Source organism: Salmo trutta, chromosome 3 (genome assembly GCF_901001165.1).
Source record: "Salmo trutta chromosome 3, fSalTru1.1, whole genome shotgun sequence".
Lineage (NCBI taxonomy): Eukaryota > Metazoa > Chordata > Actinopteri > Salmoniformes > Salmonidae > Salmo > Salmo trutta.
The window spans coordinates 4,340,362-4,469,846 of record NC_042959.1 but is presented as its reverse complement, the minus strand read 5'-3'; the positions used below and the strand labels follow the sequence as shown (position 1 = coordinate 4,469,846).

At 42.7% G+C, this 129,485-nt stretch overlaps 3 protein-coding genes, 1 long non-coding RNA gene and 1 other non-coding gene across 8 annotated transcripts; 2 read left to right on the top strand and 3 right to left on the bottom strand.

Annotated features, from left to right (window-relative positions):
• Positions 1 to 37,120: 37,120 nt before the first annotated feature.
• Positions 37,121 to 60,532, bottom strand: LOC115166697 (elongation factor 1-gamma). The gene is made up of 11 exons (XM_029720413.1): positions 60,461 to 60,532; positions 58,012 to 58,089; positions 57,660 to 57,740; positions 57,184 to 57,247; positions 45,105 to 45,247; positions 43,791 to 43,934; positions 41,903 to 42,032; positions 41,168 to 41,396; positions 38,839 to 39,011; positions 37,926 to 38,050; positions 37,121 to 37,479 (listed from the first exon to the last, which is right to left on the bottom strand). Exons 1-11 carry the CDS (start codon positions 60,470 to 60,472, stop codon positions 37,321 to 37,323), a joined length of 1,338 nt encoding a protein of 445 aa, XP_029576273.1. The 5' UTR covers positions 60,473 to 60,532; the 3' UTR covers positions 37,121 to 37,320.
• On the bottom strand, positions 57,371 to 57,446 carry LOC115189672 (small nucleolar RNA SNORD36). Its single transcript, XR_003876973.1, has one exon. It is a non-coding gene; the product is annotated as a small nucleolar RNA SNORD36 (small nucleolar RNA).
• On the top strand, positions 59,469 to 60,600 carry LOC115166715 (uncharacterized). Its single transcript, XR_003870348.1, has 2 exons — positions 59,469 to 60,304; positions 60,479 to 60,600. It is a non-coding gene; the product is annotated as an uncharacterized LOC115166715 (long non-coding RNA).
• Positions 60,601 to 61,741: 1,141 nt separating this feature from the next.
• LOC115166705 (DNA-directed RNA polymerase II subunit RPB7-like) lies at positions 61,742 to 68,534 on the bottom strand. The gene is made up of 8 exons (XM_029720425.1): positions 68,372 to 68,534; positions 65,584 to 65,693; positions 65,183 to 65,342; positions 64,303 to 64,353; positions 64,141 to 64,206; positions 63,943 to 64,014; positions 62,161 to 62,194; positions 61,742 to 62,059 (listed from the first exon to the last, which is right to left on the bottom strand). Exons 1-8 carry the CDS (start codon positions 68,381 to 68,383, stop codon positions 62,046 to 62,048), a joined length of 519 nt encoding a protein of 172 aa, XP_029576285.1. The 5' UTR covers positions 68,384 to 68,534; the 3' UTR covers positions 61,742 to 62,045.
• A 15,607-nt stretch (positions 68,535 to 84,141) lies between these two features.
• Positions 84,142 to 106,236, top strand: LOC115166657 (dynactin subunit 4). Of its 4 annotated transcripts, XM_029720398.1 has the most exons (15): positions 84,142 to 84,306; positions 85,267 to 85,337; positions 85,474 to 85,509; positions 86,133 to 86,311; positions 86,752 to 86,795; positions 87,418 to 87,525; positions 88,583 to 88,603; positions 88,946 to 89,019; positions 89,290 to 89,402; positions 90,446 to 90,555; positions 90,688 to 90,761; positions 90,877 to 90,931; positions 91,375 to 91,482; positions 97,827 to 97,924; positions 105,950 to 106,236. In XM_029720398.1, the coding sequence occupies exons 1-15, from the start codon at positions 84,172 to 84,174 to the stop codon at positions 106,164 to 106,166; spliced, it is 1,443 nt and encodes a 480-aa protein (XP_029576258.1). In that variant the 5' UTR covers positions 84,142 to 84,171; the 3' UTR covers positions 106,167 to 106,236. The 4 variants fall into 4 exon arrangements, with proteins under 4 accessions (XP_029576258.1, XP_029576260.1, XP_029576259.1 ...); XM_029720400.1 differs by lacking the exon at positions 85,474 to 85,509; XM_029720399.1 differs by lacking the exon at positions 88,583 to 88,603.
• The last annotated feature ends 23,249 nt before the right edge of the window (positions 106,237 to 129,485 follow it).

Genomic DNA, 129,485 nt, shown 5'->3' with positions numbered 1-129,485 from the left:
TGCAGGTGAAGAAGCTGGATGTGGAGGTCCTGGGCTGGCCTGGTTACACATGGTCTGCGGTTTTGAGGCCAGTTGTATGTACTGCCAAATTCTCTAAAACGACATTGGAGGTGGCTTATGGTAGAGAAATGAACATTAAATTATCTGGCAACAGCTCTGGTGGACAGTCCTGCAGTCAGCATGCCAACTGCATACTCTCTCAAAACTGTTGATATCTGTTGCATTGTAGTGTGTGACAAAACTGCAGATTTTAGAGTGGCCTTTTATTGTCCCCAGAACAAGGTGCACCTGTGTAATGATCATGCTGTTTAATCAGCTTCTTGATATGCCACACCTGTCAGGTGGATGGATTATCTTGGTATGACATTACGAAATACAATTTGTATAATATGTTACGAATTGCAATTTGTACAAAAATTATTACAAATTTTGAATACCTATGATATGTTACAAATTCAAATGTTTTGTTGCTAATGTTAGCTAGGTTAGGGTTAGGGGTTAAGGTTAGGGTTAAAGTTAGGGTTAAGGTTAGGGTTAAAGTTAGGGTTAAGGTTAGGGTTAAAGTTAGGGTTAAGGTTTGGGTTAGGAGTTAGATTAAAGGGTTACATTTAGGGGAAGTGTTAGCTAACACGCTAAGAAGTAGCATGGTATCTAAAAAGTAATAGGTTGTTGCAAAATTACTAATTGGCTAAAATGATGAAGTTGTCCTTGATGAGATTTCATACCGAAATATTTCAGTTGCTAGACATTCGCATTATACGCCCACGCATAAGGGACCTTCTGTCTTATGTAACCATACAAAATGTAACACATCATACTAATTTGTGTCCCGGATTTTGGTGCATTATGTTACGTCTAGTCTATGAGACCAGCCTTCCCAATGCAACAGTCATACACTGCTCCAATGACATGTAATAGAAAAGTTTTCTACAACCAAAAAATGTGGTTAAAGGGGCAGTCCTTCATGGTCCAGTTCTCCAACATAATACATTTGTAACAGAGTTCTAGAGCACAGATAAACTCAACTTTTTATCCTTCAAATATAACTTTTGTCTCTTTCTTTGAAGAAACAATCTCTCTTGTTTCTGTATAAACTGTATAAACTGTATAAAGTAGTTTTTGTTTGAAGCAATAGGAAAATGGCATATTTTTTTAACTAGGCAAGTTAGTTAAGAACAAATTCTTATTTACAATGACAGCCTAGGAACAGTGGGTTAACTGCCTTGTTCAGTGGTAGAACAACAGATTATTACCTTGTCAGCTCAGGGATTTGATCTTGTAACCTTCCGGTTACTAGTCCAACACTCTAACCACTAGGGTACCTGCCACCCCAATAAAGACAAACAATATAGTCCTAACCTATTTATTAACAACACATAAAGATGAAACTTTCTAATTTTGGAAGGAGCTTTGGTTGAAACTCAGCAGGGACAATTTATTATTGCTTTGAATGATTGTTCAACTTTGCTCTCTCAGATTCAAGAGATCCATTCAAAACTTCAAACAACCGTTTGTTATGATCAGGGTTGAGTAGGTTACTTTCTAAATGTAATCCGTTACTTGTTACCTGTCCAAAATTGTAATCAATAACATAACTTTTGGATTACCCAAACTCAGTAACATAATCTGATTACATTCTGTTACTTTTAGATTACTTTCCCCTTAAGAGGCATTATAATTTGTATTTAACCAAAGTCAGTTAAGAACAAATTCTTATTTACAATAACAGCGTGCACCAGCCAAACCCGGACAACCGTGCACCACCCTATGGGACTCACAATCACTTATGGTTGTCACACAAACAGGATTCAAACCAGGGTCTGTAATGACACCTCTAGCTCTGACATGCAGTGCCTTTGACCACTGCACCACTCAGGAAGAAGACAAACATTAATGTTACCAATTGAATGACAAATCCATTTTTTACCCCCTTTTTTCTCCCCAATGGTAGCTACAGTCTTGTCTCATCGCTGCAACTCCCATACGGACTCAGGAGAGGCAAAGGTCAAGAGCCATGCATCCTTTGGACAGGTAAACTTGTAACGGATTACATTTGGTGATGATTTGATGATAACAAAGGGTTGTTTCACGTTTTGAATTGATCTCTTGAATGTGAGAAAGTTGAATGTCTAGATATCTTTGTTATTATGTGTCATAAGTGACCCAGATGAGACCCATATATTGCACCAGTCCTGGTCAAAAGCAGTGCCCTATAAAGGGAATAGGGTGCCACTCGGAACCATAGGGTTGCAGGTAGCCTAATGGTTAGAGTGTTGGGGCCAGTAACCGGTAGGTCGCTGGTTTGAATACCTCAGCTGACAAAGGTGAAAAATCTGTCCTTGGGCAAGGCACTCAAACCGAATCTGCATTCCAGCTGTGTCACCCAATACTGTTATTCATACCAGAGCAAATGCTACACTGTATATTTTCACCCTCATTGCTGTAGCTGCAGCGCTTGCTCATTTTCAGTGCTAGTCTCACGGCAGCAAGATAAAGCATTGTACATATCATCTTTGTCAACAGCAATTAAGTTAAATAGGGAAAACTTCTCAAACAGCACCCTATTCCCTATATAGTGCACTACTTTTGACCAGAGGCCCAAAACATAGGCAACAGAGTGTCATTTGGGACATAGACATGCTGGGCGTTGTCTAACTTGGTTCCAGGTAGGCTACTCTTTCAGCAGTTATTGTCCTGACCTGAATACACAGGAGAAGTAGACACGGAGAGAAGGGTTTTTTTTCTATCAAAAAGGTTATATTTTGTTTTTCATGTGAGGCAGAATATGTACAGTGGGTATAGAAAGTCCCCTTTCAAAATGTTCATATTTTGTTACCTTACAGCCTGAAATGAAAACACATAAAATTTGACTTTTTCCAGATTTATTTACACACAGTAACCCACAATATCCAAGTCAGAAGAAAAAAAACCCTGAAAATTAATTACCTTTAAAACAGTAAAATACCCTATTTGGATAAGTGGACACCCCCCTGAGTTAATACTTGGTGGAACCACTTTTTGCTTGAATTACAGCCATGAGTCTCTTTGAATACATCTCTACTAACTTTGCACACCTAGAATACGCAATATTTGCCCATTCTTCACTGCAGAATTGTTCAAGCTCAGTCAAATCGCATGGTGACAGCTCGTGGACTGCACTCTTCAAGTCAGTCCACAGATTCTCGATGGGATTTAGGTCGGGGCTCTGACTAGGCCACTCAAGGACATTCACCTTCTTGTCCTTCAGCCACTGTACGATTGCATTGGCGGTGTGCTTTGGGTCATTGTCATGTTGAAACGTGAACCATCTTCTCATTTTCAACTTCCTGGCAGAGGGCTGCAGGTTCTCTTCAAGAATCTGTCAGTATTTTGCGCTGACCATTTTCCCTTCTATCGTGACAAGTGCTCCAGTCCCTGCTGAAGAGAAACACCCCCACAACAGGATGCTGCCACTGCCGTGCTTTACTGTAGGCATGGTGTTCTTTACTGTAGGCATGGTGTTCTTTACTGTAGACATGGTGTTCTTTACTGTAGACATGGTGTTCTTTACTGTAGGCATGGTGTTCTTTACTGTAGACATGGTGTTCTTTACTGTAGACATGGTGTTCTTTACTGTAGACATGGTGTTCTTTACTGTAGATGTAGTGTTCTTTACTGTAGACATGGTGTTCTTTACTGTAGACATGGTGTTCTTTACTGTAGGCATGGTGTTCTTTACTGTAGACATGGTGTTCTTTACTGTAGACATGGTGTTCTTTACTGTAGACATGGTGTTCTTTACTGTAGGCTTGGTGTTCTTTACTGTAGACATGGTGTTCTTTACTGTAGACATGATGTTCTTTACTGTAGGCTTGGTGTTCTTTACTGTAGATGTGGTGTTCTTTACTGTAGAAGTGGTGTTCTTTACTGTAGACATGGTGTTATTTACTGTAGGCATGGTGTTCTTTACTGTAGACATGGTGTTCTTTACTGTAGACATGGTGTTCTTTACTGTAGGCTTGGTGTTCTTTACTGTAGACATGGTGTTCTTTACTGTAGACATGATGTTCTTTACTGTAGGCTTGGTGTTCTTTACTGTAGATGTGGTGTTCTTTACTGTAGAAGTGGTGTTCTTTACTGTAGGCATGGTGTTATTTACTGTAGGCATGGTGTTCTTTACTGTAGACATGGTGTTCTTTACTGTAGACATGGTGTTCTTTACTGTAGGCATGGTGTTATTTACTGTAGACATGGTGTTCTTTACTGTAGACATGGTGTTCTTTACTGTAGGCTTGGCGTTCTTTACTGTAGACATGGTGTTCTTTACTGTAGACATGATGTTCTTTACTGTAGGCTTGGTGTTCTTTACTGTAGATGTGGTGTTCTTTACTGTAGAAGTGGTGTTCTTTACTGTAGGCTTGGTGTTCTTTACTGTAGACATGGTGTTCTTTACTGTAGGCGTGGTGTTCTTTACTGTAGACATGGTGTTCTTTACTGTAGACATGGTGTTCTTTAATGTAGGCTTGGTGTTCTTTACTGTAGATGTGGTGTTCTTTACTGTAGAAGTGGTGTTCTTTACTGTAGGCTTGGTGTTCTTTACTGTAGACATGGTGTTCTTTACTGTAGACATGGTGTTCTTTACTGTAGATGTAGTGTTCTTTACTGTAGACATGGTGTTCTTTACTGTAGGCTTGGTGTTCTTTACTGTAGACATGGTATTCTTTACTGTAGACATGGTGTTCTTTACTGTAGGTGTAGTGTTCTTTACTGTAAACATGGTGTTCTTTACTGTAGATGTAGTGTTCTTTACTGTAGGCATGGTGTTCTTTACTGTAGGTGTAGTGTTCTTTACTGTAGACATGGTGTTCTTTACTGTAGATGTAGTGTTCTTTACTGTAGGCATGGTGTTCTTTACTGTAGGTGTAGTGTTCTTTACTGTAGACATGGTGTTCTTTACTGTAGATGTAGTGTTCTTTACTGTAGATGTAGTGTTCTTTACTGTAGACATGGTGTTCTTTACTGTAGACATGGTGTTCTTTACTGTAGATGTAGTGTTCTTTACTGTAGACATGGTGTTCTTTACTGTAGACATGGTGTTCTTTACTGTAGATGTAGTGTTCTTTACTGTAGACATGGTGTTCTTTACTGTAGACATGGTGTTCTTTACTGTAGATGTGGTGTTCTTTACTGTAGAAGTGGTGTTCTTTACTGTAGGCTTGGTGTTCTTTACTGTAGATGTGGTGTTCTTTACTGTAGACATGGTGTTCTTTGGGTGGGAAGATGTATTGGGTTTTCACCAGAAATACCGTTTTGCATTCAGGCCAAAAAAGTTCTATTTTGGTCGCATCTGACCACAGCACCTTTTGCCACTTGGCCTCGGAATCTAGAATGTGCTTTTTTTGGCAAAGCTCAAACGAGACTTGTGTTTTTTTTTAAGGAGTGTTATTTTTCTTGAGCAGTGGAGTCCTCTATGAACAGCTGTTTTAATTCGGAACTAATCAAAGTCATTACAGTTTCTTTATTTTTTTTATTTCACCTTTATTTAACCAGGTAGGCCAGTTGAGAAAACGTTCTCATTTACAACTGCGACCTGGCCAAGATAAAGCAAAGCAGTGCGACAAAAACAACAACACAGAGTTACAAATCAACAAATGTACAGTCAATAACACAATAGAGAAAAAAAAGAATAATCTATGTACAGTGTGTGAAAATGTAGAAGAGTAGGGAGGTAAGGCAATAAATAGGCCATAGAGGTGAAATAATTACAATTTACCATTAACACTGGAGTGACAGATGTGCAGATGATGATGTGCAAGTAGAGATACTGGGGTGCAAAAGAGCAAGAGGGTAAATAACAATATGGGGATGAGGTAGTTGGATGGGCTATTTATAGATGGGCTGTGTACAGGTACAGTGATCTGTGAGCTGCTCTGACAGCTGATGCTTAAAGTTAGAGAGGGAGATATAAGACTCCAGCTTCAGTGATTTTTGCATTTCGTTCCAGTCATCGGCAGCAGAGAACTGGAAGTAAAGGCATCCAAATCAGGTGTTGGCTTTGGGGATGACCAATGAAATATACCTGCTGGAGCGCATGCTACGGGTGGGTGTTGCTATGGTGAAAAGTGAGCTGAGATAAGGCGGGGCTTTACTTAGCAAAGACTTATAGATGACCTGGAGCCAGTGGGTTTGGATACGAGTATGTAGCGAGGGCCAGCCAAACTAGAGCATACAGGTCGCAGTGGTGGGTAGTACATGGGGCTTTGGTGACAAAACGGATGGCACTGTGATAGACTGCATCCAGTTTGTTGAGTACAGTGTTGGGGGCTATTTTGTTAATGACATCGCTGAAGTCAAGGATCGGTAGGATAGTCAGTTTTACGAGGGTATGTTTGGCAGGATCAGTGAAGGAGGCTTTGTTGCGAAATAGGAAGCCGATTCTATATTTAATTTTGGATTGGAGATGCTTAATGTGAGTCTGGAAGGAGGGTTTACAGTCTAACCAGGCACCTAGGTATTTGTAGTTGAACACATATTCTAGGTCAGAACCGTAGTAGAGTAGTGGACATAGTAAACGGCTCTCTATCCACCGGATGTGTACCAAACTCACTAAAAGTGGCAGTAATAAAGCCTCTCTTGAAAAAGCCAAACCTTGACCCAGAAAATATAAAAAACTATCGGCCTATATCGAATCTCCCATTCCTCTCAAAAATTTTAGAAAAAGCTGTTGCGCAGCAACTCACTGCCCTCCTGAAGACAAACAATGTATACGAAACGCTTCAGTCTGGTTTTAGACCTTTAAACATAATGTTAACTTTCACTGCTATGCGGATACACACAGCTGTACATTTCGATGAAACATGGTGAAGCCCCAAAATTGCCCTCGCTGGAAGCCTGTGTTTCAGACATAAGGAAGTGGATGACTGCAAACTTTCTACTTTTAAACTCGGACAAAACAGAGATGCTTGTTCTACGTCCCAAGAAACAAAGAGATATTCTGTTGAATCTGACAATTAATCTTGATGGTTGTACAGTCATCTCAAATAAAACAATGAAGGACCTCGGCGTTACTCTGGACCCTGATCTCTCTTTTGATGAACATATCAAGACAGTAGAGATACTCTCAGTGAAAAGCCAACTGACATTTACTCCTGAGGTGCTGACCTGTTGCACCCTTGACAACTACTGTGATTATTATTATTTGACCATGCTGGTCATTTATGAACATTTGAACATCTTGGCCATGTTCTGTTATAATCTCCACCCGGCACAGCCAGAAGAGGACTGGCCACCCCTCATAGCCTGGTTCCTCTCTAGGTTTCTTCCTGGGTTTTGGCCTTTCTAGGGAGTTTTGCTTGCTGTTTGGAGGTTTTAGGCTGGGTTTCTGTACAGCACTTTGAGATATCAGCTGATGTAAGAAGGGCTATATAAATAAATTTGATTTGATTTGATTAGTGATACTAGTCGGACGGCAGGGTGCGGGCAGCAGTCGGTTGAAGAGCACTTAGTTTTACTAGCATTTAAAAGCAGTTGGAGGCCACGGATGTCTTTCTTTAAAAGTCAATCAGCAGTGCGATAGATCACTGATAAATGAGACAATTGATCAATTGATTGATGAACTGCTGCCAGAAAGGTTCTGCTAAAGTCCATAGATTCTACCAAAGAAAGATATTTGTGCTATCTGTGTGTGTGTGTGTGTGTGTGTGTGTGTGTGTGTGTGTGTGTGTGTGTGTGTGTGTGTGTGTTTGTGCATACTTGCAGGTAGGTGTCTTTGTATGGGTGTGGGTGTGGGTGTGTTTGTGTGTGCAAAGCATGGGTCCTTGCATGTAGGTGTGTGTATGTGGGCGTGCCCGTGTAGGTGCGTGTGCTTGTCGATGCTGTCATATCCCAGGCCATGTCACACCCATATTGACTGAGGTGAAACAGCAAACAGTCAGATGAAGAGAGAGAGAGGGAGCGAGAGAGAGAGAGAGGTTGAGGGAGTGAGTGAAAGAGAAAGAGAGAGTGAGTGAGACACCATTGTAAATACAACCTATGTTTATTTATTTTCCCTTTTGTACTTTAACTATGTGCACATCATTACAACACTGTATATAGACATAACATGACATTTTAAATGTCTTTATTCTTTTGGAACTTGTGTGTAATGTTTACTGTTGTTTTTTATTGTTTATTTCACTTTTGTTAATTATCTATTTCACTTGCTTTGGAAATGTAAACATATGTTTCCCATGCCAATAAATCCCTTAAATTCTAATTGATTCATGCAGTCTCCTCTGAGATGTTGAGATGTGTCTGTTACTTTAAGAAAACGCACTGAGGTCAAACGCTGCCCCATGGATTGACGATGAGCTGAGAAATATAATGATGCCAAAAAAGCAGCAGATAAATCTGTCACTCTGTTATGTTGAGCAAAGTTATTGTAAATTAAGAAATCTTGTGACCCAGCTAAACAAAGGAAAGAAGAAGGGATTCTATCAGCACAAAATGTATGAAGTAAAGGGTGATGGGGGAAAAAGCTGTGGAGAACATTGAACGCTATTATGGGTAGGAATTTGAACATGTCCACCTCTGTTGATGAATCAGAGGGTATATTTATTACAAAACCACATGACATCGCAGACTACTTTAATTTAAATTTAACAGGCAAAGTGGACAAGTTGAGGAATGCTATGATTCCAACTGATGGCTCCATGTCATATACCCTTATAAAAGATTGTATCATGAAGGAGAAGCAATGCAGGTTTGAATTTCACCAAGTAGAAAGGATGTGGTTGTCTCTTTCAGATGACAAGGCACCTGGTACAGATAGTCTGGACACCAAATTGCTTAGAATTACAGCTAACCAAATATCTAGCCCAATCTCTCATATTTTTGATAAGTGCTTGATGTATGGGGTGTGCCCAGAAGTCAGGAAAGAGTCAAAGGTTATTCCACTACCTAAGGATAAAAAATCTGCATTCTAGTTCATCCTATAAAATTGCTGCCTGTGTTAAGTAAATTATTGGAACATGTTGTATCTGTACACATAAAGGATTATTCCTCATATAATGGTCTGATAATGGGTTTCTAGCATGCATACAAAGAAGGGAATTCTACGAGTACGGCCTTAGCACAAATGACAGATGATTGGTTAAAGAGTATGGATGACAGAAAGTGAATGGTGCAGTGTTGCTAGATTCCAGTGCTGCTTTTGATGTAATTGATCATGAATTGCTACAAAGTAAACTCAAATGTTTATGGTTTTAAGTCTGCAGCTCTATCCTGGATGGAAAGCCATCAATCCAAGAGAAGGCAAAAAGTGTTATTTAATGGTAGCTTTTCAAATAGTAAAGATATACATTGTGGTGCTCCTCAAGGAATCTGCCTAGGCCCACTTCTCTACTTTTCTAATGATTTACCTTCAGTAGTGAACAAAGCAAGAGTGGTAACATACGCTGATTACTCTACAATGTATAGTGCAGCATCAGAATTTAATGAGCTAACAGATGAACTGAGCAGTGAACTAAGAATGGTGTCTGAGTGGGTTGATATGAACAAATTGGTGTTGAACATCTCTAAAATGAAATGTATTATATTTGGTTCAAGATATATGCTTGCTGATGATCCCCAATTGAATTAGTCAATGAATAGAACACATGTAGAGCAAGTGAACAAAACAAACTACAAGGCATCATGCTGGATGCAGCTTTATCATGGTCAGAACACATAGATAATATTGTTATTAAGATGGGTAAGGGAATTGCTGTTACAAGAAAATGTTCAGAGTATGTAACATCTAGCACTCTGTATCAGGTGATTCAATCCCCGGTCCTATCACACTTAGAGTACTGTCCAGTTATATGGTCAATCCCTGGTCCTATCACAATTAGAGTACTGTCCAGTTATATGGTCAATCCCTGGTCCAATCACACTTAGAGTACTGTCCAATTATATGGTCAATCCCTGGTCCCATCACACTTAGAGTACTGTCCAGTTATATGGTCAATCCCTGGTCCCATCACACTTAGAGTACTGTCCAGTTATATGGTCAATCCCTGGTCCTATCACACTTAGAGTACTGTCCAGTTATATGGCCAATCCCTGGTCCTATCACACTTAGAGTACTGTCCAGTTATACGGTCATCTGCAGCAAAGAATGATATAACAAAATCATCAAATGGCTCAAAACGGTGCTGCCAGATTAGCTCTTCATTGCTCTAAACAGGGCAGCCAGATGAGCTCTTCATTGCTCTATCTGTATGAATATTTTCCAAGTGCATCAGAAATTCTCATGGCTTCACGTTGAAAACAAATTACTATCCAGTCTTCTGATTTTCTATAGGAATGTTATATTTATACTAGCAACACGCATAACCACCAAACCAGACAAGGCAAATTCAGGACAGCTAAGACAACCCAAGCCAAGGACAAATCCCATGAAATCTACAGTTTTATATAGAGCCATAGCTAAATGGAACTCTTTACCAACCCATATTTCTCAGGCAAAAAGTAAATCAACCTTCAAGAAAAAAATTAAAGAACATCTAATGTGATAGACCATATGACTGGACAGGAAATAGAAAGTATCAACTGAATGTTAAATATGTTTCCTGTCAGGTATTTTAATTATCTGTATTGTCTACTTGTTAAATGTGTGTAAAGCCTTAATTTGTAATTGTTTCTAAAGTCTTACTAATTGGTGTTGGACCCCAGGAAGATTAGCTAACGTTATGGCGTTAGCTAATGGGGATCCTAACATAAATTAACATAATTTACTTGAATTCTGTGAAGCATTTATTTTGTCTGCAATTTCTGAGGCTGGTAACTTTAATGAACTGGGTCTTCCTTTCCTGTGGCGGTCCTTATGAGAGCCAGTTTCGTTCATAGCGCTTGTTGGTTTTGGCAACTGCACTTGAAGAAACATTCAAAGTTCTTGAAATTTTCCCAATTTTCCCCATGCTTTTTTTTTTCTTTGTATTATCTTTTACCAGATCAATTGTGTTATATTCTCCTACATTAATTTAACATTTCCACAAGCTTCAAAGTTTTTCCTTTCAAATGGTATCAAGAATATGCATATTTTTGCTTCAGGTCCTGAGCAACAGGCAGTTAGATTGCGGTATGTCATTTGAGGCGAAAATGTAAAAAAAAGGGGCAGATCCATAATTAAGAGGTTAAAGTAATGATTGACTGTCGTTTCTCTTTGCTTATTTGGTCTGTTCTTGCCAGAATATGGACTTGATCTTTTACCAAATAGGGCTATCTTCTGTATACCACCCATACCTTGTCACAACACAACTGATTGGCTCAAATGCATTAAAAAGTAAAGAAATTCCACAAATGAACTTTTAAGAAGGTACACCTGTTAATCGAAATGCATTCCAGGTGACTACCTCATGAAGCTGGTTGAGAGAAGGCCAAGCGTGTGCAAAGCTGTCATCAAGGCAAAGGGTGGCTACTTTGAAGAATCTCAAATATAAAATATACAGTGGCTTGCAAAAGTATTCACCCCCTTTTTCCTATTTTGTTGCCTTACAACCTGGAATTAAAAAGGATTTTGGGGGGGTTTGTATCATTTGATTTACACAACATGCCAACAACTTTGAAGATGCAAAATATTTTTTTATTGTGAAACAAACAAGAAATAAGATTAAAGAAACAGAAAACTTGAGTGTGCATAACTATTCATCCCCCCCAAAATCAATACTTTGAAAAGTCACCTTTTGCAGCAATTACAGCTGCAAGTCTCTTGGGGTATGTCTCTATAAGCTTGGCACATCTAGCCACTGGGATTGTTGTCAATTCTTCAAGGCAAAACTGCTCCAGCTCCTTCAAGTTGGATGGGTTCCACTGGTGTACAGCAATCTTTAAGTCATACCACAGATTCTCAATTGGATTGAGGTCTGGGCTTTGACTAGACCATTCCAAGTCATTTAAATGTTTACCCTTAAACCACTCAAGTGTTGCTTTAGCAGTATGCTTAGGGTCGTTGTCCTGCTGGAAGGTGAACCTCCGTCCCAGTCTCAAATCTCTGTAAGACTGAAACAGGTTTCCCTCAAGAATTTCCCTGTATTTAGCGCCATCCATCATTCCTTCAATTCTGACCAGTTTCCCAGTCCCTGCCGATGAAAAACATCCCCACAGCATGATACTGCCACCACCGTGCTCCACTGTGGGGATGATATTCTCGGGATGATGAGAGGTGTTGGGTTTGCACTAGACATAGCGTTTTCCTTGATGGCCAAAAAGCTACATTTTTGTCTCATCTGACCAGAGTACCTTCTTCCATATGGTTGGGTAATCTCCCACATGCCTTTTGGCGAACACCAAACATGTTTGCTTATTTTTTTCTATAAGCAATGGCTTTTTTTCTGGCCACTCTTCCGTAAAGCCCAGCTCTGTGGAGTGTACGGCTTAAATCAAATCACATTTATTTATATAGGCCTTCTTACATCAGCTGATATCTCAAAGTGCTGTACAGAAACCCAGCCTAAAACCCCAAACAGCAAGCAATGCAGGTGTAGAAGCACGGTGGCTAGGAAAAACTCCCTAGAAAGGCCAAAACCTAGGAAGAAACCTAGAGAGGAACCAGGCTATGAGGGGTGGCCAGTCCTCTTCTGGCTGTGCCAGGTGGAGATTATAACAGAACATGGCCAAGATGTTCAAATGTTCATAAATGACCAGCATGGTCAATTAATAATAATCACAGTAGTTGTCGAGGGTGCAACAAGTCAGCACCTCAAGAGTAAATGTCAGTTGGCTTTTCATAGCCGATCATTGAGAGTATCTCTACCGCTCCTGCTGTCTCTAGAGAGTTGAAAACAGCAGGTCTGGGACAGGTAGCACGTCCAGTGAACAAGTCAGGGTTCCATAGCCACAGGCAGAACAGTTGAAACTGGAGCAGCAGCACGGCCAGGTGGACTGGGGACAGCAAGGAGTCATCATGTCAGGTAGTCCTGAGGCATGGTCCTAGGGCTCAGGTCCTCCGAGAGAGTGGTCCTTAAAGTGGTCCTATGGACAGATACTCCAATCTCCACTGTGGAGCTTTGCAGCTCCTTCAGGGTTTTCTTTGGTCGTTTTGTTGCCTCTCTGATTAATGCCCTCCTTGTCTGGTCTGTGAGTTTTGGTGGGCGGCCTTCTCTTGGCAGGTTTGTTGTGTTGCCATATTCTTTCCATTTTTTAATAATGGATTTAATGGTGCTCCGTGGGATGTTAAAAGTTTCTGATATTTTTTTATAACCCAACCCTGATCTGTATTTCTCCACAACTTTGTCCCTGACCTGTTTAGAGAGCTCCTTGGTCTTCATAGTGCCGCTTGCTTGGTGGTGCCCCTTGCTTAGTGGTGTTGCAGACTCTGGGGCCTTTCAGAACAGGTGTATTTATACTGAGATCATGTGACAGATCATGTGACACTTAGATTGCAAACAGGTGGACTTTAACTAATTATGTGACTTCTGAAGTTAATTCGTTGCACCAGATCTTATTTAAGGGCTTCATAGCAAAGGAGGTGAATGCATATGCACGCACCACTTTTCCGTTTTCTATTTATTTTTATTTTTTTAAACAAGTTATTCTTTTCATTTCACTTCACCAATTTTGACTATTTTGTGTATGTCCATTACATGAAATCCAAATAATATTCAATTTAAATTACAGGTTGTAATGCAACAAAATAGGAAAAATGCCAAGGGGGGAATACATTTGCAAGGCACTGTATTTTGATTTGTTTAACACTTTTTTGGTTACTACATGATTCCATATGTGTTACTTCATAGCTTGATGTCTTCACTATTATTATGTAGAAAATAGCAAAAAATAAAGAAAAACCCCTGGAATTTCTGGTCCTGTATTTTATACATCAAACATACATGATGTTTGAAAGTAGGCACTTTTCTGTATGTGGTGTGTATGTCATGCTCACACAGTTTGTTAAGCAAATTTAGAAACATGCTTTGTATGAAATTACTCTTCTTTTAACTAACATTGTGTTAAACTTTTGAACATTTAGTTAAATCACACACAATCATATAATCATACTCAGGTCAAAAAAAATCCAGCAGCAGATACAATAAGTGGCTGTACTTCAGAAAACTGCAACTGCACCTGTTTGCCTGAGTACCTGTTTGATTCACTTTCACTTGGGCGTTGTCCATTTTGAAGACCAGTTGCTTTTCTCACAGTCTGCTGTGTCTGACAAACACTTTGTCATGCTCAGTGACTCACAATGCCACAAATGTATTAAATAATTTTGTAATAAAAATTCTGCTAAAATCTATACATTTCTAAATGCCTTCCTATAATGCGTCTACTTTTCATTTTCTCAACAGCTCATTGTTATAATTTTTTTTGGTTGTAAAAACGTAAGGAATGTGTCAGTGGTTGAATGGTAGGATATGTAGGAAGCACGGGTGTGTTTCCTGGTGAGTGTACTATGGTGTAGGTGTGTCTGCCTGTGAGAACCAGAGAAAATAGCTGGAGCAACAGTCACCATGAGTCAGACAGATTGTCCCAAATGGCACCCTATTCCTTATTTAGCGCACTACTTTGTTCGTATTGGGATCTGTTCAAAGTAGTGCACTTGTATAGGGTGTAATTTGGGAAGCGTGTAGAGCCCCGCATGACTACAATACATACACAGTCACCGTAGCATAGAGGCAGAGAAGAGGAAAAGTCTTTATGAATTAGAAGAGAGGGATGAATGCGTTGGACGTGTTTAACTATTCTGGACCAGAAGTCCCAGAAGAACAGATGTCCCCACAAGAATAGTAAACGAACAGAAATTTGACTAACTGGGGACATTTTGTTAATCCCCACAAGGTCAAATGCTATTTCTAGGGGGTTTAGGTTTAAGGTTAGAATTAGAGTTAGGGTTAGAATTAGGTTTAGGATTACAATTAGGGTTAGGAGCTAGGTTTAGGTTTAGGGTTAAGGTTAGGTTTTTGGGTTAAGGTTAGGGTTAGGGTAAGGGTAAGAGTACGGGTTAGTGTTAGGTTTAGGGTTTAGGGTAAATAGGATTTTGAATGAGACTGAACTGTGTGTCCCCACAAGGTTAGCTGTACAAGACTGTGTGTGTGTGTGTGTGCGTGTGTGTGCGTGCGTGCGTGCGCGCGAACGTGTGTGCGTGTGTCCGCCCATTGGACAGATCTACAAACACATTTACAAACATCCTGGATTAGCCAAATACGATAAGACAGATGTTTTCCATCAGTTCAAACAAGAAGGTCCACATGCCAATAGTAAAACACTAAAACCCAAATGATGATAATAAACTGGAATTCCAATCCTCCGATTGGACAATACAAGCAGTGTGTTTAGTAGAGAATAGCCAGCCTCTTTGTCTGTTTCATTTTTTCATGAGATCAGTTGATAGATCATGGGGTAGTATTTGTGATATTTCAGGCCTGCTCCTCAGTGTAACCATTGGATGTTGTGTTGTTGTCCTCAATGTAACAGTAGGATGTTGTGTTGTTGTCTTCAGGGTAACCTTAGGATGTTGTGTTGTTGTCTGTAACCTTAGGATGTTATGTTGTTGTCTGTAACCTTAGGATGCTGTGTTGTTGTCTGTAACCTTAGGATGTTGTGTTGTTGTCTTCAGGGTAACCTTAGGATGTTGTGTTGTTGTCTGTAACCTTAGGATGTTATGTTGTTGTCTGTAACCTTAGGATGCTGTGTTGTTGTCTGTAACCTTAGGATGCTGTGTTGTTGTCTGTAACCTTAGGATGTTGTGTTGTTGTCTTCAGTGTAACCGTAGGATGTTGTGTTGTTGTCTGTAACCTTAGGATGCTGTGTTGTTGTCTGTAACCTTAGGATGTTGTGTTGTTGTCTTCAGTGTAACCGTAGGATGTTGTGTTGTTGTCTGTAACCTTAGGATGTTGTGTTGTTGTCTGTAACCTTAGGATGTTGTGTTGTTGTCTTCAGGGTAATCGTAGGATGTTGTGCTGTTGTCTGTAACCTTAGGATGTTGTTGTCCTCAGTGTAACCTAAGAATGTTGTGTTGTTGTCTGTATCCTTAGGATGTTGTGTTGTTATTTGCCCCCCCCCACCCCTCCCCCACAGATATGGAATGAACTCCAAGATAAACTTCAAGTAGGAACATCTAGTCCCCTCCCCTACAGTCATTTTAAGACATTAATAGACCATTGTATGTATATTTCTGTATATTGTATGTATATTTCTGTATATTGTATGTATATTTCTGTATATTGTATGTATGTCACGTCCTGACCAGGTAAAGAGGTCATTTGCCATAGTAGAATGGTCAGTAATCCTTCTAACCCCCCCCCCCCTTAAAAGATTTAGATGCACTATTGTAAAGTGGTTGTTCCACTGGATATCATAAGGTGAATGCACCAATTTGTAAGTCGCTCTGGATAAGAGCGTCTGCTAAATGACTTAAATGTAAATGTAAAATGTAATGTAAATGTCAGGGCGTGGCAGGGGGGTTTGTTTTGTATGTATTTTGGGTTTTCTGTTTCTATGTGGGTTTGTTCTAGTTATCTATTTCTATGTGTTGTTTTTCATGTTCGGCCGGGTATGGTTTCCAATCAGAGGCAGGTGTCTTTCTTTGTCTCTGATTGGAAATGTCGTTCTGATCATTTTCTGGAGTACAATCGGAGGTAACTGCCAAAATAACGGAAATACTTGAGTAAATGAGAGATACAAAGTATATTGAAAGCAGGTGGGTCATTCTCACAAAACTGACATTTGACCCTAAAATTCTGAAGTGTACTTTTTCACAAAATGTCCTCTAGGATCACTGAGATCAGGATCTGAACTTATCTATTTTAAATTATCAATTTTTTTAAATCAGATATTATGCATTTTACCACAATTTCCACAACTACCAAGGCAAAAAATAATCATTATCGCAACAGTTTGCAAAGTCCCAAAAAGTAATAAACAAATCAATTTAATTTTTATTTGTTTACATTGCTAGCCTAATGAGAAGGCCTGAGTTTAGCAGAGTCGCCAAAGACTGGATGTTCCGGTTTTCAGGGATAAAGCTATTTGCAACCTAGCTTTCATTTCCTTTAAACCTAGCTTCTCTTATGCCTGCCGCGTTACGTTAGCCTGAGTTATACATAACACTGATATTTATTTTTATTCTTTTAAAATGTATTTTAGAATGTATCTCATTACTGTGGGCACAACTTTTTCTTTGTCTTTTTTTTTGTCACTTTTGTATGCATGTTATTAGTCTTTACTTACACATATTTGGATAAAGAACAAAGGTCTATCAGATTAAGTTAAATATTGGTGCATTACGGTGTTGATGAGCAGGTTTCAGAGATGAGACTGAATGTTTCGGTAATGAGTGTTATATATAACTTGCCATTGAAAACCTGTACTGATCTTCATCAGAGACTCAGTAACCCAATGCATCCTCCGACTGTGTCACTTGTTCATCTCCAATTACTTGCATTATACTAAAATCACTGATCTTAATGCAATTGACCAAAATACCGCTTATTTCAGTTTAAGTATACGTACTGTAATTGAATTAATGTATTTTCAAAAGTCGAAAGGACTTAAACTTAACAAAGTGACTTAAACAAATAAAGAATTATCCAAGGTCTTGACAACTAATTGGTGTATTAGGATGTGGATATTTGTGGTTGTAAGGTATTTTAGATGTACAGTGCATTCGGAAAGTAATCAGACCCCTTGACTTTTTCAAAATGTTGTTACGTTTCAGCCTTATTATAAAATGGATTAATTTGTAATTAATTTGAATTAAATGAATTTGTTTTTCCCCACATCAATATACACTCAATATCCCATATCACATTTACATAAGTATTCAGACCCTTTACTCAGTACTTTGTTGAAGCACTTTTGGCAGCAATTACAGCCTCAAGTCTTCTTGGGTATGACGCTACAAGCTTGGCACACTTGTATTTGTGTAGCTTCTCCCATTCTTCTCTGCAGATCCTCTCAAGCTCTGTCAGGTTGGATGGGGAGCGTCGCTGCACAGCTATTTTCAGGTCTCTCCAGAGATGTCGATCGGGTTCAAGTCTGGGGTCTGGCAGGGCCACTCAAAGACATTTAGAGACTTGTCCCAAAGCCACTATTGTGTTGTCTTGGCTGTGTGCTTAGGGTCGTTGTCCTGTTGGAAGGTGAACCTTCGCCCCTGTCTGAGGTCATGAGCCCTCTGGAGCAGGTTTTCATCAAGGATCTCTCTGTACTTTTCTCCATTCATCTTTCCCTCGATCCTGACTAGTCTCCCAGTCCCTGCCGCTGAAAAACATCCCCACAGCATGATGCTGCCACCACCATGCTTCAGCATAGGGATGGTGCCAAGTTTCCTCCAGACGTGACGCTTGGCATTCAGGCCAAATCTTTGTTTCATCAGACCAGATAATCTTGTTTCTCATGGTCAGAGTCCTTTAGGGGCCTTTTGGCAAACTCCAAGCGGGCTGTCATGTGCCTTTTACTGAGGAGTGGCTTCCGTCTGGCCACTCTACCATAAAGGCCTGATTGGTGGAGTGCTACAGAGATGGTTGTCCTTCTGGAAGGTTCTCCCATCTCCATAGAGGAACTCTGGAGCTCTGTCAGAGTGAGCATCGGGTTCTTGGTCACCTCCCTGACCAAGGCCCTTCTCCCTCGATTGCTCAGTTTGGGATATTAAACAACAGTATAGGTACATTTGAAAACAGATACACATGTCAAAATTGGGGATATCCTCATTTAGTTGGTGTGGTTACTCTTTGCTGAATGGTTTTACACTCCATACATCTTGACAAACCCTACAATAACAACAACAAAAAAGGTTGTTTTGTAAAAAAAAATATACAATGGGTTTAAAGAGTGGTCCCAGTAAATAAATAAAAGTTACCAGCTCAACACACCCATTGAATATACATTTGAATTAGCTTATTATCAATACCGAAATTAAGGTTCTCATTAACGAAACTGACCTAAAAAATGACGTGGTAATAAGAACTGTGTGTTTCGGTAATGATAGATCTTTAGCTCAATCTGCAAATAATGGAATACAGCCATTATGAGTCAGCAAACAATTAACCATATCACTAAAGCCCATTCATGCGTCCATATTGGTAAGGTAATCGTTCTCTTACCTTTACCTGATTTGAGCTTTTTGTTGTTGTTGCTGTTTCAGTAATGTGGGGTTAAGGGGTGTTGGAGAATAAGAACCTCATTCTGAATAAACGAACACATGAACTTGTGCTCATCTAAGGACTACAACTCTAGATGATGCATCATGGGTAAATAAAACTTAATTTAAAAATGAATTAAGCTATTAACATCCCATCATGCTTAGGGTCATGTATGAAAATGCTGGGCAGGGCATTATTTTGGCTACCATGGCTATGCCCCCATAGGATGACAATGCCCCCATTCACAGGGCACGAGTGGTTTTGAATGGTTTGATGAGCATGAAAACGATGTAAACCACAGGCCATGGCCGTCTCAGTCACCAGATCTCAAACCCAATTGAACACTTATGGGAGATTCTGGAGCGGCGCCAGAGACAGTGTTTTCCACCACCATCAACAAAACATCAAATAACGGAATGTCTGGTGGAAGAATGGTGTCACATCCCTCCAATAGAGTTCCTACAGCTACTGTAGGTCAGGAAGGCAGAGTTATCAGACACCGAAATCCCTCCACCGAACATGTAGTGCAAAAACTAAAAACAGACGAACCAGCAATGACAGCTACAAATATCTAACCATCTTGCAACACGCATATCATAGATCTCGGAAATTATGGCTATTGTTATGTCGTTGCCATAGTTACTTTGTCATTTGATGATGGGATGTTTTCGGGATTTCCCCACGCACTCACATGATTCAGATAGTCAGGCAAGCCTTCCCCGGAGCCTCCCCACCCCTATCCCTTCTTCTGATAGGCTACAGAGAAGATAATGAAGAAGAAAAAAAAGCAGGGAATGAGAGACAGATTGAATTGTGGTTTCCACTGCGAATTGTGAGTCACAAACACGAGGGAGGGACAGAGAGGAGTCTGAAAAAAAAATACTATTCTGGGATGGTTGGCTGCTATAGCAACATAATAAGCAAGGGGGCAGGTTATTGCAGGGATGTTTCCATAGCAATGCCCTGTGTGTGTATATAAATATCAGATGCCAAAAAGAGGTTGTAAGTGCTGTGACAAACTATGCAGAAATGAAGTGCAGTCCAAAAAAACTTTTCTTTATACTATTATTGCGTGGTGAATAGATAGTTTGTCTATAGGACTGAGAATATGTCCCGGTACTTTGAACTTTTCCGGGATTACCCTCTCATAGCTAACAGCTTTGGCATGTTACGTCTTGTTATAGCCGACCACAGCACTGGACAATCAACCACCCTCCACTTAGGGAACAGTTGCCTCAGCATTTTGCTCAAGGTGCGTAACACTCCACCTACAATTTCAACAGCCAGGCGGAAAAGTTGATAAACCCTTTTATTTGCTACTTTAAGGCTAAAGGCAATGATAGTTTGAGTTTTATCTGTTCAGAGATAAACCGTTTCTCAATGTGGATGCCCCCCCCCCCCGAGCCGTTGTTCCATCGAGTCAGAGGTTTTTACTATTGACCCAGTGTGTGATAAAAAAAAAAACACTTTGCAATAGTTTAGTGTAGCCCTCGTCAATGTTCCTTCTAGTCTTTACTCAGACAGATACCTTCCTCTGCATTCCTCTATTAGTTGAACATGTTCCAGAAGTCCAACACTGCAGTGTGGCAATGAATCCTGTTAAAAGTAGGTGTTGTTGTAATTATATCTGTTGAGGTAATGAGCTGAACCAGTCTAAGCTGTCTTTATCTATGTGACTCAAAACGTATGCCGAAGGACTCATTTGGTCACCACCCGTGGTAGCTAGACCTTAAACAAAACAAGTCCCAAATACACCAATAAGGTACCCTGGTTTTACCTGAGTGTGTTGAGTGTATCTGAGTCCAATAGTGTGCTCACTTACCACTACCCTCTGCCCACCCGCAGGCCTCGCCCGAGAAACCTATATTGAGAAGTATTTAAATGATTCTATATCTCTGCAGAATGTAAGCTATGGCATTTATCTATTTCAAAAACAGACACTGAGACGCACGTGCTATTTACACACGTCATATTAACTTTTGCTCTTTGTTTGATCAATATCAAATCCAAGATATCTTGTAGATTTTTGGCAAAACAATGATCAATAGTTCTCGGCTGAGCCTGTGACTTTAGTGAGCGTTGCAGTTGTGCTTTGTAGACGACATTAACTTCAACGCCCCACCTCCCAACTTTGGAAATACGAGCCTGAGGAACTAAGGGGTCTCATATCCAAAAATGCAGGGGCTGCCTGTCTGTTTTCCTTCTCCGTCCCCCTCTTCTCTCTCTCTCTGCTTTCTGGTATGTAGCAATGACATAGTGTTCTCTCTCTCTCTGCTTTCTGGTATGTAGCAATGACATAGTGTTCTCTCTCTCTCTCTCTCTCTCTCTCTCTCTCTCTCTCTCTCTCTCTCTCTCACACACACACACACACACAGTCCTACAGAGCAGCTGGAATGATATACAGTCGTGGCCAAAAATATTGTCACCCTTTTTTTCTAGTAACTCACAATTTTCCCTAAAAATAAGTTGAAATTGACCAAAGTATTATATTACAGAACGTTTGTTGTTGATTCAGAACGTAATATATCAATTTAAATCAGAAAATAAACAGAAATGGCATTGACAAAATTATTGACACCCTAGACTTAATATTTGGTAGCACAGCCTTTGGTCAAAATAACTGCAATCAAGCGCTTCCTATAGCCGTCAATGAGCTTCCTGCACCACTGTACTGGCAGTTTGGTCCGCTCCTCTTGTGCAAACAGCTCTAGTTCGCCCAGTTTTGAAGGCTGCCTTCTCCCAACTGCTGATTTCAGATCCCTCCATAAAATGTTCAATTAGACTTAGATCTGAACTCATTGCTGGCCAATTCAGAAGCGTCCAGCGTTTTTTGTGATGAACCATTCCTCGTGCTGTTTTGAAGTGTGTTTTGGTGGTCATTGTCCTGTTGGAATACCCATTACCTTTGACGGAGACCCAGCTGTCTGACACTGGATCCGACATTGCGCTCCAAAAAATGCCTTGGTATTCTCCTGACTTCATAATGCCATGCACACGTTCAAGGCACTCAGTGCCAGAGGTAGCAAAGCAACCCCCAAAACATCACTGAATCTCCTCCATGTTGGACTGTAGGGAAGGTGTTCTTTTCTTTTGAAGGCTTAATTTTGTTTTCTGTAAATATAGAGATGTGTGCTTTACCAAAAAAGCTCTAATTTGGTCTCATCTATCAACAGGACATTCTCCCAGAAGGATTGGGCATGTTCAGGTGTGTTTTGGCAAACTGCAATCTGGCTTTCTTTTTTCTCTCTCTCAGCAGTGGGGTCCTTCTGGGTCTCCTACCTCATAACCCCCTTTCATTGAGTTGGCAACGGATGGTGCAAGTTGAAACTGTCGTACCTTGTGTGTGAAGGTCAACTTGAAACTGTGTGGCAGTTTATCGAGGTGCTTTCTCCACCATTCTAACAGTCCATCGCTGCAATCTTCCATCAAGTTTTCTCTTGCGGCCACATCCAGGGAGGCTGGCTACAGTGGCATGGGCCTTAAACTTCTTGATAATATTACGTTCGGTGGAAACAGGAAACATCAAGGTCTCTGGAGGTGGACTTGTAGCCTTGAGATTGTCCATGCTCGGCTACAATGTTGTGTCTGACCTCCTCAGATAATATTCTGGTTTTCTATCTTTTCTCCATGCTCATTGCGGTACAAACAGTGACACAAAACAGGAGAATGGGTCCTTTTCTCTATTCAAACTAGTTGAATGAGGGATTTTTATATTGCAGGCACCTGCAACTAAATATCAAATAATTTCTAACTACTTCTAGAAGGCGCCAATAAAATTGTTGTGCCATTTTAGGACTTATTTATGGAATAAGCTATCATTTAGTAAATTATTCAGATTTTTTTTGTTTTGTTGCAAACCAAAGACATACATATGTGGATACCAAAGGATTTTTTAATTTCAACAGTTTTCTGGAAGAAATTGTACATTATTTGAAAAAAGTGCAAGGTTGACATGAAATGAAACATTGTTTACGTACTGAATATATCAGACTATGTTGCCGTGGCTCCCTGCCTGGTGAGTGTTGAGATGTTCATATCAGACAGTGCATGCATCCCAAATGGCACCCTATTCCCTATGTAGTGCACTACTTTTAACCAGAGCACTATGAACATGCTCTATTGCCCTGGTCAAAAGTAGTACACTAGATAAGGAATAGGGTGCCATTTGGGACAAGAGCACTGTCTTCTTCCACAGCCCCATTCAGCTATTTCACCCTTGCCACAGTCATAACCCCTGCCCTTTGACCCTCACCATTCCATTCCAATGCAAAATGACTCTGCTGTTGTGTTTTAGTGCCACTGCAAAACACAGCCTCATGACCCCTTTAAGTGTGTGTACCAACTGACTGGAGGCTGCAGGGAGCGGAGAGAGACAGCCCAGAGGGGAGGGAGACAACCCAGAGTGGAGGGAGACAGCCCAGAGGGGAGGGAGACAGGGCAGAGGGGAGGGAGACAGCCCAGAGGGGAGGGAGACAACCCAGAGTGGAGGGAGACAGCCCAGAGGGGAGGGAGACAACCCAGAGGGGAGGGAGACAGCCCAGAGGGGAGGGAGACAGGGCAGAGGGGAGGGAGACAGCCCAGAGGGGAGGGAGACAACCCAGAGTGGAGGGAGACAGCCCAGAGGGGAGGGAGACAACCCAGAGTGGAGGGAGACAGCCCAGAGGGGAGGGAGACAGCCCAGAGTGGAGGGAGACAGGGCAGAGGGGAGGGAGACAGCCCAGAGGGGAGGGAGACAACCCAGAGTGGAGGGAGACAGCCCAGAGGGGAGGGAGACAACCCAGAGGGGAGGGAGACAGCCCAGAGGGGAGGGAGACAGGGCAGAGGGGAGGGAGACAGCCCAGAGGGGAGGGAGACAACCCAGAGTGGAGGGAGACAGCCCAGAGGGGAGGGAGACAACCCAGAGTGGAGGGAGACAGCCCAGAGGGGAGGGAGACAGCCCAGAGTGGAGGGAGACAGGGCAGAGGGGAGGGAGACAGGGCAGAGGGGAGGGAGACAACCCAGAGGGGAGGGAGACAACCCAGAGTGGAGGGAGACAGCCCAGAGGGGAGGGAGACAACCCAGAGTGGAGGGAGACAGCCCAGAGGGGAGGGAGACAGCCCAGAGTGGAGGGAGACAGGGCAGAGGGGAGGGAGACAGGGCAGAGGGGAGGGAGACAACCCAGAGTGGAGGGAGACAGGGCAGAGGGGAGGGAGACAGCCCAGAGGGGAGGGAGACAGCCCAGAGTGGAGGGAGACAGGGCAGAGGGGAGGGAGACAAGGCAGAGGGGAGGGAGACAACCCAGAGTGGAGGGAGACAGGGCAGAGGGGAGGGAGACAGCCCAGAGGGGAGGGAGACAGCCCAGAGTGGAGGGAGACAGGGCAGAGGGGAGGGAGACAGGGCAGAGGGGAGGGAGACAGGGCAGAGGGGAGGGAGACAACCCAGAGTGGAGGGAGACAACCATACCCACACTCAAGCCACCCAGGATTGTTTTGTAAAAATAAATATTGTAAAATGGAATTTGAAAGGTTAAAGTCATATCCCACGGTGGGCCGGGAGGAATACTTTAAATAAAAGTGTGTTATTTTGCTATTTTTTTATGTTGTTGTTATAAAGCAAAATAAGAATATTAATGTTGATCAATATGATCAATTTTTTTTTAGAAAAATATGAAACAATTATAGAAGAATGTCAATACATTAGTATATCCTTACCACCATATGAAATAGTATCTTCTGTCTAGCTTACTAAATAGTATCTTCTGTCTCCCATAATAAATAGTAACATTTGCAGGATGTTAACAAAGATATATATGAAAAATGTTACTGGGTTGTCGGTCCGCTGTCTAATACATTAACATTTCTAAAACTGTCTGGTATTGACAATTAAATCACTATTTCTGGCATGAATATGTCAAGACGGAGAAGATCCCAATTTAGACACAATGTTGTCTAAACCCACTTCCTCTAAAAGATTCTGATACATCGGTTTGTCATTCAACCAATGACAAACAAAACTAGAGCTCTCCAAACTAGAGTAACGTAACTGTCACTCTACCAGAGTAACGACACAAATCATAGGACAAGTGTGACAGTGAAATAAAGTGCGTGAGTTGAAGTGAAATATTTAGAGAACAGGGAAGTAGGGATTGGGGTGAGGTTGGTTTCTACTTCTGTTGTGTTTGTTCTCTTCAGACCCAAACCAAACCTGACTACAACCATCCCACTCTCTCCAGATGTGTGGACCGAAACAGATGCCAAGCACATGCATACCATGCCTAAAAATTCACATGGGATTAACAAAGAGAAAGAAAGGAAAAACTAAATGAACAATACATCGTTTTTGTTATTTTTTCAATTGGCCAAACATGCTTCTTTTGCAACTGCTTTGCTTGAATTTTCAAAAAGATCCCATAAAGTACAGAAGAAGATCAATTATTGTAAAGTTGAGCAATGAGAGAAGAAGTCAAAGTAAGAAATGAAGCGGAAGGTGGGGGTGGGAGGGGGGCAAGTTTATCGAGGTGCTTTCTCCACCATTCTAACAGTCCATCGCTGCAATCTTCCATCAAGTTTTCTCTTGCGGGTCACATCCAGGGAGGCTGGCTACAGTGGCATGGGCCTTAAACTTCTTGATAATATTACGTACGGTGGAAACAGGAAACATCAAGGTCTCTGGAGGTGGACTTGTAGCCTTGAGATTGTCCATGCTCGGCTACAATGTTGTGTCTGACCTCCTCAGATAATTCTCTGGTTTTCTATCTTTTCTCCATGCTCATTGCGGTACAAACAGTGACACAAAACAGGAGAATGAGTCCTTTTCTCTATTCAAACTGGTTGAATTAGTGATTTTTATATTGCAGGCATCTGCAACTCACCACAGGTGAGTTCAATTCCAAAGTAAAGGAGAATTACTTCTAGAAGGTGCCAATAACATTGCCGGGGCCATTGTAGGATTTCTTTGTGGAATAAGCTAACATTGCTGTTGGACTTTTTAACTTAAAAGTTACTGGCCAAACTCTAGAGACTGTACAGCCTTTAGAGACTAGGCTTGTTCTGGTCGCTGTACAGCTTGTACACTTTTATTCACGCCGTATTTCCCTGTAGGTCTATGCTCTTACATACCAATATGCTTTAGACACACGTAGAGTTCAGTTCAACAATACCAGTCCTTATTGTAGGAATGGGACCAAGGAATAGGAAACCATAGATGTTGTCTATGTTGGGAACACCCATAGTCTTGTTGCTATGGTGACTATGATAATGAATTTGGTGTGTGTAAACGAATTCTTATGTTACGGTAGGCTTAAGCCGTGATCCACAGGACGAGTGAGTCATTCATCCGCTGTAGGACTCAGGTCTGGCACCACTGTCTTGTGTTGTGGGAACATTTCCATAGTGTGTGTGTGTGTGTGTGTTTGTGTGTGATTGTGTGTGATTTCCATGGGACCACAGAATAAACTAAAATGGCGGTCAGAATGTATAACTCATAACTAGTATTACTCAAGAAATATCTGGATATAGTCTCAGACAGTCACCAGCCACACATCACATGAGTCTCAGCACACAAGACAAGACTTAACTTTGGGATATTGTCCTTGAGTGTGCATCTACACTCCCCTATGTATGTATTTGGACAGTGAAACTATTAATATGGCTCTATACTCCAGCATTTTGAATTTGGGATCAAATGTTTCATATGATGCAACAGTACAGAATGTCACCTTATATTTGAGGGTATTTTCATGCATATCTGTTTTACCCTTTAGAACTGAAAGCACTTCATGTATCTAGTCCCCCCATTTGAATATGTCATAAATATTTGACAAATTCATGTGTACTGTAAGTGACAGAAATACATATTAAAATGGTAACCATGTATTTCCTTTTAATGTGGCATGAACACACCCAGTCATGATGTTGTCATCTGATTGTCAAACAAATCACCTCACAAAGTAAATACAAAACTTTTCAACTACTTTTTTTTTACAATATAAGTGAATTTGTCCAAAAACACACTTCTTCAAATTAGGGAACAAGATACATAAAGTGCCTTCATTTCTAAATGGTAAAAGAGATACAGTGCCTTGCGAAAGTATTCACCCCCTTGGCATTTTTCCTATTTTGTTGCCTAACAACCTGGAATTAAAAATGATTTTTGGGGGGTTTATATAATTTGATTTACACAACATGCCTAGCACTTTGAAGATGCAGAATATTTTTTCTTGTGAAATAAACAAGAAATAAGATAAAAAAACAGAAAACTTGAGTGTGCATAACTATTCACCCCCAAAGTCAATACTTTGTAGAGCCACCTTTTTCAGCAATTACAGCTGCAAGTCTCTTGGGGTATGTCTCTATAAGCTTGGCACATCTAGCCACTGGGATTTTTGTCAATTCTTCAAGGCAAAACTGCTCCAGCTCCTTCAAGTTGGATGGGTTCCGCTGGTGTGCAGCAATCTTTAAGTCATACCACAGATTCTCAATTGGATTGAGGTCTGGGCTTTGACTAGGCCATTCCAAGACATTTAAATGTTTCCCCTTTAACCACTGTTGCTTTAGCAATATGCTTAAGGTCATTGTCCTGCTGGAAAGTGAACCTCCGTCCCAGTCTCAAATCTCTGTAAGACTGAAACAGGTTTCCCTCAAGAATTTCCCTGTATTTAGCGCCATCCACCATTCCTTCAATTCTGACCAGTTTCCCAGTCCCTGCCGATGAAAAACATCTCCACAGCACGATGCTGACACCACCATGCTTCACTGTGGGCATGGTATTCTGGGGGTGATGAGAGATGTTGGGTTTGCGCCAGACATAGCGTTTTCCTTGATGGCCAAAAAGCTACATTTTTGTCTCATCTGACCAGAGTACCTTCTTCCATATGGTTGGGTAGTCTCCCACATGCCTTTTGGCGAACACCAAACGTGTTTGCTTATTTTTTTCTTTAAGCAATGGCTTTTTTCTGGCCACTCTTCCGTAAAGCCCAGCTCTGTGGAGTGTACGGCTTAAAGTGATCCTATGGACAGATACTCCAATCTCCGCTGTGGAGCTTTGCAGCTCCTTCAGGGTTTTCTTTGGTCTCTTTGTTGCCTCTCTGATTTAATACCCTCCTTGTCTGGTCTGTGAGCTTTGGTGGGCGGCCCTCTCTCGGCAGGTTTGTTGTGTATCCATATTCTTTCCATTTTTTAATAATGGATTTAATGGTGCTCCGTGGGATGTTCAAAGTTTCTGATATTTTTTTTATAACCCAACCCTGATCTGTACTTCTCCACAACTTTGTCCCTGACCTGTTTGGAGAGCTCCTTGGTCTTCATGGTGCTGCTTGCTTGGTGGTGCCCCTTGCTTAGTGGTGTTGCAAACTCTGGGGCCTTTCAGAACAGGTGTATATATACTGAGATCATGTGACAGATCATGTGACAGATCATGTGACACAGATTGCACAGAGGTGGACTTTAACTAATTATGTGACTTCTGAAGGTAATTGGTTGCACCAGATCTTATTTAGGGTCTTCATAGCAAAGGAGGTGAATACATATGCACGCACCACTTTTACTACAAAAAAATTCACAAGTAGTTTTTTTCATTTCACTTTACTATTTTGTGTATGTCCATTACACAAAATCCAAATAAAAATCTATTTAAATGACAATAATAATAATAATAATGCAACAAAATAGGAAAAACGCCACTATTGCAAGGCATTGTATGCATGAAAATGCCCTCAAATAAAAAGTGACATTAAGTCAAATCCAAAATGCTGGAGTATAGGGCCTAATTTACAAATGTTATCTTCACTGTACAAATACATACTGAGTGTATGTTCAGCAGTATGATAATGTGACATCCCTTTATCCAGGCACTGAACTGATAGCCTACAGTACAGTCCGGTCTTATTGACATTCATTTGTGTGATTATTAATCCTCTTCAGGGATTAAAGACGCTCAATCAATTTAAATCGAAACATATTTGTACAGCACTCTTTGCATAGCATTCACAAAATCGGCAAAATAAACCAGGCATGACCCACTACACTGCCTGAAGGAACCGGGCATGACCCACTACACTGCCTGGAGGAACCGGGCATGACCCACTACACTGCCTGAAGGAACCAGGCATGACCCACTACACTGCCTGAAGGAATTAGGCGTAAAGAGTCAGTCAGTTGTCCGTTGCCAAGACAGATTTACCGTTCTCAATATAAGATCAGTTCATTCTTCACGGTCCATTGGGAATACATTAATGTCAACAGTACAAGTTAGTGGGGAAAAAAATATGTTTGAACTCGGCTCCAACGGTCACCAGCCTATTGTAATGTGGAGGAACTACAGTGTATCCATAAGCTCTGGTCAAAGTAGTGCACTATGAAGGGTGTAGTAGAAAGTAGTGCACTATAAAGGGTGTAGTAGAAAGTAGTGCACTATGAAGGGTGTAGTAGAAAGTAGTGCACTATAAAGGGTGTAGTAGAAAGTAGTGCACTATGAAGGGTGTAGTAGAAAGTAGTGCACTATAAAGGGTGTAGTAGAAAGTAGTGCACTATAAAGGGTGTAGGAGAAAGTAGTGCACTATAAAGGGTGTGAAATAAAACTTGATTTGATGGTGGCATCGAGACATGTTTATTGGGAGGGAACTTAATGTGGCTGAGGTTGGCACACAGGACAGAGTAAAACAGAACAGAGTTAAGGTTGGAGCGAAGCAAAGCAAAGGCAGGTTAAGGCGTGGTGGTGCCAGGTCAGGGCGTTAGTAGTACCACCTGCAGCGGTAGTATAGGGGCCAGGTTAGGGCGTTAGTAGTACCGCCTGCAGCGGTAGTATAGGGGCCAGGTTAGGGCGCTAGTAGTACCACCTGCAGCGGTAGTATAGGGGCCAGGTTAGGGCGCTAGTAGTACCGCCTGCAGCGGTAGTATAGGGGCCAGGTTAGGGCGTTAGTAGTACCGCCTGCAGCGGTAGTAGAGGGGCCAGGTTAGGGCGTCAGTAATACCGCCTGCAGCGGTAGTATAGGGGCCAGGTTAGGGCGTTAGTAGTACCGCCTGCAGCGGTAGTATAGGGGCCAGGTTAGGGCGTTAGTAGTACCGCCTGCAGCGGTAGTATAGGGGCCAGGTTAGGGCGCTAGTAGTACCGCCTGCAGCGGTAGTATAGGGGCCAGGTTAGGGCGCTAGTAGTACCGCCTGCAGCGGTAGTATAGGGGCCAGGTTAGGGCGTTAGTAGTACCGCCTGCAGCGGTAGTATAGGGGCCATGTTAGGGCGTTAGTAGTACCGCCTGCAGCGGTAGTATAGGGGCCAGGTTAGGGCGCTAGTAGTACCGCCTGCAGCGGTAGTATAGGGGCCAGGTTAGGGCGTTAGTAGTACCACCTGCAGCGGTAGTATAGGGACCAGGTTAGGGCGTTAGTAGTACCGCCTGCAGCGGTAGTATAGGGGCCAGGTTAGGGCGCTAGTAGTACCGCCTGCAGCGGTAGTATAGGGGCCAGGTTAGGGCGTCAGTAATACCGCCTGCAGCGGTAGTATAGGGGCCAGGTTAGGGCGTTAGTAGTACCGCCTGCAGCGGTAGTATAGGGGCCAGGTTAGGGCGTTAGTAGTACCGCCTGCAGCGGTAGTATAGGGGCCAGGTTAGGGCGGAGTTCATGTATTCAACCTGGGTCATTGTCATTAGGCACCGAACAGAAGAAAACAGACTGAAACAGGGAGGGGTCTAAGATTAACTTGTCCAATAAGAAACAGTAGTTTTTGTCGCAAGACGTTTACAGTGCACTAATGTATACAACCCAGGTCAGGGCAGAGATCTTGTGGCCTATTGGTACGACACATTTGTTTATTAGGATTCCCATTAGCTTTTGTAGAGGCAGCAGCGACTCTTCCTGAGGTCCACAAAAACACAAAATATGACAAGTAACAAAACACGGGTACACTAACTAGGTTTCCATCCAATTGGCAACAGATATTCATGCTAATATTCTAAAATCCGCAATAAAACAATATGCACATTTTTCCACCAAAGATGTGTTTCTATCAAATTGACTTCTTGCAGATATAAGGCTGTGCGTAATGACGTAGTACACATAAAAATACCTTTTGCAGGTAAATTCCCATGTATATATGTAACAGTATAGCTTCCGTCCCTCTCCTCGCCCCAACCTGGGCTTGAACCAGGGACCCTCTGCACACATCAACAACTGACACCCTCGAAGCATCGTTACCCATCGCGCCATAAAAGCCACGGCCCATGCAGAGCAAGGGGAACAACTACTTCAGGTCTCAGAGCGAGTGACGTCACCCGATTGAAAAGCTATTGGCGCGCACCACCGCTAACTAATTAGCCATTTCACATCGGTTACATATACAAGTTAAATTACTTTCCATCGCGTTTGTAACTCTACTTCTATAGCGAGTGTGCCCGCTTTGTTATTGGCACGTGAGTCTACATTATGACATTATTATAGACAAAAGAGCGAGATTATTTTGTCAAACGGCAGCTAAACATCCATCATGTCACCAGAATAAGACCCTGAATATTTATTGGAAAGGAACATCAAGCTCATCACCGTGCTCTTTCACCACCCTGTAATCTGTAGACAAAAAAAACCCGGCATGATTTCCGAGTCATAGCGTGACTCCCAAGTTTACTTCGATATGATGGTTATTATATCAATATTTGCCCATAAATGCTTTTCCACCCCCATTTCTCGCATAATTAATTTTAATAACACAAAAAGATCCCACCTTGTCTAGCGTATTTTCTTTTGTCGACATTTTGGAAAGTTTACGGGAAAATGTCCTGTTTCCATCAGGTCATGACATTTTTTATCCGACATGTAGGCCTACTTTATTTACTCCCATAAAAAGGTTGGATGGAAACGTGGTTAGTAACCAGGTTCGGGGCGGCAGGTAGCCTAGTGGTTAGTAACCAGGTTCGGGGAGGCAGGTAGCCTAGTGGTTAGTAACCAGGTTCGGGGAGGCAGGTAGCCTAGTGGTTAGTAACCAGGTTCGGGGAGGCAGGTAGCCTAGTGGTTAGTAACCAGGTTCGGGACGGCAGGTAGCTTAGTGGTTAGTAACCAGGTTCGGGACGGCAGGTAGCCTAGTGGTTAGTAACCAGGTTCGGGGAGGCAGGTAGCCTAGTGGTTAGTAACCAGGTTCGGGGCGGCAGGTAGCCTAGTGGTTAGTAACCAGGTTCGGGGCGGCAGGTAGCCTAGTGGTTAGAGTGTAGGGGCGGCAGGTAGCCTAGTGGTTAGTAACCAGGTTCGGGGGTGGCAGGTAGCCTAGTAGTTAGTAACCAGGTCCGGGATGGCAGGTAGCCTAGTGGTTAGTAACCAGGTTCGGGGGTGGCAGGTAGCCTAGTGGTTAGTAACCAGGTTCGGGACGGCAGGTAGCCTAGTAGTTAGTAACCAGGTCCGGGACGGCAGGTAGCCTAGTAGTTAGTAACCAGGTCCGGGACGGCAGGTAGCCTAGTGGTTAGTAACCAGGTTCGGGGCGGCAGGTAGCCTAGTGGTTAGTAACCAGGTTCGGGGCGGCAGGTAGCCTAGTGGTTAGAGTGTAGGGGCGGCAGGTAGCCTAGTGGTTAGTAACCAGGTTCGGGGGTGGCAGGTAGCCTAGTAGTTAGTAACCAGGTCCGGGATGGCAGGTAGTCTAGTGGTTAGTAACCAGGTTCGGGGGTGGCAGGTAGCCTAGTGGTTAGTAACCAGGTTCGGGACGGCAGGTAGCCTAGTAGTTAGTAACCAGGTCCGGGACGGCAGGTAGCCTAGTAGTTAGTAACCAGGTCCGGGACGGCAGGTAGCCTAGTGGTTAGTAACCAGGTCCGGGACGGCAGGTTGCCTAGTGATTGGAGCGTTGGACTAGAAACTGAAAGGTTGCTAGATTGAATCCCTCAGCTGACCAGGTAAAAATCTGTTGTTCTGCCCCTGAACAAGACAGTTAACCCACTGTTTCTAAGCCATCACTGAAAATAAGAATTAGTTCTTAATTTACTTGCCTCGTTAAATTGAGAAAAAAAAGTAACGATTGAATGTCTCAACCAGGCTGATGGAAACAGGAAATGCCGGTAGTTTTATAAATGCCTACAGACAATATGTTCGTTTGACATTAATTAAAATTAATTATAGATAAATTACAGCGGAAACGCCTTTATGGGCAAATATTGATATAATAACCATCATATCGAAGTAAACTTGGGAGTCACACGATGACATGTTGTGTGGTCCTCCCGCTACGACTCACCGTCAAAAGCATGCAGTTTATTAGTCTACAGATGAAATAAATGATAAACTTCACAGGGTGGTGAAACAGTAAAGGAGATGAGATTGATCCTCTTTTCCAATAAATATAGAGTCTTATTCTGGTGACGTGATGATCGATGATTGGCTGCCGTTTGACAAAATAAAATATCACTTTTATCCATAACAATGTCATCATGTATGTAGGCTACCCGCACTGTATGTGTGAGCTGTTGACTAGAGCGCATGTCCCAAAACCAGTGAGCACATGTGCTATATAACGCAACAGTTTTTGTGACAAAACCATCAGTAGAGTTGAAAATGCGAAGGAAAACCATTTAACTTGCTTTTTTTTTTCTTTTTTCTAAACATTGGAATTTAACAAAAAGTTATTTGTATGTGCATTACGTCATCACCCACAACCTTTTATACGCAATGAGTTAGTTTGATGGAAACATCTCTGGACGGGAAAATGCCTTTATTGTTTTATGTAGATTTTAAAATATTGTGACGACGCTGGGTTTATAAACGCGGAAATCGACTCTGCCGATAGCGCGTCGGGCTAGAAGGTCGAGGGTTCGAGACCTGCTCCCTGCCTGTTTCATTACAATATTCATCAGAAAATTTGCCAGTCACACAAATTTAAAATACGATATACCACTTTTTTTTTTTAAATAATACAAACAATAACAAAAATTCGTTTCTGTGTGTTTGTGTCCCATCACAGTCACCACCATTTCAGGAGATGTGGTTGTGTGTTTTTTTTCTTGGTGATTTTACCGTTTTCTACAGTAGTGGTAGTATAATACTGGGCTTTGTTGTGAATTCATTTTGGAATTGGGGACTGTGAAGAGACCCCTGGTGGCATGTCTTGTGGGGTATGTATGGGTGTCTGAAAATGTATGCTATTTGATTATGCAGAAATATGGAATTTTCATTCCAGTAATTTTTCCTCACGGAAAGTAGAAGAGAAATAGTTCATCTCGCCAACCGTCAAAAACAAAAAGACTGACATGCATGTAGTTGGACTGGTGAGATGAATTGAAAACACTCCCTGCACTGCCACTTAGTGCATGGAGATGTAAGTGAAGCCTGAGGCCTTGACAATATGCAACGTATGCAAAGGATCTGTTCTGTGTGTGGTGGTTAGACCTGAATGTTGACTGTTGGTGATGGTATTTTCTTTGTACTTCCACTTGAGGACAAACCAAAAGTATGTGGACACCTGCTCGCCGAACATCTTTTCCAAAACCATGGGCATTAATATGGAGTTGGTCCCCCTTTGCTGCTATAAACAGCCTCCACTCTTCTGGGAAGGCTTTCCACTAGATGTTGGAATATTGCTGTGAGGACTTGCTTCCATTCAGCCACGAGCATTAGTGAGGTTGGGGCACTGTTGTTGGGCGATTAGGCCTGGCTCGCAGTCTGTGTTCCAATTCTTCCCAAAGGTGTTCAATGGAGTTGAGGTCAGGGCTCTGTGCAGGCCAGTCAAGTTCTTCCACACCGATCTCGACAAAACATTTCTGTATGGACCTTGCTTTGTGCACAGGGGCATTGTCATGCTGAAACAGCAAAGGGCCTTCCCCAAACTGGGGAACAACAAAGTTGGAAACACAGAATCATCTAGAATGTCATTGTATGCTGTAGCGTTAAGATTTCCCTTCACTGGAACTAAGGGGCCTGAACCATGAAAAACAGCCCCAGACCATTATTCCTCCTCCACCAAACTTTACAGCTGGCACTATGCATTGGGGCAGGTGGTTTTCTCCTGGCAACCGCCAAACCCAGATTCTTCTGTCAGACTGCCAGATGGTGAAGACTGATTCATCACTCCAGAGAATGCGTTTCCACTGCTCCAGAGTCCAATGGAGGTGAGCTTTTCAACACTCCAGCCGACGCTTGGCATTTCACATGGTGATCTTAGGCTTGTGTGCGGCTGCTCGACCATGGAAACCCATTTCATGAAGTTCCCGACGAACTGTTCTTGTGCTGTTGCTTCCTTGCAGCCGAGGACAGATTTTTATGTGCTACAGCACTCGGCGGTCCCGTGTTGTGAGCTTGTGTGGCCCTTGTTGCTCCTAGATGTTTCCACTTCACAATAAAAGCACCTACAGTTAACCCGGGTTAGCTCTAGCAGGGCAGAAATTTGACAAACTGACTTGTTGGAAAGGTGGCATCCTATGATGGTGCCACGCTGAAAATCACAGAGCTCTTCAGTAAGGCCATTCTGTCAATGTTTGTCTATGGAGATTGCATGGCTGTGTGCTCGATTTTATACAACTGTCAGCAACGGGTGTGGCTGAAATAGCCGAATCCACTCATTAGAAGGGGTGTCCACATACTTTTGTATATAGAGTGTAGCAGGAAAAGGGTGGACCAACTGCATATTAATGCCCATGACTTTGGAATGACTTAGTCATGTAGTGCATCCAATCCAAGGGGTTGTACATCCCCTGGTGGACAAACAAAAATACTGCACCATCACCATTTTGACCCACCCATCTACCCCCACCCCCCCAAAAAAGTTTTGCTCATTTAAATACCAAAGCTGCCATTTTGTAGCCTTTGTTTTGAAACTAGCTCCAGATATGAATGACTTTATTTGACTAATTTAAAAACTTCTAAATCCTTTTGATGTATTCAGATGAAATCAAATTATTTTCATGTAGCACATAAAATGAATGCAAATTAAATCGTATACATTTTTTCTCAATACACCCTATGAGCCCTGGTCAAAAGTAGCACCCTCCAGAGTGGCGCTAAGGTCTAAGGCACTGCATCTCAGTGCTAGAGGTGTTACTACAGACCCTGGTTCAATTCCAGGCTTTATCACAACCAGCTGTGATTAAGGGGTTTCATAGGGCGGCGCAAAATCATCCCAGCGGTGTCTGGGTTTGGCCGTCATCGTAAATAATTATTTGTTTTTAACTGACTTGCCTAGTTAAATAAAAAAATGTAACCTTGAAGTATAAGGAATATGGTGCTACTTGGGACAGATCCAGTGGAGGGAAGGGAGAATCCTAAGGTGGAGAGACGGGAGAATCCTAAGGTGGAGGGACGGGAGAATCCTAAGGTGGAGAGACGGGAGAATCCTAAGGTGGAGAGACGGGAGAATCCTAAGGTGGAGGGAAGGGAGAATCCTAAGGTGGAGAGAAGGGAGAATCCTAAGGTGGAGAGACGGGAGAATCCTAAGGTGGAGAGAAGGGAGAATCCTAAGGTGGAGGGACGGGAGAATCCTAAGGTGGAGGGAAGGGAGAATCCTAAGGTGGAGGGAAGGGAGAATCCTAAGGTGGAGAGACGGGAGAATCCTAAGGTGGAGAGAAGGGAGAATCCTAAGGTGGAGAGAAGGGAGAATCCTAAGGTGGAGAGACGGGAGAATCCTAAGGTGGAGGGAAGGGAGAATCCTAAGGTGGAGAGAAGGGAGAATCCTAAGGTGGAGGGAAGGGAGAATCCTAAGGTGGAGGGAAGGGAGAATCCTAAGGTGGAGGGAAGGGAGAATCCTAAGGTGGAGGGAAGGGAGAATCCTAAGGTGGAGAGACGGGAGAATCCTAAGGTGGAGAGAAGGGAGAATCCTAAGGTGGAGAGAAGGGAGAATCCTAAGGTGGAGGGAAGGGAGAATCCTAAGGTGGAGAGAAGGGAGAATCCTAAGGTGGAGAGACGGGAGAATCCTAAGGTGGAGAGAAGGGACTGTTACTCAGACTGGTACCCCGGCTAAAACCGAAAGGAAATTCAGGCTTAAAAACAGGGTAGCTAGGTGATGGGATACAACAAGGCCACAAAACAAAAATGATCTAAAGTAAAACAAGTCATCTACCATTACTTTTTTTTGGGGGGGGGGGGGGAATTCCATCACCAAAAAACAAATTCAGAAAATGGCATTGTGGAAAACATGTTTATTTGTCAACTCAAAACAACCGCTTCTGTTGGGACCATTGAGACACAATCCACTCATACTGAAGATCAGTTAGAGAAGGTCCAAGTGCAGTTTAAGGTGGTTGAATGTCCTTAGGTTAAGGTGTTGATGTATAATGGCGGACGTATAGGGGTCATGGTGCCATCATCCTCCACGCTGCTCACTTGAAGCACTTGCCCTGGTTAAAGGGTTTTCCTACATGTTTGAATTCTCCCTCCCAAGCGAAATACTCCTTGACCATGGTCTTGGTTTCGTCGCTGTCGGGGTCCAGTTTGCGCCAGGCGTAAGACTCGTAATCGATCTGCCAGTCATCAGACAGCTACACAGGGAGAGAGAGATGATAGGTGGTCAACTAAACGCAAGCATACAATCATTGAATACCCAACATTGGGACAGAAGAATGAACCTGTAGGGTTTATAAATGCTTGGTGAGACTAACAAGATTAACCAAGTCACTCAAATTGTATACAGTTGTAGCACATGGTTCTCCAAGAGCACGTTTTCAATTCAGAACTGCAGTAGACCTCCCAATTCTCTCTGATGCCCAGTTCTCCAGACACAGATCAACTTCAGTCCAGGACTAAAAAGCTTGGTCAAGGGAACATTTAAATGTTTAATCCTGGTCTACGCTTAATATAAGTCTGGGAAAACAGTTCCCAGTTTATCCCCAAGACTGTTCAGTCAACTTTATTATTCCACAGGGGAATAATGGACAAGAATTGTCTACTAAATGACCTTCCACCCCAAGGGGAATCAGAAACTCACAGTGAAAGCTAAATCCTGTCCTCTGAAGATCCAGATTCCAGAAATGCTACTGTCGTTGTTCCCGCCGAACAGGATCACACTGGCAAAGCCGTTCTTGCGGAGTTTGTCAAGTCGCTGGAACATTCCTGAAAGATGAAGCAGCTCTCAGTACCCCCCAGACTCCAACATTCCATTTTTGACAATGATTGCTACATGTGAAATCCTTGACGAAATACACAGCTGTATGCGGCGTGAAAAGTGAGATTAACATGAAAGTTAAACCTTTACTATCGAGTCGTCCCTACGAACTGTTGACATAACCATCACATTACAGTACAACGTACATGGATCACACTACTTCTGAAATTATCAGCTGGAGTCTGATACGTGTGGAGCTATGACTCTATTCTACATCTCACCCATGAGGTTGCAGCTCATGAAGGTTGTGGATCTGTGGGTATAGAGCCTATGGATGGCTGTGGTATGGATGGCTGTGGGTGTCGAGCCTATGGATGGCTGTGGGTGTCGAGCCTATGGATGGCTGTGGGTGTCGAGCCTATGGATGGCTGTGGGTGTCGAGCCTATGGATGGCTGTGGGTGTCGAGCCTATGGATGGCTGTGGGTGTCGAGCCTATGGATGGCTGTGGGTGTCGAGCCTATGGATGGCTGTGGGTGTCGAGCCTATGGATGGCTGTGGGTGTCGAGCCTATGGATGGCTGTGGGTGTCGAGCCTATGGATGGCTGTGGGTGTCGAGCCTATGGATGGCTGTGGGTGTCGAGCCTATGGATGGCTGTGGGTGTCGAGCCTATGGATGGCTGTGGGTGTCGAGCCTATGGATGGCTGTGGGTGTCGAGCCTATGGATGGCTGTGGGTGTCGAGCCTATGGATGGCTGTGGGTGTCGAGCCTATGGATGGCTGTGGTAGGTATCTCACCCATGATGAGGTTGCAGCTCATGAAGGTCATGGTAAGCTCCTCGGGGTATTTGTACTCGCCGTACCAGATGGAATAGCCCTCCTTGTCAAAGTGTTCCCAGAAGTGGGGCACGGCTACAGTCAGCGTGTCCTCGTTAGAGTACTTCCTCTTAAACTCGTCCATGACAAACGCACTGCAGGAAGGAGGAGAGAGGAATCATGAGAACAGGGGGAGAGACTAGTCACCTAATAACTCAGAGGTTAATATATACAGTGCATTCGCGAAAGTATTCAGACCCCTCAACTTTTTCCCACATTCTTACTTTACAGCCTTACTCTAAAATGGATTAATTCAATTCATGTTTTCCCTCATCCATCTACACACAACACCCCATAATGACAAAGTGAAAAACAGTTTAAAAATATTATTAGTAATGTCCTGCAGTAATATCCCACAGGGCTAATGGCAGTAGATTTGAGGGTAAAGCTAATGAGGCATTTCTAACGACTAGAGCCCCCCAGAGACGAGTCCGTCAGGATAGACCTCAGTACTAGAGCCCCCAGAGACCATCAGGATAGACCTCAGTACTAGAGCCCCCCAGAGACCGTCACGATAGACCTCAGTACTAGAGCCCCCCAGAGACGAGTCCGTCAGGATAGACCTCAGTACTAGAGCCCCCCAGAGACCGTCACGATAGACCTCAGTACTAGAGCCCCCCAGAGACGAGTCCGTCAGGATAGACCTCAGTACTAGAGCCCCCCAGAGACGAGTCCGTCAGGATAGACCTCAGTACTAGAGCCCCCCAGAGACGAGTCCGTCAGGATAGACCTCAGTACTAGAGCCCCCCAGAGATGAGTCCGTCGGGATAGACCTCAGTACTAGAGCCCCCCAGAGACGAGTCCATCGGGATAGACCTCAGTACTAGAGCCCCCCAGAGACCATCAGGATAGACCTCAGTACTAGAGCCCCCCAGAGACCATCAGGATAGACCTCAGTACTAGAGCCCCCCAGAGACGAGTCCGTCAGGATAGACCTCAGTACTAGAGCCCCCCAGAGAGGAGTCCGTCAGGATAGACCTCAGTACTAGAGCCCCCCAGAGACCATCAGGATAGACCTCAGTACTAGAGCCCCCCAGAAACCATCAGGATAGACCTCAGTACTAGAGCCCCCAGAGATGAGTCCATCAGGATAAACCTCAGGTTTTTACCAAGTGGAGTATTCCAGTAAGCAAGATTATTATTCAACTAATTTATAGCCACATGTAATTTAGGATTTTATGGTTGATTAAAGGGGATTTTGGTTGTCAAAAGCGGGATTTTCCTGCGTTTTATATTTACACAAACACTGCAGTTCCACACTGAGGTTGGAATAACAGTGACATTTTGAACATATTAATGCCCTTTTAGTGTAGGAACTGTTTGGGAATGTTTTATTAAGCCTGAAATATCAGCCTGTTTTGGTGTGATGGAGTTGTGGCCTGCCTGGTGACATCACTTAGCATTAAATTAGTTAATAAAACAATAAGAGAACTTCAAAACTCTCTGCCAATAACATCTCATCTGCCACCCAAACAGTCCTTGCTTGAGAAATTGCTCTTTGCTACAACGCTAGTTTTGTTCATTTTTGGCCCATTCAATTGAAAACAAATCACAGTAAGGTACTTAATTGTTACCCAGAAATGATTTGATATTGAGATAAAAACGGCAGCATTGGTCCTTTAAAAAAGAAAAAAGCTACATATGTACAAGATAGTTACGCCATGATAATTTTAAGTCTATTCCTCAAAAACGATTCAGTTATTTCAAGCAACTTTGGACAGCTGGCCAACTCACTGATCCAGCCTTCTGGAACAGCCCCCAGTCCTCAAAGGTGTTTGAAAGAAGGTTAAAGATTGGCTTTTTTAAACGAACCAGAAAATCTATAGTTATTTCTGGTTGCTAATCAAAGTTACCTGGCTAACTCATTGATCCAGCTTTATAATATACCCCCTTTTTGAATCAATGAGTTAGCCAGCTAACTTGGATAAACAACCCAAAATAACTTTTGTTTTTCTGGTTCATTAAGAAAGCTAAACTTTATTTTTTTTGCAGGGAGTCTCATTGATATCTATTTTATGGGGGAGCCCTACATCACCACAATTTATAAATATAACATAATACAAATACACAAGATTACAAAAATTCTCCAAGTGTTTTAAATTGTTGAGTCAATTACACCATGACAAGCTTATTTTAACATTTAAAAAAAAAAAGTTACATCACAATATTTAGGCAAGTTAGCTGGCTAACTCATTAATCCAGCTTCGCAAGTATAACCCTCAGGTCTGATGTATGTGGAAATATGATGTACCTCTTTGGCAGGTGAGCGAAAGGGTCCTTTGTTTTGGGTTCTGAAGCCAGAGCTGCTTCACACTCGTCCATTTCCTCCTCAGCAGGGGCAGCTTCCTTCTCTTCCTTCTTCTTCTTATCCTTCTTCTCCTGAGGTTTGCCTGCCTCCTTTCCAGCTTTCTCTTTCTTGGGAGGGGTGTCTTTCTTGGGAAGGCCGTCTTTCTTGGGCTGCATGTCAGTGAACTTTTTGGCTGGAGAATAAAGACATTCAATAACAAATCCAGTGTAGTGTACTACACCGAGTGTTTCCTTGTGTTTGCATCTTTCAACATCAAAACAAACGTTATTACCATTAGACCACAATATTAGCATACATCAGTGCTTGAAGAGGGACGTACAGGCACCGCTCATAATATATCAACTATTGTCCCAGGTCTTCTAGTCAGATTATTGTAGACTGGGTCTACTTTAACCTGTGCCAAAGTCCTGTGTCATTCTCCCAAGGATTAGATTTCACAACGAGGGGGATGCCTCTGTCATGATAGTACGGTCTTGGGTGGGTGACAAATTACTTCATATAAAACTTTTCAAATCTTCTCCATGAAAACAAACTCCCAATTATTTTTCATTTAGACATCTATCAAAATGTGTCAAAATGTGCAGAAAATACAACACAATGCATCATAGAAAACTAAATGTTTTATATAATGGAACTAGAACATGTGGAAGAATCCCTTCTTCTACAGTTGGTCCTTACGATCAAACTGAGCCATCTTGTCGCAGAGCTTGACCTCGCCGAGCACGGTCTTGAACTGGGGCTGGTTGACGCAGGTCTGGAACCAACGGGTCACGTTGGGGAAAGGTTGGCGGAAGGAAGGCTCAAGGACCTACAGGAGGAGGAGAGGGACATTTAAAAGACACACGGACAGCTCCACTACTCTAAACAAAAGATGCAGCATTTAGGCTAATGTTTCCCATACATTGGTCATGTTTGTAGATAGAGGTGATATGTGTAGTCATAAGGGTAGGCTAAGTCATAAGACATCAAAGCCATATCGTACAGTTTCCCGGACCCAGATTAAGCCTAGTCCTGAATTCAAAACCCTTTCATTCTTTTTTTCAATCTCCATTGAGTGTGTTTTAGGGTTACCCCGTCTCTGGTAAACCATCCTGAATGGAACACTAGTGTGTTGTAGTCCATCACTAGGGTTACCCCGTCTCTGGTAAACCATCCTGAATGGAACACTAGTGTGTTGTAGTCCATCACTAGGGTTACCCCGTCTCTGGTAAACCCTCCTGAATGGAACACTAGTGTGTTCTAGTCCATCACTAGGGTTACCCCGTCTCTGGTAAACCATCCTGAATGGAACACTAGTGTGTTGTAGTCCATCACTAGGGTTACCCCGTCTCTGGTAAACCCTCCTGAATGGAACACTAGTGTGTTCTAGTCCATCACTAGGGTTACCCCGTCTCTGGTAAACCATCCTGAATGGAACACTAGCGTGTTCTAGTCCATCACTAGGGTTACTGTCTCTGGTAAACCATCCTGAATGGAACACTAGTGTGTTCTAGTCCATCACTAGGGTTACCCCGTCTCTGGTAAACCATCCTGAATGGAACACTAGCATGTTCTAGTCCATCACTAGGGTTACTGTCTCTGGTAAACCATCCTGAATGGAACACTAGCGTGTTCTAGTCCATCACTAGGGTTACTGTCTCTGGTAAACCATCCTGAATGGAACACTAGCGTGTTCTAGTCCATCACTAGGGTTACCCCGTCTCTGGTAAACCATCCTGAATGGAACACTAGTGTGTTCTAGTCCATCACTAGGGTTACTGTCTCTGGTAAACCATCCTGAATGGAACACTAGTGTGTTGTAGTCCATCACTAGGGTTACTGTCTCTGGTAAACCATCCTGAATGGAACACTAGTGTGTTCTAGTCCATCACTAGGGTTACTGTCTCTGGTAAACCATCCTGAATGGAACACTAGTGTGTTCTAGTCCATCACTAGGGTTACTGTCTCTGGTAAACCATCCTGAATGGAACACTAGTGTGTTCTAGTCCATCACTAGGGTTACTGTCTCTGGTAAACCATCCTGAATGGAACACTAGCGTGTTCTAGTCCATCACTAGGGTTACTGTCTCTGGTAAACCATCCTGAATGGAACACTAGCGTGTTCTAGTCCATCACTAGGGTTACCCCGTCTCTGGTAAACCATCCTGAATGGAACACTAGCGTGTTCTAGTCCATCACTTGGGTTACTGTCTCTGGTAAACCATCCTGAATGGAACACTAGCGTGTTCTAGTCCATCACTAGGGTTACTGTCTCTGGTAAACCATCCTGAATGGAACACTAGCGTGTTCTAGTCCATCACTAGGGTTACTGTCTCTGGTAAACCCTAATGGAACACTTCCCTATATAAAGTGCACTTAATAGGGAGCCAATATGAGACACAGCCTATGTTTAAATATAAAGGTTCCCTGATTCAACAAGCCATTGATTAGTTAACTGAAGCAAAATGTGTGCAGTTCAAGAGGTACTTTCTTGAGGAATGGATATGGAAACGCCCACCTAGACTAAGTCAGAGGACATGAAGCCCCTAGGTATTTGTTGTCATAACAGTAAAACAGAATATCAAACCTGTTTATAGAGCCAGATCATGCTGCAGGCCACGCTGATGTCAGCCAGGCTGACTCTCTCTCCAACCAGGAAGGTCCTGGTGTTGAGGTGATGGTTGAGGACAGACAGAACCTTCTTTACCTCCTCCTTGGCCTGCTCTGTTGCCTGGGGGGGCAATGCATTACATTTACAATGGATACATTACACTGTGCAAGTCTAGAGGCTACAGGGTGAGAGACATAGCAAATATTTGAGCATTGAGCAGAGTAACCTTAAACCAGAACAGATAAGTTAGCTCCTAAGACACTTAGAAATTTGTTTAGGTGACTAATGCTATGTCATGTTATACTACCAGTGTGAAGTTACGTTGCCCATTGCCTCCACCTTCTGAATTTAAAAAAAAATTCATGCAGCACATTAGATGCTTGCTATAGTATGTGACTTAACATTCTCTAGGTGTTGTGAGAGATACAGTAACAGCAATACAGACTATGGGTGTGAACGTTACAACCAAATTGGGATGGTTAGCGCCCCCCCCCCCCCACCAAAATGTAAGATCACAGTGGAGATATCACAAAACATGTTCTGTGTTATAGCCCAAATAGACGATAGGCTATGAAGGCCTGGAGAAAGTTTACATTAAATAACTTCTAGAATAATGTAAATAAAACTAGAGGAAGAGGTGAACTTTAAAACTACTTTGGTAAATTTGTAGGTAAATATTATTAGTTATGTCCTGCAGTAATATCCCACAGGGGTAAAGAGAGCCGTCCGTCACGATAGACCGCAGTACTAGAGCCACCCAGAGAGCAGTCCGTCACGATAGACCTCAGGACTAGAGCCCCCCCAGAGAGCAGACCTCAGTACTCAGATGTTTAACAAAACAAATACCATTTGTACCCAGTGGAATATTCCAGAAAGCAGGATTTCTGCAAACAGCTAGTCTGTCTTTTTTTTAGCATGTTGTGGCGAAAATAAATCCGTATTAGACTAATGCTAAATCGCTAGTTAGCTGGCTAGCTAATACATGTACTGAGTCAGAGCACACTTAGCTAGGCAATATAGCCTGATACCAGTGCTGCTGTAGGCTTATATTAGCATGTTGCTTGTGCAACATTATCTTCTAAATCAGGGACAATTAGGCAAATGCATGAATTTGTTAGCTAGCTACATAAAGTAGGCGAAAAAGAAAAAATATTTTGCTGATAAACAATGAGTGGCTGGTAGATTAATTTAGATTAAAAAGGTTAAATTTCCCACCATGGTTGTGATATCTGATCATCTACAGTGTAATTCCAGTAGCTGCATCAGTATACAGTGATAAACAGTACATACCTGTTTGTTGAACTGCATGATTCCCAAGGTAGGGAAGACCCATGCAGAAGCTGGAGGGATGATTTCAGCATCAGCGAAGCTCACCCACTGAAGCACCTGGGACTGGGCCTGGGGACTGCTGCCACGCAGGGCCTCATTGCTCACTGGAGGAGAAGACAGTACATACGATGAGAATGTGGGCACAGATCTTAACAAGGTAATGCCGTCCCGAAGGGCAGTGAATCCATGGAAAGTGCTGCATGATCTGTATCTTTTCAATCCATGTTTACAAAAAAAAAAGGTGGATATGGCGATTTGGTGGACATTCCAGCCCCATTGGCCTTAGAAAACACAGTCCAGTCATGACTTGTATCAAGGATCAGAGCAGATACTCTACCAGTAGGGCTTTCCCACTGAAGCACTGGTGTTACTCCTTATAAAACACCTTGGTGCTGTACCAGGGAAATTGAGTCTCCAATTCTAAGGATGGAACTACCAACTTGGGTCAAGAGCCTGTGAACCATATAAACAGTTGCCATTGATAAGGAAAAAGATTCAAGTGTTACGTTAACTGTTTGCTAACAGTAGTAGTCCCACCCCACCCCCTTCAATAATTTCAGCATTTACCAACGTTTAAGCATAAGAGTTTAACACCGCCATCTCGCACAATACAAGAATAAAAACTCGCCTTGTTTAACTTTAACAATAAACTACCTAGTTAGGTGATAAAAGCTGACAGTAGTTTTCCTATTCAAATCTGGATCCTGGGAAGCAGTTAGCGTTAACGCTGGGACCGCTGATATATGTCCAGGGATCCTAGCTCAAACAAGGTGGTAATACATTGGCAAAGCAGCTAGCCTAGCTGCTAGCTATGAAGCTAGAGAACCAGGGCTACTATTGCTGGATACAAAGCACGCTAAGCTGGATACCAAGCACGCTAAGCTGTTAGCCCTTGTGGCTAGGACCAGCGATTTCAATTTGTCTCGGTTTAAGGATCACAGATTAATAGAGTTTTCTGCTGGCGTCTCATTTCACGGAGTGAATAGAGGGCTCGTCCTACTATCACGCTTCCGAAAAAAGACGAGGATTACATCTCTGCTGGGAAGGTACATGAACTCTTGGAGAAGCAGAAAGTTTTCTATAAGGAAATGATACTTCAGCAGAAAAATAACTTTAAAAGCTTCATACAAATGATCATGGATTCTACCAACGGCTGGACGACCTAACTAAAGATGTACAAGACATTAAAACAAGCCTTCAGTTCACACAGAAGGATGTGGATGTATTGAAGACCACACAGGATACACTTTCCAGAAATTGTTCCTCTATGCGGAATGAAATCACCAGTTAGGGAGGGCCTCCAGAACATGTCTGGGAAGGCTGATTACCTGGATGGAGAATGCAGGAGAAATCATCTTGTAATAGATGATATCCAGGAGAGCCGAAGTGAGACATGGGCTGAATCAGAGGTCAAAGTTCAAAAGCTGTTTTTTTATGAGGAGCTACAATTGGATCAACAGGTAGAGCTGGAACGTGCTCACCGGTCTGGGAAACCAGGGGTCACTAGTGGTGAGAATGGAACCAGACCCAGGCCAATTGTAGGGAAATTCCTCAGGTTCAAGGATAAGCTTGCAGTCCTTGAAAAAGCCAATCGCCTTAAAGGGTCCTTCATCTTCATCAATGAGGATTTCTCAGATTCAGTCCGTCAAAGAAGAAAGGAACTAATACCAGCCATGAAGGCTGCAAGAGAACGAGGTGACACAGCATATCTGAGGTATGACAAACTGACTGTTTACCCTCCCTCCCATGGAGTTAGGAGGAGCGACAGACGAGTAATTTCAGCCCTGCATAAACACACCGAGTATCTCTCTCTCAGATTCCAACTACTGATTTATGTTTGGACATATACTGTAAATCTACCAAAGAAAGGTCTGTTAATTGCTCACTTGAATATACGCAGTTTAAAGGAACAAAATTCATGAAATATACTGTCTAGTGCAGTCAAACAATATTGATGTATTGGTAATATCAGAGACTCACTTGGACTCTTCTTTTGAGGATGTTGAGATCTCTATACATGGATACAATTTGTTCAGGAGGGACAGACATATATATGGGGGTGGAGTTGCAGTTTACATCGAGTCACATTCCAATAAAACAACGTAAGGACTTAATGTTGAATGGATTAGAGGCGCTATGGGTACATGTGTATTGACCACTTTTAAAACCTATAGTAGTTGGTTGCTGCTATAGGCCACCTAGTGCTGATGTGAAATATCTTGATGTAATTTGCAAAATGTTGGATAAGGTATCTTATGAAAATAGGGAAATATATTTTTTGGGAGATATGAATATGGATTTTTTTTAATACAAACTGTCCAAAGATTCTGTTGCAACTGAATGTAACCTGACCCAAGTTATGACATTACCAACCAGAATGTTCACTAATAGGTCTGGTATTACATCATCAACTTGTATCGATCACATTTTTACTAACAATGGCTGAACGTTGTTCTAAAGCTGTATCAGTGGCACTAGGTTACAGTGATCATAACTTGGTTGAACTCACTAGGAAAACTAAAATACCAAAGTCTGGCCCTAAAATAAATCTACCGCAGGTCCTCCAGAGGGTTCAATCAGGACTAATTTGTGAATGAGATTAAGAATGTTAAATGGTTAGAAGTGTGTAGTAAGGACGATCCTGAAATGTCACTAAATTTGTTTATGAAATTATTTATGAGTATAGCTGATAAGCACGCCCCTTTAAGAAAATGCACTGTGAGGTCAAACGGTGCCCCATGGATTGATGATGAGCGGAGAAATTTTATAATTCAACGTTATGATGCCAGAAAAGTAGCAGATAAATCTAGTACTTTGTTTGATGAGCAAAGTTATTGTAAATTAAGAAATCTTGTGACCATCTAAACAAAGGAAAGAAGAAGGGATTCTATCAGCACAAAATTGATGAAGTAAAGAGTGATGGGGAAAAAAAATGGAGAACGTTGAACGCTATTACGGGTAGGGAAATTCAAACATGTCTGCGTCTTTTATTGAATCAGAGGGTATATTTATTACAAAACCACATGACATCGCAAACTACTTTAATATTTTACAGGCAAAGTGGACAAGTTGAGGAATGCTATGATTCCAACTGATGGCTCCATGTCATACACCCTTATAAAAGACTGTATCATGAAGGAGAAGCAATGCAGGTTTGAATTTCACCAAGTAGAAAGGATGCGGTTGTCTCTTTCAGATGACAAGGCACCTGGTACAGATAGTCTGGACACCAATTTGCTTAGAATTACAGCTAACCAAATATCTAGCCCAATCTCTCATATTTTTAATAAGTGCTTGATGTATGGGGTGTGCCCAGAAGTCTGGAAAGAGTCAAAGGTTATTCCACTACCTAAGGATAAAAAAAATCTGCATTCACTGGTTCTAATAGTCAGCCTATAAACTTGCTGCCTGTGTTAGGTAAATTATATCTGTACAAATCAAGGATTATTTCTCATGTAGTGGTCTGATAACTGGTTTCCAGTATGCATACAAAGGGCATTTTACGAGTACGGCCTTAGCACAAATGACAGATGATTGGTTAAAGAGTATGAATGATAGGAAGTTAGTTGGTGCAGTGTTGCTGGATTCCAGTGCTGCTTTTTATGTAATTAATCATGAACTGTTACTAGGAAAACTCAAATGTTATGGTTTTAAGGATGCAGCTCTATCCTGGATGGAAAGCCATCTATCCAAGAGAAGGCAAAAAGTGTTATTTAATGGTAGCTTTTCAAATAGTAAAGACATACACCGTGGTGTTCCTCAAGGAATCTGCCTAGGCCCACTTCTCTTCTCTACTTTACTAATGATTTACCTTCAGTAATGAACAAAGCAAGAGTGGTAACATATGCTGATTACTCTAGAACAGGGGTGTCAAACTCAAATACCCAGTGGGCCAAAATGTAAAACCTGAACAAAGTCGCGGGCCAACATTGAACAAATTAACCTTTTAATATGGACCCAAACAAGTTTTGCTTTAACACTGAATATGGAACAAGCATCGCTTATTACCATACAATATATAATTTAATAGTGGAGACATGCAAAATCGAATTTCAAATGAAAGAACACATCAATGGCATTCATTTATTAAATAAATAAAATTTAAATAAAAATCGTATGTCTCTTTTCTATTTGCAGCCTTCTGATTTAAATACCAAAATAAACTTTTTCCACTGGCTAATAATTTTACAAAAATTAATAAATCAATCAACCATTCAAGCCCATGCCTTGTAGCAAGAAAAAGTGCACAAAGAAAACGTTAATTATTGCACACTGATCTAATCTGATGTGCCCAAGCCAGATACCTGGCATCTCTTCTTGGACGCTAGTTCATCAATGTCTGGGCTCAGGCTCTGAGCTGAAGAAATCCTCAGTATCGAGCGAAGGTGTTCATCAGTCAGACGTCTCCTGTGAGTTGTTTTGGTCATCTTCATCGAGGAGAAAAGTTGCTCGCATAGATAAGTGCTGCCGAACATGGAGAGCATCTGAGCAGCTTGGGTGCGGAGCTGAGGCATTGTGTCAGGGATGAACCGTGGAAACTGTGCGGCGCCCACAGCATCATACTTTGACTTCAGCGTGTCGTTGCACTGGAGTTCAATCAGCTCCATTTGGATGTTGGTTGGTGCATTTTCCACATCAACTGCGAAGGGATTACTAAGCAGTTCAAACCTACATTTCTGGACATCGAAGTCGGTAAATCGCCGGCTAAACTCAGCGGCGAGAACACTGAGTTTTTCAGCAAACTGTGCGCATGGGAACACGGCGGTAGAGATCTGCGCTTTTATGGTTTGGCAGCAGGGAAAATGGCAAGGGTTTCCTTGCAGCATCTGATTCTCCCACAGGCACAGTTTAGTTTTAAAGGCCCTCACTGCAGCGTACATGTCTGTGATGATGCGCCCCCGCCCCTGAAGCGGCAGGTTCAGCGCATCGAGATGGCTCGAGATGTCACAGAGAAAGGCCAGCTCACACAGAAACTTTTGCTCCCGGAGCTCTGCTGTATCCTTCCCTTTGGTTTCCAGGAATTGACATATTTCCTCACGCAGCTCGAAACATCTGTTCAGTACTTTTCCTCTGCTTAGCCATCTCACCTCTGTGTGATACGGCACGTCTGCGTATTCCGAACCACACTCCTCTAGAAAAAATTTAAACTGGCGGTGATTCAGACCTTTGGCTCTTATAAAGTTAACTACCTGTGTTACTGTGGTCATAACATGTTCCATCTTTAGGGCTTTGGCACACAGTGATTCCTGATGTATGATGCAGTGGTAAACAGTTAGCTCACCTGCACAGTTCCCTTCCCGCATCTTCTCCCGAACCATGCCCACCAGTCCACTCTTTTTACCGCACATCGCTGGCGCACCATCTGTCGTTAATCCAACGAGTTTATCCCACGGCAGCTTTATTTCAGTTACACATTTGGAAACCTCAAAGATTTCCTTTCCTGTGGTTGTGCCATGCATTGATTTGAATCCCAATAGCTCCTCTGTAACACACAGATTTGAGTCCACTCCACGGATGAAGACTGACAGCTGAGCAGTATCAGATGCGTCGCAGCTCTCATCCACAGCGAGGGAGAACGCAACAAAATCTTTTCCCTTTTCCATCAGCTGGTCATACAGATTGGTGGCAAGATCACATGTGCGATCAGCTACTGTGTTCCTGCTCAGGCTCACGTTTGAAAATGCTTGCTTTTTCTCTGGGCATACGAGGTCACAAACTTTCATCATGCACTTTTTCACGAACTCTCCCTCATTAAAGGGCCGGGCTGATTTTGCGATCTCTGCTGCCACTATATAACTAGCCTTTACAGCAGCCTCACTTTGTGATGTGGCTTTTTTGAACATATTCTGTTGTGAAACCAAACTTCTTTTCATCTCCTCTACTTTCTGGCTCCTTTGAGTCATGTCCAGGTCCTTGTATTTGTCATGGTGTTTCGTTTCATAGTGTCGTCTAATGTCGTACTCCTTACTTACAGCCACGTTGACTCCACAAACAAGACAAACAGGTTTGTCTTTTACATATGTAAACAGATATTCTGCCTCCCACTTGTCCAGAAAGCTCCTGTTTTCTGCCTTTCTTTTCGCCATTTTTGGGAAGGGATAGACGCTACAACTGTCAGCGCGCTATGTTGCTATGACTACTGTCACAGAGGAGAGGACGTTTCTGGGTCCTGTCCTGATTGGCGCGAGAAAACAACAGCAGAGCATTATGGGATTCGTAGTATTAGCGGTGAATGAGCTGTATAATACCGGCGGGCCAGCTCTAGTAGTAATTTGGTATTGTCTCGCCGGCCAAATATAATTAGCCCAGAGTTTGACACCCATGCTCTAGAATGTATAGTGCAGCATCAGAATTTAATGAGCTAACAGATGTACTGAGCAGTGAACTAAGAATGGTGTCTGACTGGGTTGATATGAACAAATTGGTGTTGAACATCTCTAAAACTAAATGTATTGTATTTGGTTCAAGATATATGCTTGCTGATGACGCCCATTTGAATTTGTTGATGAATAGAACCCATGTAGATCAAGTGAAAAAAAACTAAACTACAAGGTGTCATGTTGGAAGCAGCTTTATCATGGTCAGAACACATAGATAATATTGTTATTAAGATGGGTAAGGGAATTGCGGTTGCAAAAAAATGTTCAGAGTATGTAACATCTAGCACTCTGTATCAGGTGATTCAATCCCTGGTCCTTTCACACTTAGAGTACTGTCCAGTTATACGGTCATCTGCTGCAAAGAATGATATAAAAACCTCCAAATGGCTCAAAACAGGGCCGCCAGATTATCTCTTCATTACTCTAACCGAATGAATATTATTAAAATGCATCAGAATCTCATGGCTTCACGTTAAAAACAAATTACTAGGACAAATCGCTAAAGCTGAATGGAACTTTTTACCAATCCATATTTCTCAGGCAAAAAGTAATTCCACTTTCAAGAAAAAAAAAAAAAAAAAAACATCTGTGATAGACCATGTGACTGGACAGGAAATAGAAAGTATTAACTGAATGTTAAATATGTTTCCTGTCAGGTATTTTAAATATCTGTATTGTCTACTTGTTGAATGTTTGTAATATCTTATATATTAATTGGTGTTGGACCCCAGGTAGATTAGCTAGCTTTATGGCGTTAGCTAATGGGGATCCTAATAAAAATTACAAAGTTACAAACAATTTCCCTTGTTTTCTGTGTGAGGTTAACCTATAACCTTGTCGCGGAGGAAACAACAGGGCCTCAAACCATCTCCGTTCTCTAGCACAGGGTTTCCCCAAACACGGTCACGGGGCCCCTCTGGGTGCGCATTTTGTTTTTTTGCCCTATCACTTAACAGCTGATTTAAAATCATCAATACTTGATGAGTTGGTTATTTGAGTCGGCTGTGTAGTGCTAGTGCAAAAAACTAAAAACTTTCAACCAAGGGAAGAAGCAGGACAGAGTTTGTGAAACCCTGCTTTACTAGACACTACTGGAGAGGACAGGGCCTCAAACCACCTCCATTCTCTACTAGACACTACAGGAGACCACGGGGCCTCAAACCACCTCCATTCTCTACTAGACACTACAGGAGAGGACACTACCCAGTCACTACAGGGGGAGTGAGCCACTACAGGCTCAGATTTTTTTTATAAATCTCACGTGGATTTTGGGTATGCATTTTTCATGATAGCAGATCTAGCTATGCATATCAGATATTGATAATGAGGCCTCTGGTTTGATACTGGCTAAAGAGGCTTGGGCCGAGTCCCAATTCTCCCAACCTTGTTAACCTCTACGGGCTAGGGGGCAGCATTGAGAATTTTGGAAATAATATGTGCCCATTTTTAACTGCCTCCTACACCTACCCAGTAACTAGAATATGCATATACTTATTATATATGGATAGAAAACACCCTAAAGTTTCTAAAACTGTTTGAATGGTGTCTGTGAGTATAACAGAACTCATTTGGCAGGCAAAACCCTGAGACAGATTCTGACAGGAAGTGGATACCTGATGTGTTGAATTGACTTTGAGCCTATGCCATTGAAAAACAAAGGGGTTGAGGAATATTTTGGCACTTCCTATTGCTTCCACAAGATGTCACCAGCCTTTACAAAGTGTTTTGAGTCTTCTACAGTGAGATCTGACTGAAGAAGAGCTTTGGAACGGCGATGGCCCATTAGACACCTGGCGTGCGAGTTGATGGTGGGTACTCTCATTCCGAAACGTTTTAAAAGAGAACCCAATGGTCCGCCTTGAATTTTATTCATGTTCTGGTTAAAAAAGGCCCTAATGATTCATGCGATACAACGTTTGACATGTTTGAACGAACGGAAATATATTTTTTCCGTTCGTGATGTGAAGTCCGGCTGGCTTAGATCATGTGCTAACAACACGGAGGTTTTGGGACATAAATGATGAGCTTTTTTGAACAAAACTACATTCGTTATGGACCTGGGATTCTTTGGAAGTGACATCTGATGAAGAGAATCAAAAGGTAATGGATTATTTACATAGTATTTTCGATTTTAGATCTCTCCAACATGGCGGTTAGTCTGTATCGCAATGCGTATTTTTCTGGGCGCAGTGCTCAGATTATTGCAAAGTGTGATTTCCCAGTAAGGTTAATTTTAAATCTGGCAAGTCCATTGCGTTCAAGAGATGTAAATCTATAATTCTTTGAATGACAATATAATATTTTACCAATGTTTTCTAATATTAATTAATTATTTTGTTGTGATGACTTGACTGCCGGTATTGGAGGGAAACGATTTCCTGAACATCAACGCCATAGTAAAACACTGTTTTTAGATATAAATATGAACTTGATAGAACTAAAAATGCATGCATTGTCTAACATAATGTCCTAGGAGTGTCATCTGATGGAGATTGTAAAAGGTTAGTGCATAATTTTAGCTGATTTTATGGTTTTGGTGACGCCTGTCTTTGAATTGACAATATACTACACACAGCTATTGTCAATGTACTCTCCTAACATAACCTAACTTTATGCTTTCGCCGTAAAACCTTTTTGAAATCGGAAAACGTGGTTAGATTAAGGAGATGTTTATCTTTCAAAGGGTGCCAGATAGTTGTATGTTTGAAAAACTTGAATTTTGACATTTATTTGGTTTCAAATTTGCCGCTCTTGAAATGCACCTGCTGTTGATAGGGTGCGCCACAGGTGGCACGCTAACGTCCCACATAGCCCAAAGAAGTTAAATCCATGTGAGAAAGTGTGCAAATGTACACTGGAAGAAGGATGGAGAATGGGGCTGAAGACCAAGGTTGCATCCCCAGACAAACACCCGATGCAGCCAATATTCAGGTGTTGAATTAGGGCAGTTGGAAACCTAACCCTGCATGAGGGCAGCTATCGAGGAGGACGAGGGTAGCTGGCCACCCGTCTGCAGGTAGCCTAGTGGTTAGAGCATTGGGCCAGTAACCGAAAGGTTGCTGGTTCGAATGCCCCGAGCTGACAAGGTAAAAATCTGTCATTCTGCCCCTGAACAAGGCACTTAGCCTACTGGGGAACAGTGGGTTGTCAATGTAAATAAGAATTTGTTCTTAACCTCACTAGGGTAGGGGGGCAGCATTCGGAATTTTGGTTGAAAAGGGTGCCCAAAGTAAACTGCCTGCTACTCAGGTCCAGAAGCTAGGATATGCATATAATTGGTAGATTTGGATAAAAAAAACACTAAAAAGTTTCCAAAACTGTTAAAATAATGTCTGAGTATAACATAACTGATATGGCAGGCGAAAACCTGAGGAAAATCCATCCAGAAAATGCTTTTATTTTTGAAATGGCAGTTTTTCCATTGAAAGCCTATCCACCATACAAAGACTTTTGACCCAGTTCACGATCCCTATGGCTTCCACAATATGTGGCCAGTCTTTAGGCATTGTTTCAGGCTTTTACTCTGAAAAATGAGGGAGAAACAGCACTTTCAATGGGAGGACAGTGGAAATTTCCAGACACGAGTCCTGCGCCTGACCGGGAGCGTGCCTTTCTTGTTTTCCCTTTTCTATTGATTGTCCGGTTGAAATATGATCGATTATTTATGACAAAAACAACCTGAGGATTGATTATAAACATCGTTTGACATGTTTCTATGAACTTTAATGGTACTTTCTAGATTTTTCGTCTGTGTGTTGTGAACGCGCTTTGTTCCATTGGATTACTGAACAAAACGCACCAGCAAAAGGTTGGTTTTTGGACATAGAGGGACATTATCGAACAAAACAAACATTTATTGTGTAACATGGCGTCTTCGGAGTGCAACCATATGAGGATCAAAGGTAAGGGATGCCATTTCTGACTTGTTACTCCTCTTCTTGGATGCTAACTGTTTGTAATGATTTGTCTGATGGACGCTGTTCTCAGATAATCACATGGTTTGCTTTCGCCATAGTCTTTTTGTAATCTGACACTGTGGTTGGATTAACAAGAAATTAATATTTTAAACCGATGTATAACACTTGTATGTTTCATGAATTTTTATGAGTATTTCTGTTTTTGAATTTGGCGCTCTGCAATTTCACTGGACGCTAGCGTCCCACACACCCTAGAGAGGTCAACTGACTTGCCTAGTTAAATAAAAGTTAAATAAATTTCAAAAATGTAAGGATCAAAACAATCCATCTTCAGGCACTTTTAGTCCACAGAAAATGTAGAAGGGCTAGAGTACATAACGCCTAGTGTCCAATTGAACTAGCTTCAGGTCTTAACTGTAAATTAAATATGATTATTTTAGGGCTAGAGTACATAACACCTAGTCCCAATATAGTGCACTACTTTAGACCAGGGCCATATTCCCTATATAGTACACTACCGTATGGACAATTTTCCCTCTCAGATGAGTTTGCAGATTAAATATCTGCCCCCCCCACCCACAGAGAAGCAAGAGATTAAACTTCACTCCATTTTCTAGAGTTTTCCCCCATTAGTTAACACTATCAACATTTCCCTTTACTGTGGGAATTGTGATCGAATCAACGCAATATTAGTCAGTTTCAATCCAACATACTGAAACAAAACTACACAAGACTTAGTACGCAAAGCTAATTACGCAAAAGATTTTGGGTTGTAGGCAGAACGAATCGGAATAGAATTCTATTGAGCAACTAAGCATGTATTCTACAGACCGGTGCGCCATAACCAATCAGAGCCACAGTAGGCCTATATGCAAATAGACCACTGCCATATATGGATCTGTGTCATTTACTTAGAACTGGACTGTGTTTACAGCATGAGCAGTTGTAAGTAGATGTGCTTGTTTTGAGATCAAAGGAAGAGCTGCATGTAGCCACATGCACATTTTGTTCATATCCTTTGCTACTTTGAGTTATTAGCCCAGTTATAGATAATTTGTAGTCAGCAATGGTGGAGTGGTTGCTTCCAACAAGAACACAAAACGTGTGCATTTCTAGCCATCTTTGAAAAGCGAGTCAAGTAAAGAGCTTTTCTTTTGCCTCAAAGGGGAGATGATTTATTTTGAGACAGGCTTGAATGAGCCAAGTAGCCGATAGGCAGAGAGTAGCATACATTCTCTGATTCTCTGTAATAATGGTATGGGAATAATGCATTTTATTTTGTTTCTTGCATCAACCACAACATTTTTCAGTCTCCTCCTTATCTGAAGGACAAGTGGATAATCAGGTTAATGTCAGGCTCTGCATGTTTTTTTTCTTTCTCAAAAGTCTCATGGAATGTAGGCCTACATTGAACACCCCACATTGGCTGCTACTGTAGGCTGAATGATAGAATAGCTATTTCCATGTTAAAATGTTATGGGATGGATGGCCACTAACTTAAAGCTGGTACAGCCTCAGTGTTCACGTTAAACGCACACCGGAAGTTGCACAGAATTTTCACAACATTCCAAGTTTGCGCTCAGCAGACCTGACTTTTGAGCGAACACTGCCCTATGGCACATGGGTCAACAGTAGTGCACTACCCTATGGCCCCTGGTCAACAGTAGTGCACTATATAGAGGATAGGGTCCCATTTGTCTACTCCAGGCTCAGAAAAAGACGGGATGTGAAAAGCAGACTTACGGTAGTGAGCAATGGCATTACTCTCGAAAAGACAGAAGCCGTCATCGCCCTGAAAAGCTGGAACCTGGCGAGGGGGAACAGTTTAAAAAGGAAAACGGAGTCAGTCATTTATTTGATTAGTTGGGAGTCCATTTTCAACACCTGTCCCTAGTTGGGAGACACCAACCAATAGCCAATGTTTACGTCTGATGCTCAGGGTTAAAAAGCTCAATAAAACTTCATGATTATTTCAGGTGAAGAAATTCAAAACATCATCATTGCATCATACAAACTATTTTTGGGAATATAGCGCTGCTAACACAGACAATACAACATCTTATCATCCAAGTTCAAGGATGTGTACAAGGTAAACCATGGCAGTATCCCAAGTGGCACCCTATTCCCTATATAAGACCCTGGTCAAAAGTAGTGCACAGTGTAGGGAATAGGGTGCTATTTCAGATGGATCACATTACAAAATGGATACAGAAACTGACCTTGCCCAAGGGGAAGTTGTTGAGGAAGGCGGGGGTACGGTTCGTCTGCCCGAAGGTGAAGGCAGGGGCGCTGCTGGCCACCTTAAGAGAGATGAGATGATACTTTATTCATCCCAAGAGAAATTAGGCTGCGTTTACTCAGGCAGCCCAATTCTTATCTTTTGCCCAATAGAGCTGATCGGTCAAATTACGAATTGGTGGCAAATGATCTGAATTGGGCTACTTGTGTAAACAGAGTTACGTTGTCATCGTTACAGCCGTAGTAAAAACAATATAAATACAAACATTTAAAAACAAATCACAGGACAATAAGAATAAATACATATGATAAGGCAGGTTAAACGTGTAGTACCTTGAGGCGTGCACCGCTGTACTGGGCTGCAATTTGAGCCTTGAAGGCTCTCCAGTTCTCTGGATACGTGTACAGAGTCTACGGAAGGGAGGAGAGAGAACCATCACAACTATATTAAACGGGGAAGAAAAACCTTGTACACAGTAGTGCTTCTAGATCCAGGTGGTGGTTGTTTAGGCAGGAACTACTAGTAGAATCACTTACTAGTGGAATCACTTACTAGTAGTTACATAACTAGTGGTTTCTAACAGTACCTTGTCAGCTTGGGGATTTGAATTTGCAACCTTTCGATTACTAGTGCAACGCTCTAACCACTAGGCAACCCTGCAGCCCCAATTTAAATAAAATAGTTAAATAAAAGTCAAATTAAAAAAAATTAAAGTGTATTTTAATAATTTAGCATACGCCTTTCATATTAATGCCAATTTAGCATAGCCTTCCCTGTAGCTCAGTTGGTAGAGCATGGTGTTTGCAACACCAGGGTTGTGGGTTCGATTCCCACGGGGGGCAAGCACAGAAAAAAAAAAATATATATATATATATATATATATATATATATATATATGTATTCACTACTGTAAGTCGCTCTGGATAAGAGCGTCGGCTAAAATGACAAAAAAAAAAAAATCCTGTTCTTTTTTCAACGATTTCTCACAAAAACAAGCCTATCTCTGTAAAATGTCAACGGAGCACTGAGCGCACAGCAGGCTTTTTATTTTCATAGCCTTTTGATTGAATTCAGCTCGTGTCATGTTAATTCAGCGACCTGAGGAAACAACTTTGCAGACGTTAACCACATGTAAAATCCTCAAGACCGTGTGAGAAAGCAGCGTCGCTCTGTGATTATTAACGTTTGTATTAGGTTACCAAATTCTACTTTTTTTGATATAATGTTGATGAGTTAGAGAAAGATGGCACTCAACAATTCAGAACATGAATAATTATATTTGTCTTGGTAAAATGTATTTTATAAACACAAAGAAGTGAAATTTTATGAAATCTTGTTTTCAACCACTTGGGGCAGTGTGTAGACACCCTACAGTATGGGACAGTTTCCCCAGCCAGATAAAAAAGCCTAGTCCTACTTTGGGCTGTTACGGTCACTGGTCAGTCACGAGTCATGACCGCAGTCAAATACCAAATTTGGGGGAAGATAATTTTCATCATAAAAAATAAACCTTTATAATAATGCACTAAAAGGCATCACATTTGCGGTCTATTTTGAGAATGAGTGTTCCAGCAAATTGATTGCATTTTGGAAAATGTGCACTTATAGCCTACTGTCCTGTGCTCATTGCTACGCTTATAATGTGAAGAAATAGCCTAATAGTTTAACAACATTTTAAGCTAATGCTAATCCTTATGATGTGCCCTGCGTTTCGCCAGTGGTAAACAGCCTGCTGCAGCCCGATTGGCTGAACTCAATACGCAACATCCCGAGACCTGCATTCCTAGATATTAGTTATGGAATGGATGTTTTATGTGCTAACCACGGGGGATAGGGGCGTATAGCCTGCTGTATACACTAACTTTGGACGGTAAGATGAAACGACTGAATATCGCCATCTGTCAGGCTTTGGGCTAGCCTAGAAGCTGATTGCTGGTAAAAAACATTTTTAATAATGCATAGCCAAAATACATCAGGGGGATGTCAGTAAAACAGCTTAAAAAACTATTTGTTTGCAATTCCAGTGCCAAAAATGTATTCCTAATATCTCACAACAGCTATAGAACAAGCAACTCACTTAGACCCTTGGTGTTGGGAATGTACAGGATATGTAAACCTTATCGGCCGATTTTTTATTGTTACAACCAATGCAGGCAGAGGTTACACCCCTTTAAATTTCACTTCCTTGCATTGGCTACTGAGCTTGCTAAAGTCAAAGTTATGCCAAGTTATTAAGGCACTTGCGGATCACAAAGATGCTTTGGCAATCAAAATGAATATCCTGCATTGGTAGTGGCTTACCCCTAAAGTTGACCACAATCCTATCCAAACAGCAAGCAAACTAGTTAATTTGATACCTACTTTCCATTAGGTACCTAGCTAATTAGCTAAGTAGCCACAAGTATGCTACCCAGAGACTCTGGATGGCAATATTTGGATACTTTGCAAATAAAAGCTGTAAATAAGCCATGACACGCGGGAGGTACAAAATCGAGAGCAAGTAATTTCATTCATTATTCGTCACGGACTCTGCAGAACCCAACGTGGCACAAGGTACGGAAAGAGGCGTCATTTTACCATCGCAAATGCTATTATGCTGCATCGTCAAGGAATACTTTATGAGAGGTAAAAATAAACATAGCAATGACGTTTAAAGGGGCTAAATGTGTCAGATATACTAAAGGGTAATGGATAAGTGGACGGATGGGGGCGATTTTGTACAGATGGTTGCTGAAAAGCAAATAACAATTAAGTGACAAGGCATCTCTCCATCTTACTCACCCCTGCCGCCATCTTTAGGACGAGAGAAAGGAAGAAACAGGGCGCGCACCAGTGACGTATTTACTGCCTGTTGGGGCGCGTCGCTGAAATCAAACGTCGACTGAAAATGCTGAAAATAAATGGCATTTTGCCCAAAAAAAGAAAATATGAGCTGTGTTTTAATACCCATACTATTATACGGTATACTTGAGTATATACTACATACTATTGGTATACTACATACTGTTACTTATTTTGAGTATACTGTAAGCGAACACTGTACTAAGCACTTCGCCTGTTTACCGGAAGTTGATGCTGTTGCTATGCAACCTCTTGCGAGTTTGTTTGGGTAACATATTACCAGCTGGAGGTTTTACGATTTCGCGTGTGTTCATAAATTCAGTCTGGAATGCCAGTTCGTATAGTTCGGTCTAGGATAGTTCAGACCATTTTACTCGCCCTAGCAAGCTGTTTTCATGTTATCAGACGTTCTCTCTGAACTATCCTCCTGAACTTCTCTCTCTGATTCGGAGTAGATGGCCAGAATTAACAATTTCCATTGTCAAGTCCGTGTTAGCATATAGTTAATATGGCAAGTTCGACGTATTATTAGCCATATAATTTAACCTTTATTTAACTAGGCAAGTCAGTAAAGAACAAGTTCCTATTTAAAATGAAATAACGGCGTAAGAACAGTTGATAGAACGACGATTTTTACCAACTGTCAGGGCGAGTCGGGGATTCGATCTATCAACCTTTCGGTTACTTGCCCAACGCTCTAACCACTATGCTAACTAGCAAACATACCGGTAATTACTGCTGTAATGCTATGCTGTACGTAAGGATAGCGTAGCTAACAAATTGTCAGCCAAAATAACGTGTAATGTAACTTATTTGAAAAGTTATTACTTTATTACATTGCTCAACATGTTGTTAACATTTGTCATAATTAGTTAAAGCAATGAATTTGTGTCGGCTCTCGTCAGACTCCGGCTGCATATTTTCCGCCATTTTCTTCAAAACTGAAAACGCAGTGAAGCCGCGCCCATTTTATGTAGAATTGCATTATGGGCCCAAAAATCTATTTATACAAAGTGGGCACGATTTTGTGTTACAAGAATAAAATGTTATGTATTTTTCGAAGTAGGTTTCAAAGAATTTCCATTGATTGAATGTGATGGATAGGTCTGTATCCCATTTGTTATTTGTGTGTATTATAATTTTAAAAAGCATAACACATACGAAATGGGGCAGACCTCAATGCAAAACATATTTTGCAAAACATTCAATGAAGACAAGGTCAACATTACCAAAAAATAAACATTTATTTCAGTTCAAGTTGTAGAAATACAATATACAACAGCAACTGAAGGGTAACTCAGACGATACAGTAGCGATTAATACAGCAACATAACCACCTGCTTATCAACAGGCTCTGTGTGGTTTCAATAGTATGTATTCATACTGTGTCCCCACTAAGTACAGGATTTGTAGCAACAACACATTATCAACCTAGAAAAATATTTGTACTGACAGTACTGTGTTGTCGAGGCATTTACATAAAATATGAGAGATGTTGATACATCAGCATAGCACTGCAGGGACATCAGCTGACAAGACCTGAGAAGAGAAACATTTTTTATTACAGATCAATATAATCTTTCAACAACAAAAATAACACCTATGAAAGAAGATGACTAATAAAAGTGAAAACAACATACCCAGGTAATCATCCATGAGGGATCCAATAGCAAACTGAAAAAGAGGAAAGCAAATATTCAACATTACAACTTGCAGGGCTCTTCACAGAGATGAGACAATGGAAATATTTCATACTTTAGTGCGCGGTGGCTTGCAATCTGTGAGGATATACTGTGCCTTCAGAAATTATTCAGACCCCTTGACTTTTTCACATTTTGTTACGTTACAGCCTTATTCTATGATTGATTACATTGATGAGGGGAGGAACAATCTACACACAATACCTCATAGTGGTGAAGCAAAAACTGGTTTTTAGAACTTTTGCTAATTTTTTATTTATTTTTAAACCCGGATATCACATTCAAATAAATTATTCAGACCCTTTACTCAGTACTTTGTTGAAACACCTTCGGCAGCGATTACAGCCTTGAGTCTTTTTGTGTATGATGCTAAAAGCTTGGGAAACCTGTGCTTGGGAAGTTTCTCCAATTCCTCTCTGCAGATCCTCTCAAGCTCTGTCAGGTTGGATGGGGAGTGTTGCTGCACAGCTATTTTCAGGTCTCTCCAGAGATGTTCGATCGGGTTCAAGTCCGTGCTCTGGCTGGGCCAATCAAGGACATTCAGAGATGTGTCCCAAAGCCACCCATGTATTGTCTTAGCTGCGTGCTTAGGGTCGTTGTTCTGGAGCAGGTTTTCATCAAGGATCTCTGTACTTTGCTCCGTTCATCTTTCCGTTCATCTTTCCTTTGATCCTGACTAGTCTCCCAGTCTCCTGAAAAACATCCCCACAACGTGATGCTGCCACCACTATGCTTCACTGTAGGGATGGTGCCAGGTTTCCTCCAGACGTGACGCTTGGCATTCAGGCCAAAGAGTTCAATCTTGGTTTCATCAGACCAGAGAATCTTGTTTCTCATGGTCCGAGAGTCCTTCATGTGCCTTTTGGCAAACTCCAAGCATGCTGTCATGTGTCTTTTACTTAGACGTGGTTTCCGTCTGGCCACTCTACCATAAAGGCCTGATTGGTGGAGTGCTGCAAAGATGGTTGTCCTTCTGGAAGGTTCTCCCATCTCCACAGAGGAACTCTAGAGCTCTGTCAGAGTAAGCATCGGGTTCTTGGTCACCTCCCTGACCAAGGCCCTTCTCCCCCCGAATTGCTCCATTTGGCCGGGTGCTCAGCTCTCGGAAGAGTCTTGGTGGTTCCAAACTTCTTCCATTAAAGAATGACAGAGGCCACTGTGTTCTTGGGGACCATTAATGCTGAAGACATTTTTTGGTACCCTTCCCCAGCTCGGTGCTTCGACAGAATCCTGTCTCAGAGCTCTACGAACAATTTGTTTGACCTCATGGCTTGGTTTTTCCTCTGACATGCACTGTCAACTGTGGGACCTTATATATAGACAGGTGTGTGCCTTTCCAAAACATGTCCAATCAATTGTATTTACCACAAGTGGACTCAAATCAAGTTGTAGAAACTTTTCAAGGATGATCAATGGAAACAAGATGCATCTGAGCTCAATTTTGAGTCTCATAGCAAAGGGTCTGAATACTTAGGTAAATAAGGTATCTGTTTTTTATTTTGAATAAATTAGTAATCATTTCTAAAAACTTGTTTTTGCTTTGTTATTATAGGGAATTGTGTGTAGATTGCTGATTTTTAAAAATGTAATTAATCAATTTTAGAATAAGGCTGTAACGTAACAAAATGTAGAAAAAGTCAAGGGGTCTGAATACTTTCCGAAGCCACTGTATAGGTCTGTCAGGTAGCATCCTAGTTTATGGGGATTTGACAGCATACTCACAATGTCGTTTTTATCCACTCTTGTTCCCACGATCTTCAACCGAATCTCATCATCCTGTTGGATTACAATGTCCTAATGTGGAGAAGACAGAATCCTTAATAAGAAGACATGTATCCAAGTTGTGTATACTAAATATTCATTTTCAAAAATGACACCCACACCACCACTATTTAGTGAAGAGCTAATTTTAGATCTCACCTCATCAGTGGTCTTATAACAGGGAGGATTTGAGTTGGGGTCAAACTCCATCTCTGAGGGAATGGACTGCAGAAACAGTAAGTAACCACATTGACATTTATTAAAGCGTTTATGAATAAAACCATTCAGCAACTAAAAGGAGACATTTCCATGTGGACCTACATGACGAGAGATGAAACAGGACATGGAGCCGATCTCTGTGAACAGTCCAACCTGAAAAGAACGGACCATCTTGAATTATTTTAATTTCACCATAAAACAATATTATCTATTATTGTCAATCCTTATTCTGATGGTAATGAGTTCAAAGAAGATTTGTCTGAGTCCCAAATGACACCCTATTGACTCTGGTCAAAAGTAGTGCACTATAAAGGGAAGAGGGTGTTATTTGTTCCACACAGTCTGAATAACTAACCCCTTTTTTGCATAATGCTTGATAGCTAAATAAACTGTCCCATTGTTTCAGAGTGCTCCACCTCAAATATCAGCTTGTGGATGCTCAAGACGATCTATCCCCCATCCTCTCCATCATGGCAGACGCCATGTATGTCTACATCTAAGTCATAGATTATCTTCCAAAGTCCCAGTTCACTGAGCCACTCAGGTGACAGTTTGTCAGCACTCAGTTTTCATGTACAGTACATGTTGTGAATTAAACATATATTTTTTTTAATGTTACATTTGTACGTATTCTTTTGTACCAAGAACAACAAAGTTGGCCCCCCCCAAAAAAGTATTCATTGTTGGGTATAAAAGACTGTAAAAACACCAGCAAATTAACTCTGATTTAAATTTCGGAAATCTATTCCAACGTATTCCCATGCATAATAGAGAGATATGTGATTGTATAGAAATGGTAGCAAGGTTTGAAATAATGTTTTAGTCAAATATTATATCTGTTTGGGCTTCAATGCAGTCAATTTGCAGTTAACAAATTCTTTGTAATATTTCTAAAATCGTCCAGCGGCTGAATCTAGTTGATGACCCCTGATATAGGGAATAGATTTTCACTTGGGACGTAGCCCTTGTTTTGTTTCCTTACTTTGTTGACCTGTGTAACCACGGCATCTACCACCTCGCCTTTGAATGGACGGAAGACAATAGCCTTGTACTTGACGGGGTAAAGCACAAATCCTCTGCCTGGTTGGATGACACCTGCACCAATGTTGTCAATGGTGGTCACCGCAATGACGAACCCATATCTGAAACAAAGAATTACTGAGTCAATAACTGAACAAGCATATCAACATGTTACTGGTCAAAACAACCAACCCAGTGTTGTAGAAGTGTGCAAACTGTAAAGACAATTTGTGGTCTCTTGTCTACATTGAAATGTAGCCTGGAGTCCAAACTGAATATTACTTAGTTTCACTACACTGAGCAATACGGAGTGTGGGTTCAAGGTTAATGAAAGGGAAGATTCCCTGGCTCAATACCACTCACTTTCCTGTGCATGTTCCCTCCACTTCTGTGAAGAGCTTCTGTTTCACAGTGTTCAGGAGATTGGGACCAAAGTACCGAGGGTGGAGCAGGATCTCATGCTCCAGGGAAATCTGTGAATGATCATATACACATATATATATATATATGTATATATATGTATGTATATATATATATATATATATATATATATATATATATATATATATATATATATATATATATATATATATATATATATATATATATATATATATATATACACACACACACACACACACACACACACACACACACACACACACATACACACATTACATATATGAGAGAGTACCAGTCAAAAGTTTGGACACATCTACTCATTCAATGGTTTTCTTTATTTTTACTATTTTCTACAATGTAGAATAATAGTGAAGACATCAAAACTATGAAATAACACATATGGAATCATGTAGTAACCAAATAAGTGCTAAAACAAACAAAATATATTTTGATTTTAGATTCATCAAAGTAGCCACCCTTTGCGTTGATGACAGCTTTGCACACTCTTGACATTCTCTCAACCAGCTTCATGAGGTAGTCACCTGGAATGCATTTCAATTAATAGGTGTGCCCTGTTAAAAGTTAATTTGTGGAATTTCTTTCCTTAATGCGTTTGAGGAAAGCAGTTGTATTGTGATAAGGTAGGGATGGTATACAGAAGATAGTCCTATTTGGTAAAAGACCAAGTCCATGTTATGGCAAGAACAGCTCAAATAAGCAAAGAGAAACGACAGTCCATCATTACTTCAAGAAATGAAGGTCAGTCAATCAGTAAAAATGTCAATAACTTTGGAAGTTTCTTCAAGTGCAGTCGCAAAAACCATCAAGCGCTATGATGAAACTGGCTCTCATAAGGACCGCCACAGGAAAGGAAGACCCAGAGTTACCTCTGCTGCAAAGGATAAATTCATTAGAGTTAAATGTTTCACAGAGTTCAAGTAACAGACACATCTCAACATCAACTGTTAAGAGGAGACTGCGTGAATCAGGCCTTCATGGTCGAATTGCTGGAAAGAAACCACTACTAAAGGACACCAATAAGAAGAGACTTGCTTGGGCCAAGAAATACAAGCAATGAATATTAGACCAGTGGAAATCTGTCCTTTGGTCTGATCAGTCCAAATTAGTGATTTTTGGTTCCAACTGCCGTGCCTTTGTGAGACGCAGAGAAGGTGAATGGATGATCTCTGCATGTGTGGTTCCCACCATGAAACATGGAGGAGGAGGTGAGATGGTGTGGGGGTGCTTTGCTGGTGAAACTGTCAGTTATGTATTTAGAATTCAAGGCTCAGTTAACCTGCATGGCTACCACAGCATTCTGCAGCGATACACCATCCCATCTGGTTTGGGCTTAGTGGGACTATCATTTGTTTTTCAACAGGACAATGACCCAACACACCTCCAGGCTGTGTAAAGGCTATTTGACCAAGAAGGAGAGTGATGGAGTGCTGCATCAGATGACCTGACCTCATTTCATAGCTTTGACGTCTTCACTATTATTCTACAATGTATAAAATAGTCAAAATAAAGAAAAACCCTTGAATGAGTAGGTGTCCAAACTTGACAGTTACTGTATATATATAGTTAGTGTATAGTTTGTTTTTACAGTAGGTAACTTAGTACTGAACAAGTCCTACTGTTTATAACTGAGAATGACAGCAGTTACTTTCATTGAGTCTTTTTTATTTTATTTTTTTATTTATTTCACCTTTATTTAACCAGGTAGGCAAGTTGAGAACAAGTTCTCATTTACAATTGCGACCTGGCCAAGATAAAGTTAAGTTAAAATATAAATAATATGGTGCAAAGGAGCAAAATAAATTAAATAAATAAATACAGTAGGGGAAAAGGTAGTAGTTTGGGCTCAATTAAAGATGGGCTATGTACAGGTGCAGAGATCTGTGAGCTGCTCTGATAGCTGGTGCTTAAAGCTAGTCTACAGGTGTTCTCACATATAGTCCTCTTTAAAGTGAACTCTGGAGTAAAAATTTTTTTTAAAAAGCTAAATAACTCAGGTATCTTTGCATTCACATCGCTATGTTAAGAAAGGAAGCAAGATCTTTTTCCAACATGCACTCTCTGGGTTTTTACAAAGTGCATGACAAGCCATTTAATCAGAATGTGTTATCCGACTGCTACTATTAGACATCATTCTAATCAGAAGATACTGTTAACATGTACATTTGATGGCTAACAAAATAAATAGTAATATAATAACTGCGGAATAAATAATGCTGTCATTGAAAATTGTACACCCAAGGAAGGCTACTGCCCCTTTTAAAAGCTAGAATGGATTTTGTACCCAATGTTGCGATTCTCACCAAATATATTGTCTTCTCACACTATTAAAGTAGCGTTTGAAGCTCTCAGCTTATTGATCACATATTGCAAACAAATACTATGACCTAAAAACGAATTTCTGCGCGTCCTTGACAATCGCTAATATATATTTTTTTAAACATTTTTTTCATGCAAACTTGCACATTTCTCTTTTGTGACTCCAATGTGAGGAATTATGGCAGGGGTTAACGGTGTTGTTGTGAAAACACCCTAAAGTAGCATGTAGCTTTCTTAAACTATCATCGCCAGACAGGTATCAAACAGTTAAATATGTTATTATGGACGTTGAGTTTTCATTTTGGTAACAGTTAACAGAGCAGTTAGCTAGCCAACCGGCTAACAAAGCTAGCGATAGCATAGTTAGCCATGGGTGTTATCGTCACAAGATCATACAAATCGAATATCTTACATGATAAAACATGATTTCCCGCTGACGCTTCCTTGATTGTAGCCTTCTGTTTAATTTATCAGCAAGTACTGGTTATCTTTTCTAAATTATTATTTAAATCCAGCGGCACATCACAGGAAGACGGTAATGTTTGACTTCTGGAAAAAGTTTTACTTCCGGAGCATTTTTTTTTTTCACAGTTTTTTTGGTCCAATAATGTGATCACTGATTATGATTCAAGACAAGGATTCGTGGGGCTTAAAAATAACTAATATTTAATTTCAAGAACAAGAATGAAGTTGAAACGTCTTTGGTTTTAAAAAGAAGCAACAGATGACAATAAGACAAAAATGCATCTGACATGACACTGACAGACCATCAGTCTTTTCCCATATAGACAACACATGCATTGATTCACTGAGTGTCGGTCAGTCAAAGCAAAAGTAATTGATCAAAAACAGAACTTCAAGATTCCTTCAATATTGACGCTTCTCCATTGAGAAGCAACAAAGTTACAGCAAATAACTCAAGTAGAAAATATGTATACACCAAAAAAAATCTAATATATACAGTAAAATGCTGAGTGTAACAACATAATTATGAAATGAGTAGTTGATTGTAAGCAATCAATGCAATGTAAGCGCTTGTGATAGGCAGCATACTGAGGACCAGTGGAAGTATATGCCAAAACAATTATCTAAGACTAATATGGGTATGTGTCCCAAATGGCACCCACCCTATTCCCTACAGCGTGCACTATTTTCTCAGTTCAAAAAATAGTGCACTATATATGGAATACGGTGCGATTTGGGACGCACACAATGGGTCATCACCGTTAGCATCATCTACCACAGTGGTTGGCATTGGTCATTAGAAAGGGATTGGGAGTATTGAGATGTTCATTCCCTTAAGAAGACTTCCTGTAGCTGAGCCTGTTAAGTCATCTGGCTCTCTCTCTGCCACCACAGAACCTGTCTGGTTCACCACCAGCCCAACACCTGTTAAGTCATCTGGCTCTCTCTCTGCCACCACAGAACCTGTCTGGTTCACCACCAGCCCAACACCTGTTAACTCCTCTGGCTCTCTCTCTGCCACCACAGAACCTGTCTGGTTCACCACCAGCCCAACACCTGTTAAGTCCTCTGGCTCTCTCTCTGCCACCACAGAACCTGTCTGGTTCACCACCAGCCCAACACCTGTTAAGTCCTCTGGCTCTCTCTCTGCCACCACAGAACCTGTCTGGTTCACCACCAGCCCAACACCTGCAGTGTGGGTGAAATAGTTCTCTGACTAGTTGGAGGTTCCTGTGATCACAAGATACAAGTTAGTGCATTGATATGGCAGGTCAACATTTCTGTGTACATCAGAATGCAATGTGATGTTTATATTGTAAAAAAAAAAACAGCAGACAGTTTTGAAGCAGAATCAAATCCATAAAAACTGACATTTTGTCCAATGAGTAGTGATTGTGATGTATATAGACGACTCGGTCTGTCACCATGTACTTGGCATGGTTCACTCGAGAAAATGATCTTCTTCTGCTCTGCTGTTGACGGCAAATCAAACAGTTTCTGTAGGACACATCATGGAAATAGTAAGGTACATTTCCGGAAGAAAATTGTGCGCTCGCTTCAGCGGTCTAACAAGTATTTTTATGGTTTAAAAAAATGCGGAGAAATGGAAACAGCAAACGTACCACATTGATGTTGCAACCCAGGGGAGGTCTGTTGAAGATGGTCAGAGACTGTAGGATAAGGAACATGGAGCCTGGAGAGTGTGACCAGCAGCTCACTAGTAGGTTGACCTCTACCCCTCTAGTACACGCTGCGCTGACTTAATCGCAGGCCAGAACCTAAAACATAAATGGACTTGATTGGTTAGATGTTTAAAACATATACACAACATACATCCAATACATTTCCTCATGAAAAAATATGATACACTATTACATACATTTAGAGAATCATTGAGGAGCGAATCCTAAACTTCCAATTATGTCAAATTTTCACTCAGGCATTGATATCAATGGGAGAAGTGAAAATTCAACTCAAGTGGAAGTTAGGATTCGCCCGAGTACTGACAGTCACCCGAGTGGCTCAGTGAACAGGGACAGTGGAAGATAGTCCATGACTGAGATGTAGACATATTTATGGACGTCTGCGATGACAGAGAGGACGGTGGATAGATCATCTGAGCGTCCATAAGCTGATATCTGGGGTGGAGCACTCTGAAACAATAGGAAAGTTTAAGTATCAGTAGCATTATGCAAAACATGAGTGGAAGGGGTTAAATAGTCAAAGACTGTCCCAAAGGACACCATTTCCTCCCATAGGGCTCTGGTCCAAAGTAGTGCACTATGTAGGGAATAGGGCGCCAATTGGGACACAGTAAAGCAAGAAGATCCAACTCACAGAAAGATATACTTGTGCAGGGAGGGGGCAGAGTATCGGGCAGGCCAGAAGGGGGGGGTAAGGAACCATTTTTCTGAGCACCAATGTTCCAGTACACCCCGAAATATCCTTGACGCATCCTGTGCCAGGCAGCTGTAGTCCTCCATGGAAACTCCCACGTCCTTCACCTGAGATGAACAGAGATAATCAATCCACCAATCAATGCATTGGAAAATATACGATAAGGAGATGCAGCAGTTCTTACATGGCTCATCTTTTAGCCTGGATTCCAACTGACATGTTCAGATGATGTTTTCTATAAAAACAAAATGACCCAGAGAGGAGGGTATTTTATGTCAGTACTTTAGGAAATACCTGTGTGAGGGACCGCCCAATCCATGTTGGGTACTGCCCAGGTAGAGGTGTTTCTGATCCACGACCCACAGCTTGGTGTGGATGATACCTCCCGTACCTCTGCACCTGAACACAGAAAGGAAGCAGAGGTTAGACACACATAACAAGCAATCTTAAAAAATATATATAGTTTGAAAGATACAGTATTTTAACACTGGCATTTACATTTAGGTCATTTAGCAGACACCCTTATTCAGAGCGAATACAGTCATTATATTCAACTAAGGTAGGACAGACAACCACATATCACAGTCGTTACATTCAACTAAGGTAGGACAGACAACCACATATCAGTCATTTGCAAGTTATTTACAGAATACATGCATAACCTGAAAAACAAATCCCATGAGAAGGCCAGAGGGTCCCGCTGTGGCAACAGTGAGAGATGTGCAAGCTGCTGCATTTACCTGTATCTGGATAAAAATCAGCCGTGTCTCGAGTATCAGTCTGAGGACCATTAACAGCAATCTGAAGTTTCACTCCTTTTTGCTTCAAGTTCCATCAGCTGCTTGAAGACCTGTTTTCCCTGTAAAAAATAAAAAATAAACACATGCAAGTCAAAGTGAGAACAATAAAATCCCCTCACATCAAAATATAACTGATCAGTGCGAGAGAAAAAAAACAATGTACAAAAGAGCTTAACGTTAGAGCTATCCTAAACATCCACTGGTACTCTTGGAATGGGGAAGTTATTTGAGATTTTGATTAAGTTGTATATCATCACCACAACACAAAGCACAAATTAATAGACTACAATGTTTTACCTTCACATTTTTTTATTTTAAATATGGTAAACCCAAAAATGAGTTAAATATCTAAAACTCAACTATTTTCTCCTCCTACCTGTACAGCACTAGGCTCTGTGAATCCCAGGTCAGTGTCTCGGAGGGTAAAGTAGAAAGCAGCTATGTCCACAGAGCTGTTTTCCCTGGTCAGTAGGTTAGTCCATGTATCAGAGATGCTTGGCATGGATGAGGAATGCGGTGGGTAAAATAGGCCTTCACAGATGCTCTCCACCAGGCTCACACTGATTAGAGAGAAGACCAAAACATTTAGCAACTCAATTCAAACTGTATTTGTAAACTGTATACAATTCATTTCAAACTGTATACAATTCATTTCAAACTGTATACAATTCAATTCAAACTGTATTTGTAAACTGTATACAATTCATTTCAAACTGTATACAATTCATTTCAAACTGTATACAATTCAATTCAAACTGTATTTGTAAACTGTATACAATTCATTTCAAACTGTATACAACTCAATTCAAACTGTATTTGTAAACTGTATACAATTAATTTCAAACTGTATACAATTCAATTCAAACTATATTTGTAAACTGTATACAATTAATTTCAAACAGTATACAATTCAATTCAAACTGTATTTGTAAACTGTATACAATTCAATTCTATTCGAGCTACAGCAGTGCTCCAGACACAAGCCTTTTTTTGCACTAATTATCTTGCACTGAGTATGCACACACACACACACACACACACACACACACACACACACACACACACACACACACACACACACACACACACACACACACACACACGTTCATACTCACCACATACGCTGTTGCCTGGTAACTTTACCCCTACTGATATGTACAGTACATAGCTACCTCAACAATCCCTTACCCCTGCACATCAAGCAGAAGGAGATCCCTGCCAAGTACATGGTGACAGACAGAGTCGTCTATATACAGTGCATTAGGAAAGTATTCAGTATTCACATTTTGTTACAATACAGCCTTATTCTAAAATTGATTCAATTGTCCCTCCGCCCCCCTCATCAATCTACACACAATACCCCATAATGACAAAGCAAAAACTGGTTTAGAATTTTTTGCAAATGTATAAAAAAAAAATTTAAAAAATCAAATATCACATTTACAGAGATGTAAATGTACTTGAACCCGATCGAATTGACTAGTCTTGTATTGTGTTGGATCTGAGCTTTGACTGCTGCTGTTGGTGGGTGGGCGTTTTTTTTGGCTAATGTTTTGTGAAAAGCAGGAATTCGAGAGGCATATTGTTTCCCAGTTTTGCATGAATCTTCTTCTCTGTCCTCTTTCTTCTCAGAGTCTTCCTCTTGGTCTAACCGGTTCAACATTACAGTCCAATTCTTAGCTCCCTGTTTACAAATAATTTCCCAGAGTCAGGAATGTAGAAAATGTCCGAAATTAATAGTTTAAAATGTATTTAAAAAAAAATCTTAGTTGCAAGGTGTGTGTGAGTAATTAAGATATTATAGATAATAAAAAGTGACAGGGACAAGAGCAGTGTAAAAGTCTTTCCATTTCAAATGAATAATTTCAGTGTCCCATCTACAGTTTCATCAATGCAAAGTAACAGAAAGCAAATGATCAATACATCCTAAAGACGTGTATGATTTCATTTGATTTGAGGAGTAAATCATACAGGACAAGGCCAACGCTTAAAAAGTGTCTTCACCACAGTTTAATTAAGGATAGGCGTTCTGTCAACAGGATAGTTGTAAATCATGCAGCGCGTTATGTCAAGATCACAGATTTTAGAGAAACAACAAATGTCGGTAGATATAAGTGTCTTATATTGGCTGAAAGCTTAAATTCTTGTTAATCCAACTGCACTGTCCAATTTACAGTAGCTATTACTGCTAATAAATGCCATGCTATTGTTTGAGGAGAGCTCCAAACAACAAAACACTTTTTTCACCGCGATAGGATTGATAAATTCACCTCTGAAGGTGAAATGTGTACTTACATTCTGAAATTTTGCTCTGATTTATCATCCAAAGGGTCCCAGAGATAACATGAAGTGTCGTTTTGTTAGATAAAATCATTTTTAATATCCTAAAAAGGTCCATATAGCATGCACGATCCATTTTGTATTTCCACTCGTTCAATTTGCAAAGAAAGGAATCTGTGAAAATCTCACGCTAAACGTTGTTTCAACAAGTCAGATCACGTTCGTATGTATTCCTCAGAGATCCTAGAAGGTAACAAGACTTCACTATATCATTAGGGGTGTAGTATATTCTATAGGACACCATATTTGGTCAGAGAGCGACGCCTTCATGGCACGACGATGACGCTGACGGTCATCACTTGAACGACTGTATCTTTGTCAAATAAGCACCAATCGGGGTCAAACAAAGCTAGCTAGATAACCAATGAGCTGGGCTTTACCATGTATGTGTCGTAAAATGTAGCTACTAACCTTGTACGATAGCATGCCTTTTCATTTTGGACAGAAATTATAAGGATATTCAGAGTTATGAAGTTATGAAAACTGGTTATTTTGCAAGTGTTGAACTTATGATATGGCTACTAATACTTGGAAAGCTAAATCAAAGTCCAAGTATACAGATTTGACGATATTCTTGTAGAAAAATGTAATATGAATGCAAATGTCTCCTTCACAATTTGCCCAAATGTACCAGGGGACTCCACACTAAAAGTCTTGTAGTTCACTCATACTTCAAGTTATCCATCTGAAACTTTGCTGCTGCCATCTTGTGGACACTACCGGAATTACAACCTGAGTGATGGCTGGAACTGTGACCTTTCTCTTGCATTTCAAAGTGGTGGTAGAAAAAAACGTTTGTTTATTTTCTTTGTTTTTTCTTCTACCAAATCTATTGTGTTATATTCTCCTACATTCAATTCACATTTCCACAAACTTCAAAGTTTTTCCTTTCAAATGGTACCAAGAATATGCATATCTTTGCTCCAGGGCCTGAGCTACACGCAGTTAGATTTGGGTATGTAATTTAGGCGAAAATTGAAAAAAAAGGGGGCTATCCTTCAGAAGCTTTAGGTTTAGCTAACATGCTAAGTAGTTGCACAGTTGCTTATGAACAAAAATGATCTGTGAAGAGATCCGAACACGTAACCTTTGGATTGCTAGATGTTCGCGGTATACCCACTGTCGTTTCGTTTTAATTTACCTATGAAAAGTCGGATGAGGAAGGCGGAAGAGCTAACTCACTCAATTCAAAAATCCCCCACCTCTAAAAACGTGCTCTTATTTTTTCTGAAACGGGTTGACCTTCTGACTTGCACCTCCACTACAGCAGATTTCCTTCAAAGCTCCATCTTCAAGTAGCTACGGCCTCAGCGCACCAAGTCACAAAAGTTAGACTAGCTAATGTTTTCGCGCAAAATAAATAATAGAACAAAGTTACGGTTACACATTGTACCCGGTAACTTATTTTGTTCAACATTATGTTTGTTAGCTTAATTAACATTAGCAAGCTTAAACGGGTAAACTGCGACACCACACACAAAACAAATTGAAGCAACCGTGATTGACATACAGTACTAGTCAAAAGTTTGGATACACCTACTCATTCAAGGGTTTTTCTTTAGTTTTTTAACAATTTTCTACATTGTAGAATAACAGACATCAAAACTATGAAATAACACATATGGAATCATGTAGAAACCAAAAAAGTGTTAAACAAATCAAAATATATGTTTGATTTTAGATTCTTCAAAGTAGCCACCCTTTAACTTTATGACAGCTTTGCACACTCTTGGAATCCTCTCAACCAGCTTCATGAGGTAGTCACCTGGAATGTATTTCAATTAACAGGAGTGCCTTGTTAAAAGTTAATTTGTGGAATTTCTTTCCACAATGCATTTGAGCCAATCATTTGTGTTGTGACAAGGTAGGGGTGGAATACAGAAGATAGTCCTATTTGGTAAAATACCAAGTCCTTATTATGGCAAGAACAGCTGAAATAAGCAAAGAGAAATGACAGTCCATCATTACTTTAAGACATGAAGGTCAGTCAATCTGGAAAATTTCAAGAATTTTGAAAGTTCCTTCACAAATGAAGTCGCAAAAACCATCAAGCGCTATGATGAAACTAACTCACATGAAAGGAAGACCCAGAGATACCTCTGCTGCAGAGGATAAGTTGATTTGAGTTCACTGCACCTCACCTTATGGCTTGGGGATAGAAGCTGTTTGGAAGCCTCTTGGACCTAGACTTGGAATTCTTGTACCGCTTGCCGTGTGGTAGCAGAGAGAACAGTCTATGACTAGGGTGGCTGGAGTCTTTGACAATTTGTAGGGCCTTCCTCTGACACCGCCTGGTATAGAGGTCCTGGATGGCAGGAAGCTTGACCCCAGGTATGTACTGGGCCGTACGCACTACCCTCTGTAGTGCCTTGCAGTCAGAGGCCGAGCAGTTGCCATACCAGGCAGTGATGCAACCAGTCAGGATGCTCTCGATGGTGCAGCTGTAGAACCTTTTGAGGATCTGAGGACCCATGCCAAATCTTTTCAGTCTTTTGAGGGGGAATAGGTTTCGTTGTGCCCTCTTCAAGACTGTCTTGGTGTGCTTGGACCATGTTAGTTTGTTGGTGATGTGGACACCAAGGAACTTGAAGCTCTCAACCTGCTCCACTACAGCCCCATTGGTGCTCGGTCCTCCTTTTCCTGTAGTCCACAATTATCTCCTTAGTCTTGATCACATTCAGGGAGAGGTTGTTGTCCTGGCACCACACGGCCAGGTCTCTGACCTCCTCCCTATATGCTGTCTCGTCGTTGTTGATGATCAGGCCTACCACTGTTGTGTCATCGGCAAACTTAATGATGGTATTGGAGTCGTGCCTGGCTGTGCAGTTATGAGTGAACAGGGAGTACAAAAGGGGACTGATCACGCATCCCTGAGGGGCCCCTGTGTTGAGGATCAGTGTGGTGGATGTGTTGTTACCTAACCTTAACACCCGGAGGGCAGCCTTTCAGGAAGTCCAGGATCTAGTTGCAGAGGGAGGTGTTTAGTCCCATGGTCCTTAGCTTTCTGATAAGCTTTGAGGGCACTATGGTGTTGAATGCTGAGCTGTAGTCAATGAATAGCATTCTCACAAAGGTGTTCCTTTTGTCCAGGTGTGAAAGGGCAGTGTGGAGTGCAAAAGAGATTGCATCATCTGTGGATCTGTTGGGGCGGTATGCAAATTGGAGTGGGTCTAGTGTTTCTAGGATAATGGTGTTGATGTGAACCATGACCAGCTTTTCAAAGCACTTCATGGCTACAGACGTGAGTGCTTCGGGTCGGTAGTCATTTAGGCAGGCTACCTTAGTGTTCTTGGGCACAGGGACTATGGTGGTCTCCTTGAAAGATGTTGGTATTACAGACTCAGACAGGGAGAGGGTGAAAATGTCAGTGAAGACACTTGCCAGTTGGTCAGCGCATGCTCGGAGTACACGTCCTGGTAATCTGTCTGGCCCTGCGGCCTTGTGAATGTTGACCTTTTTAAAGGTCTTACTCACATCAGCTGCGGAGAGCTTTATCACACAGTCGTCCGGAACAGCTGGGGCTCTCATCCATGTTTCAGTGTTACTTGCCTCGAAGCGAGAAGTAATTTAGCTCGTCTGGCAGGCCTGTGTCACTGGGCAACTCTCGGCTGTGTTTCCCTTTGTAGTCTGTAATATTTTTCAAGCCCTGCCACATCCGACAAGCGTCGGAGCCGGTGTAGTACGATTCAAAATCAAATCAAAATCAAATTTTATTTGTCACATACACATGGTTAGCAGATGTTAATGCAAGTGTAGCGAAATGCTTTTGCTTCTAGTTCCGACCATGCAGTAATATCTAACAAGTAATCTAACCTAACAATTTCACAACAACTACCTTATACACACAAGTGTAAAGGAATGAATAAGAATATGTACCTAAAAATATATGAATGAGCGATGGCCGAACGGCATAGGCAAGATGCAGTAGATGGTATAGAGTACAGTATATACATATGAGATGAGTAATGTAGGGTATGTAAACATTATATAAAGTGGCATTGTTTAAAGTGGCTAGTGATACATTTATTACATACATTTTTCCATTATTAAAGTGGCTGGAGTTGAGTCAGTATGTTGGCAGCAGCCACTCAACGTTAGTGATGGCTGTTTAACAGTCTGATGGCCTTGAGATAGAAGCTGTTTTTGTTTTTGCGTCACGGAAGATAGAATAACAATGATCCTGTCACAAAAACAGCCGTGTTGAAGAGAACGCCAAGGCGCAGCGGGAATGTGGATACTCATATTTTAATTCAAACAAAAGGAGTAAAGCATCCACTGAACAAAAATAATGCACACGACAGGAACAGTCTTGCAGGCACACAAAACACAGTGCAAGAACAACCACCCACACAACATTTAACAAACACAAACCACCTGCCACATCCTGACCAAGACTAACACAATACACCCTCTGCTGGTCAGGACGTGACAGTACCCCCCCTTCAAGGTGCAGTCCCCGGGATGCACCTAAAAAAAGAAAAACACAAGAAAATCCCCAATACCCCAACAAACAATAACCCCTAACAAATAAGGGAGGGAAGGGAGGGTGGCTGCCGTCACCGACGGCACTGTGCTACACCCACCTACCAACCCACCTATCCTGGAGGTGGCTCAGGTGCAGGACGTGGACCTTGCGCCACCTTCGGCGTCGCCCACTTCGGTGGCGCTGCTAGCTGTGCCGGGCAGAAGGGCCACTTGGGCTGACCCTGGCAGACGGACCACTCGGGCTGGGCCGGAGGACAGGAGGGCCCCTCGGGCTGGGCCGGAGGACAGGAGGGCCACTCTGGCAGCTCCGGGCAGTCTGGCCACTCTGGCAGCTCCGGGCAGTCTGGCCACTCTGGCAGCTCCGGGCTGTCGGGCCACTCTGGCAGCTCCGGGCAGTCGGGCCACTCTGGCAGCTCCGGGCAGTCGGGCCACTCTGGCAGCTCCGGGCAGTCGGGCCACTCTGGCAGCTCCGGGCAGTCGGGCCACTCTGGCAGTTCCGGGCAGTCGGCCACTCTGGCAGTTCCGGGCAGTCGGGCCATTCTGGCAGTTCCGGGCAGTCGGGCCACTCTGGCAGTTCCGGGCAGTCGAGCCACTCTGGCAGTTCCGGGCAGTCGGGCCACTCTGGCAGTTCCAGGCAGTCGGGCCACTCTGGCAGTTCCGGGCAGTCGGGCCACTCTGGCAGTTCCGGGCAGTCGGGCCACTCTGGCAGCTTCTGACTAGCGGGCGGCTCTGGCGGCTCCTGACTAGCGGGCGGCTCTGGTGACTCCTGACTGGCGGGCAGCTCTGGTGACTCCTGACTGGCGGGCAGCTCTGGCGACGTACGACTGGCGGGAAGCTTTGGCGACGTACGACTGGCGGGCAGCTCTGGCGACTTACGACTGGCGGGCAGCTCTGGCGACTCTTGACTGGCGGGCAGCTCTGGTGTCTTACGACTGGCGGGCAGCTCTGGTGACTGTTGACTGGTGGGCAGCTCTGGCGACTGTTGACTGGCGGGCAGCTCTGGTCACTGTTGACTGGCGGGCAGCTCTGGTAACTGTTGACTGGCACTCTAGTCTTGCCCCGTCAAACAGCCCTTGTGCCCCCCCCTAAAAAAATCTTGGGGGTGCCTCTCGGTCTCCCTTACCCGTCGTGTTCCCCAGTCCTCGCCAGACTTCTTCCGCTGCTTGGTCCTGGTTTGGTGGGTGGTTCTGTCACAAAAACAGCCGTATTGAAGAGAAGACCAAGGCGCAGCGGGAATGTGGATACCCATATTTTAATTCAAACAAAAGGAGTAAAGCATCCACTGAACAAAAATAATGCACACGACAGGAACAGTCTTGCAGGCACACAAAACACAGTGCAAGAACAACCACCCACACAACATTTAACAAACACAAACCACCTGCCACATCCTGACCGAAACTAACACAATACACCCTCTGCTGGTCAGGACGTGATAGATCCAGGGTTTTGCCAGCCCGGGTCGCGCATTCGATATGCTGATAAAATTTAGGGAGCCTTGTTTTCAGATGAGCCTTGTTAAAATCCCTAGCAACAATAAATGTAGCCTCAGGATATGTGGTTTCCAGTTTACATAGAGTCAAATGAAGTTCTTTCAGGGCCGTCGATGTGTCTGATTGGGGCGGGATATACACGACTGTGATTATGATCGAAGAGAATTCTCTTTGCGTTTGGAAATTTCTTGTAAGGAATTCTAGGTCAGGTTTAACAAAAGGACTTGAGTTCCTGTATGTTGTTATGATCACACCACCTCTCATTAATCATAAGGCATACACCCCCGCCCTTCTTCTTACCAGAGAGATGTTTGTTTCTGTCGGCGCGATGCGTGAAGAAGCCAGGTGGCTGTACCGACTCTAATGACATATCCCGAGTGATGTTTCTGTGAAACAAAGAACGTTACAATCTCTGATGTCTCTCTGGAAGGCAACCCTTGCTCAGATTTTGTCTACCTTGTTGTCAAGAGACTGGACATTGGCGAGTAGTATGCTCGGGAGCAGTGCGCAATGTGCCCTTCTACGGAGCCTGACCAGAAGACCGCTCCGTCTGCCCCTTCTGCGGCGCCGTTGTTTTGGGTCGCCGGTTGGGATCCGATCCATTGTCCTGGGTGGTGGACCAAACAGAGGATCCGCTTCGGGAAAGTCGTATTCCTGGTCGTAATGTTGGTGAGTTGACGTTGCTCTTATATCCAATAGTTCCTCCAGACTGAATGTAATAAAACCTAAGATTACCTGGGGAAACAATGTAACAAATAACACATAAAAAAACAAAATACTGCATAGTTTCCTCGGAACGCGAAGCGAGGCGGCCATCTCTGTCGGCGCCGGAAGTAAAAAATAAAAAATTCGATCTTAGTCCCGTATTGATGCTTTGCCTGTTTGATGGTTCGTCAGAGGGCATAGCGGGATTTCTTATAAGCTTCCGGGTTAGAGTCCTGCTCCTTTAAAGCGGCAGCTCTACCTTTTGGATGTTGCCAGTAATCCATGGCTTCTGGTTGGGGTATATATGTACAGTCACTGTGGGGACAACGTCATTGATGCACTTATTGATGAAGCCAGTGACTGATGTGGTGTACTCTTCATTGCCATCGGAAGAATCCCGGAACATATTCCAGTCTGTGTTAGCAAAACAGTCCTGTAGTTTAGCATCTGCTTCATCTGACCATTTTTTTATTTACCGAGTCACTGGTGCTTCCTGCTTAATTTTTGCTTGTAAGCAGGAATCAGGAGTATAGAATTATGGTCAGATTTGCTAAATGGAGGGCGAGGGAGAGCTTTGTACGCGTCTCTGTGTGTGGAGTAAAGATGGTCTATAATTCTTTTCCCCTCTGGTTGCGCATCTAACATGCTGGTAGAAATTAGGTAAAACAGATTTAAGTTTCCCGGCCACTAGGAGCGCCGCCTCTGGATGAACGTTTTCCTGTTTGCTTATGCCGGTATACAGCTCATTGAGTGCGGTCTTAGTGCAGGATCGGTCTGTGGTGGTATGTAAGACAGCTACAACAAATACAGATGAAAACTCTCTCCGTAGATAGTGTGGTCTACAGCTTATCATGAGATACTCTACCTCAGGCGAGCAAAACCTTGAGACTTCCTTAGATATCGTGCACCAGCTTTTGTTTACAAATATACATAGACCTCCACCCCTTGTCTTACCAGAGGCTGCTGTTCTTTCCTGCCGATACAGTGTATAACCCGCCAGCTGTATGTCATTCATGTCATTGTTCAGCCACGACTTGGTGAAACATCAGATATTACAGTTTCTAATGTCCCGTTGGTAGGATATACGTTCTTTTAGTTTGTCCAATTTAATATCCAGAGATTGTTCATTGGCCAATAGTACATATGGCAGATTAGCCACTTGTTGGCCGATCCTCACAAGGCACCCCGATACCTCTTCCATCTTTTTCTCCTGCGAATGACGGGGATGAGTGCCTGTTCGGGTGTCTGAAGTAAATCCCTCTCGTCCGACTCATTAAAGAGAAATTATTCGTCCAGTTCAAGGTGAGTAATCGCTGTTTTGATTTCCAGAAGCTCTTTTCGGTCATAAGAGACAGTAGCAGCAACATTATGTACAAAATAAGTTACAAAAAATTTGAAAAAACTAACAAAATACCATGGTTGGTTAAGAGCCCATAAAATAGCAGGCATACCCTCCGGCGCCATCTTTGGGATGAGTTGGATGCAGGATGAAGGAAAAGCAGCCAACAAGTGTTCAGCATACGTGGCAACTCCTTCAAGACTGTTGGATAAGCATTCCAGGTGAAGCTTCCAGGTGACGGATCACCACCTCAAGCTGAACCTCGGCAAGACGGAGCTGCTCTTCCTCCCAGGGAAGGACTGCCCGTTCCATGATCTCGCCATCACGGTTGACAACTCCATTGTGTCCTCCTCCCAGAGTGCTAAGAGCCTTGGCGTGACCCTGGACAACACCCTGTCGTTCTCCGCTAACGTCAAGGCGGTGACTCGATCCTGTAGGTTCATGCTCGATCCTGTAGGTTCATGCTCTACAACATTTGCAGAGTACGACCCTGCCTTACACAGGAAGCGGCGCAGGTCCTAATCCAGGCACTTGTCATCTCCCGTCTGGATTACTGCAACTCGCTGTTGGCGGAGCTCCCTGCCTGTGCCATTACACCCCTACAACTCATCCAGAATGCCGCAGCCCGTATGGTGGAACCTTCCCAAGTTCTCTCACATCACCCCGCTCCTCCGCACACTCCACTGGCTTCCAGTTGAAGCTCGCATCTGCTACAAGACCATGGGGCTTGCCTACGGAGCTGTGAGGGGAACGGCACCTCCGTACCTTCAGGCCCTGATCAGTCCCTACAACCAAAAAAGGGCACTGCGTTCATCCACCTCTGGCCTGCTCGCCTCCCTACCTCTGCGGAAGCACAGTTCCCGCTCAGCCCAGTCAAAACTGTTCGCTGCTCTGGCACCCAATGGTGGAACAAGCTCCCTCACGACGCCAGGACAGCGGAGTCAATCACCACCTTCCGGAGACACCTGAAACCCCACCTCTTTAAGGAATACCTGGGATAGGATAAAGTAATCCTTCTACCCCCCCCACCCCCCCAAAAAGATATAGATTTACTATTGTAAAGTGGTTGTTCCACTGGATATCATAAGGTGAATGCACCAATTTGTAAGTCGCTCTGGATAAGAGCGTCTGCTAAATGACGTAAATGTAAAATGTAAATGAAGCTGGTTGAGAGAATGCCAATTGTGTGCAAAGCTGTCATCAAGGCAAAGGGTGGCTCATCCATATATTTTATACTTAAAATTCTTATCCGTATTAGGTTTTGTTGTGGAATTTGTTAGAAATTAGGTTTTTGTTGTGGAATAGTTAGATATTACCTGTTAGATACTGCTGCACTGTCGGATCTAGAAGCATAAGCATTACGCTACACTCGCAATAACATCTGCTAACCATGTGTATGTTACCAATAAAATTCAATTTTTTATTTGATTTTTTATTTGATTTGGCTACTTTGAATAATCTAAAATATATTTTGAATTGTTTAACACTTTTTTGGTTACCACATGATTCCATATGTCTTATTTCATAGTGTTGATGTCTTCACTATTATTCTACAATGTGGAAAATAGTTACAAAATTAAGAAAAACCCTTGAACTAGGTCCAAACTTTTGAAAGGGTACTCTATGTACGCATGGAACAAAGCTTGCCCCCTGTTGGTTTAAAATAAAACTTCACCTCACCAAAAAAACATGATCATAACCCACCAACCGGTGGCGCCATGGACCAAACGACAACAGTAGGTGACGTTGACGCCTGGGGATTCATGCCGCGTTCACAAAAATTGGGAGATCGGAACTCGGAAATCATTTACATTTACATTTTAGTCATTTAGCAGACGCTCTTATCCAGAGCGACTTACAGTAGTGAATGCATACATTTCATTTCATTTCATGCATTTTTTAAATTATTTTTTTTTGCATGGGGTTTTATTATTATTATTTTTTTATTTTTTTATGTAGGCGCTGACTTCATACGTCAGCGCCTTCATAACAACTGGGAATTCGGAAAAAAAACTAGCTCAGACTGAGAAAAATCGATTTGAACGGCCACCCAACTCGGAATACCAACTTATGAACTCGGGCCTCTTTCCGGAGCTCCAACTTTCCGACCCGAAGATCACTGACGTCATTATTTGACCTCGTATTCTTCCGTGTTTCCAGTTCTTCTTGAACGCTGCATCAGTTAGAGATGGCGTCCCTTTTGCAGCCTGACAGGGTTCTCTACCTAGTTCATGGAGAGAAAAAGATCCGATCGCCGTTGTCGACACTTTATTTTTGTCGGTATTGCAGTGAATTGCGTTCCCTAGAATGTGTGTCTCACGAGGTAAGTGACGAAAATGTCAACACTACTGTGGCTAACTGTCTCAATCCTAGAGCTAGCTAGCTAGCTAGCTAGCTCGTAGCGTTAGCGGTTTGGGAGGGATTGGTCAACATAGTCCAGCCCCTGTAAATAAATATTTTAATCTCATTTGCCATATCGCACGCCAATCAATATTTATTAAACAGCTCTGTCGTGTGATTGGCCGGATATTTCGTCTTTACTTCCGTCCTACTTTCATAATCTTGTACGTTTATCTAGCTACCTAGCTAAGCTAACTGTTAACAATCAAGCAAGACAGCTAGCCAAACAACATAATACATCGTTTGTGTTCACTAGTAACTTATTTTGTCCAATTAACAGTGACACAAATTCCCACTGGAAATACAATTTAAACCCAACAACCATTTGAAAAGCGTTTTTAATTGTTAGCTAGCTTCACAGCCTCCTTGCTGGCTAACGTACTCTATTCATTACCACACCCAGACACATCGACCACAGTGCGGTCTCAGATCTATCAAACACATTTTGACAGAGTTCGTTTATTCTTGGGAAATATCTTATTTAGGTAGCTGGCTAACTATTTATCTAGTTGATACGTGCCACGTCAGACAGCTATGATTGTTCATTTACACAGCCACACAACTGACAGTGACCCTCACCACAGAAACTAACATTTTTATTATGCTGAAGCTGATAGGTTGCTAACGCATACTAATCATGTTTCAGCATGAACCAATATCTATCTGTGCAGTTATAACTACTAGCTAGCTACGATGGATAGCAGTGTACATGTATGTATTCCCACGAACCACGGTTCATAATAATGACCGAGAACGGTGCAAATCGAATGGCATGTATTTGATACCATTCCACGAATTTCCGCTCCGGTCATTAACACAAGCCCGTTCTCCCCAAATAAGGTGCCACTAACATAGATTGTTGAATGCTGCCTCTGGTTTCTAGGTGGACTCACATTACTGTCCAAGCTGCCTGGAGAATATGCCTTCAGCAGAGGCAAAGCTGAAGAAGAACAGGTGAGAAACATTTGTAACTGAGCATCAGCATAGACCTGTTTATATACGGTCTATGGCATAGACTTATTACTTATTGTGTAGCCATTGACACCCAATGCATCCAGCCTACATTTCCCAGCTCTCTGTTTTGTTCTAGGAAGAGGATATGCAACCAGCTGAACGAAAACTTCAGGTTAGGCATAGAGGTTAAGCTTAGGGTTATCTATCATTCATGTTTATTTTCTATATTAATGCTGTGAAATTGCCACGGACCTCAAGATACGATATTATCACGATACTTCGGTGCCGCTGTATTGCGATTCTTACAATTCTATATGTATTGTGATCTGATACTCCAGATTTTTATTGCGATTTTGATGTTCCAAACATATTGCTCACCATATGTCTGCTGCTGCAGAGGGACAAGAGAGAGCCATGAGATGTTTTTTTTGTTGTTGATCGGTAATGGAAATAAAGCGCTGAAAACAAATTGACTCCCTATTTAAAAAGATGGAGAACAAGTTCTGAAGGAAAAATACTAGCGCTTTGGTGCAGATACAGCCAATTTCTCGCAAAAAATAATATTGCAAAAATTAATATCCCGATATGTAACTATTAACCCCCCTTCCCATCACTATTATATATGTAATTCTGTGGGTGTTGAATATTAGGTTAAGGTTAGTTATAGCCTAGTTTAGGTTTAAGGAAAGCCATAAAAGCTAGCATTGGGTTTGAGTACTGCGACTATTTCTTTCCGGTTGAATAAACACTACCTTTGTTCTAACTAGCTATACCTTCATTCTCTGCGTGCCCCAGGTGTGCCAACTGTTTCGACTGCCCATGCTGCATGCACACCCTGTCCACCCGGGCAACCAACATCCCAGCCCCTCTTCCTGACGACCCCAGCAAGACGACCATGAAGAAGGCCTATTACCTGGCCTGTGGCTTCTGTCGCTGGACATCCAGAGATGTGGGCATGGCTGACAAGTCTGTGGGTGAGTGCCAGGCCTACCTTACTGATGATGATGATGAGGGGGAGATATTGGACTGTTGACTATTTATTTTATATTGGGCCTTTGTTAAGCTAGGCCAACTATTCTGTGGCTGAGTGAGTGTGAGAAATGGCTTCAACCAAATCAAATAGCAAACCTTGCTGATGATCTTAGATACTAATCTACTGAAGGAAGTGTCCCCCCCCCCCTGCACTGGTGATGAGGGGGAGATATATGGGACTGACTTGTTAATAGGCTATGTTAGAATGGTTGAAATGCTAAACAAATTAATATCTGATGTATGGAGCTTTGTTTGGAATTGTAACTGAATAGAGATGTGTCCCTTATCGTGTACATGACTAGTAGCCTACATGTCTGTTATGTGATTGACTTGTTGGGTGTTTTCTGGAGGACTATTTCACTTTTTTTTGTCTTCACTTCAGCCAGTGGAGGATGGCAGGAGCCGGACAACCCTCATACTCAACGGGTATGTTGCCTTCCTTTTGGTCTGATCTATTTTCTCTCTCTCTCAAGTGTTGCTCACATGTTGAGCTAGACAACCCCAGGCCATAGAATGCTGTGACACTGGAAGTTACATAGAGTCTATTGTAATTGATGCTGTATTTAAAAAAAAACACTGTGTGATCAACCACAAATAGACACACTCCTGATACAGGCCCTAGGCCTAAGTGTTGGCTTTGACTTGTGCTTTCTACTATTTATATCCTGCTGGTAACATACATGGGTGGGGCGGCAGGTAGCCTAGTGTTTAGAGCGTTGGGCCAGTAACTGAAAGGTTGCTAGATTGAATCCTCTGAGCTGACAAGGTAAAAAGCTGTCGTTCTGCTCCTGAACAAGGCAGTTAACCCACTGTTCCCTGGTAGGCTGTCATTTTAAATAAGAATTTGTTCTTAACTGACTTGCCTAGTTAAATAAAGGTTAAATAAATAAATAAATACAAGGGGTATGCTGATGAGATATATATATATATATATATATATTATATATATTGTATACTGTATACAGTATACATGGTTCTCTATCCTATGACAGTCAGACTCATGTTATGTGTATTCTTCCTCCAGATACTCATGGTATTTTTCTTTCAGATCAATAAACTGATAGAGTATTACCAGCAGCTGGCCCAGAGAGAGAAACTGGAGAGGGACAGGAAGAAGCTGGCCAGGCGACGACCCTATATGCCACTGGCCTTCTCGGTACACCGCACACACTCCGGCAGATAACATGCTCAGCTTTCACACTTCTCTCTGGAATACGAACCTGACTTTTTTTTTATACGTTAAACCTCTCTCAATAACCACAACCCAGCTCCCACTTTTTTTTATTTTATTTTTATAATGAGCATTCTCAAATATGCTTTTAATCTTTGTTTGTTGTGATGGTTATGGCTGTGTTATTAACCCTGCTGGTGGCGGGCTGAAATTAACAAGGCAACATGATGTAGTGTTATGTTCCGGTATGTTGACATTGATTGAACTGCATGTATAGTTCATGTGTAGGTTAGAGCCTGCGGCATACTGGAACATTGACGAGTCACTATAAGCTAGCTGTGTGCTAGCTATATAATGTTACTAGCTACTGCAGCTGAAGGGTCACTATAAGCTAGCTGTGTGCTAGCTAGCTATATACTAGCTATTGCAGCTGAAGGGTCACTATAAGCTAGCTGTGTGCTAGCTAGCTATATACTAGCTATTGCAGCTGAAGGGTCACTATAAGCTAGCTGTGTGCTAGCTAGCTATATACTAGCTATTGCAGCTGAAGGGTCACTATAAGCTAGCTGTGTGCTAGCTAGCTATATACTAGCTACTGCAGCTGAAGGGTCACTATAAGCTAGCTGTGTGCTAGCTAGCTATATACTAGCTACTGCAGCTGAAGGGTCACTATAAGCTAGCTGTGTGCTAGCTAGCTATATACTAGCTACTGCAGCTGAAGGGTCACTATAAGCTAGCTGTGTGCTAGCTAGCTATATACTAGCTACTGCAGCTGAAGGGTCACTATAAGCTAGCTGTGTGCTAGCTAGCTATATACTAGCTACTGCAGCTGAAGGGTCACTATAAGCTAGCTGTGTGCTAGCTAGCTATATACTAGCTACTGCAGCTGAAGAGTCTTCAGCTCTACCACTAATGCTTTTCTGTTGCTGTTGCATGTCGTCAGTTACCTGCCATGTTTGCTGCTTTGGTTTCACTTGATACTTTCTTCTTTGTCTTTGCTTCTGCACGCTGATATGTTGGTTTTAACCCCTCCGTCCCCCAGCAACACACTATTCATGTGGTGGTGAGTTGTATTTTTCACAACTTTGATAGTCAAACACTGTTCTCTCGGAAATGTAATGTTAAAACTGATTTTAGCCTGTAGTATAGTAGAGGGTTGTAACTCACTGTGAACATAAAGATTTGTGTTCTCGTCGTTCAAACCAAAAATATTTCTCTAGGTTTGGTTTATTTCTTTGACTTCGATCACAATTTTATTTTAGGCATTTATGCTAGTAAATGTTTTCCTATAAACATTTAACAGTTATCAATAGAAATGCCAGTGTTTCCTCTCCTGTACGTCTACCACGTGGTGATGTCTGTCTGTCTGAGTTAGTTGACATTTGTGTTGTGTTGCTCTATAAAGGAGAAGTATGGTCTGGGTACCAGACTACAGAGACAGAGACCTGGAGCTCCTATCACCAGTCTGGCTGGTCTTTCGTGAGTATTACATTCCATTCACGAAAATGTTATTGTTCATTAATGTATGAGTATCACATCCTGGTACTATACAGCACAATTCCTTTATTGTACATGACAAATCATGTTGTTCGCTGAAGAGGGTGCAGTTTGGGATAAAGCCATGCTGTTAGTTCATAAATACAGCTTTCCCTGTCTCCTATAATGTCTGCCCCTGTCTCCTATAATGTCTGCCCCTGTGTCTGTCCCTGTCTCCTATAATGGCCTTCACTGTGTCGGTCCCTATTCCAGTCTGAAGGAAGGTGAAGACCAGAAGGAGATTAACATAGAGCCAGCTCAGGCCTTAGATGAAGTGGAACCACTGCCTGAAGACTGCTACACCAGACCCATCAACCTACCTGAGGGTAAGAGACAACAACCCCTAAGCACTAACCCCTAACCCCTAACCCTACACCAGACCTATCCATCTAGCTGAGGGTAAGAGACAACAACCCCTAAGCACTAACCCCTAACCCTGGACCTTGATCTCCACACTAACTCTACACCAGACCTATCCATCTACCTGAGGGTAACAATGATTAGTACTTTTTTTTTAAAAGCTACAATCGTTAATTGATACAATAATAAAGTGTTCTACCCTCCCCTGTTTTGGTAAAGATCTGAGCGATGGGGCTGGAGAAATGTCACCACTCTCAGATTAATAGACAGAGCTATGGATGCAAGGACTGACCAGCCATGATATTAAAATGATTGTTTTAACCATGTTATGAGGCTATACAGTGTTTTACATTTGTTGTTTACAAACGTTTTGAGTAAAACAAGCTTATATTTTGTGTTGAGATGGGGTACGACAGTTGAACAAAGCTCATGAGGCATTTATAAGTTCTATTCTTCAAGAGTCAATGGGTACAGATCATTCATTTTAATAAAAAATAATCTAGCAACTAAGGATTCCAGCTTCATCCACTACTTTTCCTTAGAGCTATTTGTTATAAGGAAGTCTACAGCTATATCATAGCCAGGGTATGCTGTGGTTGTTTTCAAATCTGCCACGTCCAGTTGACCATGTTTTGTTGTCTGGTTGACCATGTTTTGTTGTCTGGTTGACCATGTTTTGTTGTCTGGTTGACCATGTTTTGTTGTCTGGTTGACCATGTTTTGTTGACCATGTTTTGTTGTCTGGTTGACCATGTTTTGTTGACCATGTTTTGTTGACCATGTTTTGTTGTCTGGTTGACCATGTTTTGTTGTCTGGTTGACCATGTTTTGTTGTCTGGTTCACCATGTTTGGTTGTCTGGTTGACCATGTTTGGTTGTCTGGTTGACCATGTTTTGTTGTCTGGTTGACCATGTTTTGTTGACCATGTTTTGTTGTCTGGTTGACCATGTTTTGTTGTCTGGTTGACCATGTTTTGTCTGGTTGACCATGTTTTGTTATGTATTACAGTGACATCCTTGCGTCAGCGGCTGCTCCAGCCTGACTTCCAGCCTGCCGGAGCCTCTCAGCTCCACCCCAAACACAAACACCTGCTGATCAAGCGCTCTCTGCGATGCAGGGTCAGTTTATGACACAGTACTTTACACTACACTAACCTTCTCAAGAAAGGGCATTTTTCTACTATTTTACAGTTGGTTTTTCTGTCAATTTATCTTGATTACTCATGGTAGAAATGTTGCTTTTCTTCCTAGAAATGTGAGCACAATCTGAGCAAGCCAGAATTCAACCCAACCTCAATAAAGTTCAAAATCCAGCTGGTGGCTGTGTAAGTATCGCTTAGCATCTCCTCTGTACCGAACACATTCACCTTGTTTTCTACTCTGATTATTGGTGTTGATGTATTATTTCTCAGTAAAGTGATGTTATTTTCAATCCTAAAGGAGTTACATACCTGAAGTCAGAATAATGTCCATTCCAAACCTGCGCTTCCAGAAGGTAAGTCAATTATTCAAGTATCGGAATCAGGTCCCAAAACATGTTCGAAGACATTCTGTGTCCACATGTTGTCTGTAGGAGAGCAGAATGACTTACAGTATGAGTGGTATCATGTTGTCTGTAGGAGAGCAGAATGATTTACAGTATGAGTGGTATCATGTTGTCTGTAGGAGAGCAGAATGACTTACAGTATGAGTGGTATCATGTTGTCTGTAGGAGAGCAGAATGATTTACAGTATGAGTGGTATCATGTTGTCTGTAGGAGAGCAGAATGACTTACAGTATGAGTGGTGTCATGTTGTCTGTAGGAGAGCAGAATGACTTACAGTATGAGTGGTATCATGTTGTCTGTAGGAGAGCAGAATGTCTTACAGTATGAGTGGTATCATGTCTGTAGGAGAGCAGAATGACTTACAGTATGAGTGGTATCATGTTGTCTGTAGGAGAGCCAGGTGCTGCTCACCCTGACCAACCCAGTGGAGAATATTACCCACGTCACCCTGGTGGGCTGTGAGGAGGGAGACCCAGAGGACATCAACAGCACTGCTAAGGTACTGCTGATTAGTGTTGCAAAGCTACCAGTAATTTACCAATGTTACCCGGGATCTTTAGTAAGTTTGGTAAGTAACAGATTGCCATAGATTTTCTATCGCAACTTTGGTAATTTATACTTGAAAACATGTATTTATATATATATTTTTCTTCTGTATCCATGAGTTTCTAATAGATAGACCATGTGGTTCAAGAGAAAATAGACAAATGAATTGATAAAAGCATCATAATCAACAATGGCTTTATTTTCACTCTGTAACTCTTCTATTTACTTATTTCACAACTACTAGTTTGGCCCCAAAACATTGACAGCAAATACATAGTCACAGTAAAATGATAATAATAAAAAAAAATATATATATATATCAAATCAAATTTATTTATATAGCCCTTCGTACATCAGCTGAAATCTCAAAGTGCTGTACAGAAACCCAGCCTAAAACCCCAAACAGCAAGCAATGCATGTGAAAGAAGCACGGTGGCTGGGAAAAACTCCCTAGGAAAAACTCCTGAGAAAGGCCAAAAACCTAGGAAGAAACCTAGAGAGGAACCAGGCTATGAGGGGTGGCCAGTCCTCTTCTGGCTGTGCCGGGTGGATATTATAACAGAACATGGTCAAGATGTTAAAATGTTCGTAAATGACCAGCATGGTCAAATAATAATAATCATAGTAGTTGTCGAGGGTGCAACAAGCACGTCCGGTGAACAGGTCAGGGTTCCGTAGCCGCAGGCAGAACAGTTGAAACTGGAGCAGCAGCATGGCCAGGTGGACTGGGGACAGCAAGGAGTCATCATGCCAGGTAGTCCTGAGGCATGGTCCTAGGGCTCAGGTCCTCCGAGAGAAAGAAAGAAAGAGAGAAAGAGAGAATTAGAGAGAGCATATTTACATTCACACAGGACACCGGATAAGACAAGAGAATACTCCAGATGTAACAGACTGACCCTAGCCCCCCGACACATAAACTACTGCAGCATAAATACTGGAGGCTGAGACAGGAGGGATCAGAAGACACTGTGGCCCCATCCGATGATACCCCCGGACAGGGCCAAACAGGCAGGATATAACCCCACCCACTTTGCCAAAGCACAGCCCCCACACCACTAGAGGGATATCTACAACCACCAACTTACCGTCCGAAGACAAGGCCGAGTATAGCCCACAAAGATCTCCGCCACGGCACAACCCAAGGGGGGGGCGCCAACCCAGACAGGAAGACCACGTCAGTGGCTCAACCTACTCAAGTGACGCACCCCTCCCATGGACGGCATGGAAGAACACCAGTAAGTCAGTGACTCAGCCCCTGTAAAAGGGTTAGAGGCAGAGAATCCCAGTGGGAAGAGGGGAACCGACAAGGCAGAGACAGCAAGGGCGGTTCGTTGCTCCAGCCTTTCCGTTCACCTTCACACTCCTGGGCCAGACTATACTTAATCATAGGACCTACTGAAGAGATAAGTCTTCAGTAAAGACTTAAAGGTTGAGACTGAGTCTGCGTCTCTCACATGGGTAGGCAGACCATTCCATAAAAATGGAGCTCTATAGGAGAAAGCCCTACCTCCAGCCGTTTGCTTAGAAATTCTAGGGACAATTAGGAGGCCTGCGTCTTGTGACCGTAGCGTACGTGTAGGTATGTACGGCAGGACCAAATCGGAAAGATAGGTAGGAGCAAGCCCATGTAATGCTTTGTAGGTTAGCAGTAAAACCTTGAAATCAGCCCTTGCCTTAACAGGAAGCCAGTGTAGGGAGGCTAGCACTGGAGTAATATGATCAAATTTTTTGGTTCTAATCAGGATTCTAGCAGCCGTATTTAGCACTAACTGAAGTTTGTTTAGTGCTTTATCCGGGTAGCCGGAAAGTAGAGCATTGCAGTAGTCGAGCCTAGAAGTAACAAAAGCATGGATACATTTTTCTGCATCATTTTTGGACAGAAAGTTTCTGATTTTTGCAATGTTACGTAGATGGAAAAAAGCTGTCCTTGAAGCAGTCTTGATATGTTCTTCAAAAGAGAGATCAGGGTCCAGAGTAACGCCGAGGTCCTTTACAGTTTTATTTGAGACGACTGTACAACCATCCAGATTAATTGTCAGATTCAGCAGAAGATCTCTTTGTTTCTTGGGACCTAGGACAAGCATCTCTGTTTTGTCCGAGTTTAAAAGTAGAAAATTTGCAGCCATCCACTTCCTTATGTCTGAAACACAGGCTTCTAGCGAGGGCAATTTTGGGGCTTCACCATGTTTCATTGAAATGTACAGCTGTGTGTCGTCCGCATAGCAGTGAAATTTAACATTTTGTTTTCGAATGACATCCCCAAGAGGTAAAATATATAGTGAAAACAATAGTGGTCCTAGAACGGAACCTTGAGGAACACCGAAATTTACAATTGATTTGTCAGAGGACGAACCATTCACAGAGACAAACTGATATCTTTCCGACAGATAAGATCTAAACCAGGCCAGAACTTGTCCATGTAGACCAATTTGGGTTTCCAATCTCTCCAAAAGAATGTGGTGATCGATGGTATCAAAAGCGGCACTAAGATCTAGGAGCATGAGGACAGATGCAGAGCCTCGGTCTGACGTCATTAAAAGGTCATTTACCACCTTCACAAGTGCATTCTCAGTGCTATGATGGGGTCTAAAACCAGACTGAAGCGTTTCGTATACATTGTTTGTCTTCAGGAAGGCAGTGAGTTGCTGCGCAACAACTTTTTCTAAAATTTTTGAGAGGAATGGAAGATTCGATATAGGCCGATAGTTTTTTATAATTTCTGGGTCAAGATTCGGCTTTTTCAAGAGAGGCTTTATTACTGCCACTTTTAGTGAGCTTGGTACACATCCGGTGGATAGAGAGCCGTTTATTATGTTCAACATAGGAGGGCCAAGCACAGGAAGCAGCTCTTTCAGTAGTTTAGTTGGAATAGGGTCCAGTATGCAGCTTGAGGGTTTGGAGGCCATGATTATTTTCATCATTATGTCAAGAGATATAGTACTAAAACACTTTAGTATCTCCCTTGATCCTAGGTCCTGGCAGAGTTGTGCAGACTCAGGACAATGGAGCCCTGGAGGAATACCCAGATTTAAAGAGGAGTCCGTAATTTGCTTTCTAATGATCATGATCTTTTCCTCAAAGAAGTTCATAAATTTATTACTGCTGAAGTGAAAGCCATCCTCCATTTGCGAATGCTGCTTTTTAGTTAGCTTTGCGACAGTGTCAAAAAGAAATTTCGGATTGTTCTTATTTTCCTCAATTAAGTTGGAAAAATAGGATGATCGTGCAGCAGTGAGGGCTCTTCGATACTGCACGGTACTGTCTTTCCAAGCTAGTCGGAAGACTTCCAGTTTAGTGTGGCGCCATTTCCGTTCCAATTTTCTGGAAGCTTGCTTCAGAGCTCGTGTATTTTCTGTATACCAGGGAGCTAGTTTCTTATGACAGATGTTTTTAATTTTTAGGGGTGCAACTGCATCTAGGGTATTGCGCAAGGTTAAATTGAGTTCCTCGGTTAGGTGGTTAACTGATTCTTGTCCTCTGACGTCCTTGGGTAGGCAGAGGGAGTCTGGAAGGGCATCAAGGAATCTTTGGGTTGTCTGAGAATTTATAGCACGACTTTTAATCTTCCTTGGTTGGGGTCTGAGCAGATTATTTGTTGCAATTGGAAACGCAATAAAATGGTGGTCCGATAATCCAGGATTATGAGGAAAAACATTAAGATCCACAACATTTATTCCATGGGACAAAACTAGGTCCAGAGTATGACTGTGGCAGTGAGTAGGTCCAGAGACATGTTGGACAAAACCCACTGAGTCGATGATGGCTCCGAAAGCCTTTTGGAGTGGGTCTGTGGACTTTTCCATGTGAATGTTAAAGTCACCAAAAATTAGAATATTATCTGCTATGACTACAAGATCCGATAGGAATTCAGGGAACTCAGTAAGGAACACTGCATATGGCCCAGGAGGCCTGTAAACAGTAGCTATAAAAAGTGATTGAGTAGGCTGCATAGATTTCATGACTAGAAGCTCAAAAGATGAAAACGTCATTGTTTTTTTTTTGTAAATTGAAATTTGCTATCGTAAATGTTAGCAACACCTCCGCCTTTGCCGGATGCACGGGGGGTATGGTCACTAGTGTAACCAGGGGGTGAGGCCTCATTTAACACAGTAAATTCATCAGGCTTAAGCCATGTTTCAGTCAGGCCAATCACATCAAGATTATGATCCGTGATTAGTTCATTGACTATAACTGCCTTGGAAGTGAGGGATCTAACATTAAGTAACCCAATTTTGAGATGTGAAGTATCACAATCTCTTTCAATAATGGCAGGAATGGAGGAGGTCTTTATACTAGTAAGATTACTGAAGCGAACACCGCCATTTTTAATCTTGCCCAACCTAGATCGAGGCACAGACACGGTCTCAATGGGGAAAGCTGAGCTGACTACGCTAACTGTGCTAGTGGCAGACTCCACTAAGCTGGCAGGCTGGCTAACAGCCTGTTGCCTGGCCTGCACCCTATTTCATTGTGGAGCTAGAGGAGTTAGAGCCCTGTCTATGTTCGTAGATAAGATGAGAGCACCCCTCCAGCTAGGATGGAGTCCGTCACTCCTCAGCAGGCCAGGCTTGGTCCTGTTTGTGGGTGAATCCCAGAAAGAGGGCCAGTTATCTACAAATTCTATCTTTTGGGAGGGGCAGAAAACAGTTTTCATCCAGCGATTGAGTTGTGAGACTCTGCTGTAGAGCTCATCACTCCCCCTAACTGGGAGGGGGCCAGAGACAATTAATCGATGCCGACACATCTTTCTAGCTGATTTACATGCTGAAGCTATGTTGCGCTTGGTGACCTCTGACTGTTTCATCCTAACATCGTTGGTGCCGACGTGGATAACAATATCTCTATACTCTCTACACTCGCCAGTATATATATATATATATACTGCTCAAAAAAATAAAGGGAACACTTAAACAACACATCCTAGATCTGAATGAAATAAATAATCTTATTAAATACTTTATTCTTTACATAGTTGAATGTGCTGACAACAAAAACATGCACATTTGTGGCCTGCTGGAGGTCATTTTGCAGGGCTCTGACAGTGCTTCTCCTGCTCCTCTTTGCACAAAGGCGGAGGTAGCGGTCCTGCTGCTGGGTTGTTGCCCTCCTACGGCCTCCTCCACGTCTCCTGATGTACTGGCCTGTCTCCTGGTAGCGCCTCCATGCTCTGGACACTACGCTGACAGACACAGCAAACCTTCTTGCCATAGCTCGCATTGATGTGCCATCCTGGATGAGCTGCACTACCTGAGCCACTTGTGTGGGTTGTAGACTCCGTCTCATGCTACCACTAGAGTGAAAGAACCGCCAGCATTCAAAAGTGACCAAAACATCAGCCAGGAAGCAATGGAACTGAGAAGTGGTCTGTGGTCACCACCTGCAGAACCACTCCTTTATTGGGGGTGTCTTGCTAATTGCCTATAATTTCACCCTGTTGTCTATTCCATTTGCACAACAGCATGTGAAATTTATTGTCAATCAGTGTTGCTACCTAAGTGGACAGTTTGATTTCACAGAAGTGTGATTGACTTGGAGTTACATTGTGTTGTTTAAGTGTTCCCTTTATTTTTTTGAGCAGTGTATATATATATATATATATATATATATATATATATATATATATATATATATATATATATATATATATATATATGCAGTCCCAGTCAAAAGTTTGGAAACAATCTACTCATTCAATGCCAAGAGTGTGCAAAGCTGTCATCAAGGCAAAGGGTGGCTACTTTGAAGAATCTCAAATATATATGGCTGAAACCCTCATAGTAAACACTGATGGTAATCACTAAGTTGATGGTTTACATTTAGGATATATATATATTTTTTTACAGCTTTCTCATTGTTCATTATAGTTTTTTTTTTTTTTTTAATAATACAATTATTTTGTGATAAGGCCATACAGAGGGCCAGCAATTATTAGACTCCTATGATAAGCTAAAGTACCCATAAGGGCCACTAGATGTCTTGTGATAGATTACATCATTTTTATTTAATTTAATCAAATTTAAACTTTTATTTTACTAGGCAAGTCAGTTAAGATCAAATTGTTATTTACAATGACAGCCTACCGGGGAACAGTGGGTTAACTCCCTTGTTCAGGAGCAGAACGAGAGATTTTAACCACTAGGCAACCTGCCGCCCCAAAAAGCCTTGAAAGATACCACAATTCTGGTAGTTTACTGGTAAATTTCGAAAGTTTCCAGTAATATACCCTCCCTTTCCAAAGCTACTGCTGACCTCTCACCCCTTTACCTCTGTTGTTGATGTTAATATTGTTGTTTATAGGTGATGGTTCCTACCAAGGAGTTGGTCCTGGCAGGGAAGGATGCTGCAGCAGAATACGACGAGTTGGCTGAGCCTCAGGACTTCCAGGACGACCCAGAGTAAGTCTTAAGTGCAATATGGTCATATCATATCACATTTTATACAGTAGAATTAAGCAATAAGGCCCGAGGAGGTGTGGTATATAGCCGTTGTATATTGGCTATATACCACACCTCCAAGGGCTGTGTCCAGGCACGACGCAATGCAGAGTGCCTGGACACAGCCCTTCGCTGTTGTATATTGGCTATATACCACAAATCCTAGAGGTGTCTTATTGCTAGTATAAACTGGTTACCAACGTAATTAAAGCAGTATAAATAACTTTTGTCGTACCCGTGGTATACAGTCTGATATACCACGGCTGTCAGCCAATCAGCATTCAGGGCTCGAACCACCCAGTTTATAATATAGTATATACAGTTGATGTCGAAGTTTACATACACCTTAGCCAAATACATTTAAACTCAGTTTTTCACAATTTCTGACATTTAATCCTAGTAAAAAATCCCTGTTTTAGGTCAGTTAGGATCACCACTTTATTTTAAGAATGTGAAATGTCAGAATATTAGTAGAGAGAATTATTTATTTCAGCTTTTATTTCTTTCATCACATACCCAGTGGGTCAGAAGTTTACATACACTCAATTAGTATTTGGTAGCATTGCCTTTAAATTGTTTAACTTGGGTCAAATGTTTCGGGTAGCACTCCACAGGCTTCCTACAATAAGTTGGGTGAATTTTGGCCCATTCCTCCTGACAGAGCTGGTGTAACTGAGTCAGGTTTGTAGGCCTCCTTGCTCGCACACGCTTTTTCAGTTCTGCCCACACATTTTCTATGGATTGAGGTCAGGGCTTTGTGATGGCCACTCCAATACCTTGACTTTGTTGTCCTTAAGCCATTTTGCCACAGCTTTGGAAGTATGCTTGGGGTCATTGTCCATTTGGAAGACCCATTTGCATCCAAGCTTTAACTTCCTGACTGATGTCTTGAGATGTTGCTTCAATATATCCACATAATTTTCCTGCCTCATGACGCCATCTATTTTGTGAAGTGCACCAGTCCCTCCTGCAGCAAAGCACCCCCATAACATGATGCTGCCACCCCTGTGCTTCACGGTTGGGATGGTGTTCTTCGGCTTGCAAGCCTCCCCCTTTTTCCTCCAAACATAACAATGGTCATTATGGCCAAACAGTTCTATTTTTGTTTCACCAGACATTTCTCCACAAAGTACGGTCTTTGTCCCCATGTGCAGCTGCAAACCCTAATCTGGCTTTTTGATGGCAGTTTTGGAGCAGTGGCTTCTTCCTTGCTGAGCGGCCTTTCAGGTTATGTCGATATAGGACTTGTTTTACTGTGGATATAGATACTTTTGTACCTGTTTCCTCCAGCATCTTCACAAGTTCCTTTGTTGTTGTTCTGGGATTGATTTGCACTTTTCGCACCAAAGTACGTTCATCTCTAGGAGACAGAAGGCGTCTCATCCTGAGCGGTATGACGGCTGCGTGGTCCCATGGTGTTTAAATGTGCGTACTATTGTTTGTACAGATGAACGTGGTACCTTCAGGCGTTTGGAAATTGCTCCCAAGGATGAACCGGACTTGTGGAGGTCTACAAAATTTTTTTCTGAGGTCTTGGCTGATTTCTTTTGATTTTCCCATGATGTCAAGCAAAGAGGCACTGAGTTGGAATACATCCACAGGTACACTTCCAATTGACTCAAATGATGTCAATTAGAAGCTTCTAAAGCCATGACATAATTTTCTGGAATTTTCCAAGCTGTTTAAAGGCACAGTCAACTTAGTGTATGTAAACATCTGACCCACTGGAATTGTGATTAAGTGAAATAATCTGTTTGTAAATAATTGTTGGAAAAATTACGTGTAATGCACAAGGTAGATGTCCTAACTGACTTGCCAAAACTATAGTTTGTTAACAAGAAATTTGTGGAGGAGTTGAAAAACGATTTTTAATGACTCCAACCTAAGTGTATGTAAACTTCTGACTTCAACTGTATATATGAGATGAGTAAAGCAGCATGTAAAGATTGTTAAAGTGGCCAGTGATTCCAAGTCTGTCTATAGGGCAGCAGCCCCTAAGGTGCGGGGTTACGTAACCGTGCGGAAGCCGCCTAGTGATGGCTATTTAACAGTCTGATGGCCTTGAGATAGAAGCTGTTTTTCAGTCTCTCTGTCCCAATTTTGATGCACCTGTACTGACCTCGCCTTCTGGATGGTAGCGGGGTGAACAGGCAGTGGCTCGTGTAGTTGATGTCCTTTTTGGCCTTTTTGTGACATCGGGTGCTGTAGGTGTCCTGGAGGGGAGGCGGTGTCCTGGAGGGGAGGCAGCCCCCTCCCCGATGCGTTGGCCAGACTGCACTACCCTTCTGCGGTTGGGGGGGCGCAGTTGCCATACCAGGCGGTGATACAGCCCGACAGGATGCTCTCCACCTTCTCCACTGCGGTCCCGCCGATGTGGATCTGCTGTTTCCTGAAGTCCACGATCAGCTCCTTAATTTTGTTGATGGGGAGTTCATTTTCCTGGCACCACTCCGCCAGGGCTCTCACCTCCTCCCTGTAGGCTGTCTAGTCATTGTTGGTAATAAAGCCTACTACTCTTGTGGGGCCCCAGTGTTGAGGATCAGTGAAGTGGAGGTGTTGTTTCCTACCTTCACCACCTGGGGGTGGAGGTGATATGATCCTTGACTAGTCTCAAAGCACGTCATGATGACAGAAGTGAGTGCTACGGGGCGATAGTCATTTAGTTTGGTTACTTTTGCTTTCTTGAGTACATCAACAAAGGTGGACTTCTTGAAGCATGTGGGGACAGCAGACTGGGATAGGGAGAGATTGAATATGTCCGTAAACACTCCAGCCAACTGGTCTGTACATGCTCTGAGGACGCGGCTAGGGATGCTGTCTGGGCCGGCAGACTAGCGAGGGTTAACATGCTTAAATGTCTTACTCACGTTGACCATGGAGAACGAGAGGCCACAGTCCTTGGGAGCGGGCCGTGTCGTTGGCACTGTTATCCTCAAAGTGGGAGAAGGTGTTTAGCTTGTCCCCCCCTTCATACGTCATCAGAGTGCGCAGCTGAACATTGTATGCTTGAAAACACTTGGTTTGTTATTTTTGATTGAAGCAAAACCGATATTCATTAAATACGAACACAGAACTTGTTTTTGCGTGGATTCCGAGACGCAGTTAGCTTTTATCAGCTAGGACCACTATTTTCTTGTCCTGGAATCCCGTTTAATAGACAGGTTGATGCCTGCTTGACAGAGACGCTAAGCTGATAGCCATCAAGCTAACGAAGTTGGTACCAGATGAGTTTTGCAATGACGTCCTCTTTTATCTGGAGAAGTAAACGAACAGTTCCAGCACTGAAGGAGCTGTTTCTGCTACGCTTTGTTTTGTGACAAAACCGGATCACATCGGAGTTCCAATACGGAAACGCAGAGTTGAATGTTTACATTTTCTATGCCGGTGGCTAGACGATGTTCACTCTTGTTGGATGCATCTCCGCCTTGTCATTTGTCGTTATCCGACTGGCAGCTGTTGCCCGGAGATCCCCCACCTGATAGTGGAGTCAAAGGAGCACAGAAAGAGGAGCATGGCAATTGATGATGGTCGCATGTCACGATCAGTGGAAACCGAAGCCGGCGGCCTCCCGCAAAAGCGGTCTACACTCCCAACAAGAGGCCCGGCACAGAAACAAACAACGAATAGTTTCACCATCCTGGACCCTGATCTTCCTGCACCTTCGTCACTGGTTTGAGCCTGTATCTGCGGCCGCAGTGTCTACCACTATGATTTCGAGGTCGGCAACCTTCCGTCCCTGCTCTGAATCGAACGGGGCTTCTCCACCTGTCGGCGGCCTGCAAGGGGCTCAAGTTATCCTGCCTCTCGGATTTCCTCGTCATTCTCGCCAGCTGTGATTTTTGGGCAGCTCCATGGTATGAAATGTGACCGTTCCTGGTGCAAAAACAAAGTCCTATCCCGGAGCGCGAGTAAATGACATTACTAAGCTGCTCCCGATTGGACATGAGAATCGATTCTATCATAGTTCATGTGGGTTTTAATACATTATGAAGGGCAGCTCTAAACAGTTGTGACTGGATTTTAAAGAGCTGACTTGACTCTCTGCCAGACACTAATAAAATACACTAATAAAAGACCCATCATATCTGGCCCTGTGTCCTCTCTGAATCACGGCATTGAACGTTTTAGCAGGATTCTTTCTCTTCACAACTGGTTAAGTGATTATTGCAACTCAATGGGTGTAACTTTTGTTCACAATTTCGATACCTTTTGGAAACAAAACAGGTTTTATAAGGAGGATGTGACACAGTGTTCTTTGGACACAGTGTTAACAAACCTCCAAACGAGCTTCAACGCCATACAACACTCCTTCTGGGGCCTCCAACTGCTCTTAAATGCTAGTAAAACTAAATGCATGCTCTTCAACCGATCGCTTCCCGCACCCGCCCGTCCGACGAGCATCACTACTCTGGACAGTTCTGACTTAGAATATGTGGACAACTACAAATACCTAGGTGTCTGGTTAGACTGTAAACTCTCCTTCCAGACTCACATTAAGCATCTCCAATCCAAATCCAAAATTAAATCTAGAACACTTCTGGATCTTGAATCGGAAGACTCATCTCTCAGCCTCCCAGATCAGGAATACTACATGATACTACTGATGCTAAAATATTTATTCTACTGAGCCGTTTACTTTATGTTCGTTTTCTTATCTTTTATTATTTCTTAGTGTTGTTGCATTGTCCAGAAGGAACCTGCAAGTAAGCATTTCATTGGATACCATGTGTATCCTGTAAACACGACTAATAAAAACTTGAAACTACAGACAGCTCAAGAGATATGCAGAAAAATAGATTTTTTTTTTACAGAGAATTAAGCACAATGATTATGGCTCTCGATACAGGAAAAAGCTTTCAGGTGTTTAAAAAATGAAACATTTCCAACTTCAGATCGGGGAGACTAGCCCCCCTCTTGACCACCCCCCCCAGCCATAGTCACATACTCATCTGTAAATAGCACACCCAACTACCTCATCCCCATATTATTACTTATCCTCTTGCTGTTTTGCACCCCAGTATTTCTACTTTCACATTATCTGCACATCTGTCACTCCAGTGTTAATGTTAAATTGTAATTATTTCCCCTCTATGGCCTATTTATTGCCTACCTCCCTACTCTTCTACATTTTCACACACTGTACATAGATTTTTCAATTTTTTTCCCTATTGTGTTATTGACTGTAAGTTTGTTTGTTTAACTCTGTTGTTTTTGTCGCACTGCTTTGCTTAATCTTGGCCAGGTCGCAGTTGTAAATGAGAACTTGTTTTCAACTAGCCTACCTGGTTAAATAAAGGTGAAATAATGTAATATACTGTCCGAACAATATGGCTACATGTTCATCTGCCTCGCCTAAAGCCCATTCTGGTGGGAAACTGCTATAGACCACTAAGTGTTAACAGTCAGTATCTGGATAATGTGTGAAATGCTTGATAATGTATGTGATATCAACAGAGGTATATTTTCTGGGTGATTTAAAAAAAATATATATATATTTATATTATTTTACATTTTGACTGGCTTTCATCAAGCTGCCCACTCAAGATAAAGCTTCGAACTGTAACCAATGCCTGCAACTTGGTTCAGGTTAATCAGTCAACCTACCAAGGTAGTCACAAAAAGCACAGGAATTAAATCACCAGCATGTATTGATAACATCTTTACTAAATGCTGCAGAAATTAGCTTTAAAGCAGTATGCAGATCCATCGGATGTAGTGATCACAATACAGTAGCCACATCTAGGAAAACCAAAGTTGCAAAGGTTGGGGCTAATATAGTGTATAAGAGGTCATACAATAAGTTTTGTAGTGATTCATATGTTGTTGATGTAAAGAATATTTGTTGTTCCGTGGTGTGTAATGAGGAGCAGACAGACCGGGCACTTGACACATTTATGAAATTGCTTATTCCGGTTACTAATAAGCATGGACCCATTTTAAGAAAATTACTAAAAACGGTTAAATTCTGTGGATCAATGAGGAATTTAGAAAACGGTATGGTTGAGAGGGGATGAGGTAAAAGGAATGGCAAGTAAGTCTGGCTGCACAACCGATAAGAAGAATAAGAAGAAGAAATTCTACTATGAAACGAAGATGAATGACAGTAAAAAGCTTTGGGGCACTTTAAATTACGTTTCGGGGGGGAAAAAGGCAAACTCAGCTCCATCGTTCATTCAATCAAATGGCTCATTCATCACAAAACCCACTGATGTTGCCAACTACTTTAATGATTTTTTCCATTGGCAAGATTAGCAAGATTAGCAAACTTAGGCATGACATGCCAGAAACACGCTGATATTACACATCCAAGTATATCTGACCAAATTATAAAAGACGATTATTGTAATTTTGAATTCTGTAAAGTAAGTGTGGAAGAATTGTTGTCACCGGGGTCTGACAACTTGGATGGAAAATTACTGAGGAAAATGGAGGACGATATTGCCACTCCTATTTGCCATATTTTCAATTTAAGCCTTCTAGAAAGTGTGTGTGCCCTCAGGCCTGGAGGGAAGCAAAAGTCATTCCGCTACCTAAGATGAATAAAGTCCCCTTTACTGGCTCAAATAGACATGCCACGAGGTCTCTTCACAGTCCCCAATTCCAGAACAGACTACGGGAGGCGAACAGTACTACATAGAACCATGACTACATGGAACTCTATTCCACATCAAGTAACTGATGTAAGCAGTAAAATTAGATTTTTTTAAAAAGTAAATCAAATAAAACCCCTTATGGAACAGCGGGGACTGTGAAGCAACACAAACACAGGCACAGACACATGCACACACACACACGATAGCATACGCACTATACACACATGTACACATGGATTTAGTACTGTATATATGTGGTAGTGGTGGAATAGGGGCCTGAGGGCACACAGTGTGTTGTGAAATCTGTGAATGTACTGTTTTAAAAATGGTATAAACTGCCTTAATTTTCCTGGCCTTGGCAGCAGCTAATGGGGATCCATAATAAATACATATATGTCGGTGTCCGCAACATGGCTGGTTTTCCCTTTTCGTAGTCTGTGATTGTCTGTAGACCCTGCCACATATGTCTCGTCTGAGCCGTTGAATTGCGACTCCACTTTGTCTCTATACTGACGTTTTGCCTGTTTGATTGCTTTACGGAGAGAATAACTACACTGTTTTGTATTCAACCATATTCCCCGTCAACTTGCCATGGTTTAATGCGGTGGTTCGCGCTTTCAGTTTTGCGCAAATGCTGCCATCTCTCCACGGTTTCTGGTTAGGGTCGGTTCTGATAGTCACAGTGGGAACAACATCCTCTATATACTTCCTGATGAACTTTGTCCGTGTAAACATCAATGTTATTCTCAGAGTAGCAGTGGTCTAGTGTTTTTATTTATTTAAAAAAAAAAAAAAAAATTCTAAGCGAGTACTAGAGTCAATGTGTTGATAGAACTTCGGTAGCATTTTCCTCAAATTTGCTTTGTTAATTGAAATCACCAGCTACAATAAATGCAGCCTCAGGATATGCGGTTTCCAGTTTGCATAAAGTCTAGCGTTTGTTCTTTTGAGGGCCGTCGCGGTATAAGCTTAAGGGGGAATATACATGGCTGTGACTTTAACAGAAGAGGATTCTCCTGGGAGGTAATACGGTCTGCATTTGACTTCCTGTATGTTATCACAATCACACCATGAGTAGTTAATCATGAAAACATACACCTCCGCCTTTCTTCTTCACAGAGAGTTCTTTTATTCCTGTTTGCGCAATGAACTGAGAACCCAGCTGGCTGTATGGACAAGGACAGTATATCCAGAGAGAGCTATGATTCCGTGAAACAGAGTATGTTACTGTCCCCTGATGTCTCTCTGGAAGGAGATCCTCGTGCTGTATGAACTGAGGAGCAAGGACATTAGCTCTAGTTTAAAAGAAGTGTACTTTATAGGGAATAGGGTGCCATTTTACTTCTGCCCCTGGTCTCCTAACCTTCCCTCTCTGCTCCCGTCTCTCCTCCAGCGTGGTGGCCTTCAGGAAATCCAATAAGATCGGTTTCTTCATCAAGGTGGTCCCTCAGCGCGAGGAGGACGGTGATGTCACGGTGTCCTTTAAGATCCGCCACGACTTCCGCAACTTGGCGGCTCCCATAAGGCCGAGCGAGGAGGGCGATGCCCCCACCGAGGCCATCTGGCTCACACACCACGTGGAGCTCAGCCTGGGGCCGATCATAGCGTGAAGAGCTTACACACACACACACCGAATACATATCTTTTACACGCACACGCGCACACACACACAAAGAAGCAGAAACTCAAAATACACATATACTAAGTATACAAAACTTTACGCTCTTTCCATGACAGACTGACCAGGTGACTCCATGTGAAAGCTATGATCCCTTATTGACTTCAAACAGTGTAGATCTAGGGGAGGAAATAGGTTTAAAGAAGGATTTTCAAGCCTTGAGACATGGATTGTGTATATGTGCCATTCAGAGGGTGAATGGGCAAGACAAAAGATTGAAGTGCCTTTTGAACGGGGCATGGTAGTAGGTGCCAGGCGCACCGGTTTGCAACGCTGCTGGGTTTTTCACGCTCAACAGTTTCCCATGTGTATCAAGAATGGTCCACCACCCGAAGGACATCCAGCGAACTGGACACAACTGTGGGAAGCATTGGAGTCAACATGGGCCAGCGTCCCTGTGGTACACCTTTCTATACCTTGCACAGTCCATGTCCTGACGAATTGAGGCTGTTCTGAGGGCCAAAGGGGGGGGGCGGCGCGGCACCTCAGGGTCCTAATGTTTCGTATACTCTGTATATATAGTAGAACGAGAGGGAGAACACACTAACAGATATACAACAGACACACACACACACACACTGTACATGCATTGGATCACATATCTCTCACACACACACACACACATTCGCACACTTTTCTGTACCCCCAAGCAGTTCCAGAGACCCTTTCCTGCTTCACGCTTCAATTTAGGCATTATCTTCATCATCCTCCTCTAAGTATGAAGATTATTTACCTGCATGCTATGCCAGGCTACATCTACCTACTAATAAATGTATCTTAGATGATGTCATTACTGTAACTCCTCTCTGGGTTGACGGTAGGGTGAGATTAAGGAGTTGGGAGTTATTTTGCTGTTGTCTTCAGTACTAAAGTCCAGTCATTTCTATTAGCAGTATTGAAGTAGTGAGATCTGTAAATGTGTCAGTTTGTCAGAGGTACTCTGCAGCGGTAAGATTATATTACTTTAACACTATCGGTCAATCATACATTTGAATTAAATGTAAAGTTTATATTGATTGGAGGGTTTCTATTGAAGATGTGACCAACAAGGAGGGGCTGGTAGCAATGTATTATCTTTCACTGGCACCATTTTGATTTGTCTGGAAGGAATTTCCCCCTTGGTTTGTTAGACAGAGCCTTACAACACGGTTAACCTGTACTGGCTAATAAAATTAATGTTTTAAAAACACCTTGTGTTTATTGTGTTATTGGAGAGGAGTTGAAGGCAATGGGCTCATCCCCCAAACGAGAGACGAGGACCAACCAACCAAAAATCACAACTCACTGACAATTTATTTCTCTAATTAAAGTTAAAATCAGGACTTTTTGGCTGTCAATAGCCTTTATTATAATCATTTTGTGTTTTCACCTTTTCATGTATTGTTTGTCTTTAAACTGTAGTCTAATCAATTTGCCTTTGTCATTTAGTGCATGTTGACAGTGCTACCACAAGGTGGAGCTGTAGGGTTGTTTATGATATGGTGTAATGGCATGCTGCCTCCTGTAGATGGCAGCTGTGAGTCACTGTCAACAGTGCTTATATTTTACAAGGCAAGTCAGTTGAGAACAAATTCTTATTTTCAGTGACAGCCTAGGAACAGTGGGTTATCTGCCTTGTTCAGGGGCAAAACAACAGATTTTTACCTTGTCAGCTCAGGGATTTGATCTTGCAACCTTCCAGTTACTAGTCCAACACTCTAACCACTAGGCTACCTGCCGCCCCAGCTGTACTGAACAAAAAATATAAACACAACATGTAAAGTGTTGGTCCCATGTTTCATGAGCTGAAATAAAAGATCCCTGAAACTTTCCATACGCACAAAAAGCTTATTTCTCTCCCAATTTTGTGCAAAAATTTGTTTACATCCTTGTTAGTGAGCATTTCTCCTTTGCTATGATAATCCATCCACCTGACAGGTGTGTCATATCAAGAAGCTGATTAAACAGCATACTCATTACACAGGTGCAGCTTGTGCTGGGGACCATAAAAGGCCACTCTTAAATCTGCAGTTTTGTTACACAACACAATGCCACAGACATCTCAAGTTTTGAGGGAGTATGCAGTTGCCATGCTGACTGCAGGACTGTCCACCAGAGCTGTTGCCAGAGAATTTAATGTTAATTTCTCTACCATAAGTTGCCTCCAATGTCATTTTATAGAATCTGGCAGTACGTCCAACCAGCCTCACAACCACAGACCAGGTGTAACCAGGCCAGCCCAGGACCTCCACATCCGGGTTCTTTACCTGCGGGATCGTCTGAGACCATCCACCTGGACAACAATGAAATTAAATTGAGGATTATTCTGTCTGTAATAAAGCCCTTTTGTGGGAAAAAAATGAATTCTGATTGAGTGGGCTTGGCTCCTCAGTGGGTAGGCCTATGCTCTCCTATGCCCACCCATGGTTGTGCCCCTGCCCAGTCATATGAAATCCATAGATTAGGGCCTAATGAATTTATTTCAATTGACTGATTTCCTTATATGAACTGTAACTTTTAGAAATTGTTGCATGTTGGGTTTTATATTTTTGTTCAGTATGCGTTAGAGATGGACATTTATCTTTGATTTACTTAACAAAAGGCACATCTCAATAGGTGGTCCAGGGATGGAACAGCGGCCCCTGAGTGGCACAGTGGTCTAAGGCACTGCATCTCAGTGTTAGAGGCGACACTACAGACCTTGGTTTGATCCCTGGCTGTATCACAACTGGCTGCTGTGATCGGGAATCCCATAGGGCAGCGCGCAATTGGATCAGCGTTGCTAGGGGAGGGTTTGGCTGGTGTAGGCCATCATTGTAAATAAGAATTTGTTCTTAGCTTACTTGCCTAGTTAAATAAATCTAAATTGGCATGACATGGCGCAAGTGGGTGGGTTCTCTGTTGCTCCTCTATGGTGTCTTAAAGAGAGGTTGGGTTAAAAACAGAAGACAAATTTCAGTTAGAACTTGTGTGCAATTGACCAATATAGTGATCTTATGGTTTGTTGTTGTTTTTATATATATATATTTACATTTTTTATTGCAGAAAAAATAGTATACTTACAAGAAGTATACAAACAGACAATGATAAAATATGCAAGGGGGGGTTACAACAAATTACACATTATACAAACACCTTAGAGGATGCAGACATATTGATTGTTTTAACAGCTTTCTTCTTAGAAGAATGTTGAATGGTCTTAATGTGCTGCTCGGATTCCTTAATGAAAACACGGAAGGGAGCGCTCCTGTTGTTCCTCGGGCAAGGGGGAGGCCGATGACATCACGAATTCTTTCAAACTCCTTAAGGTTTGCCGTTGTCTAAATAAAACACTATTTTACTCCAAATGTTACTATTTATTCTCTTATTTTTTTTCTTTATTGTTGTGTACTTACTTATACTTGGAATATCGCTTTTCAACAGTAAAAGTTCAAAAATCGCTGGAAGACATCTTTAAGTGCGAATGGACAATTAACGTTTTGAGTCATTTAGCAGATGCTCTTATACAAAGCGACAAGGGTTAAGTGCCTTGCTCGAGCACGTCAATAGATTTTTCACTTAGTCGCTTCGGGTATCCTGACCAGCAATCATTTGGTTATTGGTTCAACGCTCTAAATGCTAGGCTACCTGCCGAACAATGTACGAATCTTACATGACGTAAATAGCCATTCTCTCTTGCTTCTCTATAAATAAACTGTCAAAATATTATCGTTAACGTCTTTGGTAATACTTGACACCCAGAGTCATAACACGTTACGACACGGTCATAACCATGTCATAATATGTCGTATCACTGTCATGACCCATATATCTACACCTGTTGTGTTATTTATGGCTGGTTATGACCCGTACATAAATGTCAACCCACATTTATTCAAATGTGGTTCCTGCCAAGAAGTTTCCTTTCATTTGAAAGTTTGTTTCTTAAGTCCTTTGTCGTAATTCAATATTTACTGTCAAGTTTTTTTTTTTGTTCATCATATTTAAAAAAACTTGTTACAAAATACACTTTATGACACTGTCAAGAAGCATTATGACCATCATAATCATATAAGCCAGATTGGCCTATCATGTACATGCCCTTACGTCAGTCATCAGTCAAAAAGAGGATGTCTTGTCCTGCTCCTGATATCTGCTCCTACATTCATCCCAGTCATCAGACACAGAGCCTTGGTGTGTAGCTGCATGTCTGACATCAATGTGGTGAACAATTACAATGATCATTTAATATAGTCAACTTCAAAACAATATAACATAAACATACTGTTGACAAGTAGACTATGGAGTAATGGAATGTGTTGCCTTGTGTGGCAGGTTTAGTGGGTTTTGACACTCTTATGTAGGTGTCATAACCAGCCAGTAAATAACGCAATATATGTCACAACAGGTATAAATATGTGTCACGACAGTGTTATGACAAGTTATGTCAGCTGTTATTACATATTATAACACGGTTATGACCGCGTCATAACCATGTTACGACACTGGGTGTCAAGTGAAGTGTTACTACGTTTTGTTAGAAGCGAAGTGTCCTCATAGACGGATGGAATATGATTCATTAGCAGCGATGGTTTGAGGTCAGTGCTGTTTACGAATCGGAACTCATTTTCATGGGAAAATACACTTTGGAGGAGGAGATGTTGCTTCAGCAGAAGAACAAGAAAAACATCCAGCCACACACACACACACACACACACACACACACACACACACACACACACACACACAAATACACACACACACACACACACACACACACACACACACACACACACACATACACACACACACACACACACACAAATACACACACACACACAAATACACACACACACACACACACACACACACACACACACACACACACACACACACACACAACAGACACAAATACACACACACACAAATATACACACACACACACACACAAATACACACACACACACACAAATACACACACACACACACACACACACACAAATACACACACACACACACACACACACACAAATACACACACACAGCTGTTGCTGATAGAGGCTGTTGTATCCCTACTGTAAATAATGGCCTAATGATCACACATCTGGTAGGGTAAATGTTCTGTAAACTAATTTCAGTAAATGGAGCCAGACTGAGCCAGGAAGGCAAGGCAGGTTAACATGTGGGTGGCTGAGCTGTGTGGTAGTTGCGTTTTTAAGACTCAGTAGTAAAACTACTATATTATACTACTACTGTTACTGTTCTAGTACTATAGAACTACTTAAGGCTGTGTGGAATAGTGATCTGTCAACATCAGGCAAACGTCAATCAACAACCTCACATCAGGCAGCGTCTAGACTACAGAGAGACATGAGAAAACACCCCAGAGATGACTGTTAGTCCAAAACAGGACGGCTGAATGTCGACTAGACTACAGAGAGACATGAGAAAACCCCAGAGGTGACTGCTAATCCAAACAGGACGGCTGAATGTCGACTAGACTACAGAGAGACATGAGAAAACCCCAGAGGTGACTGCTAATCCAAACAGGACGGCTGAATGTCGACTAGACTACAGAGAGACATGAGAAAATCCCAGAGGTGACTGCTAATCCAAACAGGACGGCTGAATGTCGACTAGACTACAGAGACATGAGAAAATCCCAGAGGTGACTGCTGTGGAATCAAGATTGTAGAGGGGTAGTGGGGGGTCGTAGAGGGGTGGGGGGTCGTAGAGGGGTAGTGGGTCGTAGAGGGGGGGGGATTGTAGAGGGGTAGTGGGGGGTCGTAGAGGGGTGGGGGGTCGTAGAGGGGTAGTGGGTCGTAGAGGGGTGGGGGGATTGTAGAGGGGTAGTGGGTCGTAGAGGGGTGGGGGGGATTGTAGAGGGGTAGTGGGTCGTAGAGGGGTAGTGGGTCGTAGAGGGGTGGGGGGGATTGTAGAGGGGTAGTGGGTCGTAGAGGGGTAGTGGGGGGGATTGTAGAGGGGTAGTGGGTCGTAGAGGGGTGGGGGGATTGTAGAGGGGTAGTGGGTCGTAGAGGGGTGGGGGGATTGTAGAGGGGTAGTGGGTCGTAGAGGGGTGGGGGGATTGTAGAGGGGTAGTGGATCGTAGAGGGGTGGGTAGGGGGGATTGTAGAGGGGTAGGGGGGATTGTAGAGGGGTAGTGGGTCGTAGAGGGGTGGGTAGGGGGGATTGTAGAGGGGTAGTGGGTCGTAGAGGGGTGGGGGGATTGTAGAGGGGTAGTGGATCGTAGAGGGGTGGGGGGGATTGTAGAGGGGTAGTGGGGGGGACTGTAGAGGGGTAGTGGGTCGTAGAGGGGTGGGTAGGGGGGATTGTAGAGGGGTAGTGGGTCGTAGAGAGGTGGGGGGGGGTTTGTAGAGGGGTAGTGGAGGGGATTGTAGAGGGGTAGTGGATCGTAGAGGGGTGGGGGGGATTGTAGAGGGGTAGTGGATCGTAGAGGGGTGGGGGGGATTGTAGAGGGGTAGTGGGTCGTAGAGGGGTGGGTAGGGGGGATTGTAGAGGGGTAGTGGGGGGTCGTAGAGGGGTGGGGGGATTGTAGAGGGGTAGTGGGTCGTAGAGGGGGGGGGGATTGTAGAGGGGTAGTGGGTCGTAGAGGGGTGGGGGGTCGTAGAGGGGTGGGGGGATTGTAGAGGGGTAGTGGGGGGGATTGTAGAGGGGTAGTGGGTCGTAGAGGGGTGGGGGGATTGTAGAGGGGTAGTGGGTCGTAGAGGGGTGGGGGGTCGTAGAGGGGTGGGGGGATTGTAGAGGGGTAGTCGATCGTAGAGGGGTGGGGGGATTGTAGAGGGGTAGTGGGTCATAGAGGGGTGGGGGGATTGTAGAGGGGTGGGGGGGATTGTAGAGGGGTTGTGGGGGGTCGTAGAGGGGTGGGGGGGATTGTAGAGGGGTAGTGGGTCGTAGAGGGGTGGGTGGGTAGTGGGGGGGTTGTAGAGGGGTAGTGGGGGGTGGGTTGTAGAGGGGTGGGTGGGTAGTGGGGGGGTTGTAGAGGGGTGGGTGGGTAGTGGGGGGGGTTGTAGAGGGGTGGGTGGGTAGTGGGGGGGTTGTAGAGGGGTGGGTGGGTAATGGGGGGGTAGTGTAGAGGGGTGGGTGGGTAATGGGGGGGTAGTGTAGAGGGGTGGGTGGGTAATGGGGGGGTTGTAGAGGGGTGGGTGGGTAATGGGGGGGTAGTGTAGAGGGGTGGGTGGGTAATGGGGGGGTTGTAGAGGGGTGGGTGGGTAATGGGGGGGTAGTGTAGAGGGGTGGGTGGGTAATGGGGGGGTTGTAGAGGGGTGGGTGGGTAGTGTTCCTTTTCACTCCCAGGTCCAAGGTCAACATTCTGATGGTTGCAGTGATCAAGACCGTTAGAGAGAGAGGGAAAGAGAGAGTATGGAAAGAGAGAGAGAGAGGGGAAGAGAGAGTATGGAAAGAGTGAATGAGAGGGAGAAAGAGAGAATGGTGAATACAGAGAAAGAGAGAAAATAGGTAGATTTATTCCAGGTTTCCCTCAGGTTTCTCAGGTTGGGCCAGGTTCTAAGGCCAGGTTCTAAGGCCAGGTTCTAGTCAGAACAGGAGACCCTGAGGACTGTCTGTACTCTATCCATCCATCTGACCCAGACACCATCTATTACCTGTAATTAGCCTGGTGATGGTCCGCTGAGCAGAGAACGATGGGGGTGATTAATCAGACCCTCCACTCAACCTACAGGGGGTTGTGTATAAAAACATACCCTTGGTATTTTGTGGTTGGTATCTGGCTGGTTGGCCCCCGGAGGTAAGGTGTGTGATATATTGAACATCATGGAACACAAACAGCAGAGGGTATAGACCCCTCTAAGTGCTCTAAGTGGGATATATCTACTGGCCCACCTGACAGCTAGGCTGTTACCCAAAACGGTACCCTATTCCTTCCATAGTGCACTACTTGGCCCGTGGTCAAATATAGTACACTAAGCCAAGTAGTGCACTAATTGAGTCTAATTTGGGAGACTGCCATAGCTCTCTAATGATTTCTATTAGTGGAGAAGACATACCTGTGTTCGGTGTGTCTGACAGTGTACAGTATGCAGCTGTACATCTGATTTGTGAAGGGGGGATGTGATTGAACACAGCAGTCACGGTGATACTTGTCGTCTTCCCTGTGCATGTCCTCGCTCTTCCACAGATCCTATCTTGATTAGTTCTGTGTTCCCTGTTCATGTCCTCGCTCTTCCACAGATCCTATCTTGATTAGTTCTGTGTTCCCTGTTCATGTCCTCGCTCTTCCACAGATCCTATCTCGATTAGTTCTGTGTTCCCTGTGCATGTCCTCGTTCTTCCACAGATCTTATCTCGATTAGTTCTGTGTTCCCTGTGTATATCCAGGCTGTATTACATCCGGCCGTGATTGGGAGTCCCACAGGGCGGCGCACAATTGGCTCAGTGTCGTCCTGGTTTGGCCCTGGGTAGGCCGTCATTGTAAATAAGAATTTGTTCTTAACTGACTTGCCTAGTTAAATAAAGGTTCAATTAAATAAATAATAAATAATAATTCCTCCACAGATCCTATCTTGATTAGTTCTGTGTTCCCTGTGCATGTCCAGACTCATCCACAGATCCTATCTTGATTAGTTCTGTGTGATTTACTACCTTCAGGTGTGTTATGTCTACCTTTCCTTATTGTTGTTCTACTGTGTTGTGCAGCATAGTCTGGTGGTGAGGTATTGGAGTGTGGGTTAGGTTACATCCGAAATGGCACCCTATCCCCTATGGGCCCTGGTCAAAAGTAGTGCACTATATAGGGAATAGGATGCCGTTTGAGACGCGGTCATTGTGAATGACGTAATGGTGGACAAGGAGAGGTCCTGGCCGGGTGCGGTCAGTCAGTCAGTCAGACAGACTTGTAATTCAGTGAGGAATGAGCAGGGTGGTAATGAGAGAAAGAAGAAGAAGAGAAAAAAAAATCCTGGCCAAAGGAAGGAGAAATGTAGTTTTCCCTCAGAATGAGCTCTTGAAAATATCACAGGGCGGTTCAGGGTGGAAAATTGGTCTCAAGTGCTGAGAATAGAGGCATTTTACTCCTACTCTTAGAAACGCATTGAATAACACATTCAGAAATGGCAAAAAAGGGCAGTCAGTAAATAAATAATGAGAAATACGTTTTTGAAGTGTCTGTCCTATATCTAGGAGATATAAGAAAGCTCAGGAAATATATATATATATTTATTTTTTGACACATATTTAACCCCTTCTTTTTGTTAGAACAAAACTACCTCCATACTTCCATTAATTTGTATGGGTTATCTGGGGGTCATAGAGCAATATCTAACAAGTAACATCTACAGTGAGGGAAAAAAGTATTTGATCCCCTGCTGATTTTGTACGTTTGCCCACTGACAAAGAAATGATCAGTCTATAATTTGAATGGTAGGTTTATTTGAACAGTGAGAGACAGAATAACAACATAAAATTCCAGAAAAATGCATGTCAAGAATGTTATAAATTGATTTGTATTTTAATGAGGGAAATAAGTATTTGACCCCCTCTCAATCAGAAAGATTTCTGGCTCCCAGGTGTCTTTTATACAGGTAACGAGCTGAGATTAGGAGCACACTCTTAAAGGGAGTGCTCCTAATCTCACCTTGTTACCTGTATAAAAGAAACCTGTCCACAGAAGCAATCAATCAATCAGATTCCAAACTCTCCACCATGGCCAAGACCAAAGAGCTCTCCAAGGATGTCAGGGACAAGATTGTAGACCTACACAAGGCTGGAATGGGCAACAAGACCATCACCAAGCAGCTTGGTGAGAAGGTGACAACAGTTGGTGCGATTATTCGCAAATGGAAGAAACACAAAAGAACTGTCAATATCCCTTGGCCTGGGGCTCCATGCAAGATCTCACCTCATGGAGTTGCAATGATCATGAGAAAGGTGAGGAATCAGCCCAGAACTACATGGGAGGATCTTGTCAATGATCTCAAGGCAGCTGGGACCATAGTCACCAAGAAAACAATTGGTAACACACTACGCCGTGAAGGACTGAAATCCTGCAGCGCCCGCAAGGTCCCCCTGCTCAAGAAAGCACATATACATGCCCGTCTGAAGTTCAATGAACATCTGAATGATTCAGAGGACAACTGGGTGAAGGTGTTGTGGTCAGATGAGACCAAAATGGAGCTCTTTGGCATCAACTCAACTCGCCGTGTTTGGAGGAGGAGGAATGCTGCCTATGACCCCAAGAACACCATCCCCACCGTTAAACATGGAGGTGGAAACATTATGCTTTGGGTGTGTTTTTCTGCTAAGGGGACAGGACAACTTCACCGCATCAAAGGGACAATGGACGGGGCCATGTATCGTCAAATCTTGGGTGAGAACCTCCTTCCTGCAGCCAGGGCATTGAAAATGGGTCGTGGCTGGGTATTCCAGCATGACAATGACCCAAAACACACGGCCAAGGCAATAAAGGAGTGGCTCAAGAAGAAGCACATTAAGGTCCTGGAGTGGCCTAGCCAGTCTCCAGACCTTAATCCCATAGAAAATCTGTGGAGGGAGCTGAAGGTTCGAGTTGCCAAACGTCAGCCTCGAAACCTTAATGACTTGGAGAAGATCTGCAAAGAGGAGTGGGACAAAATCCCTCCTGAGATGTGTGCAAACCTGGTGGCCAACTACAAGAAACGTCTGACCTCTGATTGTCAACAAGGGTTTTGCCACCAAGTACTAAGTCATGTTTTGCAGAGGGGTCAAATACTTATTTCCCTCATTAAAATACAAATAATTTTATAACATTTTTGACATGCGTTTTTCTGGATTTGTTTGTTTTTCTGTCTCTCACTGTTCAAATAAACCTACCATTAAAATTATAGACTGATCATTTCTTTGTCAGTGGGCAAACGTACAAAATCAGCAGGGGATCAAATACTTTTTTCCCTCACTGTAACAAATTACACAACATATACCCAATACACACAAATCTAAGTAGGAATGAATTAAGACTATAGAAACTCAGCAAAAAAAGAAACGTCCCTTTTTCAGGACCCTGTCTTTCAAAGATAATTAGTAAAAATCCGAATAACTTCACAGATCATCATTGTGAAGGGTTTAAACACTGTTTCCCATTGTCACGGTTGTCGTAGGATGCGACAAAGTGCAGCGTGATTATCGTTCCACATATTTTATTGAATTGTGAAACTATGCAATACATACAAAATAAACTGACTGAACAAAAACAACAAACCGTGACGAAGAGTTAACATACACGTACTCCAAATCAATCTCCCACAAACCCAGGTGGGAAAAACACCTACTTAAGGATGATCTCCAATTAGAGACAACGATGACCAGCTGCCTCTAATTGGAGATCATCCCAAACAAAACCCAACATAGAAATACAACACTAAAACATAAAAACATAGAAAATCTAAACTAGAAAAAAAACCTGTCACGCCCTGACCTACTCTACCATAGAAAAGAACAGCTTTCTATGGTCAGGACGTGACACCCATGCTTGTTCAATTAACCATATACAATTAATGAACATGCACCTGTGGAACGGTCATTAAAACTAACAGCTTACAGACAGTAGGCAATTAAGGTCACAGTTATGAAAACTTAGGACACTAAAGAGGCCTTTCTACTGACTCTGAAAAACACCAAAATAAAGATGCCCAGGGTCCCTGCTCATCTGCGTGAAGTGCCTTAGGCATGCTGTAAGGAGGCATAAGGACTGCAAATGTGGCCAGGGCAATAAATTGCAATGTCGGTACTGTGAGACGCCTAAGACAGTGCTACAGAGAGACAGGATGGACAGCTGATCGTCCTCGCAGTGGCAGACTACGTGTAACAACACCTGCACAGGATCGGTACATCCGAACATCACACCGGCGGGACAGGTACAGGATGGCAACAACAACTGCCAGAGTTACAACAGGGACGCACAATCCCTCCATCAGTGCTCAGACTGTCCACAATAGGCTGAGAGAGGCTGGACTGAGGGCTTGTAGGCCTGTTGTAAGGCAGGTCCTCACCAGACATCACCAGCAACAATGTCGCCTATGGGCACAAACCCACCGTCGCTGGACCAGACAGGACTGGCAAAAAGTGCTCTTCACTGACGAGTCGCGGTTTTGTCTCACCAGGGGTGATGTTCGGATTCGCGTTTATTGTCGAAGGAATGGGCATTACACCGAGGCCTGTACTCTGGAGCGGGATCGATTTGGAGGTGGAGGGTCCGTCATGGTCTGGGGCGGTGTGTCACAGCATCATCGGACTGAGCTTGTTGTCATTGCATGCAATCTCAAAGCTGTGCGTTACAGAAAATACATCCTCCTCCCTCATGTGGTACCCTTCCTGCATGCTCATCCTGACATGACCCTCCAGCATGACAATGCCACCAGCCATACTGCTCGTTCTGTGCTTGATTTCCTGCAAGACAGGAATGTCAGTGCTCTCCCGTGGCCAGCGAAGAGCCCGGATCTCAATCCCATTGAGCACGTCTGGGACCTGTTGGATCGGAGGGTGAGGGCTAAGGCCATTCCCCACAGAAATGTCCGGGAACTTGCAGGTGCCTTGGTGTAAGAGTGGGGTAAAATTTCACAGCAAGAACTGGCAAATCTGGTGCGGTCCATGAGGTGGAGATGCACTGCAGTACTTAATGCAGCTGGTGGCCACACCAGATACTGACTGTTACTTTTGAACCCCCCTTTGTTCAGGGACACATTATTCAATTTCTGTTAGTCAAACGTCTGTGGAACTTGTTCAGTTTATGTCTCAGTTGTTGAATCTTTTTATATTCATACAAATATTTACACGTTAAGTTTGCTGAAAATAAACGCAGTTGACAGTGAGAGGACGTTTCTTTTTACATATGGATGAGCGATGTCAGAGCGGAACAGACTAAGATATAGTAGAATAGTATCGAAAACAGTATATACACATGAGATGAGTAATGCCAGATATGTAAACATTAAGTGACAAAGATACCGTTTGTGAGGGTTTTAGGTGACAAATGTCTTTAGCCTCCTGAGGTTGAAGAGACTGTTGCGCTTTCTTTACCACACTGTCTGTGTGGGTGGTCCATTTCAGTTTGTCAGTGATGTGCACGCCAAGGAACTTGAAGCTTTCCACCTTCTCCACTGGGGTCCTGTCGATGTAGATAGGGAGGTGCACCCTCTGCTGTTTACTGAAGTCCACGATCATCTCCTTTGGATTCTGCGGTCCAACTCATCCAAAACCATCTCAATTGGGTTGAGGTTGGGTGATTGTGGAGGCCAGGTCATCTGATGCAGCACTCCATCACTCTCCTTCTTCGTCAAATAGCCCTTACACAGCCTGGAGGTGTGTCGGGTCATTGTCCTGTTGAAAAACAAATGATAGTCCCACTAAGTGCAAACCAGATAGGATGGTGTATCACTGCAGAATGCTGTGGTAGCCATGCTGGTTAACTGAGCCTTGAATTCTAAATAAATCACCGACAGTGTCACCAGCAAAGTACCCCCACACCATCTCACCTCCTCCTCCATGCTTCACGGTGGGAACCACACATGCAGAGATCATCCGTTCAACTACTCTGCTTCTCTCAAAGACACGGGGGTTGGAAACATCAATCTAAAATTTGGACTCATCAGACCAAAGGACAGATTTCCACCGGTCTAATGCCAAGAGTGTGCAAAGCAGTCATCAAAGCTAAACTGTTGAGGACAGACGTTCCGCTAGCGGAACCCCGTTCCGCCTGCGGAACCCCTAGCCAACAGCCAATGGCATCGCACGGCGCGAAATACAAAACCAACTAAAATACCACAATTCAATTTTCTCAAACAATCAACTATTTTACACCATTTTAAAGATAAGACTCTCGTTAATCTAACCACATTGTCTGATTTCAAAAAGGCTTTACAGCGAAAGCAAAACATTAGATTATGTTAGGAGAGTACATAGACACAATCACACAGCCATTTTCCAAGCAAGCATATATGTCACATAAACCCAAACCACAGCTAAATGCAGCACTAACCTTTGATGATCTTCATCAGATGACACTCCTAGGACATTATGTTATACAATACATGTATGTTTTCTTCAATCAAGTTCATATTTATATCAAAAACCAGCTTTTTACATTAGCATGTGATGTTCAGAACTAGCATACCCACCGAAAACTTCCGGTGAATTTACTAAATTACTCATGATAAACGTTGACAAAATACATAAAAATTATTTTAAGAATTTTAGATACAGAACTCCTTTATGCAATCGCTATGTCCAATTTTAAAATAGCTTTTCGGTGAAAGCACATTTTGCAATATTCTGAGTACATAGCTCGGCCATCACGGCTAGCTATTTTGACATCCGCCAACTTCGGGGTCACCTAAACTCAGAATTACTATTAGAAAAATTGGATTACCTTTGCTGTTCTTCGTCAGAATGCACTCCCAGGACTTCTACTTCAACAACAAATGTTGTTTTGGTTCCAAATAATCCATAGTTATATCCAAATACCTCCGTTTTGTTCGTGCGTTCAGGTCACTATCCGAAGGGTAACGTGCGAGCGCATTTCGTGACAAAAAAATTCGAAATATTACATTACCGTACTTAGAAGCATGTCAAACACTGTTTAAAATCAATTTTTATGCTATTTTTCTCGTAAAATAGCAATAATATTCCATCCGGGCAACGTTGTATTCATTCAAAGGCTGAAAGTAAAAAATGGAGAAGTCTCGTGAGCGCGCATCTTAGTCTCACTGTCCCCAGGCTGACCACTTACAAACTCTGCTGCTGTACTTTGCCCAGAGACAGCAGACACCCCATTCCACTTTCTGGCAGCTTTAGAGAGCCAATGGAAGCCTTAGAAAGTGTCACGTTACAGCACAGATGCTGTAATGTCGATAGAGATGCAACAGAAGGACAACAAATTGTCAGACAGGGCACTTCCTGTATGGAATCTTCTCAGGTTTTGGCCTGCCATATGAGTTCTGTTATACTCACAGACACCATTCAAACAGTTTTAGAAACCTTAGAGTGTTTTCTATCCAAATCTACTAATTATATGCATATTCTAGTTTCTAGGCAGGAGTGGTAACCAGATTAAATCGGGTACGTTTTTTATCCGGCCGTGAAAATACTGCCCCCTATCCCAAAGAATTTAAAGAATCTCAAATATAAAATATATTTAGATTTGTTTAACATTTTTCTGGTTACTACATGATTCCATATTTCGTCGTTTTGATGTCTTCACTATTATTCTACAATGTATAAAATAGTAAAAATAAAGAAAAACCCTTGAATGAGTAGGTGTATCCAAACTTTTGTCTGGTACTGTAGTAAGTTTAGCGAATTCGTAACGTATTGTACGTTTTGCAAATTCGTAACATATAATACAAATTGTAATTCATATCATATGAAATGGGTGATGGACATCCAGAAATGAATACATACCATACGAAATATAACATACAGTAAAGGGAGTGTATTGGATTTAAGTACAGAATAATATACGAAGTGCTATGAGACCGGGTTGGACGCTAGAGACGTTTTCATGAGATGACAGATTTTTGTAATGTTTCCTGGTCTGACACCAGTACTGTAGCTCTGCCATTTTCCATGGTTGACGCGGAAGGGCGACAGACGTGGATGCAGTGGATTGAGGCACAGCCCATGCATAAAAACAGATATTTCCATCTTAAACTGACTAGGCGAATAAATAATCACACATTTTTATTTAGATTATTTCATTAACCTACATCATGTTATTTCAATTTATCCGTTTGGTGCGCAATATTACGATGGTAAAAACGCGACCTTATTTGGGCATACCTATGTGGGGCAATTGAAAGCATCCAGGGCCTGTTAACTTTAATTGTGTTCGGTGAAAATGGTTTATGCAACATTATCGGTAAGTGACTTGATGCCTATACTGTGCCAAAGTGATTTAGAGTTGTTGAAAAGGAGTGACGAGTGTGTTGATATTGAACTGTAATATTATTAAAACTCTGCTTTTGACAACTACCATACTGTATAATTCAGTTCAATGTCTATCGCATTATTTAAAATATCAGAATTGGGTGAGAAAAAAAAAGGTTATGTATGCCAACATATTAAACAAGAATTAAGAGTAGGCAAAGTGATCGTGTCAGGTGAAAAATGATGTCAAGCGTTTTACCATTGCAACATTTTTTTTTGTAGGCTACAGTCACTGTGGTTCTCTGCAGCTGTGGAGTTCACAGCACTGGGTTCACAGCTGGCGATGCCTCATCGTTGTTTTTTCCCCCATCTGGGTTCACAGCTGGCGATGCCTCATCGTTGTTTTTTCCCCCATCTGGGTTCACAGCTGGCGATGCCTCATCGTTGTTTTTTCCCCCATCTGGGTTCACAGCTGGCGATGCCTCATCGTTGTTTTTTCCCCCATCTGGGTTCACAGCTGGCGATGCCTCATCGTTGTTTTTTCCCCCATCTGGGTTCACAGCTGGCGATGCCTCATCGTTGTTTTTTCCCCCATCTGGGTTCACAGCTGGCGATGCCTCATCGTTGTTTTTTTCCCCCATCTGGGTTCACAGCTGGCGATGCCTCATCGTTGTTTTTTCCCCCATCTGGGTTCACAGCTGGCGATGCCTCATCGTTGTTTTTTCCCCCATCTGGGTTCACAGCTGGCGATGCCTCATCGTTGTTTTTTCCCCCATCTGGGTTCACAGCTGGCGATGCCTCATTGTGATTGGTTATTCCCCATAATTTGCAGCAATGTAAATGAGCGTCATGACCATCTTTCCTTTGTGATTACCAGCTGAGGTAAACTTTTATGAGTTTATTTTACTCCTGGCTCCGAGATTGTCTGAGCAGCGTCTTGACGTCATCCTAAAACCTACTCTGAGGTGGGAGTATTTTTAGTCTTAAAACCGGTTTTAACGGGATTTCTAGGACTTTTTCTGAGACGCTTTGTGGATACGGGCCCTGGTTCACAGGTCAGTGATACAGGACGAAGCTCCCGAAACCCTGCGACTTCAAGAACACCACAGTCAGATACGATACAGGCCAGGACAGATACGATACAGGCCAGGACTTCTCTAGCTGCATCTATGAGTGTAGACGTTAACCAGACTGAAATATCAAGCCAATAGAAAAGTCTGGGTCTGTGGTTGTACTGGGTCTGTGGTGGTACTGAGTATGTGGTTGTACTGGGTCTGTGGTTGTATTGGGTCTGTGGTGGTACTGGGTCTGTGGTTGTACTGGGTCTGTGGTTGTACTGGGTCTGTGGTGGTACTGGGTCTGTGGTTGTACTGGGTCTGTGGTTGTACTGGGTCTGTGGTGGAGGTTGAGGTTCTGTGGTGGTACTGGGTCTGTGGTGGTACTGGGTCTATGGTGGTACTGGGTCTGTGGTGGTACAGGGTCTGTGGTTGTACTGGGTCTGTGGTGGTACTGGGTCTGCGGTGGTACTGGGTCCTGTGTTCTTTATTATATGACTCTATTACCACTTTAATACTACTGTGATACGACACACCCCCAGACTACACATACACACTCCCAGCAGACAGCCATGCTATCAGACTACACAGACACACTCCCAGCAGACAGCCATGCTATCAGACTACACAGACACACTTCCAGCAGACTGCCATGCTATCAGACTACACAGACACACTTCCAGCAGACAGCCATGCTATCAGACTACACAGACACACTTCCAGCAGACAGCCATGCTATCAGACTACACATACACACTCCCAGCAGACAGCCATGCTATCAGACTACACATACTCCCAGCAGACAGCCATGCTATCAGACTACACATACACACTCCAAGGAGACAGCCATGCTATCAGACTACACATACACACTCCCAGCAGACAGCCATTCTATCAGACTACACATACACACTCCCAGCAGACAGCCATGCTATCAGACTACACATACACACTCCCAGGAGACAGCCATGCTATCAGACTACACAGACACACTTCCAGCAGACAGCCATGCTATCAGACTACACAGACACACTTCCAGCAGACAGCCATGCTATCAGACTACACATACACACTCCCAGCAGACAGCCATGCTATCAGACTACACATACACACTCCCAGCAGACAGCCATGCTATCAGACTACACATACACACTCCCAGGAGACAGCCATGCTATCAGACTACACATACACACTCCCAGCAGACAGCCATGCTATCAGACTACACAGACACACTTCCAGCAGACAGCCATGCTATCAGACTACACATACACACTCCCAGGAGACAGCCATGCTATCAGACTACACATACACACTCCCAGCAGACAGCCATGCTATCAGACTACACATACACACTCCCAGGAGACAGCCATGCTATCAGACTACACATACACACTCCCAGGAGACAGCCATGCTATCAGACTACACATACACACTCCCAGCAGACAGCCATGCTATCAGACTACACATACACACTCCCAGCAGACAGCCATGCTATCAGACTACACATACACACTCCCAGGAGACAGCCATGCTATCAGACTACACAGACACACTTCCAGCAGACAGCCATGCTATCAGACTACACAGACACACTTCCAGCAGACAGCCATGCTATCAGACTACACATACACACTCCCAGCAGACAGCCATGCTATCAGACTACACATACACACTCCCAGCAGACAGCCATGCTATCAGACTACACATACACACTCCCAGGAGACAGCCATGCTATCAGACTACACATACACACTCCCAGGAGACAGCCATGCTATCAGACTACACATACACACTCCCAGCAGACAGCCATGCTATCAGACTACACATACTCCCAGCAGACAGCCATGCTATCAGACTACACATACACACTCCCAGGAGACAGCCATGCTATCAGACTACACATACACACTCCCAGGAGACAGCCATGCTATCAGACTACACATACACACTCCCAGCAGACAGCCATGCTATCAGACTACACATACACACTCCCAGCAGACAGCCATGCTATCAGACTACACATACACACTCCCAGGAGACAGCCATGCTATCAGACTACACAGACACACTTCCAGCAGACAGCCATGCTATCAGACTACACAGACACACTTCCAGCAGACAGCCATGCTATCAGACTACACATACACACTCCCAGCAGACAGCCATGCTATCAGACTACACATACACACTCCCAGCAGACAGCCATGCTATCAGACTACACATACACACTCCCAGGAGACAGCCATGCTATCAGACTACACATACACACTCCCAGGAGACAGCCATGCTATCAGACTACACATACACACTCCCAGCAGACAGCCATGCTATCAGACTACACATACACACTCCCAGCAGAAAGCCATGCTATCAGACTACACATACACACTCCCAGCAGACAGCCATGCTATCAGACTACACATACACACTCCCAGGAGACAGCCATGCTATCAGACTACACATACACACTCCCAGGAGACAGCCATGCTATCAGACTACACATACACACTCCCAGCAGACAGCCATGCTATCAGACTACACATACACACTCCCAGGAGACAGCCATGCTATCAGACTACACATACACACTCCCAGCAGACAGCCATGCTATCAGACTACACATACACACTCCCAGGAGACAGCCATGCTATCAGACTACACAGACACACTTCCAGCAGACAGCCATGCTATCAGACTACACAGACACACTTCCAGCAGACAGCCATGCTATCAGACTACACATACACACTCCCAGGAGACAGCCATGCTATCAGACTACACATACACACTCCCAGGAGACAGCCATGCTGTCAGACTACACATACACACTCCCAGGAGACAGCCATGCTATCAGACTACACATACACACTCCCAGGAGACAGCCATGCTATCAGACTACACATACACACTCCCAGCAGACAGCCATGCTATCAGACTACACATACTCCCAGCAGACAGCCATGCTATCAGACTACACATACACACTTCCAGGAGACAGCCATGCTATCAGACTACACACACTCCCAGCAGACAGCCATGCTATCAGACTACACATACACACTCCCAGGAGACAGCCATGCTATCAGACTACACATACACACTCCCAGCAGACAGCCATGCTATCAGACTACACATACACACTCCCAGGAGACAGCCATGCTATCAGACTACACATACACACTCCCAGCAGACAGCCATGCTATCAGACTACACATACACACTCCCAGCAGACAGCCATGCTATCAGACTACACATACACACTCCCAGCAGACAGCCATGCTATCAGACTACACATACACAATCCCAGGAGACAGCCATGCTATCAGACTACACATACACACTCCCAGCAGACAGCCATGCTATCAGACTACACATACACACTCCCAGGAGACAGCCATGCTATCAGACTACACATACACACTCCCAGGAGACAGCCATGCTATCAGACTACACATACACACTCCCAGGAGACAGCCATGCTATCAGACTACACATACACACTCCCAGGAGACAGCCATGCTATCAGACTACACATACAGAGCTATTTCTCGGAGAGGTTCGTGGTTCTGTGCTATGATGGTCTGGTCTCTTTATGAGCTCTTCCATAGCTGTGATTTATGATGCTCACACACACACACACACACACACACACACACACACACACACACACACACACACACACACACACACACACACACACACACACACACACACACACACACACACACACACACACACGTCCCCCTTCCTCCTCAGCTTGTTTCTATCTGCATGAGATAAAACACTATCCAGTTTTGTTACCCATCAGGCTGAGTGGGTGTTAATACAGCAGCCCTCTGGCCCTGGGATGTACCATAATATACAGTGTCTTCGGGAAGTATTCAGACCCCTTGTCTTTTTCCACATTTTGTTAGGTTACAGCCGATGGTCACTCTGACAAAGCTGGAGAGTTCCTCTGTGGAGATGGGAGAACCTTCCAGAAGAAAAACCAAAAGCACATGACAGCCTGCTTGGAGTTTGCCAAAAGGCCCCTAAAGACTCTCAGACCATGAGAAACAAGATTCTCTGGTCTGATGAACCCAATATTGAACTCTTTGGCCTGAATGCTAAGCGTCACGTCTGGAGGAAACGTGGCACCATCCCTACGGTGAAGCATGGTGGTGGCAGCATCATGCTGTGGGGATGTTTTTCAGCGGCAGGGACTGGAAGAGTACAGTAGTCAGGATTGAGGCAAAGATGAACAGAGCAAAGTACAGAGAGATCCTTGATGAAAACCTGCTCCAGAGCGCGCAGGACTTCAGATAAGGTTCGAAGGTTCACCTTCCAACAGGACAACGGCCATAAGCACACCAAAACAGCACAGGAGTGGCTTTGGGAAAAGTCTCTGAATGTCCTTGAGTGGCCCAGCCAGAGCCCGGACTTGAACCCAATCAAACATCTCTGGAGAGACCTGAAAATAGCTGTGCAGCAACGCTCCTCATCCAACCTGACAGAGCTTGAGAGGATCTGCAGAGAAGAATGGGAGAAGCAAATACAGGTTTGCCAAGCTTATAGCATCATAACCAAGAAGACTCGAGGCTGTAATCGCTGCCAAAGACACTTCAACAAAGTAATGATTAAAGAATCTGAAAACGTACACTACTGTTCAAAAGTTTGGGGTCACTTAGAAATGTCCTTGTTTTTGAAAGAAAAGCAATTTCTTTGTCCATAAAAATAACATCAAATTGATCAGAAATACAGTGTAGACATTGTTGGCAGCTTCATTAAATAGTACCCGCAAAACATCAGTCTCAACGTCAACAGCGAAGAGGCGACTCCGGGATGCTGTCCTTCTAGGCAGAGTCTCAAAGAAAAAGCCATATCTCAGACTGGCCAATAAAAAGAAAAGATTAAGATGGGAAAAGAACACAGACACTGGATAGAGGAACTCTGCCTAGAAGGCCAGCATCCTGGAGTAGCCTCTTCAGTGTTGACGTTGAGACTGGTGTTTTGCGGGTACTATTTAATGAAGCTGCCAGTTGAGGACTTGTGAGGCATCTGTTTCTCAAACTAGACACTCTAATGTACTTGTCCTCTTGCTCAGTTGTGCACCGGGGCCTCCCACTTCTCTTTCTATTCTGGTTAGAGTCAGTTTGCGCTGTTCTGTGAAGAGAGTAGTACACAGCGTTCTACGAGATCTTCAGTTGTTTGGCAAGATCTTGCATGGAATAGCCTTCACTTCTCAGAACAAGAATAGACTGACGAGTTTCAGAAGAAAGTCTTTGTTTCTGGCCATTTTGAGCCTGTAATCGAACCCACAAATGTTGATGCTCCAGATACTCAACTAGTCTAAAGAAGGCCGGTTTTATTGCTTCTTTAATCAGGACAACAGTTTTCAGCTGTGCTAACATAATTGCAAAAGGGTTTTCTAATGATCAATTAGCCTTTTAAAATGATAAACTTGGATTAGCTAACACAACGTGCCATTGGAACACAGGAGTGATGGTTGCTGATAATGGGCCTCAGTACGCCTATGTAGATTTTTCCATAAATAATCTGCTGTTTCCAGCTACAGTAGTCATTTACAACATTAACAATGTTTAATCTGTATTTCTGATTAATTTGATGTTATTTTAATGGACAAAAAATGTGCTTTTCTTTCAAAAACAAGGACATTTCTAAGTGACCCCAAACTTTTGAACGTGTATGTAAATGTGATATTTCCGATTTTTTAAATATAAATTAGCAAACATTTCTGAAAACCTGTTTTTGCTTTGTCATTATGGGGTATTGTCAAATCAAATTAAATTGTATTTGTCACATGCGCCAAATACAACAGGTTCAGACCTGACAGTGAAATGCTTACTTACGAGCCTTTCACCAACAATGCAGTTCAAGAAATAGAGTTAGGAAAATATTTACTAAATAAACTGAAGTAAAAATAGTAAAATAAAAAGTAACACAATAAAATGACATAACAATAACGAGACTATATAAAGGGGGTACCGGTACCAAGTCAATGTGCAGGGGTACAGGTTAGTTTTGGTAATTTGTTCATGTAGGTAGGGGTGAAGTGACTATGCATAGATAATAAACAGTGAGTAGCAGCAGTGTAAAAACATGGGGGGGGGGGGGGTCAATGTAAATAGTCCGGGTGTCCATATGATTAATTGATTGTTCAGCAACTTATAGCTTGGGTGGGTTGAAGCTTTTAAGGAGCCTTTTGGACCTAGACTTGAAAGCAAGGTGGACAAATAAGGAGAAAGATGTAAGGGATTGACTGTGGAAAGGACTGGAAAGGTGGGGACTTCTTCAGGTGAGGAATGTCTTAAGGTGTGACTTTCAGCAGCACATGTCAAAATGAGTTGCTGATAGGACAGCGACAGGCC

Excerpts from the sequence above, each read along its gene's own strand:
- LOC115166697 (XM_029720413.1), bottom strand. Across the intron at positions 41,397-41,902 it reads CAAGATGGCTCAGTTTGATC|CCAAAAAGTTCACTGACATG; the intron begins GTAAGGACCAAC and ends TTTATTCTCCAG. Across the intron at positions 39,012-41,167 it reads TTCGCTCACCTGCCAAAGAG|TGCGTTTGTCATGGACGAGT; the intron begins GTACATCATATT and ends TCCTTCCTGCAG.
- LOC115166657 (XM_029720398.1), top strand. The coding sequence starts at position 84,172 with ATGGCGTCCCTTTTGCAGCCTGACAGGGTTCTCTACCTAGTTCATGGA. Across the intron at positions 85,510-86,132 it reads CAGCTGAACGAAAACTTCAG|GTGTGCCAACTGTTTCGACT; the intron begins GTTAGGCATAGA and ends TGCGTGCCCCAG. Across the intron at positions 90,762-90,876 it reads AAAATCCAGCTGGTGGCTGT|GAGTTACATACCTGAAGTCA; the intron begins GTAAGTATCGCT and ends TCAATCCTAAAG.
- LOC115166705 (XM_029720425.1), bottom strand. Across the intron at positions 64,207-64,302 it reads CCTGTTTCATCTCTCGTCAT|TCCATTCCCTCAGAGATGGA; the intron begins GTAGGTCCACAT and ends CTGTTTCTGCAG. Across the intron at positions 62,195-63,942 it reads GAGTGGATAAAAACGACATT|TTTGCTATTGGATCCCTCAT; the intron begins GTGAGTATGCTG and ends CCTCTTTTTCAG.